Source organism: Ranitomeya variabilis, chromosome 4, assembly GCF_051348905.1.
Source record: "Ranitomeya variabilis isolate aRanVar5 chromosome 4, aRanVar5.hap1, whole genome shotgun sequence".
NCBI lineage: Eukaryota > Metazoa > Chordata > Amphibia > Anura > Dendrobatidae > Ranitomeya > Ranitomeya variabilis.
In genome coordinates, this window is record NC_135235.1 from 763,922,818 (window position 1) to 764,041,717 (window position 118,900).

The 118,900-nt window shown below is 46.3% G+C and overlaps 1 protein-coding gene and 1 long non-coding RNA gene across 2 annotated transcripts; both read left to right on the plus strand.

Annotated features, from left to right (window-relative positions):
• Nucleotides 1–14,753: 14,753 nt before the first annotated feature.
• On the plus strand, nt 14,754–70,137 carry LOC143767118 (uncharacterized). Its single transcript, XM_077255140.1, has 5 exons — nt 14,754–14,975; nt 15,059–15,182; nt 15,266–15,363; nt 15,562–15,652; nt 68,738–70,137. The coding sequence occupies exons 1-5, from the start codon at nt 14,754–14,756 to the stop codon at nt 69,925–69,927; spliced, it is 1,725 nt and encodes a 574-aa protein (XP_077111255.1). The 3' UTR covers nt 69,928–70,137.
• A 37,332-nt stretch (nt 70,138–107,469) lies between these two features.
• Nucleotides 107,470–109,989, plus strand: LOC143766905 (uncharacterized). Its single transcript, XR_013213659.1, has 4 exons — nt 107,470–107,579; nt 108,382–108,550; nt 108,743–109,009; nt 109,520–109,989. It is a non-coding gene; the product is annotated as an uncharacterized LOC143766905 (long non-coding RNA).
• The last annotated feature ends 8,911 nt before the right edge of the window (nt 109,990–118,900 follow it).

A 118,900-nucleotide genomic window follows, 5' to 3' on the forward strand; every position in this document is an offset into this window, starting at 1 on the left:
CCTCCAATTTTATGGGGTTTTCCTGTATACAGCGCTCTATTGCTGATGCTATGACCATGGCGGCATCCTTCCTGGGATATTGAAAAATACCGGCAGAGATTAATGGTATGGCCATTGTACGTTGAGGCATCGTACCGGGGGGAACAGAGGAGGCATACAGGATTGCGTTCTGGACAGCCTCAGTAAGCAACTGTTGGGACCTGGGAATGTTGGTAGGATTATACCGTGGTCCCACTGCATGTATTACATATTGACACGGCAGCTGTCCTGCTCTGGTTGCTGCAACCTGTCCTGTTTCTACCTGGCCATAAGTTTGTATATATGAATTAGATTCTTCCTGTATCATGGGTCCACCTTTCTGTGAAATCATTGCAGCCAGTCCTCCAGCATGTCGGAGCTGGTTATCTGCGGCATTTACTATGGCCCCAACATGTTGTTTTGTGGATCCCCTGACCCTATCCTAAAGAGCACATCATGACGGTGGGGTCCAAGAATAACATTAGAATACATTTCCTGGAAATCTTCTATCTCCTCTCTATATCCTGTCTCTGACCGAGTGGCTAAGGTAGGTGGGGGCGGATACTCATAACCACTAGCAATACTAGGCATAACAGGAGCTGGTGCTGGCGGTGGCCGATAAAAGGTGCCATCAGCGTTTAGCAAGGGAAAGGTGGGGGCTACAACCCCGGATCTCTTCTCTCCACAATTGTAACAGACCTCTCTACACTGAGAATTAGTAACTCCGCATACATCACAAATCCACCCGGCAGGATCATGGGGTAGGGGCGCACTAAGTTTTGGCAACCCAGTATATATTGGTGCTTTGGGATTGAGGGGCACTGAGCTTACAGTCGGGAGGAGAGGCTTGATTTCCTGGGGAGGGACCATATCATCTAACAGGGAGCCCCCCTGTTTCAGATTATTATTTTTAATTATTTGTCTTTCTAACACATTACCCTCAATCACTTTCTCAATTCCTTCTGGTAACACAAAACATCCAGTTTTTTGTCATAGTAATAGACAACTTTCCCTTTTTCAACGTAACAAAAACAGAATTCACTTCCTCTATTGATCCTCATCTTTTACCAATCTTTCAATCACACTGATAACCAAACAATCACTTACAAATTTCCTTCTAAAACTAGGCACTAGATTTCACTTTCAATTTACAATATTTCTTTGTACTTCAAAACAATATTGACGCTTTAAACAAAACACAGATCTACCAGCGCGTAGTACTACCAAGAAAATACAGTGAAACTCAAGAGCGCAGCCACGTGCGTGCCCCCTCCACACCAGAAACACAGCATAGATAAGAAAATCACAGCATTCCTCAGCGCAGAAGGGAGAAAGCAACAACGCAGCTGCTTGACCCCTCCCATCTAGTATCCTAGAGATAAACACAGAAACGGAGTACAGCAGTTCTCAGACTTAATTAATTTCTACAAAATCTTCATCACACAATTCACATGCCAGATTGAGAATATTTTCCCCGCATTCCTGACAGATTTCTTTCCCCGTCTTTGGGCTAACAATATCAAATTCATCACACAATTCAAAATCTTCTTCTTCCACGGAAACTGATTCTCCTTTAGAGCTAAATACCCTTACTTAGTCGTGCATAGTACTAGAGCGGCCGTATAGTCTATTCCACTAGGGTTTACCTGTCCCCCGCTGGGACAACCCAAAATCGCGATACTCAGCGAAAGGAGGAGGGCGTCTCAGACTAAACCCTACGGACACCTCTGGAAATACACCTATATATCTATATATTCCTGAGTTATGCATCCTAACCAATCTTCGATCACCTCACCGCTGTTGTGAGTTCTGTTTTTGGGCTCCCTCTGGTGGCTACAGATGGTACTGGGTGACTTGTGTTCTCTGAGGTCTCTGGTATCCACCTGTTCCATCAGGAAATGGGAGTTTCCTATTTAACCTGGCTTCCCTGTCATTTTCTCGCTGGCTATCAATGTAATCACTGTGTCTCTGTTACCTTTGCTACCTGCTCCTATAACCTTCAGGACAAGCTAAGTTTGGATTTTCCTGTTCCATGTTTTGCTTAATCATGTTTTTAGTCCAGCTTGCAGATATGTGAATCTTTGCTGCTGGTTGCTCTAGTGGGCTGAAATTACTCCTCATGTACCATGAGTTGGCACATGAGTTCAAGTAATTTCAAGATGGTTTTTTGAAGGGTTTTTCGCTGACTGCGCAGTTCTCCTTTTGTATCCTCTGCTATCTAGCTTTAGCGGGCCTCATTTTGCTGAATCTGTTTTCATAACTACGTATGTGCTTTCTTCTCATTTCACCGTCATTACATGTGGGGGGCTGCTATTTCTGTGGGGTATTTCTCTGGAGGCAAGATAGGTCTGTGTTTCTTCTGATAGGGGAAGCTAGACCTCCGGCTGGCGCGAGACGTCTAGAAATCATCGCTGGCACGTTCCCCGGCTGCTGCTAGTTGTGTGTTGAGGTTCAGGATCGCGGTCAGCTCAGGTTCCATCACCCTAGAGCTTGTCCTGTTTTTGCGCTTGTCCTTTTTGCTATTCCCTGCCATTGGGAACATGACAGTATAGCCGGCCTACAAGGTGTTAATTGTATTGGCTGAAGTAGGAGGAAAAGAAGTCTGAGGAACTTTTTTTTTTTTTTTTTCCTCTCACTCAGAGTTTGCTGCCTAGCCATAATTGCAGCCTGCTGCTTCTTACCTCCTCTTAATCCTTGAATGGCTCTGACCTCAGCTGTTTAACATGGACGTCCAGAGTTTGGCTTCCAGCCTGAATAATCTTGCTGCTAAGGTTCAAAATATACAAGATTTTGTTGTACATGCTCCTATGTCTGAACCTAGAATTCCTATCCCAGAGTTTTTTTCCGGAGATAGATCTAGTTTTTTGAATTTTAGAACAATTGCAACAACAACAATTGCAAGTTGTTTCTTTCTTTGAAATCTCGCTCCTCTGGAGACCCTGCTCAGCAGGTCAAGATTGTTATATCTTTCCTGCGGGGCGACACTCAGAATTGGGCATTTGCATTGGCACCAGGGGATCCTGCGTTGCTCAATGTGGATGCGTTTTTTCTGGCATTGGGTTTGCTCTATGAGGAACCTAACCTAGAGATTCAGGCTGAAAAAGCTTTATTAGCTCTCTCTCAGGGGCAAGATGAAGCAGAAATATATTGTCAAACATTTTGGAAATGGTCGGTGCTTACTCAGTGGAATGAGTGCGCCCTGGCTGCAAATTTCAGAGAGGGCCTTTCTGAGGCCATTAAAGATGTTATGGTGGGGTTCCCTGCGCCTACAGGTCTGAATGAGTCTATGACTATGGCTATTCAGATTGATCGGCGTTTACGGGAGCGCAAACCTGTGCACCAGTTGGCGGTGTCTTCTGAGCAGGCACCTGAGACTATGCAATGTGATAGAATTCAGTCCAGAAGTGAACAGCAAAACTATAGGCGGAAAAATGGGTTGTGTTTTTATTGTGGTGATTCAGCTCATGTTATATCAGCATGCTCTAAACGCACAAAAAAGGTTGATAAGTCTTTTGCCATTAGTACTTTACAGTCTAAGTTCATTCTGTCTGTGACTCTGATTTGTTCATTGTCATCCATTTCCGTCGATGCCTATGTAGATTCAGGCGCTGCCCTGAGTCTTATGGATTGGTCATTTGCCAAGCGCTGTGGGTTTAGTCTGGAGCCTCTGGAGGTCCCTATCCCGTTGAAGGGAATTGACTCTACACCATTGACTAGGAATAAGCCACAATACTGGACACAAGTGACTATGCGTATGCAGGGCCGGACTTAGCCCAAAAGGCGCCCTGTGCGAGACTGCAGGACGGCGCCCCCCCCACTCCAAACTTTGAAAGAAAACAATAACTCTTTAATATTCACAACAACACGTTTACTTAGAAAACTTGTGTTTCCCTGCAAAACACTTGAAGAAACACTAATATTGCAATAACGGGAATTATAAAGTGCTTTAAAGCGGACCAAAAGGAAAAAATGACGCTTGGTCCAAAGCCATATGGGCTGACAGCCAATCAGAGTGCAGAGCGGCGGCCTGCAAGGCCAAACACCGCCCTGCACTCTGATTGGCTGTCAGCCCAACGCTGACAGCCAATCGGAGTGCAGAGATGATGGCCAGCATGGAGAAGAGTTCCGGACGGGTGGCAGCAGGTCGGGTGCCGTGCGGACCAAGAGTCATTCTATGACTTTTGATCCACCTTAATACTAAATAAAATATCTTAAAATATCAAATATAAATAATATAATAAATATGCAACATACATGAGAAAAACTGTCATTAAATATGTGCACAATTTTCAACCTTCAAGACAAAAAAATAAAAATAAAGTGCACTATACTGTAATCCAGCAACAACAAGAACATAATAACGTGCTACATAAACTGATTTAAAAAGCAACTTTCCGTGCTTTTACTTTGGCAAACTCATCAATAGTTTCATTTAAGTCTAGAGATGCCAACACATCATTTTCAATTGACAAGACTGCAAGTGAGGATAACCTGCTCTCTGTCATAGTGGACCTTAAATATGTCTTAATGAGCTTAAGTTTTGAAAAACTGCGCTCTCCTGAGGCCACAGAAATCGGGATGGTGCACAGAATCTGAAGTGCAGTCCAGGTTTGTGGAAAGTGCTCTGTAAACTCATTTTTGGTGAGGAAACCAAGTATCTGCAGCGGAGTCTCAACATCATCAGGGAGCACATTCCGAATGTGCCAGAGTTCATCAGAAAGTTCAGCACCATTTATGTCAGACTTATTGCCATAAGTCAGAGACTTCTGCAGTTCTACACTATGTGCCAACAAGTCTTCCCGTGATTCATGGCTCTTTATATCGTACAAAAAGCCCCATTTTTTATTATGAATACTGAGTTGCTGGAAACGCTCCTCCATTGAATTTAAAGCAGTATCCACCAACACATTGAAGAACTCAACCTTAAATTTCTGCTTTGCATCCACAATTGGTTCATCCCGTCCTTCATAGCTAAAAGTGGGTTTTTTAATTCTAACACGTGAGGTACTCTTAAATATGGGGTCCACACCATTTTCCTCTGCTATATTCTTTGGTTTTGAAGGCTCTTTCCAAAGAGCATTCTCCCTGAATTGCTTAAGAAAATCATGGGTTTTTTCAATCATGTCTGCTGCTGTGATGAGGTTGGCGGTCTGGTTTTGCAAAGCTTTGCTCACAATATTGATTTGAAATAATATGTCATACCACACAATTAAGGACACCATGAATTTAAAATTAAGGATATGTTGGGACAACTCTAGAGCATCATGTTTTGTTTTTGGCTCTGTACTGCTGTCTTCAGAAAGGGCAAATAATGCCTCCTGTATACCTGCTAGATTTTGGATCAGTGGTTTGAGGCAGTTTATCCGGCATTCCCATCTTGTGGTACATAGAGGTTTTACAGTAAGACCTGATACATGGTCTGTCAAAACCTTCCATCTCTTGGCTGACCCAGCAAAAATAGTATATACACGCTGAATAATTCCAAACAGGGTTATAGAATCTATGTTAGATTCTGCTGCATCTCCAACCACTAAATTGAGGCTGTGGCATCCACATGGTACAAAAAACGCCCTTGGATTTTTTTTTAGTATGTTGGCTTGAACACCATTATTTTTGCCTGCCATATTGGCACCATTGTCATAGCCCTGGCCACGACAGTCATCAATATCTAGCTCTTTGCTAATTAGGAAATTAAGAATAATATCTGATAATCCTCTACCAGTTGTGTCTGTTACAGCAACATATCCAAGAAAATGTTCCCTGATCTGGCATAACCCAAGTTTAACATCAATAAAACGGATGGTAAAAGACATCTGCTCTTGATGGGCTAGATCAGTTGTACAATCAAGAATTAAGGAATAATACTTTGCCTTTTTGCATCTTTCAAGAATTTCACTAATAACCTTTTTGGCCATCAAATTAATTATTTCATTTTGAATAGTTTTACTACAGTAGTGGTCAGATGTCTCCTTTGACTTGACTCGTCGCAGATGTTCTGCCATTACAAAGTCATAATTTCCTAATAACTGTACTATAGCAAGAAAATTTCCATTATTTGCGGTGTATAGACGATCAGAAGATCCTCGAAATGCCAAGTTCCGTTCAGCCAACAACTGAGTAATACGCATGAGTCTTTCCAGTACGTTTCTCCAGTGCTGCTGCTCTTTCTGTATTCTGCTCTGTAACTGATGGTCAATTGTTTTTTTGTTTTTCATGCGAAGCTGAACTTCTATCCACTTTGTTTCTGCTGAGTAATGGTTAATGGAAGTTTCATGGGCCTTTAACATCTGACTCATATGGCTCCAATCCTGTGATCCATCCAATGCAAGTGCCGTACGGGATCTTCTATCAAACAGTTTGCAACAAAAGCAAAATACTTTGTTCAAACTTTTGGAGTACACCAACCACTTTCTTGCTCGTTTCACGCCATTGTCCAAAATTCTAGAGTAAAAGTCCTCTGAAAAATGTCGATTCCTCTCATCTCTCTTAAATTCTATATTTTTAAGTTGCACAGGGCCTGCTTCTACGATTAGATCAATTGATGAAGAATTTAATGTAGGCCAAAGTGCAGGATCTGAGTCAATGATTGCAGAAATTTCACTGCTTTCAGCCTCATCAATGCCCTCCACATGCTGGCATGTGTTATCCCCTTCTGATGTGAGGGCTGGTGTGGTAGACTGATCTTGTTCTACTGCAACCTCATAAACGTCTGCTATGGTAGACTCTTGGTCAACTTCGCTGATCCTAATTTTCAATGACGTTGATGGTTCCCCTGGCTCCAATGGGATTGTATCCATACCACTCCTTATTTCACATTCTTGCTGTGGAATATCTGATGTTGATTCCTCAGCAGTGCTCGGTACATTGGTGCCACCATGTTCAGAAGATTTTTCGAACAGTCTTTTTAAAGACCCTGCTTGCTTTTGATTTGCCTGTTCTGCTAAGGCCTTTCGCTTTCTGTTCTGTGCACCAGATGCTTTCTTAGGGCTCATCTTGCCTGACAAATGTTATTCTTCCCTGAAAAGGTTAGGTGTGGACCAAAAGTCTTATTAGTGCAGTCCACATGCTACTATAACCATCTATCTGCTCATTTAAACCTAAGGTGGCAGAGGTGAGCAGGTGATAAGTAACTAGAAACAAGTAAGCCACTGTACACTGCACAAAGTCTGGGAAGAGTGGGAGGGGGAGAAGGAGAAGGAGAAGGATGGATGAATACATTTAGCAGAGAGGAGCGGGAGGAAGTGAGAGTAGGGTGGCTCCTGAGCAATGCACCTAACCCCCAATTGCCCCCCCGGTTGCCATGGTTAGGTTAGGCACCATAGGGCTATTTTAGCCCCTTCTGCCCTGGACATAGTAGTATGTTACATGGTAGACCAATAGGACGCCTGAAAATCAGGCTAAACACCCTTTTGTGTTCCTAGAGCCATATGCAGTGGCGTACACACCATAGATGCGACGGATGCGGAAGCACCCAGGCCCGTGGCTTGGGGGGGCCCAGTGCCGTCCGCCCGCATCCATGGTGTGTCCTTTTTTTTTATTTTTGCCACAAGCACAGTGCCCAGCCACACAATGGGCCCCACAGCAAAAGGGTCACAGCAATGGTGCCCAGCCACAGTGTCCGGACCCAGTCACAGTGACCGTGCTTGTGGCTGGGCCCCATTGCTGTCGCTGGGCCCTTTTCTTGCGGCTGGTCCCCTTTTTTTGTGGCTGGGCCCCATTGCTGCTGTTGGGCCCCGTGCTTGCTGCTGGGCCCCATTGCTGTGGCTAGGCCCCACCACAAGCACAGTGCCCAGCCACAGCAACAGGGCCCAGCCACACAATGGGCCCCACAGCAAAAGGGTCACAGCAATGGTGCCCAGCCACAGTGTCCGGACCCAGTCACAGCGACCATGCTTGCGGATGGGCCCCTTGCTTGCGGCAACACATAATACGTTTCCAAAATAAAGCTGCACCCCAACCCCACCCCGCCCCCCCCACACACATAATACGTTTTTAAAATAAAGCTGCACCCCAACCCCCCGCCCCCCCACACATAATACGTTTGCAAAATAAAGCAGCACCCCAACCCCACCCCGCCCCCCCCCCCCACACACACACACTGCAAAAAATAAGGCTGCACCCCAACCCCCCCCCCACACACACACACCAAAAAATAAGGCTCCACCCCCCCACACACGCACACTGCAAAAAATAAAGCAAGCGGCACCCCAACCCCACCCCCCCACACACACACTGCAAAAAATAAAGCAAGCTGCACCCCAACCCCACCCCCCCCACACACTCTGCAGAAAAATAAAGCAAGCTGCACCCCAACCCCACCCCACCCTCCACACACACCAAAAAATAAGGCTGCACCCCAACCCCCCCCCCCCACACACACACACACGCACACTGCAAAAAAGCAAGCTGCACCCCAACCCCCCCCCCCCCCCCCGGGGCGACCGCCAGCATAGTGGAGGCCATGTGAGGTGGTTACTCACGCTTTGCTTGGCTGAGTTGGCTCCTCAGGTCCACCTCTGCTCTGCTCTTCAGTGCCGGGAAGAGAGCGGCGGGGCACGAGCGGGGACGTGTGGCGTAATGTCACACGCTGTGCAGCCGTTCTCTCCCGCCGGGGACAGCAGAAGGCGGAACTAAAGTTCCTCTGCGTGCTGTCCCTGCCCAGCGGGGAGAACGGCTTGCGCGTGTGACATTACGTCACACGCAGAGAGCCGAGCGACAGGGCGGGCGCCGGGCGGGCGGCACTGGGCAGGAGCAGGCGAGCAGCAGATACAGATAGCGCAAATGGCGTGGCGGGGGGCGCCACAAGAGGTGCGGGCGCCCTCAGGCCATTAAGCGTCTACATTGTGATGTAATGTGACATTAATCTGCTGAGCTCAAATGCGCCCCTTGTATGCTAACGAGCCTTGGCGCCCTGTGCCGGCCGCACAGGTCGCACAGGGCAAAGGCCGGCCCTGTGCGTATGACTCCTGTTCATCAGGAGGTGATTCGCTTCCTTGTACTGTATAACTTACATGATGTCCTAGTGCTTGGTCTGCCATGGTTACAAACTCATAACCCAGTCCTTGACTGGAAAACAATGTCTGTGTTAAGCTGGGGATGTCAGGGGGTTCATGATGACGCACCTCCGATTTCCATCGCTTCATCTACTCCCTCTGAGGTTCCTGTATTTTTGTCTGATTATCGGGATGTTTTTGAAGAGCCTAAGCTCAATTCGCTCCCTCCTCACAGGGATTGCGATTGTACTATAGATTTAATTCCTGGCAGTAAATTTCCTAAAGGTCGTTTGTTCAATCTGTCAGTGCCAGAGCATACTGCTATGCGTGATTATATTAAGGAGTCCTTGGAAAAGGGACATATCCGTCCATCTTCGTCCCCTTTAGGAGCAGGTTTTTTTTTCGTGGCCAAAAAAGATGGTTCCCTGAGGCCTTGTATAGACTATCATCTTTTGAATAAAATTACAGTCAAATATCAGTATCCTTTGCCATTGTTGACTGATTTATTTGCTCGCATTAAGGGGGCTAAATGGTTCACTAAGATAGATCTTCGGGGTGCGTATAATCTTGTGCGAATAAAGCAAGGGGATGAGTGGAAAACCGCATTTAATACGCCTGAGGGCCATTTTGAGTATTTGGTAATGCCTTTTGGACTTTATAATGCTCCTTCAGTCTTCCAGTCCTTTATGCACAATATTTTCCGTGAATATCTGGATAAATTTATGATTGTGTATTTGGATGATGTTTTGATTTTTTCTGATGACTGGGAGTCCCATGTTCAACAGGTCAGGAAGGTGTTTCAGGTCCTGCGGGCCAATTCTTTGTTTGTAAAGGGTTCAAAATGTCTCTTTGGAGTCCAGAGGATTAATTTTTTGGGGTACATTTTTTTCCCCTTCTACTATTGAGATAGATCCCGTCAAGGTTCAGGCTATTTGTGATTGGACGCAGCCTACGTCTCTTAAGAGTCTTCAGAAGTTCTTGGGATTTGCTAATTTCTACCGTCGGTTCATAACTAATTTTTCTAGTGTTGTTAAGCCTTTGACTGATTTGACTAAGAAGGGTGCTGATGTTGCTGAATGGTCTCCTGCGGCTGTGGAGGCCTTTCAGGAACTTAAGCGCCGGTTTTCTTCTGCTCCTGTGTTGCGCCAGCCAGATGTTTCGCTTCCTTTTCAGGTTGAGGTTGATGCTTCCGAGATTGGAGCGGGGGGCGGTTTTGTCACAGAGAAGCTCCGATGGCTCGGTGATGAAGCCATGTGCGTTCTTTTCTAGAAAATTTTCGCCCGCCGAGCGGAATTATGATGTTGGTAATCGGGAGCTTTTGGCCATGAAGTGGGCATTTGAGGAGTGGCGTCATTGGCTTGAGGGTGCTAGACATCGTGTGGTGGTCTTGACTGATCACAAAAATCTGATTTACCTTGAGTCTGCCAGGCGTCTGAATCCTAGACAGGCTCGTTGGTCGTTGTTTTTCTCCCGTTTCAATTTTGTGGTCTCGTACCTGCCAGGTTCAAAGAATGTGAAGGCGGATGCTCTTTCTAGGAGTTTTGTGCCTGACTCCCCTGGAGATTCTGAGCCCACTGGTATCCTTAGGGATGGGGTGATGTTGTCGGCTGTCTCCCCAGACTTGCGACGTGCTTTGCAGGAGTTTCAGGCAGATAGACCTGATCGTTGTCCGCCTGAAAGACTTTGTTCCGGATAATTGGACCAGTAGAGTCATCTCCGAGGTCCATTCTTCTGCGTTGGCAGGTCATCCTGGAATATTTGGTACTAGAGACTTGGTGGCCAGGTCTTTTTGGTGGCCTTCCTTGTCAAGGGATGTGCGTTCTTTTGTGCAGTCTTGTGATGTTTGTGCTCGGGCTAAGCCTTGCTGTTCTCGGGCCAGTGGATTGTTGTTATCTTTGCCTATCCCGAAGAGGCCTTGGACGCACATTTCCATGGACTTTATTTCAGATCTCCCTGTCTCTCAGAAAATGTCCGTCATCTGGGTTGTGTGTGACCGCTTTTCTAAAATGGTTCATCTGGTACCCTTGCCTAAGTTACCTTCCTCCTCTGAGTTGGTCCCTCTGTTTTTTCAGAACGTGGTTCGTTTGCATGGGATTCCGGAAAACATAGTTTCTGACAGGGGATCCCAGTTTGTGTCTAGATTTTGGCGGGCGTTCTGTGCTAGGATGGGCATTGATTTGTCTTTTTCGTCTGCATTCCATCCTCAGACGAATGGCCAGACGGAACGAACTAATTAGACCTTGGAAACTTATTTAAGGTGTTTTGTGTCTGCTGAACAAGACGACTGGGTTGCCTTTTTGCCGCTGGCCGAATTTGCCCTTAATAATCGGGCTAGTTCTGCTACCTTGGTTTCTCCTTTCTTTTGTAATTCGGGGTTTCATCCTCGTTTTTCCTCTGGTCAGGTGGAGCCTTCTGATTGTCCTGGAGTGGACATGGTGGTGGATAGGTTGCATCAGATTTGGAGTCATGTGGTGGACAATTTGAAGTTGTCCCAGGAGAAGGCTCAGCAGTTTGCTAATCGCCGTCGCCGTGTGGGTCCTCGACTTCGTGTTGGGGACTTGGTGTGGTTGTCTTCTCGTTTTGTTCCTATGAAGGTCTCCTCTCCTAAGTTTAAGCCTCGGTTCATCGGACCTTATAAGATCTTGGAGATTCTTAACCCTGTATCTTTTCGTTTGGATCTCCCAGCATCGTTTGCTATTCATAATGTGTTCCATCGGTCGTTATTGCGGAGGTATGAGGTACCTGTTGTTCCTTCGGCTGAGCCTCCTGCTCCGGTGCTGGTGGAGGGAGAATTGGAGTATGTTGTGGAGAAGATCTTGGATTCTCGTGTTTCCAGACGGAGACTCCAATATTTGGTTAAGTGGAAGGGTTATGGTCAGGAGGATAATTCTTGGGTGGTCGCCTCTGATGTTCATGCGACTGATTTGGTCCGCGCCTTTCATAGGGCTCACCCTGATCGCCCTGGTGGTTCTCGTGAGGGTTCGGTGACCCCTCCTCAAGGGGGGGGGTACTGTTGTGAATTCTGTTTTTGGGCTCCCTCTGGTGGCTACAGATGGTACTGGGTGACTTGTGTTCTCTGCGGTCTCTGGTATCCACCTGTTCCATCAGGAAATGGGAGTTTCCTATTTAACCTGGCTTCCCTGTCATTTTCTCGCCGGCTATCAATGTAATCAGTGTGTCTCTGTTACCTTTGCTACCTGCTCCTATAACCTTCAGGACAAGCTAAGTTTGGATTTTCCTGTTCCATGTTTTGCTTAATCATGTTTTTAGTCCAGCTTGCAGATCTGTGAATCTTTGCTGCTGGTTGCTCTAGTGGGCTGAAATTACTCCTCATGTACCATGAGTTGGCACATGAGTTTAAGTAATTTCAGGATGGTTTTTTGAAGGGTTTTTCGCTGACCGCGCAGTTCTCCTTTTGTATCCTCTACTATCTAGCTTTAGCGGGCCTCATTTTGCTGAATCTGTTTTCATAACTACGTATGTGCTTTCTTCTCATTTCACCGTCATTACATGTGGGGGGCTGCTATTTCTGTGGGGTATTTCTCTGGAGGCAAGATAGGTCTGTGCTTCTTCTGATAGGGGAAGCTAGACCTCCGGCTGGTGCGAGACGTCTAGAAATCATCGCAGGAACGTTCCCCGGCTGCTGCTAGTTGTGTGTTGAGGTTCAGGATCGCGGTCAGCTCAGGTTCCATCACCCTAGAGCTCGTTCTGTTTTTGCGCTTGTCCTTTTTGCTATTCCCTGCCATTGGGAACATGACACACCGCGCCTGATTCTAACAGTGATCAGGAATTCAGGATATTTTGACTGTAAAGAGAATTACATCACTGGTCAATCCGGGGTGTCCGTCCCTTATGAGGTACGGTTCGAGCACTGGGCTCCCAACGGAACTACACCTCTATATGATTCCACCCAAAAATCATCCCACCTTCGGGGACAAACCTCAGATCCTCTTTGCAGCAACAAACACAGGAAAACCACACCAAATGGTCAGTCTGGACAGTATAACTGCCAACTTACCGTGGTTGTTGTGGGGGATGATCAGTCCCAATTTTCCAGTGCCTGTGTCCGGTCCGAGGATCCTTTGTCTTGTTGTCCTCCGGCGTTCCTGCTTGTAGCCCCACGTTCTCGGGCGCCAACTGTTGAGGGAGGATCTAAATTGATCCTTCACGGTTAACTCAGTGATTTCCAAATTAATCTACAGGGCGTTGCCGGCAACTGAAAATGACCAGACGGAGACGTGTGTCTCTGTATGGGGGATCGAGCAGATCTCTGGCCCCCGTTTATTGTGTATGAGTTTTCATAGTCATAGAAACTATACTTCAACCAATCAGCATAAGAACACGCTCACAGTTCTTAACCTATAAGAATACAGAAAAAACTTAACCCATGAGGATACAGGAAAAATGGAAACTACAGATATGGTCATGTCTTTTTGACATAGTATATGTTTTTCTAACAGATGCCTCAGTCTTGTATAGTGATACACCCCCGAAACTATTATCTGGCTCGAGTCAGAAGACTCAAGGTCTTTATACCAATTATGAACTATAGCCTAGTTGCATACCAGGCTTGTGAACAACAAGATAAAATTACTTCATGGCAGCTGTAACCTTTTACCTAATTAAATAACAGAATTTATCTTTAAGCAACAAGAAAATGGAGTCGAAAAGCACAAAATGGAGAATCTAGCACAAAATGGAGAACCTTTCATAATTTGTTCCTTCACAGTGTGGGACGGGGGTTTTTACCCTGGGAGCTGTTGGTGGTTTTTCTCTTCCCGGAACGGGATGTACGGTGCCCGCGAGCTGGTGATGTACGGCTGAGGGTAATATGGTGGTCGATCTTCTTTTTGGGGTTTTGCCAGATCTTTTAGCTCCAAGAACCCTCCCCTCGAATTTATATATATATATATATATATATATATATATATATATATATATATATATATATATATATATATATATATATATACTGATTGTATTACTGTTTGTTATTTTTGTTAATAAAAGTTGGCCGCTGTGGCCAAAATATCCAAAAGAATATAAATGGTTGTGTTTTTATTTAAGGAATGGGTTGGGACAATAGATCAGGGTTTGGCGGTATTTAGGATTACACCCGAAGGAAAAACCGTACTCGGCATACGCGGTCAAGAGCTGTAGTAGAAGATGAAGATGTCGTCCTCATCATGAAGTAGTTATTTCTCATGTCGCGTGTAATGAATATCTCCTGCAGTATTGCTAATGCCGATTCCAGGGCCGGTAAATGAGACGAGAATTAGCGTTATGGAAGATGAGTCTATGAGAAACGTATTCAGCTGCCGACTCCGAGGGAGAAACTGCTTGTTGTCTGTGGCCTAAATATATAGGTTTTATTAGTAGATGTAAAGAAGGAAACTAAATACTGTAAAATAATAAATCTCCGCATATGTTTCCCTTATTATCTCCAGTAATTGTATTATTACACAGGATTCTTATGATGTTACATCGGCTCATCTTTTCATTCAGGTCTCTACAATATCGGATCCTCTCAGTGAAGATCTTCTATAGAAGAGAATTTTCCTGATTTACCCATCAAAGATGGATATGGACAGAGACAAGATGGCGGAGAGGATATTACACCTCACCCTAGAGATCCTCTTCCGGCTTACTGGAGAGGTGAGAGATTCTGATGATGTCACATTACATCATTCTTATCTATGGGAATAACAGATGGACAGAACTGGAGAGGTGAGGACTCTGGAAATGTCTGTAGTGAGATTTATTAATGTGTTTCTCCATTACCAGGATTACACAGTGGTGAAAAAGACCTCTAGTGATCGCTGTCAGGACCCTGTGTCTGAGGGATGGAGAACACCCCTGAGCCCAATCACGGGGCCTCCACCTCACCCCCTGATCCATGAGGACATCAATGACCAGAAGATCCTAGAACTCGCCTACAAGATGATTGAGCTGCTGACTGGAGAGGTGACACTGCTGGGAATGCTGGGACATTATACAGTAACACTATGAAGGGATCGGGGGGATGACGGTATCATTGTATGTGTCAGGTTCCTATAAGGTGTCAGGATGTCGCTGTCTATTTCTCCATGGAGGAGTGGGAGTATTTAGAAGGACACAGAGATCTGTACAAGATCGTCAAAATGGAGGTTCCCCAGCCCCTCACATCTCCAGGTAATAGACAGGACTAAATACACATGGCCTATAATTATCTGTATGTAAAGAATGAATTCAGTCCCTGTATGTGTTTCCTCCAGATCTATCCAGTAAGAGGACAACACCAGAGAGATGTCCACAACCTCTTCTACCACAACACTGCAAGCAAGAAGATCCTAATGCTCCTCAGGATTATCAGGTAGATGGAGAGAAGGTGTCAGGAGATCTCCACTATGATGTGTAGACGCCGGTGAAGGTCTTGTGCTCAGTCTTGTTTTATCCACCAGTATTATATGTTTTATACTTGTGTAATGAGAACGGCGGAGATGGCAGGATTAGAGCTGATCATAGATGTGACTTCTCCATCTGTCGGTAACTTTTACAATATTTGTTTCAGGATGAAGATCTGACCCATATTAATACTACAGAGAGATATGTGAGGGGGGATGAGCGGTGTAAAGAGGAGATTCCTACATATGACTACCCAGGTGAGTAGTGACCACTAAATGCAGAGAAGTCACAGATTCTTCTCATCACCGGCTGTGGCTGCTTTATCGGTGGTGTAGTCCGGCCGTATTACTATGATCACCATTTTGCCTCTAGACCACAACATTCTCCTTCTATACACTGATCTGAGAGACTTCCTGATCATCACTGCGCATGACAGGAAGCCTCTCAGGTCTGGAGACCCTGATGTCGTCATGACGACATCGGGTCCCCATGGCAGCGATCGGAACCAGCATCATGCCACGGGGTCTCCGATTCAAAGTCAGAGGGGCTGTCAGCTCATGTAGTGAGAGATCAGCGACCTGTCAGAAGCCAATACAGATGCATATGTAATCAGAGCACCACATACAACCCCGCCCCAGAGCACCACATAAAGCCCCGCCCACAGTCCCGCCCCAGAGCACGAGAATCTCATCAACTAAAAACTACAAATACAGATTAAACAACAACTATAAGATGGATTTCATCACCAGGTATCTGTGTAATCAGTATATAACGGCACCGACCTGACAGTGTCTGTAGTCACTGAGCACAATCCTGCTGACAGGTTCCCTTTAAGACATCTCCGCTCTGCACTATTATACACAGTTCTCTTTAACCGCTTAGTGACAGAGGCAATTTGGTACTTGATGACCAAGCCAATTTTTACAATTCTGACCACTGTCACTTTATGAGGTTATAACTCTGGAACGCTTTAACGGATCCCGCTGATTCTGAGAACGTTTTTTCATGACATATTGTACTTCATGTTAGTGGTAACATTTCTTCGATATTGCGATTATTTATGAAAAAAACGGAAATATGGCAAAAAATTTTTTACATTTTGCAATTTTCAAACTTTGAATTTTCTTTATCGCTTCATTGGTGGACACAGGACAACCATGGGTGTATGCTGCTGCTGCTAGGAGGCTGACACTATGCAAAAAAGGAAAAAGGCGTAGCTCCTCCCCGGCAGTATACACCCACCGACAGGCACCAAGTACCTCAGTTTGTGCTTAGTGTCTGTAGGAGGCGGACCTGGATCTTCAGATCCGCTGCTAATCTTGATTCCTTTACAGGTTTTGTTGTTTTTATTAACGTTTTGACTTTTCTTTTTCAGATACAGCATTCAGGGATTCGGGGTGCAATCTCCCACCCTGCCTCCCCAGGAGGGCGGCTGAGCGAGCAGTGTGGTGTCGTCCGCATTTCAGCTCTCAGGCCGCCGGCAGGACATTATCCCCTGTCACGCTCCCAGGTGCTCCAGGGTCTTTATGGTGGCGGTCCTTGCCAAACAGTCCCCCTCACCCCTCTCCTCGGAGAGGGCTGAGAGGAAGACGGTGGTCACCAGCGGTGACCCTCCCCCTTGTCTTTGGGGTCGAGGCCGTCTTCTGGACGAAGGATTCTGTTTCCAGCGACCCCTCTCTCATCGGGCCTCTGGTCGATCCTCTCTCCCTCTACCTGTGGAACTGGCCTGGTCCAGGCGCTTGAACGTCTTCCACAGCCTCCTTCAGCCACCAGCACTCCGACCGTCTTCCATGACGAGTCGGCCGCACCTGACCCTGAACCACAGGGAGACAAATCAGCCAGCCGCTCTAGAAAGAGGACTCTGTCTGGCTCTTCGTCTGGTTCTCCAGGTCCCTCCGCAGCGCTCAAGCTGCTCTCCTCCTCCCAATTCCCCTCTTTGGAGGAGGAAATTGGGTCTGTTGTGGATTCCCAGTCCGGTTCTGACTCCAATTCAGACCAGGCTTCTAGCATGCAGGCTGTCGTAGATATTCTTATTTCAGCTATATCGCTAACCCTCAAACTAAAACAAGACGAGGTTTCCCCCCAGGATTCCTCTGTCTCCCTTAAGCGGGTGAAGCGTCCCTCTCGCTCCTTTCCTACCCATGAGGAGTTTGAGTCTACCCTGTCTAAACACTGGGAACATCCTGAGAAACGTTTTTCGGGTAGAAAACATCTGGACATGCTCTTTCCCCTTTAGCGCTGATCTTCTCTCCAAGTGGGCTGAATCTCCCAAGGTCGATCCACCGATCTCCCGTCTTTCCTCCAAGACTGTTCTCTCCTTACCGGACGGCGTGTCGCTTAAGGACGCATCGGACAGACAAATTGAGGTGCTGGCCAAATCATCTTTTGAGGCAACTGGTGCTTCCCTCTGCCCCAGCTTTGCTTCCACATGGGTGGCTAAGGCCATATCTGCCTGGGCCAAGATTCTCCGCCGAGGCATTTTGGCTTTGGCCTCCCCTACCGAGCTGGCTGACCTCGCCGACCAGATTAACTACGCAGGGAAATACCTTCTCACTGCCTCCTTAGATGCAGCAGCCTGTTCAGCCAGGGCAAGCAGCAACATTGTCGCTATGCGCCGCATTCTTTTGCTCAAAGCATGGAATGCGGATGCTACTTCCAAAAAGTCTCTCACCAACTTAGCGTTTCAAGGTTCCAGGCTTTTTGGCGCTCGTCTGGATCAAATTATCTCAGACGCGACTGGGGGCAAGAGTACCTCTCTCCCCCAGTCCAAGCCAAAATGCTTCTTTAACCCAAAGGCTCCTCGAACATTTCGCCCCTTTCGTCCGTTTGCAGCCTCAGATTCCTCTTCGCAACAAGAGAGACCTGCTACCACTGGTGAACGTAGAAAACCCTCTTACAAGCCAGCTCCCATGTGGAGATCCAGGGCTCCACCTCCCAGGTCTTCCGGACCTCGTTCCAACAGATACCGTTCCAAGTGACGGGTCGCCCCCACCTGGGAGTCTTTCCAGGGTGGGAGGCAGGCTTTTTCTCTTCAAAGACACCTGGCTGTCAGTGATCAGCAACGCCTGGGTCAGAGAGATTATCACCTCCGGGTACAAGATGGAATTTTCTACCCTCCCGGAAAATCGCTTCTTTCTCTCTCGCCCCCCAAAGCATCCGTCCCATTTACCCGGCTTGCTGCAAGCCGTAACGTCTCTGGTCGCCGCCGGAGTCGAAATTCCCATTCCTTCCGAAGACCATTTTTGCGGGTTCTACTTGAACCTTTTTGTAGTCCCAAAGAAGGACGGGTCTCTTTGCCCTATCCTGGATTTGAAGCTTCTGAACCGCCACGTCCGACCTCGCCACTTCAGAATGGAATCCCTGCGGTCAGTGATCGCCGCCATGGAACCCGGGGAGTTCCTCTGCTCGGTCGACATCCAAGATGCGAACCTTCATGTCCCCATCTGCGTACGGCATCAGAGATCCCTTCGGTTTGCTGTCGGGGACAATCGCTACCAGTTCACGGCTCTCCCCTTCGGTTTAGCGTCTGCCCCCAGGGTCTTCACCAAAATCATGGTGGCGGTCATGGCCTTCCTTCGTTCCAGGGGGATCCTCGTTATCCCCTACCTGGACGATCTGTTGATCAAGGGGTCCTCTTGTCTAGACTGTGCCCACAGTCTCCAGGTCTCCCTGGACACCCTGACCCGTCTCGGCTGGATTATCAACCGGACCAAGTCCTCTCTGATTCCATTCCAACGACTGTCCTTCCTGGGCATGGTGTTCGACACGAACTTAGCTCGGGTCTTCCTCCCAGAGGACAAGTTCTCAGTACTCCTCAAGGCGGTCCGCCTTCTCAAACGCCCAGCCCCTCAGTCACTTCGTTTCTGCATGGGAGTCCTGGGAAAGATGGTGGCCTCCATGGAGGCTGTTCCTTTCGCCCAGTTCCACACCCACCCCCTCCACCTATTCCTCTTATCCACCTGGAACAGGTCCTTGGACTCGCTGGACCGTCCCGTCCACCTTCCTCTCCAGGTCCGTCAGTCCCTAACCTGGTGGACGCTGTCCTCCTCTCTCCTGAGAGGAAGATCATTTCTTCCCCTTCAGTGGCAGGTCATTACCACCGATGCCAGCCTTCTCGGGTGGGGAGCAGTCTTCCGACAACACACGGCTCAGGGCCGTTGGACCACCCAGGAAGCTCTCCTTCCCATCAACCTTCTGGAGATCAGGGCAATCTTCCTTGCGCTAATCCGCTGGCAGTCTCTTCTGTCGAATCTTCCCGTCCGCATCCAGTCGGACAACGCCACGGCCGTGGCGTACTTAAACCACCAGGGCAGGACTCACAGCGGCCAAGTAATGGCAGAAGTGGCAAAGATTCTTCGGTGGGCGGAACGCCACGTTCCGGCCATATCAGCCATTCATATCCCCGGGGTCGAAAACTGGGCAGCCGACTTTGTCAGTCGCCAGGGCCTAGCAGCGGGCGAGTGGTCTCTCCACCCCGCAGTCTTCAATCAAATTTACCTCCGCTGGGGTACTCCAGACGTCGATCTTATGGCGTCCCGGATGAACCACAAGGTCCCACAGTTTGTCGCCAGGTCTCGGGATCCTTTTGCCGTCGGCCATGACGCCCTGGTAATTCCATGGTCCCAGTTTCAGTTTCCCTACCTGTTCCCACCCCTTCCCTTGATTCCAAGGGTGGTAAAGAAGATCAAGTTGGAAGGGATTCCAGTCATACTGATAGCGCCGGGCTGGCCAAGGCGGCTGTGATACGCCGAGCTCGTAAACATTCTCGCGGACACTCCTTGGAGACTCCCAGATCGGCCAGATCTCCTCTCGCAGGGACCTCTCTACTACCAGAGTTCTCAGTCGCTGAGTTTAATGGCATGGCCGTTGTGGCCGCAGTCTTGAAAAACTCTGGTCTCTCTTCCCAGGTCATACAGACCGTGATCAGAGCCAGAAAACCGGCTTCTTCCCGTATCTACCATAGGTACTGGAAAGCGTTCTTTCGCTGGTGCGAAACCAATGAAGTTTTTCCAATGTCCTTTTCTCTTTCGGATCTTCTCGGTTTCCTCCAGTCTGGTCTCGATTCGGGCATATCCCTCAGCACACTCAAGGGACAAGTGGCCGCTCTGTCGATTCTCTTCCAGAGTGACCTTTCCTCCATTCACCAGGTTCGGACTTTTCTACAGGGAGTTGTGCATATCGCCCATCCTTTCCGTCCTCCCTTGGGACCTTAACCTGGTCCTTGGCGCTCTTCAGGCTGCTCCCTTTGAGCCTCTTCATGACGTGCCCTTTACCCTTCTCTCTTGGAAGGTCGCCTTCCTCATTGCCATTACATCCATCAGGAGGGTCTCCGAGTTGGCAGCCCTGTCATGTCGTTCACCTTTCCTTATTCTTCATCAGGATAAGGTCGTTCTTCGACCGGTTCCTGAATTCCTTCCCAAGGTGGTCTCGGCTTTCCACATCAACGAAGACATTGTCCTTCCATCATTTTGCCCTTCTCCAGCTCATCCTTTGGAGAAGTCTCTTCACAAGCTTGACGTGGTCAGGGCCATTCGGGTCTATCTTTCTAGAACCGCTCCCTTCCGTCAATCCGATTCTCTCCTTGTCGTTTCTGAAGGTCGTCGGAAGGGCTTTCAAGCGTCTAAATCCACCATTTCGCGCTGGATTCGCTCGGCAATTTCAGAATCGTACCGTGTTCATGAGGCACGTCCTCCTCCGGGAGTGCGAGCTCACTCCACCAGAGCTGTCGGAGCTTCTTGGGCTGTTCGCCACCAGGCCTCTGCCTTACAAGTTTGCAAGGCCGCAACCTGGTCATCTTTGCACACGTTTACGAGGTTCTATCGGGTTCATACCCAAGCCTCGTCTGATGCAGGTCTTGGTAGGAAGGTACTGCAGGCGGCGATCGCACACCGGCCGACCTGAGACCTTTTTTTTGTTTTCCTTTCTACCCACCCTTTTCCGGGACTGCTTTTGGACGTCCCATGGTTGTCCTGTGTCCCCCAATGAAGCGATAAAGAAAGAGGGATTTTTGGTACTTACCGTAAAATCTCTTTCTTGGAGCCTTCATTGGGGGACACAGCACCCTCCCTACTGGTTTGTTCTGGTACTGTTTGGGGCCTGGAGACCCTAGTTGAGCTGGTACTTTTACTGTTATGAGTTCTGTCGCTTCTCCTACTGCTTTTTGCACTAACTGAGGTGCTTGGTGCCTGTCAGTGGGTGTATACTGCCGGGGAGGAGCTACGCCTTTTTCCTTTTTTGCATAGTGTCAGCCTCCTAGCAGCAGCAGCATACACCCATGGTTGTCCTGTGTCCCCCAATGAAGGCTCCAAGAAAGAGATTTTACGGTAAGTACCAAAAATCCCTCTTTTATGCCCTTAAATCCGAGAGATATGTCACACAAAATAGTTAATAAGTAACATTTCCCACATGTCTACTTTACATCAGCACAACTTTGGAAACAACATTTTTTTTTCAGTTAGGAAGTTATAAGGGTTAAAAATTAACAAAATTTACAAAACCATTTTTTTTAGGGACCACATCACATTTAAAGTCACTTTGAGGAGTGTACATGACAGAAAATAACCAAGTGTGACACCATTCTAAAAACTGCTCCCCTCAAGGTGCTCAAAACCACATTCAAGAAGTTTATTAACCCTTTACGTGCTTCACAGGAACTGAAACAATTTTGACGGAAAAAATTAACATTTAACTTTTTTTTTTTTTTTTTATACAAACGTTTTACTTCAGAACCAATTTTTTTTATTTTCACAAGTGTAAAAAGAGAAAACGAACCACAAAATTTATTGTGCAATTTCTCCTGAATACGCCGATACCCCATATGTGGGGGTAAACCTCTGTTTGGGCGCACGGCAGAGCTTGGAAGAGAGAGAGCACCGTTTGACTTGACAATGCAGAATTGGCTGGAATTGAGATCGGACGCCATGTTTCGCGTTTCGAGAGCCCCTGATGTGCCTAAATAGTGGAAACTTCACATAAGTGACACCATTTTTGAATCTAGACCCCTTAAAGAACTTATCTAGATGTGTGGTGAGCACTTTGAACCTCCAGGTGCTTCACAGAAGTTTATAACGTAGAGCTGTGAAAATAAAAAAATCACACTTTTTCTACAAAAATGATATTTTCGCCCCAAATTTTTATTTTCACAAGTGTAACAGGAGAAATTAGACCACAAAAGTTGTTTTGCAATTTGTCCTGAGTACGTCGATACCCCATATGTGGGGGTAAACCACAGTTTGGGCGCACGGCAGAGCTTGGAAGAGAAGGAGTTCCGTTTGACTATTTCAATGCTGAGTTGGCTGGAATTGAGATCGGATGCCATGTCGCGTTTGGAGAGCCCCTGATGTGCCTAAACAGTGGAAATCCCCCACAAGTGACCTAATTTTGGAAACTAGACCCATTAAGGAACTTATCTAGGTGTTTGGTGAGCACTTTGAACCCCCAAGTGCTTCACAGAAATTTATAACGTAGAGCCGTGAAAATAAAAAATCCTTTTTCTTTCCTCAAAAATGATTTTTTAGTTCGCAATTTTTTAATTTCTCAAGGGTAACATGAGAAATTGGACCCCAAAATTTGTTGTCCAGTTTGTCCTGAGTACGCTGATACCCCATATGTGGGTTGGGCACACATCGGGGTTCGGAAGGGAAGTAGTGATGTTTTAAAATGCAGACTTTGATGGAATGGTCTGCAGGCGTCATGTTGCATTTGCAGAGCTCCTGATGTACCTAAACAGTAGACACCCCCCACAAGTGACCCCATTTTGGAAACTAGACCTCCCAAAGAGCTTATCTAGATGTGTGGTGAGCACTATGAACCCCAACTGCTTCACAGAAGTTTATAATGTAGAGCCATGAAAATAAAAAAATCATCTTTTTTCCACAAAAATGATGTTTTCACCCCCAAATTTTTACTTTCACAAGAGTAACAGGAGAAATTGGACCCCAAACTTTATTGTGCAATTTATACTGAGTACGCTGATACCCCATTTGTGGGGGGACCACTGTTTGGACGCATGGCAGAGCTCGGAAGGGAAGGAGCGCCGTTTTGGAATGCAGACTTTGATAGAATAGTCTGCGGGCGTTATGTTGCGTTTGCAAAGCCCCTGATGTACCTAAACAGTAGAAACCCCCCACTAGTGACCCCATTTTGGAAACTAGACCCCCCCAAGGAACTTATCTAGATGTGTGGTAAGAACTTTGAACCCCCAAGTGCTTCACGGAAGTTTATAATGCAGAGTCGTGAAAATAAAAAATATTTTTTTTCCACAAAGATGATTTTTTTTTTTAGCCCCCAATTTTTTATTTTCCCAAGGGTAATAGGAGAAATTGGACCCCAAAAGTTGTTGTACAATTTGTCCTGAGTACGCTGATAGCCCATATGTGGGGGGCACCACTGTTTGGGCACACATCGGGGTTCGCAAGGGAAGGAGCCCCGTTTGGAATGCAGACTTAGATTGATTGGCCTGCAGGCGTCATGTTGCATTTGCAGAGCCCCTGATGTACCTAACCAGTAGAAACCCCCCACAAGTGACCCCATATTGGAAACTAGACCCCCCAAGGAACTGATCTAGATGTGTTGTGAGAACTTTGAACCCCCAAGTGTTTCACTACAGTTTATAACGCAGAGCTGTGAAAATAAAAAATCATTTTTTTTCCACAAAAATGATTTTTTAGCCCCCAATTTTTTTTATTTTCGCAAGGGTAACAGGAGAAACTGGACCCCAAAAGTTGTTGTCCAACTAGTACTTAGTAAGCTGATGCTCCATATGTGGGGTAAACCACTGTTTGGGCGCACGGCAGAGCTCAGAAGGGAGGGAGCATAATTTGACTTTTTGAGCGCAAAATTGACTGTCTCGTTTGGAAACCCCCTGATGTACCTAAGCAGTTGAAACCCCCCAATTCTAACTCCAACCCTAACCCCAACACACCCCTAATCCCAACCCGATCCATAATCCTAACCATAACCCTAATCAAAACCCTAAACCCAACACAACCCTAATCCTAATCTCAACCCTAACCTCAAAACCTAACCCTAATCCCAAAACACCCCTAACCCTAATCCTATCCTTAACCCTAATCCCAAACGTAACCCTAATGCCAACCCTAATCCAAACCCTAATCCCAACTCTAACCCTAACTTTAGCCCTAACTTTAGCCCCAACCCTAACCCTAACTTTAGCCGCAACCCTAACCCTAGCTCTAACCCTAGCCCTAACCCTAATCCTAGCTCTAATTCTAACCATAATCCTAGCCCTAACCCTAACCCTAATTGGAAAATAGAAATACATACATTTTTTTTATTTTATTATTTTTTCCTAACTAAGGGGGTGATAAAGGGGGGGGGGGGGGGTTATTTACAATTTTTTTTATTTTGATCACTGTGATAGGATCTCACAGTGACCAAAATAAAACAAGAGGAAGAATCTTCCTCTGCTGGCCGGCAGATCACGGCGGGTGCACTGCTCATGCGCCCGCCATTTCCTTACCAGAGCAAGAAGCCGACAGCCAGGAGAGGAAGCAGGAGGACCTACGGACACAGGTAAGTATAACAGGGTCCCCGATCCCCCTATTGTGTGCGATCACATCAGAGGACAGAGAATGACAGATCGCTTTTTTTTTTTGTTTGTTTTTAAACGGTTAATTACCGGCGATCGCAAAACAGGGGTCAGTAAAAACCGACCCCGATCATGTTCTTTGGGGTCTCTGCTACCCCCGGCAGCGGAGACCCAAAAGATCTGCCAGGTCCCGGGCAGTGGGCGCACTGCGCATGCGCCCGCCATTTTTTTTCCCGGAACAAGATGGTGGCGCCCATCGGGAGCCAGGAGGAGCACTGGGGGGAGACAGGTGAGTATCGGAGGGCGATCGGGGACCCCATTTCTCTGTCCTTTGATATGCTTTCACATCGGAGGACAGAGAAATTAACCCCTTCCCGACCTTTGACGCCACGTAGGCGTCATGAAAGTCGGTGCCAATCCGACCCATGACGCCTATGTGGCGTCATGGAATGATCGCGTCCCTGCAGATCGGGTGAAAGGGTTAACTCCAATTTCACCCGATCTGCAGGGACAGGGGGAGTGGTGCTTCAGCCCAGGGGGGGTGGCTTCACCCCCTCGTGGCTACGATCGCTCTGATTGGCTGTTTCACTTCCAACAGCCAATCAGAGCGATTTGTAATATTTCACTATGAAAACTGGTGAAATATTACAATCCAGCCATGGCCGATGCTGCAATATCATTGGCCATGGCTGGAAAACCTAATCTGTCCCCCCCCCCCCACACCCACTGATCTCCTCCCCAGTTCTCCATTATGTGGTCCGCCCCCCTAAGTCGTTCTGTCCGCTCCCGCCCGTGCTCCGATCCCACCCCCGTGCTCCGATTCCCCCCCCCCGTGCTCCGATCACCCCCCTCATACTTACCGAGCCTCCGGGCATCCGTCCGTCTTCTCCATGGGCGCCGCCATCTTCCAAAATGGCGGGCGCATGCGCAGTGCGCCCGCCGAATCTACCGGCCGGCAGATTCGTTCCAGGTATATTTTGATCACTGCGATATAACTATCACAGTAATCAAAATAAAAAAAAATTGTAAATGACCCCACCCCCCCTTTATCACCCCCATAGGTAGGAACAATAATAAAAAAAAGAAAATATTTTTTTTCTTTTTCCACTAGGGTTAGAACTAGGGGTAGGCTTAGGGGTAGGGTTAGGGTTAGGGCATGTGCACACAGTGTGGATTTGGCTGCGGATCCGCAGCGGATTGGCCGCGGATCTGCAGCGGATTGGCCGCGGATCCGCAACAGATTGGCCGCTGCGAATTCGTATCAGTTTTCCATCAGGTTTACAGTACCATGTACACCTATGGAAAACCAAATCCGCTGTGCCCATGGTGCGGAAAATACCGTGCGGAAACGCTGCGTTGTATTTTCCGCAGCATGTCAATTTTGTGCGGATTCTGCAGCGTTTTACACCTGTTCCTCAATAGGAATCCGCAGGTGAAATCCGCTCAAAAAAACACTGGAAATCCGCAGGTAAAACGCAGTGCCTTTTACCTGCAGATTTTTCAAAAATGGTGCGGAAAAATCTCACACGAATCCGCAACGTGGGCACATAGCCTTAGGGTTAGGGTTGGAATTAGAGTTAGGGTTGGAATTAGGGCTAGGGTTGGAAATAGGGTTAAGATTAGGCTTGTGGTTAGGGTTACGGATAGGGTTAGGGGTGTGTTGGGGTTACAGTTGTGGTTAGGGTTAGGGTTGGGATTAGGGTTAGGGTTGGGATTAGGGTTAGGATTAGGGTTAGGGTTGGGATTAGGGTTACGGGTGTGTTGGGGTTAGGGTTGTGGTTAGGGGTGTGTTGGGGTTAGGGTTGTGATTAGGGTTATGGCTACAGTTGGGATTAGGGTTAGGGGTGTGTTGGGGTTAGTGCTGAAGTTAGAATTGAGGGGTTTCCACTGTTTAGGCACATCAGGGGTTTCCAAACGCAACATAGCGCCACCATTGATTCCAGCCAATCTTGCGTTCAAAAAGTCAAATGGTGCTCCCTCCGGAGGACTAAATACCCCTAAAGATGGAAATGGGAATGCTATCTTGCCTCAGAGCAGAAACCCCAAAGGATAGGCAGCCCCCCACAAATATTGACTGTGAATATAAGAGTAAAAGACACACAGGCAGAAGACAGGATTTAGCAAAAGAGGCACCTCTAGCTAGATAGAATAGGATAGGACAGAGTACTAAGCGGTCAGTATTAAAACCCTACAAAAATCCACAGCAGAGAATACAAACACCACATCTAACTAAAGACATGGGATGTACATCTGCATCTCCTGAGAATCCAACATGACTGAAAAATATCCTAACACAGTCTAAGCTGGACAAAAACACAATGAATAGAACTGAACTGTAAAGCACACAGCATGTGCGCAACAGAGACAAAAAATAGAACTTATCTTTAGCTGGATTGGCAGCAGAGCAGGAGGAACCAGACAGAGATGTAACACCTCCAAGTACAATGGACAACTGGCAGGGAATCATGGATCCTGCACACCTAAATACCTAACAAAGCTGCAATCAGCAGAAACACCTGCCCTGGCTTACAACCCAGAGACAACTGCACTACCATCAACCACCGGAGGGAGCCCAAGAGCAGAATTCACAACAGTGGACCATTCCCTATTATTACAGACCCTCTCATCCCTTGGCATCACAGACTTGGTCCTATCCTGGATCTGGACAAGACAGAATACATCATCTGTCCCCATCTCACGTGACCCCCCCAACGAACCTATCTATTACAGTAAACGGCTGCCCACTGTCACCAGTCCCACAAGCTCGCTGCCTCGGGGAAATACTTAACGCTGATCTCTCCTTCAAACCACATATCCAAGCCCTTTCCACTTCCTGCCGACTTCAACTCAAAAATATTTCACGAATCCGTTCATTCCTCAACCAAGAATCTGCAAAAACCCTAGTCCATGCCCTCATTATCGCTCGCCTTGACTACTGCAACCTCCTGCTCTGTGGCCTCCCCTTGAACACTCTCGCACCCCTCCAATCTATTCTAAACTCCGCTGCCCGACTAATCCACCTGTCCCCCCGCTATTCCCCAGCCTCTCCACTCTGTCAATCTTTGCACTGGCTCCCCATTACCCAGAGACTCCAGTACAAAACCCTAACCATGACGTACAAAGCCATCAACAACCTGTCTCCTCCATACATCTGTGACCTCGTCTCCCGGTACTTACCTACACGCAACCTCCAATCCTCACAAGATCTCCTTCTCTACTCCCCTCTTATCGCCTCTTCCCACAATTGTATACAAGATTTCTCTTGCGTATCACCCCTACTCTGGAACCCTCTACCACAACACATCAGACTCTCGCCTTCCATCGAAACCTTCAAAAAGAACCTGAAGACCCACTTCTTCCGACAAGCCTACAACCTACAGTAACCACCGATCGACCAAACCGCTGCATGACTAGCTCTATCCTCACCTACTGTATTCTCACCCATCCCTTGTAGATTGTGAGCCTTCGCGGGCAGGGTCCTCACTCCTCCTGTACCAGTTATGACTTGTATTGTTTAAGATTATTGTACTTGTTTTTATTATGTATACCCCTCCTCACATGTAAAGCGCCATGGAATAATAACAATAAATAATAATAATAACATAGACATACAGTACATTAAATATACATTATATACTCGCCATTACTTGTCATTTTGATCCCCGAAGCCAGTGTCATCTGTAAAAAATATGAAAAAAACAAACAACCAATATACTCCCTGTCTGCAGAAATCCACGAGTGTCCCACGACGATCTCCCGTGGAGAACGGCAGCAACAGGTGTTGCAACTGCTCTCCAGCGGACCCAGATACACAGTGACGGGAGGAAGGTATTCCTCCGCCGCTGTAAAAAAAAAAAGTCCCTAGTCTCACTTTATGCCATTGCTGTATGAGAAATTTTCCCAGGCAGCAATTGCTATAAAGTGAGACTTTGAACTCAGGTAACCTCAGTGATGCACTGCAGGAGCCATTGTCTCCTGTCAGTGTGTCACTGAGGGTCCTATAGAGCAGTGACATCACCCGATGTCACTGTTCTATAGGGGAGATCGTCGTGGGACACTCGTTATTAATTGGACTACGGCGGACAGGTAGTATGCGGTTTATTATTTTACTTTTTTTTGCAGGCGCTGAAGTATGGTGAAATGAAGAATATTAAAATACTTTTTTCTAATGTGTGCGTGTTTTATTAACCCTTTCTTACTATTGGATTAATAACGGATAGGCGTCTTATTGATGCCTCTCCGTTATTAACCCGGCTTAATGTCACCTTACAATAGCAAGGTGACATTAACCCCTTATTACCCCATATCCCACCGCTACACGGGAGTGGGAAGAGAGGGGCTAAGTGCCGGAATTGGCGCATCTTACAGATGCGCCATTTCCGGGGCGGCTGCGGACTGGTATTTGTAGCCAGGGGGGGGGGCAATATCCATGGCCCCTCTCTAGGCTATGAATATCAGCCCGCAGCTGTCTGCATAGCCTTTCTGGCTATAAAATATAGGGGGACCTCACGTCATTTTTTTGGGGGTCCCCCTATTTTAATAGCTAGTAAAGGCTACGCAGACAGCTGTGGGCTGATATTCATCGCAGGCTACAAATATTGGCTACCGGCCATCGGCTTTTCCCCTCTGGCGCAGAAAATTGCGCGGGAGCCCACAACGTTTTTTTCCGTTTTTTTTTTTTTTTTTAATTCAATGCTCATAAAGGCCTCTTTCACACTTGCGTCGGTACAGGTCCGTCGCTATGCGTCGGGCCGACGTACCGACGCACGTTGTGAAATTTGTGCCCGACGTGGGCAGCGGATGCAGTTTTTCAACGCATCCGCTGCCCATTCTGAAGTGCGGGAAGGAGGGGGGGGGGAGTTTCTGCTGCGCATGCACTGTAGAAAATGGTGGACGCGACGGACAAAAAAAGTTCACTTGAAGGTTTTTTCGTGCCAACGGTTTGCCAAAACATGACATTTAGTTTTTGGTGCAGGGTTTGATGCTGGTTTTTGGTGCATTTTTTATGCGGTTTTAGATGCGGTTTTTGATGCTGTTTTTGATGCAGTTTTCGTTCCGTTTTTTTGACCGAGTTTGATGCATTTTTTGGAAATAAACAGAAAATGTTCATGATTTGAATGGAAACATACATGAAAAAATGGATTCGGAGGCCAGATTCATCATTTCACATCTGTTTCATCCATTTTTTGCTGGATCCGTCGCTGTGCGTTTTTTCGCCGGACAGAAAAACCGTTCCTCTGTATGTGTTTTCCGTCCGGCGGAAACAGCTTTTTTGACGGATCCTGCAAAAAAACGATGAAACGTGTGGCCATCAGGCGCAATCCGGCGCTAATACAACTCTATGATAAAAAACCGGATCTGGCAGAAAAAAACAGATGTAATGTGCTCTCAGGATGCGGTTTTTTTCCCATAGACTTTTTTAGTATTAGCGATGGATCGCGACGGATGGCCACACGTCGCATCCGTCGTGCAATGGATCCGTCGTGTTTTGGCGGACCGTCGTTCAAGTGAACGTTTTTTTGTCCATCGCGTCCGCCATTTTCTACCGCGCATGCGCGTCCGAAACTCCGCCCCCTCCTCCCCCTTCTTCAGAATGGGCAACGGATGCGTTGAAAAACTGCATCCACTGCTCATGTCGTGCACAAATGTCACAACGTGTGTGACACGAAAATAGGGGGACCCCCTAAAAAATGACGTGGGGTCCCCTTATATTTTATAGCCATAAAGGCTACACAGACAGCTGCGGGCTGATATTCATAGCCTCGAGAGAGGCCATGGATATTGCCCCCCCTTCGGCTACAAATACCAGTCCACAGAGGCCACGGAAATGGCGCATCTGTAAGATGCACCAATTCTGGCACTTAGTCTCTCTCTTCCCCCTCCCGTGTAGCGTGGGATATGGGGTAATAAGGGGTTAATGTCACCTTGCTATTGTAAGGTGACAATAAGCCAGGTTAATAACAGAGAGGCGTCAATAAGACGCCTATCCGTTATTAATCCAATAGTAAGAAAGGGTTAATAAAACACACAAACATTAGAAAAAAGTATTTTAATATTCTTCATTTCACCATACTTACCATACTTCAGCGCCTGCAAAAAACGTAAAATAATAAACCGCATACTACCTTTCCACCATAGTCCAATTAATAACGAGTGTCCCACGACGATCTCCCCTATAGAACAGTGACATCGGGTGATGTCACTGCTCTATAGGACCCTCAGTGACACACTGACAGGAGACAATGGCTCCTGCAGTCTATCACTGAGGTTACCTGAGTTCAAAGTCTCACTTTATGGCAATTGCTGCCTGGGAAAATTTCTCATACAGCAATGGCATAAAGTGGGACTTTTTTTTTTTACAGCGGCAGAGAAATACAGTGGCGGAAGGATACCTTCCTCCCGTCATTGTGTTCCTGAGGTCCCCGGAGAGCGGTTGCAACAACTGTTGCTGCTATTCTCCACGGGAGATCGTCGTGGGACACTCGTGGATTTCTGCGGACAGGGAGTATATTGGTTGTTTGTTTTTTTCATATTTTTTACAGATGACACTGACTTCGGGGAACAAAGTGACAAGAAATGGTGAGTATGTATTCTATGTTTAATGTACTGTATGTCTATATGTATGTCATGTATGTAATGTATGAATGTACTGTATGCAGCATGTATGTTTGTATCTACGCAGTATGTATGTACACTCACTGGCCACTTTATTAGGTACACCTGTCCAACTTCTTGTTAACACTTAATTTCTAATCAGCCAATCACATGGCGGCAACTCAGTGCATTTAGGCATGTAGACATGGTCAAGACAATCTCCTGCAGTTCAAACCGAGCATCAGTATGGGGAAGAAAGGTGATTTGAGTGCCTTTGAACGTGGCATGGTTGTTGGTGCCAGAAGGGCTGGTCTGAGTATTTCAGAAACTGCTGATCTACTGGGATTTTCACGCACAACCATCTCTAGGGTTTACAGAGAATGGTCCGAAAAAGAAAAAAAATCCAGTGAGCGGCAGTTCTGTGGGCGGAAATGCCTTGTTGATGCCAGAGGTCAGAGGAGAATGGGCAGACTGGTTGGAGCTGATAGAAAGGCAACAGTGACTCAAATCGCCACCCGTTACAACCAAGGTAGGCCTAAGAGCATCTCTGAACGCACAGTGCGTCGAACTTTGAGGCAGATGGGCTACAGCAGCAGAAGACCACACCGGGTACCACTCCTTTCAGCTAAGAACAGGAAACTGAGGCTACAATTTGCACAAGCTCATCGAAATTGGACAGTAGAAGATTGGAAAAACGTTGCTTGGTCTGATGAGTCTCGATTTCTGCTGCTACATTCGGATGGTAGGGTCAGAATTTGGCGTAAACAACATGAAAGCATGGATCCATCCTGCCTTGTATGGAGCATCTTTGGGATGTCCAACCCTTTACTAGCATGGTGTACCTAATAAAGTGGCCGGTGAGTGTATGTAGTATGTATGTATGTAGCATGTATGCATTATGAATGTATGTAGTATGTATGTATGTAGCACGTACACTCACTGGCCACTTTATTAGGTACACCATGCTAGTAACGGGTTGGACCCCCTTTTGCCTTCAGAACTGCCTCAATTCTTCGTGGCATAGATTCAACAAGGTGCTGGAAGCATTCCTCAGAGATTTTGGTCCATATTGACATGATGGCATCACACAGTTGCCGCAGATTTGTCGGCTGCACATCACCACCACCAGCCTGAACCGTTGATACAAGGCAGGATGGATCCATGCTTTCATGTTGTTTACGCCAAATTCTGACCCTACCATCCGAATGTCGCAGCAGAAGTCGAGACTCATCAGACCAAGCAACGTTTTTCCAATCTTCTACTGTCCAATTTCGATGAGCTTGTGCAAATTGTAGCCTCAATTTCCTGTTCTTAGCTGAAAGGAGTGGTACCCGGTGTGGTCTAAAGCTGTTGTAGCCCATCTGCCTCAAAGTTCGACGCACTGTGCGTTCAGAGATGCTCTTAGGCCTACCTTGGTTGTAACGGGTGGCGATTTGAGTCACTGTTGCCTTTCTATCAGCTCGAACCAGTCTGCCCATTCTCCTCTGACCTCTGGCATCAACAAGGCATTTCTGCCCACAGAACTGCCGCTCACTGGATTTTTTTTCTTTTTCGGACCATTCTCTGTAAACCCTAGAGATGGTTGTGCGTGAAAATCCCAGTAGATCAGCAGTTTCTGAAATACTCAGACCAGCCCTTCTGGCACCAACAACCATGCCACGTTCAAAGGCACTCAAATCACCTTTCTTCCCCATACTGATGCTCGGTTTGAACTGCAGGAGATTGTCTTGACCATGTCTACATGCCTAAATGCACTGAGTTGCCGCCATGTGATTGGCTGATTAGAAATTGTGTTAACAAGAAGTTGGACAGGTGTACCTAATAAACTGGCCAGTGAGTGTATATAGCATGTATGTGTGTAGTATGTAAGTATGTATGCTGTATGTATGTAGCATGTATGTATGTAGCATGTATGTATGTAGCATGTTTGTATGTATGTATGGAGTATTTATTTTTTTTTTTCATTCAACACTTTAGCCGGATGATGGGACTACTACTGTCCCATCATTGGCTAATGTGTCAATCACTGTCAGTGTAGCAGGCATCGTCCGATGGGACTTGTAGTCCCATCGGACGATGCCCGCACTGAGACACCCTGCATGCCGCAGAGACACCCTGCATGCCGCACAGACACCCCGCATGCCGCAGACACTCCACACGCCGCAGACACCCCACACAGAGATCCCACACGCTGCACAGAGACCCCGCACGCCGCAGAGACACCCCGCACGCCGCACAGAGACGCCGCAGACACCCCGCACGCCGCACAGAGACACGCCGCAGAGACCCTGCACAGAGACACGCCGCATAGAGCCCGGGCAGCCCCGGCACGCCGCATACAGCCCCGGAAGGCACTTACAGATCCCTGGCAGGCCCGCACAGACCCCGCCTGCAGACACAGACACTCAGTGTCCGCCCATGCACCGCCCACACTCTTCCCCCCTCCAGTACAGCATATAGAAGGACAGAAAGGGCTTATTTACGTTCCGATATTTGTGTCCCATTGACTTGCATTGGTATCAGTATCGGCGATATCCGATATTTTTTGGATATCGGCTTATCCAATCCGATACCGATACTTTTGAATATCGGAAGGTATTGCTCAACACTAGTGATAGGTTGAAGAGATGGGTTAGGGTTGGGATGAAGACTGTGGCGAGGTATGGGATGGGGTCAAGTGCACAGGTGGTGAGATGCGATCTTGAGAGTAGAGTATAGAGTCGATCTTCTGTAATGGTGGAGAAGTTGGTTTTGGAGGTGGAGGGCTGGGAAGTCAGGAGGAAGGGCTCTGGGGCTTGTTGACCAAAACTGTCTCTGATGCTATCAATCTTCTGCTAGAAAAATGAGGCAAAGTCTTCAGCTGAGATAAGTGGGGAGGGAGGAGGTGCTGGGGGATGGAGGAGAGAATTGAAGGTGTTGAATAACTGTTTAGGGTTGTGAGACAGGGAGGATATGAGAGATGAGAAGTAGGTTTGTTTAGCTGTGGCGAGTGTGGTCTTGAAAGTAGTGAGGGACTCTTTGAATGCGATGAAGTGTTCGTTGGAGTGGGATCTTTTCCATCTCCGCTCAGCAGCCCTGGAAGCTCGCCTCAGTTCTTTGGTCATGCTGGTGTGCCAGGGCTGTCTGTGGATTTTGTGAGCTTTGGTATGTGTAAGTGGGGCAGCAGATTCCAAAGCTATAGCTATTGTGGTGTTATATAGAGCGGCAGCGTCATCCGCATTGTGTAGGGAACTTATGTCTGTGAGAGGGAGGAGGGATTCAGAGAATGAGTGTAGGTCACGGTGTTTAAGATTTCTGCGAGGGTGTGAAAGTTTGTGGGGTGGGGATTGTAGACATGGAGTGGAGAGGGAAGAGAATGTGAGAAGGTTGTGGTCAGAAAGAGGAAGAGGTGAGTTAGAGAGGTTAGATAGGGAGTAGAGGCGGGGGAAGATGAGGTCCAGTGTGTGGCCATCTTTGTGGGTGGCTGCAGAAGACTATTGAGTGAGGCCGAAGGAGGAAGTGAGAGATAGAAGTTTAGTGGCAGCTGAGAGGGAAGTGTCAATGGGGATGTTGAAGTCGCCCATGATGATAGTGGGGATGTCCGTGGAAAGGAAATGAAGTAGCCAGGTGATTAAGTGATCAAAGGTGGTGGTTGGCCTTAGGGGTGGTAAATGACAGCCAGTTGGAGGGGGAGTAGATGCGCACAGAGTGCACCTCAAAGGAAGGGAGGGTAACAGAGGGTGGCAGTGGAATTGGGGTGAAGGAGCAGTTATCTGACAGGAGAAAACCAACTCCTCGCTTATGTTTGCTGCTGGGTCGGGGTGTGTGAGAAAGGTGGAAGCCACCATATGAAAGTGCAGCAGGGGAGGCTGTGTCAGAAGGGGTGAGCCAGGTTTCGGTGATGGCGAGGAAAGAAAGTTTGGTAGCAACAAAAGATCATGGATGTAGGAAAGCTTGTTGCAGACAGCAAGCGTTCCACAGAGCTCCTGTTAGTGGGACTGGGGAAGCAGGGGCTGTGTGAATGCGTATTAGGTTAGAGAGGTTACGGAAATTTGTGATAGAGCGTGGATAGGGGGTAGAAATGACTGTGGGGATGTGGTGAGGAGGGCCAGGATTTGGTGAGATATCACCAGCAGTGAGAAGGAGCAGAGAAAGTGTTAGCAGGTGGGAGCAGGAAAGGGCATGAGGTGGCTGTCTGTGTTTGGAGACAGAGGATTGTATGTTGAGGAATAGTTCTGAGGAGGAGGTGAGATGGATGGGGGAGGATTGAGGAAGAGATGAACAGTTCCTTACTTGGTGTAGGGATTAGGGGAGTTAGCAGAAAGTGAAGGATTATAGGGGTGAGAGTGAAAACAAACAGTGACTGGGCAGTTATCTTTAGTTCCCTTCTGGTTCAATTCTGGTTTTAATTCTACTGTAATCTTCACACTTCTAGGACACACTTATAGGAATCACACTGCAGATTAAAGTCTTTGCAGACTTGAGCTATGCAATATATCTGCCACAAAGTGCATTCAGGTGTGAAGCAGAGAGGAGTGTTCTCTGTTCATCTTGGTCAGAGAATTAAGAGTGGACCAGATGCATATAATCAAGCCAAAGTAAACAAGGTCATAAATAGCACGGGTGGAGGGGGGGTTGGGTGAAGCTGGGGTTGGTTGAGAGACATACCAAGTGGAAGATAGGAGTAGAGGCAAGTCTGTGTGGAAAGATGGATGACACTACATGCACTTCATAGACACAGAGCAGGAGAGCTGGGTGGATCAACATACCATGTGAATGCTACGTGCAGGGGCGAGTCTGTGTGCAAAGCTGGGTGATGTAGTATGCACTTCATAGACAGACGGAGCAGGAGAGCTGGGTGGATCAACATACCTGTTGGAAGAATATGCATGCTTGTTATCTATGTATAGATCTATCTATCCATCTCATTCCTTCTATCATTTATCTATATTTATGTCTATTATCTAATAAAATAGATCAACTGACCGAACAATATATATATATATATATATATATATATATATATATATATATATATATATATATATATATATATATATATAGTTTGTAGCCAAAAAAAGTCAAATACAAAATAGATCAATGGCCACACTAATCTGTGCTAAAAATAAGGAAATGTGAAATATGTGAAATAGCATACTGGCTTATGAACTTAATGAAAAAACACATGAGATTTTTAGCACAAGGTTTGCAAACGTTGTGAGCCCATTCACCAAAACGTCAAGGTAATCTCAGATCGAATGGGTAACTACACTGACTGTCTGGTGTGAACACTTACTTGTGGTATCTGAGCTGAATGCCTAATGTGAACACTTACTTATGGCTAATGACAGGATAAAGCCATATAGGAGGCTGAGAACCAACTGTGTTGAGATGTAATTAAAACATGGAGAAGGGCGGGACGTTCAAGTCAGAAAATAGTATATAGTAAAATAGATCAACTGACCGAACAATATATATATATATATATATATATATATATATAAATAGTTTGTAGCCAAAAAAAGTCAAATACAAAATAGATCAATGGCCACACTAATCTGTGCTAAAAATAAGGAAATGTGAAATAGCATACTGGCTTATGAACTTAAGTTCATAAGCCAGTATGCTATTTCACATATTTCACATTTCCTTATTTTTAGCACAGATTAGTGTGGCCATTGATCTATTTTGTATTTGACTTTTTTTGGCTACAAACTATTCATATATATATATATATATATTGTTCGGTCAGTTGATCTATTTTACTATATACTATTTTCTGACTTGAACGTCCCGCCCTTCTCCATGTTTTAATTACATCTCAACACAGTTGGTTCTGAGCCTCCTATATAAATAGGCTTTATCCTGTCATTAGCCATAGGTAAGTGTTCACATTAGGCATTCAGCTCAGATACCACAAGTAAGTGTTCACACCAGACAGTCAGTGTAGTTACCCATTCGATCTGAGATTACCTTGACGTTTTGGTGAATGGGCTCACAACGTTTGCAAACCTTGTGCTAAAAATCTCATGTGTTTTTTCATTAAGTTCATAAGCCAGTATGCTATTTCACATATTTCACATTTCCTTATTTTTAGCACAGATTAGTGTGGCCATTGATCTATTTTGTATGTCTATTATCTATCATCTATCTATCTACCTATCTGTGTGTATAATGGAGTGTGGGTTGGACAAATGTAAAAGAGGAGGTTGGACAAGAAATGACATAACAAATCTTTTTTTGTTGTTCAATAATACATCTTTATTTAGCGTTCAAAAACGAATTAAAAACGCATCAAAAACGCACCTGCATTTTCTGCGAAGAGATGCAGATTCAGTGAAGAAAAATCTGCAGGCAAATCTGCAACGTGTGCACATACCCTAACGGTAACCCTAGTTTAGTTTAACAGTAACCCCAAGGCCTCTTTCACATTTCCATCGGAATGTGAACGTTGCTATGCGTCGTTCTGTGCAAAAAACGCATCCTGCAAAGTTGCTCGCAGGATGCGTTTTTGCACACAGACTTGTATTACTGACGCACCGCAACCTATGGACACACGTTCCATATGTCGTGCACTGGATGCGTCGGTATATGGCGGACCGTCGTTGCAAAAAAAGTTCAAGGGAACGTTTTTTCGCACGTCGGGTCCTGCATTTCCGACCGCGCATGTGCGGCCGGAACTCCGCCCCCTCCTCCCCGGGACTTTACAGTGGGCAGCGGACGCGTTGAAACACTGTGTCCGCTGCCCACGTTGTGGCGAATTTGCACGTCGTCGGTACGTCGGGCCGACGCTTAGCGACGGCCCTGTACCGACGGAAGTGTGAAAGAGGCCTAACTTTAGCCCCAATACTAACCCTAACTATAGCACTAACCCTAACCTGCCTTATCTGTTTTTTTTACTTTTTAACAAGATCGCTGACTGGCACAGCTGTTGCCAGCAGCACTTGTAACACTATTTCTCCTCTAATCTCTCACTGACATCTGAGGAGAAACAGCGTTTTTATGAGGCAGATCGCCCAGGAAAGTTCATTGCTACAATACACTTTCATAGTGGTTTGTCTCATTGGCTGGTGTGATGCTGATGTCATCAGGACCTGAACCAATCGGGTCTCAATAAGGTCGGGGGTCAAAGTAAGGGTTGTGCGCCAGAATCCCATCGTTATAGCTAGCGCCGATGTTTATCGTTGGCGGTCACGAAGCAGTTAAGTTAAGGGTACCATCATTTCTGTCCAGGCCTATTTCATGAGGTTTTTTTTTAAAAAAAATTCTGTGGAAGCATGGTTAACCCCTTCCCGACCTTTGACGCCACGTAGGCATCATGAAAGTCAGTGCCAATCCGACCTGTGACGCCTATGTGGCGTCATGGAAAGATCGCGTCCCTGCAGATCGGGTGAAAGGGTTAACTCCAATTTCACCCGATCTGCAGGGACAGGGGGAGTGGTACTTTAGCCCGGGGGGGGTGGCTTCACCCCCCGTTGCTACGATCGCTCTGATTGGCAGTTTCACTTTCAACAGCCAATCAGAGCGATTTGTAATATTTCACCTAAAAAACTGGTGAAATATTACAATCCAGCCATGGCCGATGCTGCAATATCATCGGCCATGGCTGGAAACACTGATGTACTCCCCCACCGCCACCGATCTCCTCCCCGGTCCTCCGTCCGGTGCTCCGCTCCCCTCCATCATCCTGTCTGCTGCCCCGTCCTCCTTCCCGCTCCCCCGTGCTCCGAAGCCACCCTCCGATCCACCCCCCATACTCAGATCCCCCTCTCCTCATACTTACCGGGCCTCCCGGTGTCCATCCATCTTCTCCATGGGCACCGCCATCTTCCAAAATGGCGGGCGCAAGCGCAGTGCGCCCGCTGAATCTGCCGGCCGGCAGATTCGTTCCAGGTATATTTTGATCACTTAATATAACCTATCACGGTGATCAAAATAAAAAAAAATAGTAAATGACCCCCCCTTTATCACCCCATAGATAGGGACAATAATAAAAAAAAGAAAATATTTTTTTTTCTTTTTCCACTAGGGTTAGAACTAGGGGTAGGGTTAAGGTTAGGGTTAGGGCATGTGCACACGGTGCGGATTTGGCCACGGATCCACAGTGGATTGGCCGCGGATCCGCAGCGGATTGGCCGCTGCGAATTCGTAGCAGTTTTCCATCAGGTTTACAGTACCATCTAAACCTATGGAAAACCGAATCCGCTGTGCCCATGGTGCAGAAAATACCGTGCGGAAATGCTGCGTTGTATTTTCCGCAGCATGTCAATTTTGTGCGGATTCCGCAGTGTTTTACATCTGTTCCTCAATAGGAATCCGCAGGTGAAATCCGCACAAAAAAACACTGGAAATCCGCTGTAAATCCGCAGGTAAAACGCAGTGCCTTTTACCTGCGGATTTTTCAAAAATCGTGCGGAAAAATCTCACACGAATCCACACGTGGGCACAGCCTTAGGGTTAGGGTTGGAATTAGGGCTAGGGTTGGAAATAGGGTTAAGACTAGGTTTGTGGTTAGGGTTACGGATAGGGTTAGGTTGGGGTTACAGTTGTGGTTAGGGTTACTGGTGTGTTGGGGTTAGGGTTGTGGTTATGGGTGTGTTGGGGTTAGGGTTGTGATTAGGGTTATGGCTACTGTTGTGAATTCCGTTTTTGTTGTGAATTCCGTTCTCGGGCTCCCTCCTGTGGTCGTGAATGGTACTTTGGTGAGTTCTGTCCTTGGACACCCTCTGGTGGCTTTGAGTGCAACTGCTGATCTTTGAGGTTGGCTTTTTCAGCTGCCCTCATTTATTGTTTCTGCTGGCTTCCCTATTTAACTCTGCTCTGGTCGTTAGTTCATGCCAGCTGTCAATGTCTCAGTACTGGTTCAGATCTCTCTTGGATTTCTCTGATGACCTGTCTACTCCAGCAGAAGCTAAGTCCCTGCTAGTTCATTTGTTGTCCATTTGTTTTGAGTATATTTCTCAGTACATGCTATGTTTCTAGTCCAGCTTGCTAATATGATATTTCCTTGCTAGCTGGAAGCTCTGGGGTGCAGAGTGGCACCTCCACACCGTGAGTCGGTGTGGAGGTCTTTTTGCACACTCTGCGTGGTTTTTTGTAGTTTTTTATACTGACCGCACAGTTCCCTTTCCTATCTTCTGTCTATCTAGAGAAGATTCGGCCTCCTTTGCTAAAATCTGTTTTCATTCCTGTGTTTGTCACTTCCATCTTAACTCACAGTCAATATTTGTGGGGGCTATCTTTACTTTGGGGAATTTCTCTGAGGCAAGGTAGGCTCCTATTTCTATCTTTAGGGGTAGTTAGCTCTTAGGCTGTGTAGAGGCGTCTAGGGAGAGTTAGGAACGCTCCACGGCTATTTCTAGTGTGTGTGATAGGATTAGGGATTGCGGTCAGTAGAGTTACCACCTCCTCAGAGCTTTTCTCAGGTTTTGATTTTAACCATCAGGTCATTCCGGGTGCTCCTAACCACCAGGTCCATAACAGTACAGCTGGCCAACAAAGTGTTAATGCATCTCGAAAGAGGGATAAGAGAAGTTCTGAGTCAATTTTTTTTTCTTTGCAGCTTGTTTTGTCTTTCTTTTCCCCTTAACCTCTGGGTGGTTCAGTACTCAGGTGTAGATATGGATATTCAAGGTTTGTCCTCTTGTGTGAATCAACTCACTGCAAGGGTACAAAGTATTCAAGATTATGTCGTTCAGAATCCGATGTTAGAGCCTAGAATTCCGATCCCTAATTTGTTTTCTGGGAATAGATCTAAATTTTTGAATTTCAAAAATAATTGCAGACTGTTTTTTGCTCTGAAACCCCGCTCCTCTTGTGACCCCATTCAGCAAGTAAAGATTATTATTTCTTTGTTGCGTGGCGACCCGCAAGACTGGGCATTCTCCCTTGAGCCAGGAAATCCTGCATTGCTTAATGTAGATGCATTTTTTCAAGCGCTCGGATTGCTTTATGACGAACCAAATTCAGTGGATCAGGCAGAAAAGACCTTGCTGGCTCTATGTCAGGGTCAGGATGAAGCAGAAGTATATTGCCAGAAGTTTAGAAAGTGGTCTGTGCTTACACAATGGAATGAGTATGCCCTGGCAGCAATTTTCAGAAAGGGTCTTTCTGAAGCCCTTAAAGATGTTATGGTGGGGTTCCCCACGCCTGCTGGTCTGAATGAATCAATGTCTTTGGCCATTCAGATTGATCGGCGTTTGCGAGAGCGCAAAGTTGTGCACCATTTGGCAGTGTCCTCTGAGCGGAGGCCTGAGCCTATGCAATGTGATAGGGCTTTGACCAGAGCTGAACAGCAAGAACACAGACGTCTGAATGGGCTGTGTTTTTACTGTGGTGACTCCACTCATGCTATTTCTGATTGTCCTAAGCGCACTAAGAGGTTCGCTAGGTCTGTCACCATTAGTACTGTACAGCCTAAATTTCTCTTGTCTATTTCTCTGATTTGCTCATTGTCGTCCTATTCTGTTATGGCATTTGTGGATTCGGGCGCTGCCCTGAACTTGATGGACTTGGAGTTTGCCAGGCGCTGTGGTTTTTCCTTGGAGCCTTTGCAGAGTCCTATTCCCTTAAGGGGGATTGATGCTACATCATTGGCCAAGAATAAAACTCAGTACTGGACTCAGCTGACCATGTACATGGCTCCCGCACATCAGGAAAATATTCGCTTTTTGGTGTTGCATAATTTGCATGATGTTGTCGTGTTGGGTTTTCCATGGTTACAGGTTCATAATCCAGTACTGGATTGGAAATCAATGTCTGTGTCTAGTTGGGGTTGTCAAGGGATACATAGTGATGTTCCTTCGATGTCAATCTCTTCTTCCACTCCTTCTGAAGTCCCTGAGTTTTTGTCGGATTACCAGGATGTATTTGATGAGCCCAAGTCCAGTGCCCTACCTCCTCATAGGGACTGTGATTGCGCTATTAATTTGATTCCTGGTAGTAAGTTCCCTAAGGGCCGACTTTTCAATTTGTCTGTGCCAGAACATGCCGCTATGCGGAGTTATGTAAAGGAGTCCTTGGAGAAGGGGCATATTCGCCCGTCTTCGTCGCCGTTGGGAGCAGGGTTCTTTTTTGTGGCCAAGAAGGATGGCTCTCTGAGACCCTGTATAGATTACCGCCTTCTCAATAAGATCACGGTCAAATTTCAGTACCCTTTGCCTCTGCTGTCGGATTTGTTTGCTCGGATTAAGGGTGCTAGTTGGTTTACCAAGATTGACCTTCGAGGGGCGTATAACTTTGTGCGTATTAAACAGGGCGATGAATGGAAAACAGCATTTAATATGCCCGAGGGCCATTTTGAGTACCTGGTGATGCCATTCGGGCTTTCTAATGCTCCATCTGTGTTTCAGTCCTTTATGCACGACATCTTCCGGTAGTATCTGGATAAATTCATGATTGTATATTTGGATGATATTTTGGTCTTTTCGGATGACTGGGAGTCTCATGTAAAGCAGGTCAGGATGGTATTCCAGGTCCTTCGTGCTAATGCGTTGTTTGTGAAGGGGTCTAAATGTCTCTTTGGATTTCAGAAGGTTTCCTTTTTGGGCTTCATTTTTTCCCCTTCTACTATCGAGATGGACCCTGTTAAAGTTCAGGCTATATATGATTGGACTCAACCTACATCTGTGAAGAGTCTTCAGAAGTTTCTGGGCTTTGCTAATTTTTACCGTCGCTTCATCGCTAATTTTTCCAGTGTGGTTAAGCCTTTGACTGATTTGACGAAGAAAGGCGCTGATGTGGTGAATTGGTCCCCTGCGGCCATTGAGGCTTTTCAGGAGCTTAAACGTCGTTTTACTTCGGCCCCTGTGTTGCGTCAGCCAGATGTTTCGCTCCCTTTTCAGGTCGAGGTTGATGCTTCTGAGATTGGGGCAGGGGCTGTTTTGTCTCAGAGAAGTTCTGATGGCTCATTGATGAAACCATGTGCCTTCTTTTCTAGAAAGTTTTCGCCTGCTGAGCGTAATTATGATGTCGGCAATCGGGAGTTGTTGGCTATGAAGTGGGCATTCGAGGAGTGGCGACATTGGCTGAAGGGAGCCAAACATCGCGTGGTGGTCTTGACTGATCACAAGAATCTGACTTACCTCGAGTCTGCCAAGCGGTTGAATCCTAGACAGGCTCGATGGTCGCTGTTTTTCTCCCGTTTCGATTTTGTGGTCTCGTACCTTCCGGGGTCTAAGAATGTGAAGGCTGATGCTCTTTCTAGGAGTTTTTGCCTGATTCTCCAGGAGTCCTTGAGCCGACTGGTATTCTCAAGGAGGGGGTGATTCTGTCTGCCATCTCCCCTGATTTGCGGCGGGTGCTGCAGGAGTTTCAGGCTGATAGACCTGACCGCTGTCCAGTGGAGAAACTGTTTGTCCCTGATAGATGGACTAGTAAAGTTATTTCTGAGGTTCATTGTTCAGTATTGGCTGGTCATCCTGGGATTTTTGGTACCAGAGATTTGGTTGCTAGGTCCTTTTGGTGGCCTTCCTTGTCACGGGATGTGCGTGCTTTTGTGCAGTCCTGTGGGACTTGTGCTCGGGCCAAGCCTTGCTGTTCTCGTGCCAGTGGGTTGCTTTTGCCTTTGCCTGTCCCGAAGAGGCCCTGGACGCATTTTTCCATGGATTTTATTCCTGATCTCCCTGTCTCTCAGAGGATGTCTGTCATCTGGGTGGTTTGTGATCGGTTTTCTAAGATGGTCCATTTGGTGCCCTTGCCTAAATTGCCCTCCTCCTCTGATTTGGTTCCATTATTTTTTCAGCATGTGGTTCGTTTGCATGGCATTCCGGAGAACATTGTGTCTGACAGAGGTTCCCAGTTTGTTTCTAGGTTTTGGCGGTCCTTTTGTGCTAAGATGGGCATTGATTTGTCTTTTTCTTCAGCGTTCCATCCTCAGACAAATGGCCAGACCGAACGAACCAATCAGACTTTGGAAACCTATCTGAGATGCTTTGTTTCTGCTGATCAGGATGATTGGGTGACCTTCTTGCCATTGGCCGAGTTCGCCCTTAATAATCGGGCTAGTTCGGCTACTTTGGTTTTGCCTTTTTTTTGTAATTCTGGTTTTCATCCTCGTTTTTCTTCAGGGCAGGTTGAGCCTTCTGACTGTCTGGTATGGATTCTGTGGTGGACAGGTTGCAGCAAATTTGGACTCATGTGGTGGACAATTTAACGTTGTCTCAGGAGAAGGCACAACGTTTTGCTAACCGCCGTCGCTGTGTTGGTCCCCGACTTCGTGTTGGGGATTTGGTCTGGTTATATTCTCGTCATGTTCCTATGAAGGTTTCTTCCCCTAAGTTCAAGCCTCTTTTATTGGTCCTTATAAGATTTCTGAAATTATCAATCCTGTGTCGTTTCGTTTGGCCCTTCCAGCTTCTTTTGCCATCCATAATGTGTTCCATAGGTCTTTGTTGCGGAGATATGTGACACCTATGGTTCCTTCCGTTGATCCTCCTGCTCCAGTGTTGGTTGAGGGGGAGTTGGAGTATGTGGTGGAGAAGATTTTGGATTCTCGTGTCTCGAGACGGAAGCTTCAGTACCTGGTTAAATGGAAGGGTTATGGTCAGGAGGATAATTCCTGGGTTGTTGCCACCGATGTCCATGCTGCCGATTTGGTTCGTGCCTTTCATTTGGCTCGTCCTGATCGGCCTGGGGGCTCTGGTGAGGGTTCGGTGACCCCTCCTCAAGGGGGGGTACTGTTGTGAATTCCGTTTTTGTTGTGAATTCTTTTCTCGGGCTCCCTCCTGTGGTCGTGGATGGTGAGTTCTGTCCTTGGACACCCTCTGGTGGCTTTGAGTGGAACTGCTGATCTTTGAGGTTGGCTTTCTCAGCTGCCCTCATTTATTGTTTCTGCTTGCTTCCCTATTTACCTCTGCTCTGGTCGTTAGTTCATGCCAGCTGTCAATGTCTCAGTACTGGTTCAGATCTCTCTTGGATTTCTCTGATGACCTGTCTACTCCAGCAGAAGCTAAGTCCCTGCTAGTTCATTTGTTGTCCATTTGTTTTGAGTATATTTCTCAGTACATGCTATGTTTCTAGTCCAGCTTGCTAATATGATATTTCCTTGCTAGCTGGAAGCTCTGGGGTGCAGAGTGGCACCTCCACACCGTGAGTCTGTGTGGAGGTCTTTTTGCACACTCTGCGTGGTTTTTTGTAGTTTTTTATACTGACCGCATAGTTCCCTTTCCTGTCATGTTCCCAATGGCAGGGAATAAACAAAATGTCACGGGCAAAAACAGGACGAGCTCTAGGGTGATGGAACCTGAGCTGACCGCGACCCTGAACCTCAACACACAACTAGCAGTAGCCGGGGAACGTTCCTGGGGGGGCTCTATGTTGTGAATTTGGGCTCCCCCGGTGGTTACTGGTGGTACTGGTGACTTGTATGTTTTGCTTTCCCAGTTCACCTGTTTTCATCAGGATATGGGAGTATCCTATTTAACTTTGCTTCTCAGTCATTCTAGTGCCGGCCATCAATGTAACCAGAGTCTTTCTGTTGCATGTACCTGCTCCAAGTCTGCTGATCACCTAAGTTGGACTGTTCAGTCCTATCTCTATTTTTGTATGTTTTGTCCAGCTCGCAGTTATGTGAGTCTCTGCAGCTGGAAGCTCTTGTGGACTGAAATTACCACTCCTGTGTCATGAGTTGGCACATGCGACGTGCTTTGCAGGAGTTTCAGGCGGATAGGCCTGATCGTTGTCCGCCTGGTAGACTGTTTTTTCCGAATGATTGGACCAGTAGAGTCATCTCGGAGGTTCATTCTTCTGCGTTGGCAGGTCATCCTGGAATTTTTGGTACCAGAGATTTGGTGGCTAGGTCCTTCTGGTGGCCTTCCCTGTCTCGGGACGTGCGTACTTTTGTACAGTCTTGTGATGTTTGTGCCCGGGCCAAGCCTTGTTGTTCTCGGTCTAGTGGATTATTGTTGTCCTTGCCTATCCCGAAGAGGCCTTGGACGCACATCTCTATGGACTTTATTTCTGATCTTCCTGTTTCTCAGAAAATGTCTGTTATCTGGGTGGTGTGTGACCGTTTTTCTAAGATGGTTCATTTGGTACCCTTGCCCAAATTGCCTTCCTCATCTGAGTTGGTGCCCCTGTTTTTTCAGAATGTGGTTCGGTTGCATGGTATTCCTGAGAACATAGTTTCTGACAGGGGATCCCAGTTTGTGTCTAGATTTTGGCGGGCGTTCTGTGCCAGGATGGGCATTGATTTGTCTTTTTCGTCTGCATTCCATCCTCAGACGAATGGCCAGACGGAGCGAACTAATCAAACCTTGGAGACTTATTTGAGGTGTTTTGTGTCTGCTGATCAGGATGACTGGGTCGCCTTTTTGCCGTTGGCAGAATTTGCCCTTAATAATCGGGCCAGTTCTGCCACTTTGGTTTCCCCTTTCTTTTGTAATTCGGGGTTTCACCCTCGTTTTTCATCTGGTCAGGTGGAATCTTCGGATTGTCCTGGAGTGGACACGGTGGTGGATAGGTTACATCGGATTTGGGGTCAGGTGGTGGACAATTTAAAGTTGTCCCAGGAGAAGACTCAACATTTTGCCAATCGCCATCGTCGTGTTGGTCCTCGTCTTCGTGTTGGGGACTTGGTGTGGTTGTCTTCCCGTTTTGTCCCTATGAAGGCCTCTTCTCCTAAGTTTAAGCCTCGGTTCATCGGTCCTTATAAGATTTTGGAGATTCTTAACCCTGTGTCCTTTCGTTTGGACCTCCCAGCATCTTTTGCTATCCATAATGTCTTCCATCGGTCGTTATTGCGGAGGTATGAGGTACCGGTTGTGCCTTCTGTTGAGCCTCCTGCTCCTGTGCTGGTTGAGGGTGAATTGGAGTACGTTGTGGAGAAGATCTTGGACTCCCGTATTTCCAGACGGAAACTTCAATATCTGGTTAAGTGGAAGGGCTACGGTCAGGAAGATCATTCTTGGGTGACTGCTTCTGATGTTCATGCCTCTGATTTGGTCCGTGCCTTTCATAGGTCTCACCCAGATCGCCCTGGTGGTTCTTGTGAGGGTTCGGTGCCCCCTCCTTAAGGGGGGGGTACTGTTGTGAATTTGGGCTCCCCCGGTGGTTACTGGTGGTACTGGTGACTTGTATGTTTTGCTTTCCCAGTTCACCTGTTTCCATCAGGATATGGGAGTATCCTATTTAACTTTGCTTCTCAGTCATTCTAGTGCCGGCCATCAATGTAACCAGAGTCTTTCTGTTGCATGTACCTGCTCCAAGTCTGCTGATCACCTAAGTTGGACTGTTCAGTCCTATCTCTATTTTTGTATGTTTTGTCCAGCTCGCAGTTATGTGAGTCTCTGCAGCTGGAAGCTCTTGTGGACTGAAATTACCACTCCTGTGTCATGAGTTGGCACATGAGTTTAAAGTAATTTCAGGATGGTATTTTATAGGGTTTTGTAGCTGACCGTGAAGTTCCCTTTGGTATCTTTCTGCTATCTAGTTAAGTGGGCCTCGCTTTGCTAAATCTGCTTTCATACTACGTGTGTCTTTTCCTCTGAACTCACCGTCATTATATGTGGGGGGCTACTATCTGCTTTCGGGGTATTTTCTCTGGAGGCAAGCCAGGCCTGTGTTTCTTCTACCAGGGGTAGTTAGATCTCCGGCTGGCGCGAGACGTCTAGAGAAAACCGCAGGTACGTTCCCCGGCTACTTCTAGTTGTGTGAATAGGTTTAGCATCGCGGTCAGCTCTAGATTCCATCAAACGAGAGCTTGTCCGTTTTTTCCCTTTGCTCCTGATGTTCCCCTGCCATTGGGAACCCTAACAGTATGGCCGGCCAATGTGTTAAATCTATGGGCTGAAGTAGGAGAGAAAAAGAACTGTGTGGAACTTTTTTTTATTTTTTTTATTTTTTTTACTCTGAAGTTTCACTCCAGCTATAATTGCAGTTGCTGCCTCTCCCTCCTCTTAACCTCTGAATGGCTTAGATCTCACTTGTTTAAATATGGATCCCCAGAGTTTGGCTGCAAATTTGAATAATCTTGCTACTAAGGTTCAGAATATACAAGATTTTGTTATACATGCTCCTATGTCTGAACCTAAAATTCCTATACCAGAGTTTTTTTCTGGAGAACGATCTCGTTTTCTGAATTTCAAATACAATTGCAAATTGTTTCTTTCGCTGAGATCTCACTCCGCAGGAGATCCTGCACAGCAGGTTAAAATTGTTATTTCTTTATTGCGGGGTGACCCGCAAAATTGGGCATTTTCATTGGCGCCAGGGGATCCTGCGTTGCTCAATGTGGATGCGTTTTTTCTGGCTTTGGGGTTGCTTTATGAGGAACCTAATTTAGAGATTCAGTCTGAAAAAGCCTTAATAGCCCTCTCTCAAGGGCAAGATGAGGCTGAAATATACTGCCAAAAATTTCGAAAATGGTCTGTGCTTACTCAGTGGAATGAGTGCGCCCTGGCGGCGAATTTCAGAGAGGGTCTCTCTGATGCCGTTAAAGATGTTATGGTGGGATTCCCTGCGCCTACAGGTCTGAATGAGTCCATGACAATGGCTATTCAGATTGATCGGCGTTTGCGGGAGCGCAAACCTGTGCACCATTTGGCGATGTCTTCTGAGAAGGCACCAGAGAGTATGCAATGTGATAGATTTCTGTCCAGAAGCGAACGACAGAATTATAGGGGTAAAAATGGGTTGTGCTTCTATTGTGGGGATTCAGCTCATGTTATATCAGCATGCTCTAAACGCACAAAGAAGGTTGACAAGTCCTTTGCGATCGGCACTTTACAGTCTAAGTTTATTTTGTCTGTGACTTTGATTTGTTCGTTATCAGCTATTACTGTGGATGCTTATGTGGATTCTGGCGCCGCTCTGAGTCTTATGGATTGGTCCTTTGCCAGGCGCTGTGGGTTTGGTCTAGAGCCTCTGGAAGTCCCTATACCTTTAAAGGGTATTGACTCTACTCCATTGGCTAGTAATAAACCACAATACTGGACACAAGTGACTATGCGTATGACTCCAGACCATCAGGAGGTGATTCGCTTCCTTGTGTTGTATAATCTGCATGATGTATTGGTGCTTGGATTGCCATGGTTGCAAACTCATAACCCAGTCCTTGACTGGAAAACAATGTCTGTACTAAGCTGGGGATGTCAGGGGGCTCATGGGAACGCACCTTTGGTTTCCATTGCCTCATCTGTTCCCTCTGAGGTCCCGGCCTTTTTGTCTGATTATCGTGATGTTTTTGAGGAGTCTAAACTTAATTCGCTCCCTCCTCACAGAGATTGCGATTGTGCCATAGATTTGATTCCTGGCAGTAAATTTACTAAAGGTCGTTTGTTCAATCTGTCTGTACCTGAACATGCTGCTATGCGAGAGTATATTAAGGAGTCCTTGGAAAAGGGACATATTCGTCCTTCTTCATCTCCTTTAGGAGCAGGGTTTTTTTTCGTGGCCAAGAAAGATGGTTCCCTGAGGCCTTGCATTGATTATCGACTTTTGAATAAGATTACAGTCAAATATCAGTATCCTTTGCCATTACTGACTGATTTAATTGCTCGCATTAAGGGAGCTAAGTGGTTCTCCAAGATTGATCTTCGTGGTGCGTATAATCTGGTGCGAATTAAGCAGGGGGATGAGTGGAAAACCGCATGTAATACGCCCGAGGGCCATTTTGAGTATTTGGTAATGCCTTTCGGTCTTTCGAATGCCCCTTCAGTCTTTCAGTCCTTTATGCACAATATTTTCCGTGAATATCTGGATAAATTTATGATTGTGTATTTGGATGATATTTTGATTTTTTCTGATGACTGGGAGTCTCATGTTCAACAGGTCAGGAATGTTTTTCACGTTTTGCGGGCCAATTCTTTGTTTGTAAAGGGTTCAAAGTGTATTTTTGGGGTTCAGAAGATTTCTTTTTTGGGGTATATTTTTTCCCCTTCTTCTATTGAGATGGATCCTGTTAAAGTTCGGGCTATTTGTGACTGGACGCAACCGACTTCTCTTAAGAGCCTTCAGAAGTTCTTGGGCTTTGCTAATTTTTATCGTCGATTCATAACTGTTTTTTCTAGCGTTGTCAAGCCTTTGACTGATTTGACTAAAATGGGTGCTGATGTTGCCGATTGGTCCCCTGCTGCTGTGGAGGCCTTTCGGGAGCTTAAGCGCCGCTTTTCTTCTGCCCCTGTGTTGCGCCAGCCTGATGTTTCACTTCCTTTTCAGGTGGAGGTTGATGCTTCCGAGATCGGAGCAGGGGCGGTTTTGTCGCAGAAAAGTTCAGATTGCTCAGAGATGAGACCTTGTGCTTTCTTTTCTCGAAAATTTTCGCCCGCCGAGCGAAACTATGATGTTGGTAATCGGGAGTTTTTGGCTATGAAGTGGACATTTGAGGAGTGGCGTCATTGGCTTGAGGGTGCCAGACATCAGGTGGTGGTTTTGACTGATCACAAGAATTTGATTTATCTTGAGTCTGCCAGGCGTCTGAATCCTAGACAGGCGCGCTGGTCGTTGTTTTTCTCCCGGTTTAATTTTGTGGTCTCATACCTACCAGGTTCTAAAAATGTGAAGGCAGATGCCCTTTCTAGGAGTTTTGAACCTGACTCCCCTGGTGATTCTGAGCCTACGGGTATCCTTAGGGATGGGGTGATATTGTCTGCTGTCTCCCCAGACCTGCGACGTGCTTTGCAGGAGTTTCAGGCGGATAGGCCTGATCGTTGTCCGCCTGGTAGACTGTTTTTTCCGAATGATTGGACCAGTAGAGTCATCTCGGAGGTTCATTCTTCTGCGTTGGCAGGTCATCCTGGAATTTTTGGTACCAGAGATTTGGTGGCTAGGTCCTTCTGGTGGCCTTCCCTGTCTCGGGACGTGCGTACTTTTGTACAGTCTTGTGATGTTTGTGCCCGGGCCAAGCCTTGTTGTTCTCGGTCTAGTGGATTATTGTTGTCCTTGCCTATCCCGAAGAGGCCTTGGACGCACATCTCTATGGACTTTATTTCTGATCTTCCTGTTTCTCAGAAAATGTCTGTTATCTGGGTGGTGTGTGACCGTTTTTCTAAGATGGTTCATTTGGTACCCTTGCCCAAATTGCCTTCCTCATCTGAGTTGGTGCCCCTGTTTTTTCAGAATGTGGTTCGGTTGCATGGTATTCCTGAGAACATAGTTTCTGACAGGGGATCCCAGTTTGTGTCTAGATTTTGGCGGGCGTTCTGTGCCAGGATGGGCATTGATTTGTCTTTTTCGTCTGCATTCCATCCTCAGACGAATGGCCAGACGGAGCGAACTAATCAAACCTTGGAGACTTATTTAAGGTGTTTTGTGTCTGCTGATCAGGATGACTGGGTCGCCTTTTTGCCGTTGGCAGAATTTGCCCTTAATAATCGGGCCAGTTCTGCCACTTTGGTTTCCCCTTTCTTTTGTAATTCGGGGTTTCACCCTCGTTTTTCATCTGGTCAGGTGGAATCTTCGGATTGTCCTGGAGTGGACACGGTGGTGGATAGGTTACATCGGATTTGGGGTCAGGTGGTGGACAATTTAAAGTTGTCCCAGGAGAAGACTCAACATTTTGCCAATCGCCATCGTCGTGTTGGTCCTCGTCTTCGTGTTGGGGACTTGGTGTGGTTGTCTTCCCGTTTTGTCCCTATGAAGGCCTCTTCTCCTAAGTTTAAGCCTCGGTTCATCGGTCCTTATAAGATTTTGGAGATTCTTAACCCTGTGTCCTTTCGTTTGGACCTCCCAGCATCTTTTGCTATCCATAATGTCTTCCATCGGTCGTTATTGCGGAGGTATGAGGTACCGGTTGTGCCTTCTGTTGAGCCTCCTGCTCCTGTGCTGGTTGAGGGTGAATTGGAGTACGTTGTGGAGAAGATCTTGGACTCCCGTATTTCCAGACGGAAACTTCAATATCTGGTTAAGTGGAAGGGCTACGGTCAGGAAGATCATTCTTGGGTGACTGCTTCTGATGTTCATGCCTCTGATTTGGTCCGTGCCTTTCATAGGTCTCACCCAGATCGCCCTGGTGGTTCTTGTGAGGGTTCGGTGCCCCCTCCTTAAGGGGGGGGTACTGTTGTGAATTTGGGCTCCCCCGGTGGTTACTGGTGGTACTGGTGACTTGTATGTTTTGCTTTCCCAGTTCACCTGTTTCCATCAGGATATGGGAGTATCCTATTTAACTTTGCTTCTCAGTCATTCTAGTGCCGGCCATCAATGTAACCAGAGTCTTTCTGTTGCATGTACCTGCTCCAAGTCTGCTGATCACCTAAGTTGGACTGTTCAGTCCTATCTCTATTTTTGTATGTTTTGTCCAGCTCGCAGTTATGTGAGTCTCTGCAGCTGGAAGCTCTTGTGGACTGAAATTACCACTCCTGTGTCATGAGTTGGCACATGAGTTTAAAGTAATTTCAGGATGGTATTTTATAGGGTTTTGTAGCTGACCGTGAAGTTCCCTTTGGTATCTTTCTGCTATCTAGTTAAGTGGGCCTCGCTTTGCTAAATCTGCTTTCATACTACGTGTGTCTTTTCCTCTGAACTCACCGTCATTATATGTGGGGGGCTACTATCTGCTTTCGGGGTATTTTCTCTGGAGGCAAGCCAGACCTGTGTTTCTTCTACCAGGGGTAGTTAGAACTCCGGCTGGCGCGAGACGTCTAGAGAAAACCGCAGGTACGTTCCCCGGCTACTTCTAGTTGTGTGAATAGGTTTAGCATCGCGGTCAGCTCTAGATTCCATCACCCGAGAGCTTGTCCGTTTTTTCCCTTTGCTCCTGATGTTCCCCTGCCATTGGGAACCCTAACCGCTCTAGACGTCTCGCGCCAGCCGGAGATCTAGCTTCCCCTATCAGAGAATTCACAGACCTCTCTTGCCTCCAGAGGAAATTCCCCACAGAATAGCAGCCCCCCACATGTAATGACGGTGAAATAAGAGGAAGGCACAAACGTAGTTATGAAAATAGATCTCAGCAAAGTGAGGCCCGCTAAAACTAGATAGCAGAGGATACAAAAGGTGACTGCGCGGTCAGCTTAAAACCCTTCAAAATACCATCCTGAAATTCCTTGAATTCATGTGCCAACTCATGACACTTGAGTGGTAATTTCAGCCCACTAGAGCAACCAGCAGCAGAGATTTACATATCTGCAAGCTGGACTAAAAAACATGAATAAGCAAACATGAAACAGGGAAATCAGACTTAGCTTATCCTGTAGGCTTAGGAGCAGGTAGCAAAGGTAACAGAGACACACTGATACATTGATAGCCGGCGAGGAAAAGCCAGGTTAAATAGGAACTCCCATTTCCTGATGAAAACAGGTGGACCAGAGACCGCAGAGAACACAAGTCACCCAGTACCATCTGCAGCCACCAGAGGGAGCCCAAAAACAGAATTCACAACAGTACCCCCTCCTTGAGGAGGGGTCACCGAACCCTCACGAGAACCACCAGGGCGATCAGGATGAGTCCTATGGAAGGCACGGACCAAATCAGTGGCATGAACATCAGAGGCGACCACCCAAGAATCCTCCTGACCATAACCCTTCCATTTAACCAAATATTGGAGTTTCCGTCTGGAAACACGAGAATCCAAGATCTTCTCCACAACATACTCCAATTCACCCTCCACCAGCACCGGAGCAGGAGGCTCCACCGAAGGAACAACCGGCACCTCATACCTCCGCAATAACGACCGATGGAAGACGTTATGGATAGCAAATGATGCTGGGAGGTCCAAACGAAAAGATACAGGGTTAAGAATCTCCAAGATCTTATAAGGACCGATAAACCGAGGCTTAAACTTAGGAGAGGAGACCTTCATAGGAACAAAACGAGAAGACAACCATACCAAGTCCCCAACACAAAGTCGAGGACCCGCACGACGACGGCGATTAGCAAACTGCTGAGTCTTCTCCTGGGACAACTTCAAATTGTCCACCACATGACTCCAAATCTGGTGCAGCCTATCCACCACCGTGTCCACTCCAGGGCAATCAGAAGTCTCAACCTGACCAGAGGAAAAACGAGGATGAAACCCCGAATTACAAAAGAAAGGAGAAACCAAGGTAGCAGAGCTAGCCCGATTATTGAGGGCAAATTCAGCCAGGGGCAAAAAGGCAACCCAGTCATCTTGATCAGCAGACACAAAACACCTTAAATAAGTTTCCAAGGTCTGATTAGTTCGTTCCGTCAGGCCATTCGTCTGAGGATGGAATGCAGACGAAAAAGACAAATCAATGCCCATCCTAGCACAGAACGCCCGCCAAAATCTAGACACAAACTGGGATCCCCTGTCAGAAACGATGTTTTCCAGAATCCCATGCAAACGAACCACGTTCTGAAAAAACAGAGGGACCAACTCAGAGGAGGAAGGCAACTTAGGCAAGGGTACCAGATGAACCATTTTAGAAAAACGGTCACACACAACCCAGATGATGGACATTTTCTGAGAGACAGGGAGATCAGAAATAAAGTCCATGGAAATGTGCGTCCAAGGCCTCTTCGGGATAGGCAAAGGTAACAACAGTCCACTGGCCCGAGAACAGCAAGGCTTAGCCCGAGCACAAACCTCACAAGACTGCACAAAAGAACGCACATCCCTTGACAAAGAAGGCCACCAAAAGGACCTGGCCACCAAGTCTCTAGTACCAAATATTCCAGGGTGACCCGCCAACGCAGAAGAATGGACCTCAGAGATGACTCTGCTGGTCCAATTATCCAGAACAAACAGTCTTTCAGGCGGACAACGATCAGGTCTATCCGCCTGGAACTCCTGCAGAGCACGACGCAAATCTGGAGAGACAGCAGATAATATCACCCCATCCCTAAGGATACCAGTGGGCTCAGAATCTCCAGGGGAGTCAGGCGCAAAACTCCTGGAAAGAGCATCCGCCTTTACATTCTTTGAACCTGGCAGGTATGAGACCACAAAATTGAAACGGGAGAAAAACAATGCCCAGCGAGCCTGTCTAGGATTCAGACGCCTGACAGACTCAAGGTAAATCAGATTCTTGTGATCAGTCAAGACCACCACATGATGTTTAGCACCCTCCAGCCAATGATGCCACTCTTCAGATGCCCACCTCATGGCCAAAAGCTCCCGATTACCAACATCATAATTCCGCTCGGCGGGCGAGAATTTTCTAGAAAAGTACGCACATGGCCTCATCACCGAGCCATCGGAACTTCTCTGCGACAAAACCGCCCCCGCACCAATCTCGGAAGCATCAACCTCAACCTGAAAAGGAAGTGAAACATCTGGCTGGCGCAACACAGGAGCAGAAGAAAACCGGCGCTTAAGTTCCCGAAAGGCCTCCACAGCCGCAGGAGACCAATCAGCAACATCAGCACCCTTCTTAGTCAAATCAGTCAAAGGTTTAACCACACTAGAAAAATTAGTTATGAAGCGACGGTAGAAATTAGCAAAGCCCAAGAATTTCTGAAGACTCTTAAGAGATGTAGGTTGCGTCCAGTCACAAATAGCCTGAACCTTGACAGGATCCATCTCAATAGTAGAAGGGGAAAAGATGTACCCCAAAAAAGAAATCTTCTGGACCCCAAAAAGACATTTTGAGCCCTTTACAAACAAAGAATTGGCCCGCAAAATCTGAAATACCTTCCTGACCTGTTGGACATGGGACTCCCAGTCATCAGAAAAAACCAAAACATCATCCAAATACACAATCATAAATTTATCCAGATATTCACGGAAAATATTGTGCATAAAGGACTGGAAGACTGAAGGAGCATTAGAAAGTCCAAAAGGCATTACCAAATACTCAAAATGGCCCTCAGGCGTATTAAATGCGGTTTTCCACTCATCCCCTTGCTTTATTCGTACAAGATTATACGCACCCCGAAGATCTATTTTAGTAAACCATTTAGCCCCCTTAATGCGAGCAAACAAATCAGTCAACAGAGGCAAAGGGTACTGGTATTTGACTGTAATTTTATTCAAAAGACGATAATCTATACAAGGCCTCAGGGAACCATCTTTTTTGGCCACGAAAAAAAACCCTGCTCCTAAAGGGGATGAAGATGGACGGATATGTCCCTTTTCCAAGGACTCCTTAATATAATCCCGCATAGCAGTATGCTCTGGCACTGACAAATTAAACAAACGACCTTTAGGAAATTTACTGCCAGGAATTAAATCTATAGCGCAATCGCAATCCCTGTGAGGTGGAAGCGAATTGAGCTTGGGCTCCTCAAAAACATCTCGATAGTCAGACAAAAACGCAGGGACCTCAGAGGGAGTGGACGAAGCGATGGAAATCGGAGGTGCATCATCATGAACCCCCTGACATCCCCAGCTTAACACAGACATTGTTTTCCAGTCAAGGACTGGATTATAAGCTTGTAACTATGGCAGACGAAGCACTAGAACATCATGGAGATTATACAGTACAAGGAAGCGAATCACCTCCTGATGAACGGGAGTCATATGCATAGTCACTTGTGTCCAATACTGTGGTTTATTCCTAGCCAATGGCGTAGAGTCAATTCCCTTCAAGGGGATAGGGACCTCCAGAGGCTCCAGACAAAAACCACAACGCTTGGCAAATGACCAGTCCATAAGACTCAGAGAAGCGCCAGAATCAACATAGGCATCTACGGAAATGGATGACAATGAACAAATCAGAGTCACAGACAGAATGAACTTAGACTGTAAAGTGCTAGTGGCAAAAGACTTATCAACCTTTTTTGTGCGTTTAGAGCATGCTGATATAACATGAGCTGAATCACCACAATAAAAGCACAACCCATTTTTCCGTCTATAGTCTTGCCGTTCGCTTCTGGACAGAATTCTATTACATTGCATAGTCTCAGGTGCCAGTTCAGTAGACACTCCCAACTGGTGCACAGGTTTGCGTTCCCGTAAACGCCGATCAATCTGAATAGCCATTGTCATAGACTCATTCAGACCTGTAGGCGCAGGAAACCCCACCATAACATCCTTTACTGCCTCAGAAAGGCCTTCTCTGAAATTGGCAGCCAGGGCGCACTCATTCCACTGAGTAAGTACTGACCATTTCCGAAATTTCTGACAATATATTTCTGCTTCATCTTGCCCCTGAGAGAGAGCTAATAAAGCCTTTTCAGCCTGAATCTCCAAGTTAGGTTTCTCATAGAGCAAACCTAATGCCAGAAAAAACGCATCCACACTGAGCAACGCAGGATCCCCTGGTGCCAGTGCAAATGCCCAATTCTGAGGGTCGCCCCGCAGGAAAGATATAACAATCTTAACCTGCTGAGCAGGATCTCCAGAGGATCGAGATTTCAGAGAAAGAAACAATTTGCAATTGTTCCTGAAATTCAGGAAACTAGATCTATCTCCAGAAAAAAACTCTGGGATAGGAATTCTAGGTTCAGACATAGGAGCATGTACCACAAAATCTTGTATATTTTGCACCTTAGCAGCAAGATTATTCAGGCTGGAAGTAAAACTCTGGACGTCCATGATTAAACAGCTGAGATCAGAGCCATTCAAGGAAAAAGAGGAGGTAAGAAGCAGCAGACTGCAATTATGGCTATGCAGCAACCTCAGAGTGAGGAAAAAAAAAAAAAAAGGTTCCTCAGACTTCTTTTACCTCCTACTTCAGCCAATGCAATTAACACTTTGTTGGCTGGCTATACTGTCATGTTCCCAATGGCAGGGAATAAACAAAATGTCACGGGCAAAAACAGGACGAGCTCTAGGGTGATGGAACCTGAGCTGACCGCGATCCTGAACCTCAACACACAACTAGCAGTAGCCGGGGAACGTTCCTGGGGGGGCTCTAGACGTCTCGCGCCAGCCGGAGATCTAGCTTCCCCTATCAGAGAATTCACAGACCTCTCTTGCCTCCAGAGGAAATTCACCACAGAATAGCAGCCCCCCACATGTAATGACGGTGAAATAAGAGGAAGGCACAAACGTAGTTATGAAAATAGATCTCAGCAAAGTGAGGCCCGCTAAAACTAGATAGCAGAGGATACAAAAGGTGACTGCGCGGTCAGCTTAAAACCCTTCAAAATACCATCCTGAAATTCCTTGAACTCATGTGCTAACTCATGACACATGAGTGGTAATTTCAGCCCACTAGAGCAACCAGCAGCAGAGGATTACATATCTGCAAGCTGGACTAAAAAACATGAATAAGCAAACATGAAACAGGGAAATCAGACTTAGCTTATCCTGTAGGCTTAGGAGCAGGTAGCAAAGGTAACAGAGACACACTGATACATTGATAGCCGGCGAGGAACTGACTGAAAAGCCAGGTTAAATAGGAACTCCCATTTCCTGATGAAAACAGGTGGACCAGAGACCGCAGAGAACACAAGTCACCCAGTACCATCTGCAGCCACCAGAGGGAGCCCAAAAACAGAATTCACAACACTTTCCTATCTTCTGTCTATCTAGAGAAGATTCGGCCTCCTTTGCTAAAATCTGTTTTCATTCCTGTGTTTGTCACTTCCATCTTAACTCACAGTCAATATTTGTGGGGGCTATCTTTACTTTGGGGAATTTCTCTGAGGCAAGGTAGGCTCCTATTTCTATCTTTAGGGGTAGTTATCTCTTAGGCTGTGTAGAGGCATCTAGGGAGAGTTAGGAACGCTTCACGGCTATTTCTAGTGTGTGTGATAGGATTAGGGATTGCGGTCAGTAGAGTTACCACCTCCTCAGAGCTTGTCTCAGGTTTTGGTTTTAATCATCAGGTCATTCCGGGTGCTCCTAACCACCAGGTCCATAACAGGCTACAGTTGGGATTAGGGTTAGGGGTGTGTTGGGATTAGTGTTGAAGTTAGAATTGAGGGGTTTCCACTGTTTAGGCACATCAGGGGTCTCCAAACGCAACATGGCGCCACCATTGATTCCAGCCAATCATGCGTTCAAAAAGTCAAATGGTGCTCCCTCCCTTCCGAGCCCCGACGTGCGCCCAAACAGTGGTTTATCCCCACATATGGGGTATCAGCGTACTCACAACAAACTGGGCATCAAATTTTGGGGTCTAATTTCTCCTGTTTCCCTTGTGAAAATAAAAAATTGCTTGCTAAAACATCTTTTTTGAGGAAAGAAAAATAATTTTTTATTTTCACAGCTCTGCGTTGTAAACTTCTGTGAAGCACTTGGGGGTTGAACGTGCTCACCACACATCTAGATAAGTTCCTTGGAGGGTCTAGTTTCCAAAATGGGGTCACTTGTGGGGGGTTTCTACTGTTTAGGCACATCAGGGGCTCTGCAAATGCAACGTGATGCCCGCAGACCATTCCATCATCAAAGTCTGCATTTCAAAACGTCACTACTTCCCTTCCGAGCCCTGACGTGCGCCCAAACAGTGGTTTACCCCCACATATGGGTAATCAGTGTACTCAGGACAAACTGGACAACAACATTTGGGGTCCCATTCCTCCTGTTACTCTTGTGAAAATAAAAAATTGCAGGCTAAAATATAATTTTTGAGGAAAGAAAAATGATTTATTTTCTGCGTTATAAACTTCTATGAAGCACTTGGGGGTTTAAAGCGGTCACAGCACATCTAGATTAGTTCCATGGGAGGTCTAGTTTCCAAAATGGGGTCACATGTGGGGGAGCTCCAATGTTTAGGCACACAAGGGCTCTCCAAATGAGACATGGTGTCCGCTGTTGTGAATTCTGCTTTTGGGTTCCCTCCGGTGGTGGTAGGTGGTAATGCAGTTGTCCCTGGGTTTCAGTCCTGGTCAGGTGTGTCTGCTGATTGCAGTACTGACTGGGGTATTTAGGTGTGCAGGATTCATTAGTCCTTGCCAGTTGCCAATTGTTGTTGGGAGGTGTTGGACCTCTGCCTGGCTCCTCCTGCCTTTCTGCCAAATCAGCAAAGATAAGTGTCTGGTTTTGTTTCTGTGGCACACATGCTGTGTGCTTCATAATTCAGTGCTATTCTTTTGTGTTTTCTTTTCCAGCTTAGATTGTGTCAGTATTTTCTCAGTCTTGTTGGATTCTCTGGGGGTGCAGATATTCATTCCACGTCTTTAGTTAGATTGTGGAATTTTTTGTATTATCTGCTGTGGATATTTTTGGAAGGGTTTTAATACTGACCGCCTAGTATTCTGTCCTATCCTTTTCTATTAGCTAGAGTGGCCTCTTTTGCTAAATCTTGTTTTCTGCCTGCGTGTGTCTTTTCTTCTCCTACTCACAGTCAATATTCGTGGGGGGCTGCCTATCCTTTGGGGTTCAGCTCTGAGGCAAGGTAGTATTCCTATTTCTATCTATAGGGGTATTTAGTCCTCCAGCTGTGTCGAGGTGTCTAGGGTTTGTTAGGCACACCCCACGGCTACTTCTAGTTGCGGTGTTAGTTCAGGATTTGCGGTCAGTACAGTTTCCACCTACTCCAGAGAAAGTTTCATGCGGCTCCAAGGTCACCGGATCATAACAATACAACTGGCCACTAATGAGTTAAATGCATCTAAGAAGAAGGGAAGAAAGGTGTTGAGCCATTTTTTTCTGCAGTCTGCTTTGTCTTTTCTTCCCTCTTTATCTATGGGTGGCTGAGGAGTCTTGTGCTAGCATGGATGTTCAGGAATTAGCTTCTCGTGTAGACCAGCTTGCTGCTAGGGTACAGGGTATTTCTGATTTATATTGTTCAGACTCCTGTTTTAGAGCTGAAGATTCCTACTCCTGATTTGTTTTTTGGTGACAGGTCCAAATTTTTGAGTTTTAAAAACAATTGTAAACTGTTTTTTGCTCTGAGACCTCGATCCTCCGGTGATTCCATTCAGCAGGTTAAAATTGTCATCTCCCTGCTGTGTGGCGATCCACAGGATTGGGCATTGTCCCTGGAATCTGGGAATCCTGCTTTGCTTAATGTATACTCCTTTTTTCAGGCTTTAGGATTATTATATGATGAACCGAATTCTGTGGATCAAGCGGAGAAGACCTTGTTGGCCCTGTCTCAGGGTCAAGAGGCGGCAGAATTGTATTGTCAGAAATTTAGAAAATGGTCTGTGTTGACTAAATGGAATGATGATGCTTTGGCGGCAATTTTCAGAAAGGGTCTTTCTGAATCCGTTAAAGATGTTATGGTGGGGTTTCCCACGCCTTCCGGTTTGAGTGATTCTATGTCTCTGGCCATTCAGATTGATCGGCGCTTGCGGGAGCGTAGAACTGTGCGCGCTGTGGCGTTGTCCTCAGAGCAAATTCCTGAGCCAATGCAGTGTGATAGGATTTTGTCTAGAACGGAACGACAAGGATTCAGACGTCAGAATAGGTTGTGTTATTATTGTGGCGACGCTTCTCATGTCATTTCAGTCTGCCCTAAGCGGACAAAGAGGATCGCTAGTTCATTTACCATCAGTACTGTACAACCTAAATTTCTGTTATCTGTGTCCTTGATCTGCTCATTGTCATCATTTTCTGTCATGGCGTTTGTGGATTCAGGCGCCGCCTTGAACTTAATGGATTTTGAGTTTGCCAGGCGTTGTGGTTTTCCCTTGTAGCCTTTGCAGAACCCTATTCCTTTAAGGGGGATTGATGCTACACCTGTGGCTAAAAATAAGCCTCAGTTCTGGACACAGGTGACCATGCAGATGGCGCCAGCCCATCAGGAAGATTGTCGATTTCTGGTGTTGCATAATTTGCATGATGCGATCGTGCTGGGTTTTCCGTGGTTGCAGGTACATAATCCTGTGTTGGATTGGAAGTCTATGTCTGTGACTAGTTGGGGTTGTCAGGGGGTTCATAATGATGTTTTTTTGATGTCAATCTCCTCTTCTTCCTCTTCTGAAATTCCAGAGTTTTTGTCTGATTTTCAGGATGTATTCGATGAGCCCAAGTCCAGTTCCCTTCCACCGCACAGGGACTGTGATTGTGCGATTGACTTGATTCCAAGCAGTAAGTTTCCTAAGGGTCGACTTTTCAATCTGTCTGTGCCTGAACATACCGCCATGCAGAGTTATGTTAAGGAGTCTTTGGAGAAAGGGCATATTCGGCCATCTTCTTCACCATTGGGGGCGGGATTTTTTTTTTGTTGCTAAGAAGGATGGCTCCTTGAGACCTTGTATTGATTATCGCCTCTTGAATAAGATCACGGTCAAGTTTTAATACCCTTTACCTTTGCTTTCTGATTTGTTTGCTAGGATTAAGGGGGCTAGTTGGTTTACGAAGATTGACCTTCAGGGGGCATATAATCTTGTTCGTGTTAAGCAGGGTGATGAATGGAAAACTGCATTTAATACGCCCGAAGGCCATTGTGAATATCTTGTGATGCCATTCGGGCTCACTAATGCTCCATCTGTTTTTCAATCCTTCATGCATGATATCTTCCGGACTTATATTGATAAATTCTTGATTGTATATTTGGACGATATATTGATTTTTTCCGATGATTGGGAGTCTCATGTGGAACAGGTCAGGATGGTGTTTCAGATCCTTCGTGACAATGCTTTGTTTGTGAAGGGGTCTAAGTGCCTCTTTGGGGTGCAGAAGGTTTCTTTTTTGGGCTTCGTTTTTTCTCCCTCATCTATGGAGATGGATCCGGTTAAGGTTCAGGCCATTTATGATTGGATTCAACCCACATCCGTGAAGAGCCTTCAGAAATTTTTGGGTTTTGCAAATTTTTATCGCCGTTTCATTGCTAATTTCTCCAGCGTGGTTAAACCCTTGACCGATTTGACGAAGAAAGGCGCTGATGTGGCGAATTGGCCCTCTGCGGCTGTTTCTGCCTTTCAGGAGCTTAAACGCCGATTTACTTCTGCTCCGGTGTTGCGCCAACCGGATGTTTCCCTTCCATTTCAGGTTGAGATTGACGCTTCTGAGATTGGGGCAGGGGCCGTTTTATCTCAGATGGATTCTGTTGGTTCCTTGATGAAACCGTGTGCCTTCTTCTCCCGCAAATTTTCGCCTGCTGAACGCAATTATGATGTCGGCAATCGGGAGTTGTTGGCTATGAAATGGGCGTTTGAGGAGTGGCGACATTGGCTTGAGGGAGCTAAGCATCGTATTGTGGTCCTGACCGATCATAAGAATTTGATTTACCTCGTGTCTGTGTCTGTTTTTTTCCCGTTTTGATTTCGTGGTTTCATATCTTCCGGGTTCTAAGAATAGGGCTGATGCCCTTTCTATGAGTTTTTTGCCTGATTCTCCTGAGGTCCTTGAACCGGTCAGCATTCTGAAAGAAGGGGTGGTCCTTTCTGCCATTTCCCCTGATTTACGGCGGGTTCTTCAGGAATTTTAGGCTGACAGACCTGACCGCTGTCCTGTGGGGAAATTGTTTGTTCCTGACAGATGGACTAGTAGAGTGATTTCTGAGGTTCAGTGTTCTGTGTTGGCTGGTCATCCTGGTATTTTTGGTACCAGAGATTTGGTTGGTAGGTCCTTTTGGTGGCCTTCTTTGTCACATGATGTGCGTTCTTTTGTGCAGTCCTGTGGGTCTTGTGCGCGGGCCAAGCCTTGTTGTTCCCGTGCTACTGGGTTACTTTTGCCATTGTCGGTCCCTGAGAGGCCCTGGACGCATATTTCTATGGATTTTATTTCTGATCTTCCGGTTTCCCAGAGGATGTCGGTTATCTGGGTTGTTTGTGACCGGTTTTCTAAGATGGTTCATTTAGTGCCTTTGCCTAAATTGCCTTCCTCTTCAGATTTGGTTCCTTTGTTTTTTCAGCATGTAGTTCGTTTGCATGGTATTTCGGAGAATATTGTGTCCGACAGAGGTTCCCAGTTTGTTTCTAGGTTTTGGTGGGCCTTTTGTGCTAGGCTGGGCATTGATTTGTCTTTTTCTTCTGCATTTCATCCTCAGACAAATGGCCAGACCGAGCGAACTAATCCGAGTTTGGAGACTTATTTGAGATGCTTTGTGTCTGCTGATCAGGATGATTGGGTGGCCTTTTTGCCATTGGCCGAGTTTGCCCTTAATAATCGGGCTAGTTCGGCTACTTTGGTTTCTCCTTTCTTTTGTAATTTTGGTTTTCATCCTCGTTTTTCTTCTGGGCAGGTTGAGCCTTCTGACTGTCCTGGTGTGGATTCTGTGGTTGACAGGTTGCAGCAGATTTGGGCTCATGTGGTGGACAATTTGGTGTTGTCTCAGGAGGAGGCTCAACGTTTTGCTAACCGTCGTCGGTGTGTTGGTTCCCGGCTTCGGGTTGGGGATCTGGTTTGGTTGTCTTCCCGTCATGTTCCTATGAAGGTTTCTTCCCCTAAGTTTAAGCCTCGGTTTATTGGTCCTTATAGGATTTCTGGGATTATTAATCCGGTCTCTTTTCGATTGGCGCTTCCGGCCTCTTTTGCTATCCATAATGTCTTCCATAGATCGATCTTGTGGAAATATGTGGTGCCCGTTGTTCCCTCTGTTGATCCTCCGGCCTTTGTGTTGGTTGATGGGGAGTTGGAGTATGTGGTTGAGAAGATTTTGGAGTTTTTCGAGGCGGAGGCTTCAGTACCTTGTTAAATGGAAGGGTTATGGCCAGGAGGATAATTCTTGGGTTTTTGCTTCTGATGTCCATGCTGCTGATTTGGTCCGTGCCTTTCATCTGGCTCGTCCTGATCAGCCTGGGGGCGCTGGTAAGGGTTCGGTGACCCCTCCTCAAGGGGGGGTACTGTTGTTAATTATGCTTTTGGGTTCCCTCCGGTGGCGTTAGGTGGTAATGCAGTTGTCCTTGGGTTTCAGTCCTGGTCAGGTGTGTCTGCTGATTGCAGTTCTGACTGGGGTATTTAGGTGTGCAGGATTCATTAGTCCTTGCCAGTTGCCAATTGTTGTTGGGAGGTGTTGGACCTCTGCCTGGCTCCTCCTGCCTTTCTGCCAAATCAGCAAAGATAAGTGTCTGGTTTTGTTTCTGTGGCACACATGCTGTGTGCTTCATAATTCAGTGCTATTCTTTTGTGTTTTCTTTTCCAGCTTAGATTGTGTCAGTATTTTCTCAGTCTTGTTGGATTCTCTGGGGGTGCATATATTCATTCCACATCTTTAGTTAGATTGTGGAATTTTTTGTATTATCTGCTGTGGATATTTTTGGAAGGGGTTTAATACTGACCACCTAGTATTCTGTCCTATCCTTTTCTATTAGCTAGAGTGGCCTCTTTTGCTAAATCTTGTTTTCTACCTGCGTGTGTCTTTTCTTCTCCTACTCACAGTCAATATTCGTGGGGGGCTGCCTATCCTTTGGGGTTCTGCTCTGAGGCAAGGTAGTATTCCTATTTCTATCTATAGGGGTATTTAGTCCTCCGGCTGTGTCGAGGTGTCTAGGGTTTGTTAGGCACACCTCACGGCTACTTCTAGTTGCGGTGTTAGTTCAGGATTTGCGGTCAGTACAGTTTCCACCTACTCCAGAGAAAGTTTCATGCGGCTCCAAGGTCACCGGATCATAACAGTCCGCTAACGATTGGAGCTAATTTTTCATTCAAAAAGTCAAATGGCACTCCTTCCCTTCCGAGCCCTGCCGCGTGCCCAAACAGTGGTTTACCCCCACATGTGAGGTATCAGTGTACTCAGGAGATATTGCCTAATAAATTTTAGGATCCATTTTATCCTGTTGCCCATGTGGAAATGAACAAATTGAGGCTAAATGAAAATTTTTTGTGAAAAAAAAAAAAGTACTTTTTCATTTTTTCGGATCAATTTGTGAAGGACCTAGGGGTTCAAAGTGTTCACTATGCATCTAGATAAGTTCCTTGGGGGGGTCTAGTTTTGAAAATAGGGACACGTGGGGGAGCTCCAATGTTTAGGCACACAGGGGCTCTCCAAACGTGACATGGTGTCCGCTAACTATTGGAGCTAATTTTTCATTCAAAAGTCAAATGGTGCTCCTTCCCTTCCAAGTCTTGCCGTGTGCACAAACAGTGCACATATGAGGTATCGCTGTACTCAGGAGAAACTGTCCAACACATTTTAGGATCCATTTTATCCTGTTGCCCATGTGAAAATGAAAAAATTGAGGCTAAAATAAATTTTTTGTGGAAAAAAAAAAGTACTTTTTCATTTTTACGGATCAATTTGTGAAGCACCTGGGGGTTCAAAGTGCTCACTATGCATCTAGATAAGCTCCTTAGGGGGTCTAGTTTCCAAAATGGGGTCACTTGTGGGGAAGCTCCAATGTTTAGGCACACAGGGGCTCTCCAAACGCGACATGGTGTCCGCCAAAGATTGGAGCCAATTTTTCGGTGAAAAAGTTAAATGGCGCTCCTTCCCTTCAGAGTCCTGTCGTTCGCCCAGACAGTGGTTCCCCCCCACATATGAGGTATCGGGGTACTCAGGACAAATTGTACAATAACGTTTGGTGTCCAGTTTCTCTTTTTACCCTTGGAAAAATAAAAAAATTGTTGCTAAAACATAATTTTTGTGACTAAAAAGTTAAATGTCATTTTTCCCTTCCATGTTGCTTTCTGCTGCTGTGAAGTACCTGAAGGGTTAATAAACTTCTTGAATGTGGTTTTGAGCAACTTGAGGGGTGCAGTTTTTAGAATGGTGTCACTTTTGGGTATTTTCAGCCATACAGACCCCTCAAACTGACTTCAAATGTGAGGTGGTCCTTAAAAAAAATGGTTTTGTAAATTTTGTTGTAAAAATGAGAAATCGCTGGTCAAATTTTAACCCTTATAACTTACTAGCAAAAAAAAATTTTGATTCCAAAATTGTGCTGATGTAAAGTAGACATGTGGGAAATGTTATTTATTAACTATTTTGTGTCACATAACTCTCTGGTTTAACAGAATAAAAATTCAAAATTTGAAAATTGCAAAATTTTCAAAATTTTAGCCAAATTTCCATTTTTTTCACAAATAAACGCAAAAATTATCGACCTAAATTTACCACTAACATGAAGCCCAATGTCACGAAAAGCAATCTCAGAACCGCTAGGATCCGTTGAAGCGTTCCTGAGTTATTACCTCATAATGGGACACTGGTCAGAATTGCAAAAAACGGCCAGGTCATTAAGGTCAACATAGGTTGGGTCATGAAGGGGTTAAAAAGCAATGTCTGACTTTCATTTGTTCATTCTCGTAGATTTTTGATTTGTTATTATTTTTGTCAGATTCAAGTTATTTCTGTGACCATTGTGGGTTTTTCTGTCATTAAACCAGGGATACCAACAATTTTGACCACGTGTGTAGGAGGAATTAATATTTTGACTCCACAGCCACTTTCTGGAAAATCAGCACGCAGTGGATGTTGGAGAGAGAAAATTACAATTTGCCATTTTATTACCCAGCACATAGTGCCCAGATTGTGCTCCAGGAGACACACACTGCAAATTAAGTGGATTCACCTCACTATATAATATTACTAAATACAGAGATCCTAAATGTTGTTTGAGCACACTGCAAGACTCAGAAGTGAGAGCGGATTTTGCTGGATTGGTTTATAGTAACTCTGTTACTTTTCAACAGCCTTTGAGCCACTAGTAGTGTGGGAACCTCTGTTTCTACATTGACAGATGTTGGACCTGAGTGGGGACTTGGCTTTTTGTGAGATGAGAATTGGTATTATTTTCGCCTACATAACATTGATTGGTTTCTTTTTATTCGATAGTTGGGAGGCAGAATGAACAAACAGTTGAACACCACGCACTACTGGCTCATCCAACAAGGTGGACTGTCATTGTCTTGATGAATAATTAAAGGGAACCTGTCACCCCCAAAATGGAGAGTGAGCTAAGCCCACTGTCATCAGGAGCTTATCTACATCATTCTGTAATGCTGTAGATAAGCCCCCGATGTTACCTGAAAGATAATAAAAAGAGGTTAGATTATACTCGCCCAGTGGCAGTCCCGCTGCGGTAGGCTTCACTGGTCCGGTCCGGCGCCTCCTATCTTCATTCCATGACGTCCTCTTCTGGTCTTCACACCGCGGCTCTGGCGCAGGCATACTTTCTCTGCCCTGTTAAGGGCAGAGCAAAGTACTGCAGTGTGCAGGCGCCGGGAAAGGTCAGAGAGGCCCAGCGCCTGCGCACTGCAGTACTTTGCTCTGCCCTAAACAGGGCAGACAAAGTACGCCTGCGCTGGAGCCACGCCGTGAAAACCAGAAGAGGATGTCATGGAATGAAGATAGGAGGCGCCGGACCGGACCAGCGACGCCCTTCGGACCGGACCGCAGCGGGACCGCCCCTGGGTGAGTATAATCTAACCTCTTTTTATCATATTTCAGGTAACATCGGGTGCTTATCTACAGCATTACAGAATGCTGTAGATAAGCCCCTGATGACTGGGCTTGGCTCACCTTCCATTTTGGGGGTGACCGGTTCCCTTTAAAGTTTTTTACATAGCTTGCCATTTTTATGGACAGTTTAAGTAGAAATGTTCAAAAATATAAAACTCAAGGATATTTTATTTAAAAAAAAATGTTTTTTGTCTTGGCAGATGACGGTACCGGGAGATCAGAGGGACAGCTGACCTCTTCAATGTTTAAATCTGATAACCTTGAGATCCTACAAGATACAACTAAAGTGATTTCTGTTACTCCAGATATATCATCATCCATTCACAGCAAAGATCTGTCATCCGATCCTATGAAACAGGTCCCATCTTCTGATTCATTACTGACTACTAAGGAAAATCAAAGTCACAAAGGAGGCAGTAAAAAACAAACTGCTCCTAAAGCAAGGAAGTCATTTTCATGTTCAGAATGTGGGAAATGTTTTAACAAGAAATCAGAGTTGGTTAAACACTGTAGAATTCACACAGGGGAGAAGCCTTTTTCTTGTTCAGAATGTGGGAAATGTTTTAACCAGAAAGGGAACCTTGTTACACACCAAATAACCCACACAGGGGAGAAGCCTTTTTCCTGTTCAGAATGTGGGAAATGTTTTAGCCATAGAGGGCATCTTGTTAGTCACCAGAGAACTCATACAGGGGAGAAGCCTTTTTCCTGTTCAGAATGTGGGAAATGTTTTAACCATGACGGGCATCGTGTTAGTCACCGGAGAACTCATACAGGGGAGAAGCCTTTTTCCTGTTCAGAATGTGGGAAATGTTTTAGCCAGAAATCAGATTTGGTTAATCACCATAGAATTCACACAGGGGAGATGCCTTTTTCCTGTTCAGAATGTGGGAAATGTTTTAAATGGAAACAGCTTCTTGTTAGTCACCATAGAACTCACATAGAGGAGAAGCCTTTTTCCTGTTCAGAATGTGGGAAATGTTTTAACAGTAAAGGGAATCTTGTTAGTCACCAGAGAACTCACACAAGGGAGAAGCCTTTTTCCTGTTCAGAATGTGGGAAATGTTTTAAATGGAAACAGCTTCTTGTTAGTCACCATAGAACTCACACAGAGGAGAAGCCTTTTTCCTGTTCAGAATGTGGGAAATGTTTTAACCGTAAAGGGAATCTTGTTAGTCACCGGAGAACTCATACAGGGGAGAAGCCTTTTTCCTGTTCAGAATGTGGGAAATGTTTTAGCCAGAAATCAGATTTGGTTAATCACCATAGAATTCACACAGGGGAGATGCCTTTTTCCTGTTCAGAATGTGGGAAATGTTTTAAATGGAAACAGCTTCTTGTTAGACATCAGAGCAGTCACACAGAGGAGAACTCTTTTTCGTTTTCTTAATGTGGGAAATATTTTACTTGGAAATCAACTGTTGATAAACATCAGAGACGTCACATAGGGGAGAAGCCTTTTTTATGTTCATAATGTTGGAATAGTTTTAACCAAAACTTAATCTTCTTAAAGGGGTTGTCTCTTGTCATTCCTCATTTTTGCTGACAAAAGGATAAAATTAAACTTTATTAATTCTAAATGTAAAACTATACCCATAATTCACCCCCTGAAGGTTAATCAGTAGGTGACTAATAGAAAAACCATGTACCCCACAGTTCAGTTTATAGGGTGAGGTGACGTATATACACTCACTCTCCAAGCCTCTCATTTCTACGGGTTTCATCGTCCTCACCAAAGGCAACTCATCTGGAGACAATTTAATATTGACCTATATTGAAGCGAAACTAGACAAAAAAAAAACAAAATCAGGTATCATGTTATCGGAAACAGTCAGAAAACCAGCCACATATTGGCAGACCCTAGACATCAAACTATATACTTCGTAAGTTTATAAGCCACTCCAGTGTCAGGAATAGACAGTATGTGACAATACAGTATAATTCTTGTGTTTTTTCTCCTATAGGGACTGCCCTAGTTTGGTAATGTAACAGCTGTTAATTAGTAGTGCAGACAAATTGTCCTAGACTAAACTCCGTTTTCAGACGGCCCAATATGTACCACTCGGGGAAAACTTACCTGCTCCAAAGATCAATAGCAGCTTCTAACTAATGGCCATGCTGCGGTCTGTCAAGGAATACAATATCGTTATAAAGACTAGGGATGTGTGCAATCATATTGTCTGGAAGATCTGTGCCATTATTTAGTATGAATATGAAGATTATCTCTGAAAGTTCAGTGTTCCCTGAGCAGTATATACTGTATTGTCACATACTATCTATTCCTGACACTGGAGTGGTGTATAAACTTACAAAGTATATAGTGTGAGGTCTGGGATCTGCCAATATGTGGCTGGTTTTCTGACTGTTTCCGATAACATGATACATGATTTTAGTTTTTTTTTTGTCTAGTCTCGCTTGAATATAGGTCAATATTAAATAGTCTCCTGATGAGTCGCCTTTGGTGAGGACGATGAAACCCGTAGACATGAGAGGCTTGGAGAGTGAGTGTGTATACCTCACCTCACCCTATATACTGAACTGTGGGGTACATGTTTTTTCTATTAGTCACCTACTGACTAACCTTCAGGGGGTGAATTATGGGTATTTGTACATTTGGAATTAATAAAGTTTAGTTTTATCCTTTTGTCAGTGAATCTTCTAATCAAGGGATAATTTTATCTTAGAATTTTTTTTCTTAGTGAACTCATTCCTCATGTTTGGCCTCATTAAAATAAAACCACTCATACTCTGCTGGCGGCCAGCTCCACTTCAGCGGTGTCGAGACTCACTGTCCCGGGGCTTATGTGGGGTGGTTACATCACACGAGCCCTGCACCCGATCAGCGGCAGCTTCACTGTTCCTTCCTTCAGACATATTGAACATGAACAGGAAGCCAGGGCTGCAGCTGCTCTCTGACTGCCTCATGATGCTTGATTTGTCCGAAGGTGGGGACAGTGACGTCAGCGCTGATTGGGCACAGGGATCACATGACGTAAAAACCTCAAAAGAGCCCCAAGAACACAAGCGCCAACACCAGTGAAATGGCGCCACCATGGGAGGTTTGTATGAGGATTTTTATTTTATCAGGCCAAACATGAGGAATGAGAAGGGCTTGTCCAACTAGTCGTCAACCTTTATAAACAGCAAAAATCCCACACAGGGAAAATCCATTATTATACCTAGAGGGTGAGAAATGAATTACAGGAAATCGTCTTTTCCTCAGACTGGGAGAAACTATATACAGTCATATGAAAAAGTTTGGGCACCCCTATTAATCTTAAGCTTAATGTTTTATAAAAATAGTTTTTTTTTGCAACAGCTATTTCAGTTTCATATATCTAATAACTGTTGGACACAGTAATGTTTCTGCCTTGAAATGAGGTTTATTGTACTAACAGAAAATGTGCAATCTGCATTCAAACAAAATTTGACAGGTGCATAAGTATGGGCACCCTTATCATTTTCTTGTTTTAAATACTCCTACCTACTTTTTACTGACTTACTAAAGCACTTTTTTTGGTGTTGTAACTAGGGTTGAGCGACTTTTCCTTTTTTGAGATCGAGTCGGGTTTCATGAAACCCGACTTTCTCAAAAGTCGAGTCGAGTGAAATCGACCGATCTTCTTGAAAAGTCGGGGTCGGGGATCGGCCGAAACACGAAACCCAATGCAAGTTAATGGAAAATCTATATATTTTTATATTTACTTCAGCGCGATATATGTCAAAAGCCGGTAATTCAATTGCCGGCTTTTCATTTCTCCTGCCTAAACCCGACATGATATGAGACATGGTTTACATACAGTAAACCATCTCATATCCCCCTTTTTTTTGCATATTTTACACTACTAATGTTAGTAGTGTGTATGTGCAAACTTTCGGCGCTGTTGCTATTAATTTTAAGGGTTAAATCGCGGAAAAAATTGGCGTGGGCTCCCGCGCAATTTTCTTCGCCAGAGTGGTAAAGCCAGTGACTGAGGGCAGATATTAATAGCCTAGAAAGGGTCCACGGTTATTGGCCCCCCTGGCTACAAACATCTGCCCTCAGCCACCCCAGAAAAGGCACATCTGGAAGATGCGCCTATTCTGGCACTTGGCCACTCTCTTCCCACTCCCGTGTAGCGGTGGGATATGGGGTAATGAATGGTTAATGTCACCTTGCTATTGTAAGGTGACATTAAGCCAGATTAATAATGGAGAGGCGTCAATTATGTCACCTATCCATTATTAATCCAATAGTACTAAATGGTTAATAAAACACACACATTATTAAAAAGTATTTTAATGAAATAAACACAACGGTTGTTTTAATATTTTATTGCTCTCTCAATCCACCTGAAGACCCTCGCTCTGTAAAATAATAAACCAACAATATACATCATCGGGCAATTCTGTACGCGGCAATACCAATTATGTATATGTTTGATTTTTTTTAAATTGTTTTATTTTGAATGGGGGTGATGTGAACTTTTACATATTTTTTTATTTTTTTTTATATTTTTTAAAACTTTTTTTTTCACTTTTGGCATTGTGAAGACATACAGCATTGTATCTTAATTAACCAGACAACTATTTTTAGCAAGCGGAGAATAATAGAATGTTATCTGTATGTTGGCTTTCAAATCTAAGTGTTTATTTCTGGTTGGTCAAGAAAACAGACTTTTGTTTGTGCAGGCCTGTAATATTGACTTTTGTGGCTTATCCTTGCTCACTAGTGATGTTTGCTGTTATGCTAATTATGCATTGTATTATGGATCCAGTTTGTTGACTTCTAAAGCAGAGAGGATAAAACTATGCAAATAGTTTAAATAATCAAGTAATGCTACTTGATCTCATCTTCATTCTTACCTTTTATGTAAATAATGAATGAGGGACACTTGTTAAGTCTAAAAATAAGTTACATGCCTCTGTATAAAGAGACGGAGAGAGAAACAGCCAGAAAGATTCTGCCAAGACATCCATACATCTCAAAAGGACCAGAGACAGGACAGCAGCCATTTTACACCATGGCTCCACTACGAGGGACACGGATCTAGCATTCTATAGGGAACAACCTAGGGGTTTTCAGCCTCGGTTGGAAGAATACAGATCTGCTCCATTAACCATCGCTGAACCATGAATACGTTTGGAGAAGCCAGGTTGTGATCCTCAGATCAACTGGCCTTGTATGGACTCAATAGACTGTCATCTTCCTACACTCGTTAGCTTCTCTCTGTGCGCGTGCCACTGGTAGAGTAACCGACCCTGGAAGATGAAGCCAGTTTGTGACCTGGCCTTGTATGGACTGAATGGATTGTCATCTTCCTATGCTAGCCGTTGCCTCCTCTCTGTGTCTGTGCCACAGGTGGGTTAGCGACCGTGGAAGATCTGAAGTCACGGCTACTATTATCCCGGAAGAGCGAGACTCTGTAATGTGCCCCATCTTGGGTACTGTGCTGGGACTGTTCTGTGTGTTACCTGCCTGTTTTGTGGTACAATAAAGCTTTGCCACACTGCTTTACCCTCATCCTGTGTTGTCTGAGTAGCGTTTTGCCCATGTTAAAAGGAGAGCTGGAGTTCGGCGGACGATCCCTTGTCCATGTTGTTTCGGCTAGCAGTCAGTGCTCCTAGCAATCTGGCAGTGACCACCATAGAGGTCTGCTGGAGATATAGTTAAGACAAGAAAATATAATTTGTATAAACCATGTGTAGCTATATAAATTCAGGCAAATGTTATAGCTCCATCTAATGGCTATGTGCAAAAGTGCCATCATAGAGTAGAATGTATCCTAAGAGAGCGTCACTATCAAGGTTGAAATGAGATTAAGTGCACCGTATAAGATAAATACATACAGGGGTGAGCCTAGCCTCTGCTGCCTGAGATGAACTGCGCCCCCCGTAGTAAAATCAGTACTAATAAATCTGGCTTACTATTCACTAGCCTATCCTGACGCACATGTAAAATACATACACTGTTACATAGGAATATATTGTGAACATCGATCTTTACACTTGTAGAAAATAAAGGATGTTTATTACGAGCCCTCTTGGTAACTACTCCTGGCTTTTCCATCATAATATATATCTATAGCTCAGAAATCTGTATAAAGATCGTTTACCATCAGAATGATTAATACCAGCTCCTCCATCCTTTCCCATCCTGTCCAGGGGGAGGCTGGCCTGGGCCCGTTATTGTCCATGGCTGGAATTACAGCCTATCGGCAACTTACCGCTGCTGAATCTCTATCAGATGATTTCTAACTTGTACTAGAAAACTGACATCATGTCCGTTACATCTACATCACTGCGCAAATTACTAAGTGAGCCCTATCCAGCAGGTAGAGACTCGTCACAGCGCAGCTTTCATCTTACTACATACAGGGGGTCCGTTACAACTTTTATCGATAGGATCAGTGTAAAACTATAAGAAAAAATGAAAGTACTCAGTACAAGGCACACAACATATCTACATACACAGCATTATGTATGGTACAAGACATTCACAGTGTAAGTGCACAACATGGCAGTAGTATAAACATCTGTAATATCAAAAGGTTACTTTGGTATAAAACATATATAGATCAGAGTAGCTATATAATATAACATGGTGAGCGCTAACAAGGGGAAAACAATAACTCACCGACTGTGCTATGTGGAGGTAACAACCAGATGGGCTGAAAATCAGGGAGACATAATCACATAGCTCCCAACTGTCCCTCATTGTGCGGGACTGTCCCGGTTTTGAGCCTTTGCCCCGCTGTCCAGCACGGGACGCTCTGTTCCCGCAGACAGACAGCAGGACCGACACGCCCCCTTGTGTTAAGCCATGCCCCGGGCCCTTACCCTTCCTTATGGCTGCCTGCTTTCTGTGCACAGGACCCGTGATGAGGTCACAGGAAGGGAGGAGTCAGGGGTCACATGATCGGGACCTCCGTGGATTGCAGGACTCGACTGCCTGTGCTGGTTGCCAACTTGCCACATGGTGCTGCAGCCGCAGGATAAGGTAAGTAATTCCTTCTGTGGCGTCAGGGGGTGTACAGTGTGGATGTAGCAGAGCCGTGTGTGAACGAGGTGTATGGAGCGGAGCCGTGTGTGTGCGAGGTGTACGGAGCGGAGCTGTGTGTGTGCGAGGTGTATGGAGCGGAGCCGAGTGTGTACGAGGAGTATGGAGCGGAGCCGTGTGTGTGCGAGGTGTATGGAGCGGAGCCATGTGTGTATGAGGTGTATGGAGTGGAGCCGTGTGTGTATGAGGTGTATAGGGCGGAGCTAAATGTGTACGAGGTGTACGGAGCAGAGCCGTGGGTGTATGGAGAGGAGCCGTGTGTGCAAAGGGTACGGAGCACAGCCGCATGTGTAGGAGTAGCTATGTGTGGCCATTATATGGTACAAAGTATCATGTGCGGTCAATATACAGTATGGAGCATCATGTGCGGTCATTATACAGTATGGAGCATCATGTGCGGCCAATATACAGTATGGAGCATCATGTGCGTTCATTATACAGTATGGAGCATCATGTGCGGTCATTATACAGTATGGAGCATTATGTGCGGTCATTATACAGTATGGAGCGTCATGTGCGGTCATTATACAGTATGGAGCATCATGTGCGGTCATTATACAGTATGGAGCATCATGTGCGGTCATTATACAGTATGGAGCATCATGTGCCGTCATACAGTATGGAGCATCATGTGCGGTCATTATACAGTATGGAGCATCATGTGCGGCCAATATACAGTATGGAGCATCATGTGCGGTCATTATACAGTATGGAGCATCATGTGCCGTCATACAGTATGGAGCATCATGTGCGGTCATTATACAGTATGGAGCATCATGTGCGGTCATTATACAGTATGGAGCATCTTATGCGGTAATTATACAGTATTGAGCATCATGTGGGGTCATTATACAGTATGGAGCATCATGTGCGGCCATTATACAGTATGGAGCATCATGTGCGACCATTATACAGTATGGAGCATCATGTGCGGTCATTATACAGTATGGAGCATCATGTGGGGTTATTATACAGTATGGAGCATCATGTGCGGTCATTATACAGTATGGAGCATCATGTGCGGCCATTATACAGTATGGAGCATCATGTGCGGCCATTATACAGTATGGAGCATCATGTGCGGTCATTATACAGTATGGAGCATCATGTGCGGTCATTATACAGTATGGAGCATCATGTGCGGTCATTATACAGTATGGAGCATCATGTGCGGCCATTATACAGTATGGAGCATCATGTGCGGCCATTATACAGTATGGAGCATCATGTGCGGTCATTATACAGTATGGAGCATCATGTGCGGTCATTATACAGTATGGAGCATCATGTGCGGCCATTATACAGAATGGAGCATCATGTGCGGCCATTATACAGTATGGAGCATCATTTGGGGTCATTATACAGTATGGAGCACTGTGTGGCCATATTTTTTTGTTTATAATTATTGTATATGAAACAGTGTGATCAGCAGTGCTAAATGGGTGTGGTTGGGACGTGGATATGGGTGTGACTAGTTATAAATGGGTGTGGTCAGAGGCGTAGCCTAAAATTTGCCACGTTGCACTCCGCAAACTTTGTCCCTCTTTCCCATCTTCAAAAGTTGGGAGGTATGTAATCAGCATGTCAGCATCCATGAGGCCAAAATGGCTGCTGGAGAAGAAGGGGGCAAGACTAATGCAGGCTGATGGGAAACTACGGAGGCCTTGATGAGCCTTAAAGATTGAATTGCACAGTAAGCAATGAAACAGAAAGTAAACTACAAGGAGAACACTTCTGTAATACAAAGCATTGTAAACTGATTATATGCATTTGTATAAAGGCTTGACACTCCCCGTCTGGTGTCCAGTGGAAACAGTTTTTCGTTTTGCTTGGGGATCTTGATCTCCACCTTCCAGACCTGCCCATCTTGACTTGGGAAGAGTTTGGTTACCAATCCTAGAGGCCACTTGATCCTTTTAGACTGAGTGTTTCCAGGTTCCATATTGGGCTTACTAGCTTGCCATGTGTCTTTTGTCTGTAACATAGAAACTGCACTCATCAAAGTGACCAATGACCTTCTGACAGCAAAATCTAACGGTGACCACTCTCTGCTCATTCTTCTCGACATCTCTGCAGCTTTCGACACTGTTGACCACCCTCTCCTACTCTCTAGGCTCCAGTCACTGGGCATTAAGGACACTGCTCTCTCCTGGTTCTCCTCCTATCTTTCTGACCGCTCTTTCAGTGTTCTGTTCGCTGGCTCCACTTCATCCCCTCTTCCTCTCACTGTCGGGGTACCTCAAGGCTCAGTCCTTGGCCCCCTTTTCTTCTCCCTCTACACTGCCCCAATGGGACAGACCATCAGCAGATTTGGCTTTCAGTACCATCTTTACGTTGATGACACACAACTATCCAACCTCTGGCCAAATTTATGGAATCACCGACCTTGGAGGATGTTCCTCAGAATTGAGTGATTCCATAATTTTCCGCCTATGCTTGGTTAAAAAAAGTAACTATTACTGACTACCTCATTTTTTTGTTCTTGATTTCTTTTAGTGTTTCTTAAAGCCAGAAATTTGCCGTTTGAAATTACTTTAGTTTTGTGCCATGTCTGTGATCTGCTTTTTTTCTACAAAATTAAACAGCTGAATGAACATCCTCCAAGGCCGGTGATTCCATAATTTTTGCCAGGGGTTGTACATGTCATCCCTGACCTTACCTCCGCTGTACTACAGAATGCCAGTGACTGACTGTCTGCAGTCTCCAACATCATGTCCGCTCTCTATCTGAAACTCAACTTCTCCAAAACCGAACTTCTTCTGATCCCGCCATCTACTAACCTCTCTAAATCTGACATTTCCCTCTTTGTGGGTGGCACCATAATAATACCCTGGCATCAGGCGCGCAGTCTGGGTGTTATGTTTGACTCCGATCTCTCCTTCACCTCCCACATACAATCTCTGCCCGCTCGTGGTGCTTACACCTAAAGAACATATCTAGAATCCGCCCTTTTCTCACCATGGAGACAACTAAAACCCTCACTGTCGCCCTGATCCACTCCCGCCTGGACTACTGCAATGCTCTATTAATTGGCCTCCCCCTCACTCGACTTTCCCCTCTCCAGTCCATCCTTAATGCAGTAGCCAGGGTCGTCCATCTGGCTAATCGTTACTCGGACGCGTCCGCTCTTCGCCAGTCGTTACACTGGCTGCCCACTTATTACAGGATATAATTCAAAGTACTTGTTCTCACCCACAAACCTCTCCACAGTGCACTATGTCCCGGAACACAGAGAAATACTTCCAGGACATAGTGCGCCGGCGCATGCGCACTAATGCTTTTCGGCTTTGCCCGCATATGGGCAAAGCATACTGCGCGTGCGCAATGTAAGATTGCCTTGCGCAGGCGTGTTCTACTGAGGACAGAGCATGTACTTCAATCAAATATTGCGGCCAGCATGCAGCCAGCGGGTAAGGAAAGGGTGAATCACACACCCGAAAACCCCGCCCATATGACTGCAAACCTGTCCCGCCAAATTCAGGTGACAGATTCCCTTTAATTATTAGACTTCTGTTATGCTGTAATGTCTATTGTATGTACAAGTCCCCTCTATAATGTAAAGTGCTGCGGAATATGTCAGCGCTATATAAATAAAGATTATTATTATTAATTGTAAGAATCTAGGGCAATAAATATGAGCCTCTGTGTTAATATTAATGAGGTTTTCTGGTATTTTTAAAAATTTAGGGAACATAAAGTGTTACAGAAATAGTGTTTAATTTTTTGTGTTTGATTGACAGCTGACATCTTGCTGCACTTTTTTTGCAGTGTTTTCATTTTTCAGTGACCTCTTACAGAGTAATTTCATACAAAACCGACTTATTGCACAAAAGGCCATTATGTGGCTCATTGTCCCTTTCTCTCCTAGGGTTACATCATTCTGGCTCCCTACAGACTGCACACGTTTTATGGAATAATCCTCTAAGTAAAGCTTAAAGAGTAACTAAACTATTTGTTATGGAATTCGCCTCCAGACGTGCTACTTTAGAAGAGATCGGTACACTATACTCCAATAGTTTCTATATGAGAATTTCCTTGTCTGAGTACAAGAGTAGAGAGCAGGCATGGAAAGCAATGTATACTGATTGGTTACAGTGTACCGATCTAGCCGAGCAGCATTTAAAAGGTGCTTCTAAAGGAGCACGAACTGTGCGTTGACACTGCTCTGCAGCATAGTGTATAAATGGGGAATTGTGGGCAGCATGAATCAGAGCCTGGCTGCACAATGGAGCGTTTCAAAGAGAAGAAGCTTTACCAATCTGTCCGGGAAACCTCGTGTGTATATGGGGGAGGCCTGTCAATCACCGCTGGACTGGTTTGGTCTCCGGCTATGATCCCCGGCAGGATCTCTCAAGTATCTTTTCTGTGAAATAATGGCGTATTTCAGAGCAATCTATTCCTGACTCTGATTCATGTTGCACACAATTTGCTCAGCATGAATCAGATGACAGGTTCCCTGTAAGGCAAACGTCGTAAAATAAGGCGACATGCACATTTGTGTTCTGACATTCTGGTTATCTATTACCTTTTCTGGACCAGATAAAAGAAATTAATGTCCAAAATGGATTTGTGGCCTAAGTAATGCATGCGTGAAAGTGGCCTTAGGGAAGGGGAGTGACCAAACTCTCTCTCCTCTGAAGCCGCTCACCACACTGTAGTAGTGTAACCAGTGGCATCAGTGGACAGGATGGAAACCATGCCCGGCCACTGTGTGCGGGTACAGCTGGCAGCAGGTACACATGCCAGTCACATTCAGACAGTGCTCGCTCTGGGAAGCGTGCTGATCAGTCAGAAGCATGGAAGTCGCCTAATATGCAAAAGAGGTGGCCTTACAGCCCAGAGAATTCTTGGCTACACCAGGGGTACACTGCAGCCCCATCATATGCACACATGCCAGTCACATTCAGACAGTGCTCACTCTGGGAAGCGTGCTGATCAGTCAGAAGCATGGAAGTCACCTAATATGCCAAAGAGGTGGCCTTACAGCCCAGAGAATTCTTGGCTACACCAGGGGTACACTGCAGCCCCATCATATGCACACATGCCAGTCGCATTCAGACAGTGCTCGCTCTGGGAAGCATGCTGATCAGTCAGAAGCATGGAAGTCGCCTAATATGCCAAAGAGGTGGCCTTACAGCCCAGAGAATTCTTGGCTACACCAGGGGTACACTGCAGACCCATCATATGCACACATGCCAGTCGCATTCAGACAGTGCTTGGTCTGGGAAGCGTGCTGATTAGTCAGAAGCATGGAAGTCGCCTAATATGCCAAAGAGGTGGCCTTACAACCCAAATAATTCTTGGCTACACCACGGGTACACTGCAGCCCAATCATATGTACATAAAGTTATTCCTTCAGGTACTCTACTAGTAGCAGGCACAGTGCTATTATGGGTTTTATAGCTACTAAGTCCCCTAAAACACTGTATAGCCCATTTATAATGTATTTTGGGGTGACAAACTCCTTTGTAATGTTTGCTACGTCAAGGGGACCTGTAATTGGTTTGAACACTCATTTTGTGCTGACAGACTTGCTTTAAAGTGACACTCCTCTTTCTCCACAGTACATGTAACTACACAATTCTAATGCATAGTCATTATACCTAATGGCCTCTACTCTCCTGCTGCTCTATCCATGTCTGACATCAGTACCCTATTGTCTTCATGCCCCCAAATAGCTGTTCCCCATGAATTGGGTCCCCCAATCCCTTTTATCGGGATCACTGTGGTAAATTGGTACCATGGCTTCCCTGCCATGCCATCTGTGTGAGACGCACCAGTGCCGATAAACATGTTGGTTTCTCCATCCTAGGGCAGAGAATGGCAGGAGGGCGAGGTTCAGACTTTGCACAGTTTCCCCCCCATGAATCTGCAGTGGCCAATGTGGACACGAAGAAAATGATGTACCAATAGTAAATAAGTAAAGATCAGCAGCAGAGCGGAGGGCTTTCGGTACAGTGACAATATATTAGAAATGTATCATTACAGTTAACATGGGGGGAGTGTAGGTCGCTTTAGAGGAGTTGTTTGCTGACATTTTTAGGCATGGATGACTAGAAGAGCACATTGGATTCTTCTTGGTTAGCATCTTCCTTTAGTCACCGGGCTGTGGCAGCCAATCACAGGCTTCAGTTGACCTGTTAATATCTGGATGACACGAATATCACTTCTGAAGCTGGCGCAGACCTCCAGAGCAGCCTGCAAACTATCCACTGGGTGACCGAAGGTGAGTTTATTTGTTTAATATTTTGTTTTTCCTGTTGGTTATTTTGAAAACATCCATGCTTATGTAAATGTTCTCAGCACTGGACAACCATGTGGTCCAATGGGCATTTTCAGGCTGCGGTCACATATGGGTCAAGGCTTTTGAACATGAATCTGGGCAGAGTGAATCGAAGTTATTGCAGCAGGTCATACTTCATCCTCAGCCTGGGGAAATCTCAGCACAGGAAAGTTTCCCATATTTATTGTGAAGATAACGCACAAGTTGTAACAACCTGTAAAAATACTACAGGCTTAGTAATCGCACGATGAACTAATAACTGCTGATAAAGTTGCCCGTATGGAACGATGCCACCTGCAGAAATTAAACACGGAGGGCACCGGCTTTTTTACTCCTCCTTCCTTTTCCAGATTACTGGCAGTGGTGGTATTATTCTTTTGGATCTATGTACCTTATTTCTTTCCTCTGCTTGGTTATAAATGTCTATCAGTTCAGTGACTGTTTCAAGTTAAGGGAGCAGGGAAGTCTGCCTATATTAACGAGTGGTCTCTAGACTTAATCAGCTTCCTATCTGGTTAGCTTTTCCTACATCCAGTATATGTTTGATTTTTGTTGTTGTGTCAGTCACTTTAATAGTCTTATTAAATGTGATGTTTTCGGCTCCCATTTTTTGCTATTTTCTATTATCCACCATCAAACCAACAACCTTTTCACACTGCTCTGGCTTCAATACTGCTGTCCTGCTGCGGTCCCCTAGTAATTGGGACAGGAAGGTCGAGCCAGCAAATGTGGGTGTTTGTTGTGGCCCACTTTCAGCTTGTATACGGCCTCGACCTCTGCGTGCACCATCACCATCACGTCCACTTCCCCATCCCTTGCAACACGCCTTGCTCATTTTAAATGGACTACAATATTTTCCACGTTCACTACAGTCATGGCCAAAAGTTTTGAGAATGACACCAAAATTATATTTTCCCATGATCTGCTGCCCTCTGGTTTTTATTAGTGTTTGTCTGATGTTTATATCACATACAGAAATATAATTGCAATCATATTATGAGGACCAGTAGGTTATATTGACAGTTAGAATGAGTTAATGCAGCAAGTCAATATTTGCAGTGTTGACCCTTCTTCTTCAAGACCTCTGCAATTCTCCCTGGCATGCTCTCAATCAACTTCTGGACCAAATCCTGACTGATAGCAGTCCATTCTTGCATAATCAATGCTTGCATTTTGCCAGAATTTGTTGGTTTTTGTCTACCCGTCTCTTGATGATTGACCACAAGTTCTCAATGGGATTAAGATCTGGGGAGTTTCCAGGCCATGGACCCAAAATCTCTATGTTTTGTTCCATGAGCCATTTAGTTATCACCTTTGCTTTATGGCAAGGTGCTCCATCATGCTGGAAAAGGCATTGTTGGGTGCCAAACTGCTCTTGGATGGTTGGGAGAAGTTGCTCTTGGAGGACATTCTAGTACCATTCTTTATTCATGGCTGTGTTTTTAGGCAAGACTGTGAGTGAGCCGATTCCCTTGGCTGAGAAGCAAACCCACATATGAATGGTTTCAGGATGCTTTACAGTTGGCATGAGACAAGACTGGTGGTAGCGCTCACCTCTTCTTCTCCGAATAAGCTGTTTTCCAGATGTCCCAAACAATCGAAAAGGGAATTCATAAGAGAAAATGACTTTGCCCCAGTCCTCAGCAGTCCACTCCCTGTACCTTTTGCAGAATATCAGTCGGTCCCTGATGTTTTTTCTGGAGAGAAGTGGCTTCTTTGCTGCCCTCCTTGAAACCAGGCCTTGCTCAAAGAGTCTCCGCCTCACAGTGCGTGCAGAAGCACTCACACCAGCCTGCTGCCATTCCTGAGCAAGCTCGGCACTGCTGGTAGTCCGATCCCGCAGCTGAAACAGTTTTAAGATACGGTCCTGGCGCTTGCTGGTCTTTCTTGGGCGCCCTGGAGCCTTTTTGACAACAATGGAAGCTCTCTCCTTGAAGTTCTTGATGATGCGATAGATTGTTGACTGAGGTGCAATCTTTGTAGCTGCGATACTCTTCCCTGTTAGGCCATTTTTGTGCAGTGCAATGATGGCTGCACGTGTTTCTTTAGAGATAACCATGGTTAACTGAAGAGAAACAATGATACCAAGCACCAGCCTCCTTTTAAAGTGTCCAGTGATGTCATTCTTACTTAATCATGACTGATTGATCGCCAGCCCTGTCCTCATCAACACCCACACCTGAGTTAATGGATCAATCACTAAAACGATGTTAGCTGCTCCTTTTAAGGCAGGACTGCAATGATGTTGAAATGTGTTTTGGGGGTTAAAGATCATTTTCTGGGCAAATATTGACTTTGCAAGTACAGTAATTGCTGTTAAGCTGATCACTCTGACATTCAGGAGTATATACAAATTGCCATTAGAAAAAAATGAAGCAGTAGACTTTGGAAAAATTAATATTTGTCTCATTCTCAAAATTTTTGTCCATGACTGTACAAATGGCTGAAGTTGGAGGGAAATTATATATGATCCATGAGCGGGAAAACCACAGTTTACAATATCTGCGCTGTAGGTAACAATTTTTTTTTAGCAGACTGGTGTCAATAACTAGGGTAACACACAGCAAAAACAGTTCAATGGAGGCCTCAAATGCCACAATTTGTAGCCCACAGATAGATGAGGCGTGTCACGGAGATACCACACTGTAAAATATGTGGCCTGTATTTTATTTTTCGGCCAGGAAAATTGTGTCACCAAGTAGGCAATGGCACAAAAATAAAAATTCTATGGAGCCCTGAAATGGCACAATTTTAAGCGCAATGATATGTGATCCGTGTGGTGTACAAAACTCAGTTTACAATATCTGCCCTGTTGCTAAATATTTTTTGGGCAGCAAAATGGTGTCAAGAAATTGGATAAGACACTGCAAAAAAAATGTTACAGTACCACAAAAAATGGCAGAATTTTCTGTGCCCTCAGATGTGATCACTGGGACGGGCAAACCCGTGTAAAATAGCTGGATTTTACACTGAACTATGGAAAGGATCTGGCTGTAGTCTGCAGTGTCAACAAGTAAATGGGGAAAAAAAGGGGCTCTGGAATAAAATAATCAGGACTAAGATGCAAAAAAAATATTCCTGGCCACTGATACCTGGGGCTATGTATATATGTGACAGGCAGCAGCAGACAGTAATGGAATGGACCCTCTTTATGTATGCAGTGATATCTATATACCCACACACAGTGCCTGCAGGCCTTGCACTGATATGTATTGTTATGGAAATATTAGGGTTGGATAAATATATCCCTGTGTGTGCTGTGGCCGCTCCCAATTAGACTGAGTATTTTGAGCGCTCATCAAGAATGGACTGTACACAACTGTGACAGAACAACATTCCATCAATACTGAATCTTTATTGTACATACATAGTTTTATATTTTCACATAGAAAGGAGTGGTTAGGGGTTGTCAGGGGTGGTTAGTTAATTATCATATTGTCTAGCTCCTCTGTCATTGGTTATCTAAACATATATGGAATATTGTGACTAATGCTCATATGACTGCAGATTAAGGAAATAAAATGTACCTCTGTATGTAGGACAAAGATGAGACATTTGATCAGCAGTCACCAAACATCTGACACTCTTCTGCTTTCTTGGGATGGAAAACCCCATATGATCTGTCTGGGTTATATCAGGCTTATATCAGTTCAGTTCGTGTCAGCCATTTTAAACCATTGATTATAATGTATATATTAGTTGTGAGCATATAAGTATATATTTGATTATAGAGGAGTATACATGCAAGTGAGATCTACATGATATATATATTTCTATCACAAGTCCCCCTTAGATATCACTTGCCCTAATCCTAGCCTCCTGTCCCAAAGCGCTGCAACTCTTTTGTGCTGTCGGCGAACTGACACAAGCCTAATGCCCGTGCCCCACTCCGGACAGACTTTTCGCAAATGGGCGGTCAGGAGATCTGTCCCTAACGGGGGTTCATTGCAATCAGTCTCTTAGTCAATAGCATGTGTAGTGAGCGATGTGTAGTCTTTATCAGGTAGGTCATCTTTTCGGTCAGGCTGCAACATCATTCTGGCTTGGGTGTCATCTTCTGGTAGGGGAGCTTTCTTGCAATGCGATGAGTGGATCCAAGCGAGTCTTCCCTCCAGTTTCACAGAGTTTGGTGTCATCAGCAGCACTTGAACAGGATCATCAAATCTGGGATCGAGTGGTGTTCTCCTTACAAGCTTTTTCACCAACACCCAGTCTCCTGGCTTCTAGGAGTGCATACCGGACACTGTATCTGGATCTGGCAATGAAGAAAAAAACTCGAGAATGGATGTTAGCAAGTTTCTTGGTGATTTCAATTACATAAGCAGACAAAGTATCATATTACATAGTCAGCTGCTGAGGGAAAAGATACCCCTAACCTGGGACTAGACACAAACAAAATTTCATATGGTAACAGCTTTTCTGGGCCTCTGGGAGTGTGCCGAACACTGAGTAGTGTGATTGGGAGTGTGTAGGCCTAAGTCTGACCATACTGCTGACTAGATCTCTCGTGTGAGGTTTGCTGTGAATGCGGGTCCCTGGTCAATCTCTATCACTTCTGGGACCCCATAGCTGCATATCTCGTCTCTGAGAGTAGCTTCTTTGCAGTAGTCTTTGCTGACTGATTCCTCACTGGGAAAGCTTCTGGCTGTCATCCTGAGAACATGTCCACGACCACAAGGGCATATTCAAATCCTCCACTCGGCGGAATTTGGATGTGGTCTATCTGGATCCTCTGGAAGGGGGTACAGTGGTCTGGCAAGACAATGTGTGGGAACTTTCTTCATTCTTCCAGGGTTGCATTTGCCACAGGTCAGACAGCTGTTTATGAACTTGGCTGTTAGGGTGGAGATTTCTGGAGCGAACCAGTAAGCACCAATCGGATCATTCATCTGTGTCTTCTTTAATCTGTGTGTGGGCCCATGTGCCAACTGGACCACCATAGGGTACATGCTTCGGGGTAAACAGGGTTTGTAGTCCATTGAGTATACCCTTCCTTCTTCATGTGTTGCTCACTTCTGCATCCAGCATTCCTTCTTGTCCTTTGGGGCTTGCTCTTGCAGCTTTTTTGAGCAGATCCCAGGATGTCATCTTGTCAGGTTTCCTGTCTTCAGCCATCCTGTAGTAGCCGTCCGGCTCTACGACCTCTTCCACTTGTCCATATTGTCTTCCCTTGACTGTCTCTTTGGCTGCCATATCCGCCATGTTGTTGCCTCGTGCCCCTACTGTGTTCAGTTTTCCATGCGCTTTGACTTTTAGCATTGTCACCACTTTTGGAAGTTGAAGTGTGTTCAGCAGGTCCTTAATGGCTCCATTGATGCTTCACGGTTGTTCCGCTGGCTGTTATGAAGTCCCTTGCAGCCCAGATGGGTCCGAAGTCGTGTGCTATGCCATGCAAGTACCTTGAATCGGTATACATTTTCTCAGTCTTGTCTTCTGCCATCTGGTAGGCCTTCATCAGCGCTATCAGTTCTGCTTCCTGGGCTGACAGACTGGGCGGCAGACTTCTGGACCACAGGATCTCTTGATTACTGGTCACTGCACATCCCGTGTGGAATCTTCCTTCATCATCTGCAAATCTGGAGCCATCCACAGAGAGGGTCAACTCTGGGTTGGTCAGTGGCTCTTCTGCCACCTTGGGTAGTCCTGCTGTTTCCTGTTGCATGATGCTGAAGCAATCATGGTCATCCGTCTGGAGCAAATTCAGATCCCATGCAGACTTTTTATCTGAGGGTCCATATCTGTATCCCCCCTTGGGAGTGGGAGTAGAGTGGACGGCTTGAGGACTGTGCATCTGGAGATGGTGACATTGTTGGGCAGGAGTAGAGAGCACTGGAGGCGAAGAATGCTGGCGGTGGAGAGATGTTTTGGCTGGGTTTGGTTGAGGATTGCTGAGATGTCATGCAGAGCCAGGATTTCCCATGGTTTTTCCACTGATGTCAGTAGTCCTGTCCAGGAGGGCGTGTGCTGCAACTGCTGCTCTCATGCGGGAGGAAGAGGCTTCCCTTGCAACTGGATCCAGGCAAGCTGAAAAGTAGTCCGAAAGTCTCTGCTTTCCCCCCTGAAGCTGTGTCAGGACTCCAGTAGCAAGGCCTTCTCTTCTCATCAAGTAGAGACGGAATGGCTTCTTGTAGTCAGATAGGCCTAGTGCTGGCGCTGAGACTACAGAACCTTTTAACTTCTTGAACGAACTGAAGGCCACATCTGTCTGGAGGAACGGGGTCACGCTGACGTATTCACACAGAGGCTGCATTAGGACGTAAGCATCAGGGATCCAGGCTCTGCAATACGAAACTAGACCAAGGAAGGCCTGTAGCACCTTTGGAGTTCTCGGAGGGACCATCTTCTCCACTGTGGTCTTCCGGTCATCTGTCAGGTGTTTCGCATGGTGAGCAATACAGTGTCTCTGGAACGTAACTTGCTTCAGACACCACTGGACTTTGTTCTTTGAGATCCTGCAGTGCTGCTCCGCCAGGTAGAGTAGGAGATACAAGGAATGGGCTTTACACGTGTCAAAGTCAATTGCACAAAGGAGTAGATTGTCCATGTATTGTAGCAGGGTCACTTCTGCATGTTCTGCGACCCAGTTGGTGAGGACTGTGGACATTGCTTTGGTGAACCGTGAAGGGCTGTTCTGGGCCCACTGTGGCATCACTGTCCATGTGTGTTGTCCCCCCTGGTGCATTAAGGCAAACAGGAACTGGTCTTCTGGATGAGCTGGAACACTGGAGAAAACGTTAGCCAGGTTGTTCACTGTGAACACTTTTGCTGTGGCAGGCACATTTGAGAGCGGATTCGGTATAATTGCAGTTTCAAACACCGTGGCGTCATTCACAGCTCTCAGGTTATATACCATTCTGAACTTGGCTGGCTCTCCTTTTACAGTCTTTTTCTTGACGGGGAAAAGCGGGGTATTGCAAGGCGATGTGCGAGGAACAATGATTCCTATTTCCAGGTAGACTTTCAGTTGGTCAGAGGCAGCTTTACTCTAGGCCTGGCCTGGGCCTTACGAGGGTACGGGGTACATGGCTTGAGTGACACCCGTACTGGGGCAACTTGAGGTTTTCTCATGTGCTGGGGTCCCTTAGACCATAGACTTTCTGGTACTACGTCCAGTACCTCCTTGAGTAGGCCTCATTGGTTGCTTAATGTTCTTGTAGGGCCGCCAGCATGACTCTTCTTGGGTCAGGGATGAAGAAAGTGTCACTGTCCCATCTTCGTGGAACACTGTGGTTGCCTTCAGCTTCTGCAGTAGGTTCGCTCCCAGCAGGTTGAGTGGCAGGTCCTTTACACCACAAACTGGGACAGGATAGAGTGTCCTGGCTGAGTGCACACGCTCAGTGGCTTTGTAAGCTGAGAATGTCTGACTTGACCATCAATGCCCATGCGAGACACAGAGGATTCTGATAGGCAGGTGGGATCAGCGAGTTCCACCGGTGTCATCACACTTCTGGCTGCACCACTTTGGATCTGACAACGCCATCCATTTTAAGGGTAATTTGAGGTACTGGTCTTGCAGATGAAGTTTTACATGTCAGGAGCGTAGTGTCTTGCGGACCTGGCTTGCTAGCCTCTGTCCTATGGACGGGGTACTTCACTGCTTTCTGCACTTCCTCCTTGACCTGTTTCTCTGGACCAACTCTTGAGTTGCATGGGTCCAGTCTCGTCGGGGGCGTGGGTGCTTTGCACTGGTTCTGGTAATGGCCAAACTTGCCACAGATGTAACACTTGACACTTTTTTCTGTCTTTGTAGGGTGGTTGCGCTTTCAGGTCAGTGGTCATCATGAGAGGGGCTGTCTTCTGCACCCCTGGTTGGGACTCCATCCCTTTGGCTACTGTGGACAACGGCATGATGGGTACTGTAGCGGCAGCGGGGTCCGGCCTGCTGATTGAAGCTGCGGTGGTAAGACGGGGCCTGCAGGTGCATTCGTGGCGAGGCCCGGGGGGTGCCATGAGACCGGCGGCTGCATCCAACCCAAGGTCTTGGGGCATTACAGGGGCGGCGGCTGCATCTGCCATCACTTCTTCCCCCTGCTCCAACATAGCTTCTCCCCTTTGCTAACCTTATTGAGGTCGGTGTCTCCTCTCTGGAGTCTGCAGCTGTTCTTCTGGTGTGTTGGTCGGCACTTTGCAGCGTCTTCACCTCTGGCTCCCCTTCTGGTGTTCTCAGCAGCACGGCACCCTTTTCCTTCTTTGTGCTCTTTTGTGGTGCTATAATGGCGGCAGTTTTGGCAACAATTAGCAATAAACAGTCTCCTAGGCGCACATAAAACATTTTTTCTGGGTCAGTCCACTGCTATTGACCTGTTCCTAGGCCTAGCCACTATCAGTGGTTTCCTGATTGGCTGTCTCAGTCCATGCCCAAAGGCCTGTGCCAACATTTGCCTGTGTATCTGGTCATGAATGGTGAAGCCCAAGTCTTGGAATACTTGCATTACTCTGCAATGAAACTTCTTTACAGACTCTGTCTTATCTTGGCTCATGTCATGGCTTGTCCTGCCAATCTGCCTTTGGCCCACTCTCTGAGCTGTTCAATTAGCTGTGTCCCTGACTCCCAAGCGTGTACGTCTGATTCTGCTGGAAGTTTGAATTGTTCCTTCATGATTGGCCAGAGTGCATCACCTGCTTCTATTTTCATTCATGGACCAGAGATCATTCCAGGTGGCTGCATATGTTTGCTGCTTCTGCTACATTCTTCGGTAAAATGGCATGGGATGCATCCCTGGGTCTGGACTATTGTCACCTGACTTGAAGTGCAGTGCACATAGTGTAATGGTGGTGCCTCTATCTGCCCCTGCATTCTTGGTGCCTGTGGGTTTCTTTTCTAGTACTAGACAGCATGTATGATGTTCCCTCTTCATCTTCATCAGAGGAATAGTTGTGATAGCTTGTACTGGGGTCGTACACTGACTGATTTTGGACTTAGAAGTTGCTTTTTTATGTGAGGATGTCTCCCCCCTTGCTGAAGCTATGATGGATTAGGATTATAGTTTCATGTTGGTGTGAATGTAGGCAGCTCTGACCGGTGCTGAAGCTGTACATTATCAATACATGGTGATATCAAAGTTCATGTAAAACCTTAAGGGTTACAATATTGTTGACTGTGAAATGAGGTAACGGAGGATCTGTCAGTGAGCTCGTTCTGATATCATGCCTCCCCCCTCTGCACCCAGGGATGAGCTGTCTGCTACCTGATGTGTCTGGGGCTGCCCACTGTGGGGGGGGGCTTTCACCTTCTTTCCCAAATATTACAACTGGCAATGGCTGGACCGTGCCAGGGACATAAAGGGAAACCTTGTGCTGTAAGCACCATATTGTTTGAATTGGGCGTTGGCCCAGCCGGCAACAAGGAGGAAAAAAGAGGAAGAAGAAGAGGGAGGGGTTAAGGAGTGAGACAAAGGAATAGAGAAAGATAGAAAGGTGTGGTAAAGAGAAACAGGGAGAATCAGGGTGTGCAGAAGGAGGTGGAGAGAGGAGGAGGGATGGGTGTGGAGAAGGAAAAGAAGGAGGAGATAGGTGTGGTGGGGGAGTGGAGAAAGAGGAGAGAGAGAGAGTGAGGAGAAGAGGGAGGAGGAGAGATGAGTGGAGAAGGGTGTGGATAAGGAGGAGTGGAGAAGGAGAGAGAGAGGGTGAGGAGAAGATGGAGGGTGTGAAGGAGAGAGAGAGAGAGAAAGAAGAGAAATATGTGGAGGAAGAGGAGAGGAAAAGAGAGCGAGAGAGAAGAATGCAGAGAGAAAAGACTGACAACAGAATGAGAACAATAGAGTGGAGCAATGATGCCTTCTCCCTGTAGGGAGAGACGGGGTGCACCACATACTGTGCAAAAATAACTACCTATACCATGGATTCTGCTAAAAGCAGACTACGCAGATTCTCCTGTCTTATACCCACAAAAATCACTTCCTGGTTTGCTCACATAACTTTCTGTACCACCTAAACGATGTAAGCTCTGCTGCTACTTCATACCATGTATTAGTATTCAGCAATCTAACATCAGCTAACTTCCTTTATTTTCCCTTCTACGTCATGCCATTCTGCAGCTTGAAGTCTGCCATTCTAATGAATTTCACGTACTTTATACCTTCCAAAATCTTCACATACTTAACACCTTCGTGTCCTGCCACTATCTAGGGGCTCTTTTCTCATCAGGAAGTAAAAAGACTTTCCTGTTGCTCGGCCACTTTATTCCCCATGGCAAAAGCAAAAATGAAAATGAAAAACACACAAAAATGAAAAAAAAAAAAAAAGAAAACAGTACTAAAAAAAACTGCTAAAAATGAGTATATAAAACTCCAAGAAAAACCCAAAACGATAAGAAAAACCGTCAAAAACTTAGTTCACAACCAAAAACTCAAAATTTTGATACAAAAGGAAAAAAAAACTTTTTCCCCAAAAAAAGTAAAAAAGGTAAAAAGACTGAAGATTGAGGAAAACTTAATTAAAAAACTTTAAAATGCCGCAAAAAGAAAGACCCTTTAAGAGAGTAAAAAAAAATTAGAAATTAAAAATGAAAACGGCTTTCCTCCTCTCTCTTTTTTTTTTTTTTTTTTTTTAGAATCTCTGCGCTCAAATGCAGTCAGAGACACACTTCCTCTTTTTTTTTTTTTTTCCGTATGCTATTGCAATAATATCGAATGTCACTAAAATCACGTTTCTGAAAACACTTATGTCACATCAAAAATGATAGATACAATTTAAATTTCACTTCTTCACAAAAAAACTACACATAGCCAGCATTGCAGCTGAAAACAGTCGGAAAAAAACAGATGTGACAGTTTGATTTACAATGCATATCTCCGCTTCAGCTGAAAAAGAGGAAGCTTAACTATTTCTGCTTCTTAAAGCGGCAATAGTACATGACACAGACAGGAACAGATAGACAATCCGAGAGATGCCCTTTTAAATTCTGTGACACATGCAGGTTGCGCTGGGAACAGACTACTGCCAATCGCACTGGACGCACCTGCGCCCGGGCCGCCTGAGTGCCTGAGAAGTACAACAAGCGGGAAATCTACCACCCCGGTCCGGACGTCCTGACTGGATCGCCGGCACTACGGGAATCTGCAGTAGCCCTCTTAAGTTATCACTACCCGTGCCTGGAACCTGGAGCCACCTGCTCCGGAACTCTACGTGTTCCTCCTATGCACGGGAATCCTGCAATAACTTATCGAGCGATTTGGCCTCCTGCCATCTGTTTTCCAGCAACCACAAACAAAAGTCACTTTTTCCTTCTTCTCTCGGATTTTACACAAACAACAGAACACATACACGGCTCACAGCAGACACCTCCCAGGGCTAGGATTCGGCATCGGACTTTTTACACTACCTGGGAATTGATGACCACATCTGACCGGCAAGAGGTATAGACAAGGACTGGGCACAGGGGACTTTCAGGTAAGATGATAACATTTTCTTACCTTACTTATGGAGCTGCGCAGTCTCCTGCCCCTGTGCCAAAGCCACGGCTACAACTTCCATATCTCCGGTCAGAAGGATCCCGTGCGTTTCATCCGCCCCACGTTGGGCGCCATTAATGTTATGAAAATATTAGGGTTGGATAAATATATCCCTGTGTGTGCTGTGGCCGCTCCCAATTAGACTGAGTATTTTGAGCGCTCATCAAGAATGGACTGTACACAACTGTGACAGAACAACATTCCATCAATACTGAAACTTTATTGTACATACATAGTTTTATATTTTCACATAGAAAGGAGTGGTTAGGGGCCGTCAGGGGTGGTTAGTTAATTATCATATTGTCTAGCTCCTCTGTCATTGGTTATCTAAACATATATGGAATATTGTGACTAATGCTCATATGACTGCAGATTAAGGAACTAAAATGTACCTCTGTATGTAGGACAAAGATGAGACATTTGATCAGCAGTCACCAAACATCTGACACTCTTCTACTTTCTTGGGATGGAAAACCCCATATGATCTGTCTGGGTTATATCAGGCTTATATCAGTTCAGTTCGTGTCAGCCATTTTAAACCATTGATTATAATGTATATATTAGTTGTGAGCATATAAGCATATATTTGATTATAGAGGAGTATACATGCAAGTGAGATCTACATGATATATATATTTCTATCACAGTATAGAGCCACATACACTCCCCTGCCTACCTAGCACTGCAATCTATATACTCTGTAATTAGTCCTTAGAAGGACTGTTGGTTTAGCTGGATTTGTGGACTCTATGATGGTAGACCCTCACTAACTGAAAACCCCCCACATCTGACCCTATCTCGGCAGAAGCTCTCCCTACACTGTCTGAATCCAGAGCTGAATGTGACGAGCAGGGCAGTGCCAGGTCTCTTATAGACCTGATGATGCTGTGCGGCCAGCCAATCACTGTAATGCCACAACCAACATGGCTACGGCATTACAGTGCATGGCAGACAATCTCTGCATGTTTATTGGCTCTCTAAAGAGCACCAAATATGCAGGGCAGGGACCCGAACTCTCACCGAGCAAACCCGGAAATGCTCGGTGCTCGCCGAGTACAGCGATGCTGGGCCAGTAACGACCATTACCGAGTATGCTCGCTCATCACTAGTGTTGAGCGATACCTTCCGATATCGGAAAGTATCGGTATCGGAAAGTATCGGCCGATACCGTCAAAGTATCGGATCTAATCCGATACCGATACCCGATACCAATGCAAGTCAATGGGACGAAAATATCGGAATTAAAATAAACCCTTTCTTTCCTTGTAGGTTCATTCTACATGAAGGAAAACAACTAAGAATAATGTAGGATGTATTGGGGGAGTTGGCGGAGACATTAAAGGCACAGAGGTTTAGCCCAATCAAATAGAATAGCCGGAATTTAAATTTTTTTTATGACTTTCGGCGTTAGAAAGATTTTGACTATGTTAATTTTTTTTTTATTTTGTCAGCTATTGATGTTTCACTACTTCCACTCCCTTCACCTTCTTTTTTACTTCTCCCACACTTTCTTCTTCTTTATTATCCTCATCATCAGCTTCTTTGACATCAACTTCTTCACCTTATTCATCTTCTTCTTCATCTTCTACCTATTATTTTTTTTGTTACATTGTTCATATTCTTTTTATTTAACTATTATCTTCTTCATATTCAACTTCTTCATCATATTCTTATTTGTGACAGGCATTCCCGTAGTTGTTATCTATAAAAGTTTGAAGATTACGCCTTCTGTTCTGCCTGTCACAAAAGAGTTACATTTGTCCGCGTTCAGTTTGGCCTGCAGCATCAGGCTTTATCCAGGGGCACCACGAGGAGGAACGGACTCACCCCCATACACTGCTTAGTCTTCTTCTGCTTATAATTTAGATAATATCTTTTGCTCTGATATTTAGTGTTATGCTTAATGTTCTTCTGCTCTTTGTTCTGCAGCCTCTTGTTCTTCTGCTTCTTGGTCTTCCAGGTCGTCGTCGTCTCCAGGGTCGTCGTCTCCGGGGTCGTCGTCATCGGGGTGGTCTTCAGGGTCATCGTCTCCAGGGTCGTCGTCATCTCAGTGGTTGTCGTCTCTGGTGTCGTCGTCATCTTAGGGGTGGTCTTCCGGGTCATCGTCTTTAGTCTCTTGAACTTGGAAATGTAGCAGAAGGTACAAGAAGGCTGAGAAAATGCAGAGAAACAGCTGATGGAACTGGAACTCGGATGGCTACCCGAAGGTCCAAGAGCCAATGGAACTACCGAGGACCAGCTGACGTTACTGGAACCCGGTTACTAAGCAGGAGGTACCCGTGCCTGAAAGCACTACCAAGGACCACCTGACGTTGGTGGAACTCGGATACCCAGAGGGAGGCACCTAAGCCAAAGGCTCTGCCCGGAACCAGCTGATGGTACTGGAACCAGGATGGGGAGCAGAAAGTACAAGAGCAAAAGACACTGCCGAGAACCAGCTGACGGTACTGGAACCCGGATGGGTAGCCGAAGGTCCAAGAGCCAATGGAACTACCGAGGACCAGCTGACGTTACTGGAACCCGGTTACTAAGCAGGAGGTACCCGTGCCTGAAAGCACTACCAAGGACCACCTGACATTGGTGGAACTCGGATACCCAGAGGGAGACACCTAAGCCAAAGGCTCTGCCCGGAACCAGCTGATGGTACTGGAACCCGGATGGGTAGCCGAAGGTCCAAGAGCCAATGGAACTACCGAGGACCAGCTGACGTTACTGGAACCCGGTTACTAAGCAGGAGGTACCCGTGCCTGAAAGCACTACCAAGGACCACCTGATGTTGGTGGAACTCGGATACCCAGAAGGAGGCACCTAAGCCAAAGGCTCTGCCCGGAACTAGCTGACGGTGCTGGAACCAGGATGGGGACCTATTTAAGCTTGTATTCCTAGAGCCCCAACTAGCAGTGTTGGAGCAAAGGGTCAGCAGGGGGAGCAGAGTGTAGGCCGAAGCCTGCACTGGCGGCAGCTTTGGGTCTGTTGTGTCTGCGTGGCTGTTGCAGGACACGTTGCCGGCTACACAGCATGGGAACAGCTGGCGGTGCTGAACCTCACTGACACATTGGCGAGGTGTTTGGCTCTGTGCAGCCAGCACTTCCGGGCACCAAATGGCGTTGTTGGCGCCCGGGCTCTGCAGGTGGAGCAGAGTGTAGGCCGAAGCCTAATTGAACCGATTTTAAAGGTAACCTTTAACCCCCCCTCAGGGGTTACAAACTACAAGAGCCACACCTTATGCAGCAGTAGTGCTGCACAAGTCAAAGGTTGCTCTTTTAATTTTGCTCCTTGCACACGCAGAAATAAACACGTATAACATTTAGGCCCTTAAACAGTCAAACTGTTTTGGAGGCGCGAGTTCCCTTCGTAATGAGACGCAGCACAGCTGGCAAAAATGCCACCTTGGTGCTTGGCGCGGCCTCCTGAGCATCATTATTTGCGGCACAGGAGTCTGTGCTGTCGTGTTATCCCTTGGCCTTGCGCTGTTAGCGCTGCCCGTCCTCTGACATCATTTCATGTCGGCCGGTGCGGTTCGCGATGCCCATGAATCCCAGCCCCGCAGTGTCTTTACATTGTGAAAACACTTCGGGGCTGGGATTCATGGCCTTGCGCTGTACATATGTTCGCCTCTCACACTCGGGTCCTTACACCTGCCTCAGACTGAGCGGCGTCAGCTGATCCCTTATCGCATGCCACGGCCCTGAAGCCGCACGGTCTGAAGAAGGCGGAAGGAGATGAGGGACAGGCGAACATATGCACTGCTCATACCCATCAATCACACCCTCGCAGTCAAAATATATAAGACACTGAGGGGCGTTGTGTCGGGCAGGGCGGCAGCAGAGGCGCAGGCAGCCAAACAATGATGCCAGAAGACGGGCAGCGCTACCAAGGGGGTTGCAGCGTGTCATTACAAAGGAAAGTCACATCTCAGGGACGGTTTAATGGTCTCAGAGGACACATTTTAGACGTGTTGTTGAGTTCCACATGTGCAAGGAGAATAAGTTTATGAGCCAACTTGCACACATGCAGCATTACTGCTGTACAAGGTGGCTGTGAACATACAAACGCCTGGGGGAGGGGGGACAGGTTCCCTTCAATTTCAGTTCTTGTGTCTGCGTGGCTGTTGCAGGACACGATGCCGGCTACACAGCAGGGGAACAGCTGGCGGTGCTGAACCCCACTGACACATTGGCTGGTGTTTTTCTCTGTGCAGCTAGCACATCTGGGTGCCAACTGGCGGTGTTAGAGCCCAGGGTCAGCAGGAGGAGCAGAGGGAGCAGAGTGTAGGCCGAAGCCTGCACTGGCGGCAGCTTTAGGTCTGTTGTGTCTGCGTGGCTGTTGCAGGACACGTTGCCGGCTACACAGCAGGGGAACAGCTGACGTGCTGATGTACTGAACCCCAATAACAGAGGAGGGACTGGTGAGACTATGCGGACAGCACTTCTGGACAGCAACTAGCGGTGTTGGAGCCCAAGGACAGCAGGAGGAGGAGGTGGAGGAGATAGGAGGGATTGCCACACACACAGCTGGGGAACAGCTGATGTTACTGAACCCCAATAACAGGAGAGGGACTGGTGAGACTGTGCGGACAGCACTTCTGGACAGCAACTAGCGGTGTTGGAGCCCAGGGACAGCAGGAGGTGGAGGAGATAGGAGGGATTACCACACACACAGCTGGGGAACAGCTGACATTACTGAACCCCAATAACAGAGGAGCGACTGGTGGGACTGTGCGGACAGCACTTCTGGACAGCAACTAGCGGTGTTGGAGCCCAGGGACAGCAGGAGGAGGAGGTGGAGGAGATAGGAGGGATTGCCACACACACAGCTGGGGAACAGCTGACGCTACTGAACCCCAATAACAGAGGAGCGACTGGTGGGACTGTGCGGACAGCACTTCTGGACAGCAACTAGCGGTGTTGGAGCCCAGGGACAGCAGGAGGAGGAGGTGGAGGAGATAGGAGGGATTGCCACACACACAGCTGGGGAACAGCTGACGTTACTGAACCCCAATAACAGAGGAGGGACTGGTGAGACTGTGCGGACAGCACTTCTGGACATCAACTAGCGGTGTTGGAGCCCAGGGACAGCAGGAGGAGGAGGTGGAGGAGATAGGAGGGATTGCCACACACACAGCTGGGGAACAGCTGACGCTACTGAACCCCAATAACAGAGGAGCGACTGGTGGGACTGTGCGGACAGCACTTCTGGACAGCAACTAGCGGTGTTGGAGCCCAGGGACAGGAGGAGGAGGTGGAGGAGATAGGAGGGATTGCCACATACACAGCTGGGGAACAGCTGACGTTACTGAACCCCAATAACAGAGGAGGGACTGGTGAGACTGCGGACAGCACTTCTGGACATCAACTAGCGGTGTTGGAGCCCAGGGACAGCAGGAGGAGGAGGTGGAGGAGATAGGAGGGATTGCCACACACACAGCTGGGGAACAGCTGACATTACTGAACCCCAATAACAGAGGAGGGACTGGTGAGACTGTGCGGACAGCACTTCTGGACAGCAACTAGTGGTGTTGGAGCCCAGTGACAGCAGGAGGAGGAGGTGGAGGAGATAGGAGGGATTGCCACACACACAGCTGGGGAACAGCTGACGTTACTGAACCCCAATAACAGAGGAGCGACTGGTGGGACTGTGCGGACAGCACTTCTGGACAACAACTAGCGGTGTTGGAGCCCAGGGACAGCAGGAGGAGGAGGTGGAGGAGATAGGAGGGATTGCCACACACACAGCTGGGGAACAGCTGACGTTACTGAACCCCAATAACAGAGGAGCGACTGGTGGGACTGTGCGGACAGCACTTCTGGACAGCAACTAGCGGTGTTGGAGCCCAGGGACAGCAGGAGGAGGAGGTGGAGGAGATAGGAGGAATTGCCACACACACAGCTGGGGAACAGCTGACGTTACTGAACCCCAATAACAGAGGAGGGACTGGTGAGACTGTGCGGACAGCACTTCTGGACATCAACTAGCGGTGTTGGAGCCCAGGGACAGCAGGAGGAGGAGGTGGAGGAGATAGGAGGGATTGCCACACACACAGCTGGGGAACAGCTGACGCTACTGAACCCCAATAACAGAGGAGCGACTGGTGGGACTGTGCGGACAGCACTTCTGGACAGCAACTAGCGGTGTTGGAGCCCAGGGACAGCAGGAGGAGGAGGTGGAGGAGATAGGAGGGATTGCCACATACACAGCTGGGGAACAGCTGACGTTACTGAACCCCAATAACAGAGGAGGGACTGGTGAGACTGCGGACAGCACTTCTGGACATCAACTAGCGGTGTTGGAGCCCAGGGACAGCAGGAGGAGGAGGTGGAGGAGATAGGAGGGATTGCCACACACACAGCTGGGGAACAGCTGACATTACTGAACCCCAATAACAGAGGAGGGACTGGTGAGACTGTGCGGACAGCACTTCTGGACAGCAACTAGTGGTGTTGGAGCCCAGTGACAGCAGGAGGAGGAGGTGGAGGAGATAGGAGGGATTGCCACACACACAGCTGGGGAACAGCTGACGTTACTGAACCCCAATAACAGAGGAGCGACTGGTGGGACTGTGCGGACAGCACTTCTGGACAACAACTAGCGGTGTTGGAGCCCAGGGACAGCAGGAGGAGGAGGTGGAGGAGATAGGAGGGATTGCCACACACACAGCTGGGGAACAGCTGACGTTACTGAACCCCAATAACAGAGGAGCGACTGGTGGGACTGTGCGGACAGCACTTCTGGACAGCAACTAGCGGTGTTGGAGCCCAGGGACAGCAGGAGGAGCAGAGGAACACAGTGTAGGCCGAAGCCTGATTGGAGAAAGTCGAAAGGGAACCTTTAACCCCCCCAAGGCGTTTGTAGCTGAAACAGCCAGCTTGTGCAGCACAAAGGATGCAAAAGGAAAAGGTGGCTCTTTTCATTATGCTCCTTGCAAACACAGAACTAAACACTTAAAAAATGTGTCCCCTGATACCGTGAGACCGTCCCGGAGGTGGGACTTTCCTTCGTAATGTGACGCAGCACAGCCGTCATTCCTACCCCCTTGGCGCCGTTTGTCGGCTCCTCAGCGTTGTTTGATTCCGTCCCGGAGCCTGCGCTGTTATGTTATCCCTTGGCCAGGCACACTTAGCGCTGCCCATCTTCTGACATCATTTGGTGTCAGTCTGGCTGCGCCTGTGCGGACGCGCTGGCCGAGAGCCCACCTCGCAGTGTCATCTAATGTAATCCCACTGCGGGCCTGGGATCCGTGGCCATGCGCAGTGCATATCCTCTCCTCTCACTCCCCTCCCTACGGCTTCTTCAGACTGTGCGGCATCACGGCCGTGGCATGCTATTAGGGATCAGCTGACGGCGCAGTCTGAAGAAGGCGTAGGGAGATGAGAGAGAGGCGGAGGTTCAGATATGCACTGCGCATGTCCATGGATCTCAGGCCCCCAGTGGGATTAAATCAGAAGACACTGCGAGGCGGGATCTCGGTCAGCTCGGCCGCACAGGCACAGTCAGCCTGACACCAAATGGCATCAGAAGAGGGGCAGCGCTAAGTGTGCCTGGCCAAGGGATAACATAACAGCGCAGGCTCCGGGACAGAATCAAACAACGCTGAGGAGCCGACGCATGGCGCCAAGGGGGTAGGAATGACGGCTGTGTTGCGTCACGTTACGAAGGAAAGTCCCACCTCCGGGACGGTTTTACGGTATCAGTGGACACATTTTATAAGTGTTAAGTTCTGCGTGTGCAAGGAGCTAAACAAAAATAGCTACCTTTTCCTTGTGCAGCATTACTGCTGCACAAGGTGGCTCTTTCAGTAACAAACGCCTTGGGGGGGGGGGGGACAGGTTCCCTTAAATTTAAGTTGTTGTGTCAGCGTGGCGGTCGCAGGACACATTGCCGGCTACACAGCTGGGGATCAGCTGACGTTACTGAAACCCAATAACACTGGGTCGTATGTTTTGACTGTGCAGACGGCACTTCTGAGCCTCAACTGGCGGTGTTGGAGCCCAGGAATTAAAGTTCAGGTGGTAGAAAGATGAACACAACAGGAGACCTGGATACTGTAGACAGTCACCTAATTATTTAATCAGGAAGAGGAGTGGCAAATTCCTGCGAGATCCAGGCCTTGTTCATTTTCAGGAAAGTAAGCCGGTCAACGTTATCGGAGAATAGTCGCATGCGACGGTCAGTTAGTACACCACCTGCAGCACTAAAGACGCGTTCCAATAATACACTAGCCGCAGGGCAAGCCAGCACCTCCAATGCATACTGGCTTAGCTCTGGCCATGTATCCAGCTTTGAGACCCAAAACTTGAAAGGGGAAGAGCCGTCTGGGAGTACAGCAAGAGGGCAAGACATGTAGTCTGTCACCATCTGACGGAACCGTTGCCTCCTGCTGACTGGAGCCGTCTGTGATGGTGTAGACTTTTGTGGCGGGCACACAAAACTGTGCCACAGTTGGGCCATACTGGTCTTGCCTTGGGCAGAGGCACTGCTTCTGCTCCCCCTTTGTGCAGAGCCTCCTCCACTGCCTGGACGCACTGGGCTGCTTTGTAATGCACTAGCAGCACTTCTCTCAGTTGGACTGGAGAAGATGATGGAATTCACCAGTGTGTCTTGGTACTCCCGCATTTTTCACTCCCGGTTCAACGGTGTGATGAGGCTTTCTATGTTGTCCCGGTAGCAAGGATCGAGGAGGGTGAACACCCAATAATCAGACATGTTGAGAATGTGGGCGATGCTGCGGTCGTTTCTCAGGCACTGCAGCATGTAATCCACCATGTGCTGCAGACTGCCAACTGGCCAAGAAACGCTGTCCCCTGCTGGAGGCGTGATCTCTGCCCGCTCGTCATCACCCCACCCTCGCTGTACACACTGGCTACTGGACAATTGTGTAACTCTCTCCTCTGGACGGATGTCTTCCTCCTCCATTGACTCCTCCTCATCCTCCTCACAAAGTGTCCCCTGCCTACGCGTTTGTGAGGAACCACGTGGCGCTGACTGTCCAGAAGATGATGGAAATGGTGAATCCTCATCCTCCACCTCTTCCACAACATCATCCCTTAGCGCTTGCAGTGATTTTTCAAGCAGGCAGATAAGGGGGACAGTCATGCTGACTAGTGCATCATCTGCACTCGCCATCTGCGTGGAATAATTGAAGGGACGCAAAACCTGGCAGACGTCCTTCATAGTGGCCCACTCTGTGGTTGTGAAGTCTGAACGGCGCGGAGTGCGACTTCTTTGCGCCTGATGCAGCTGGTACTCCATTATAGCTTGCTGCTGCTCACACAACCGCTCCAACATATGTAACGTGGAATTCCACCTGGTAGGTAGGTCACATATGATGCGATGTTCCGGCAGGCGGTGTCGGCGCTGCAGAGCCGCAATGCGTGATTTTGCCATGCTGGAACACCGCAAGTGAGCACACTCTAGGCGGACCTTGTGCAGCAGTGCATCAAGATCCGGATAGTCCCTCAAAAAACTCTGCACAACCAAATTGAGCACATGTGCCAGACATGGGATGTGAGTGAGGTTGCCGAGGCCCAGAGCTGCCACCAGATTTCGGCCATTATCACACACTACCATGCCTGGCTGGAGATTCGCTGGCACAAACCACACATCGCTCTCCTGCTTGATGGCATTCCAGAGCTCCTGCGCTGTGTGGCTTCGATTCCCCAAAGAAATTAATTTCAAGACGGCCTGTTGACGTTTGGCCACGGCTGTGCTCATGTCGGTCGTAACAGGTAAACGTTCATCACGGGTCCATGTGGAGGTGGACTGTGACGGCTCCTGCAGCGATGATTCTGAGGACCTGGTGTAAGAGGAGGAGTCAATGCGTACAGAATGGATTCCTGCAATCCTTGGAGTGGGCAGGACACGTCCTGCGCCACTCGCACGATCTGTACCCGGCTCAACAACATTAACCCAATGGGCAGTGAGGGAAAGGTATCGCCCCTGTCCATGTTGACTGGTCCACGCATCGGTGGTGAGGTGGACCTTGCTACTGACGGCGTTCAGTAGCGCGTGTTTTATGTGTCCCTCCACATGCTTGTGCAGGGCAGGGACAGCTTGCCTGCTGAAGTAAAAGCGGCTGGGCACATTGTACTGTGAGACTGCCAATTACATCAAGTCACGGAAGCTGTCAGTCTCCACCAGCCTGAATGACAGCATTTCCAGTGGCAGAAGTTTGGCAATGCCTGCAGTCAGAGCCTGTGCTCGTGGGTGGTTTGACGAGAAAGGCCGCCTTTTCTCCCATGCCTGTACTACCGATGGCTGTAGACTGGGCTGGGAGTGTGTGGATGACTGGGAACGTGGTGCTGCGGGTGGAATTACAGTGAGTCTCTGGACAACAGGGCCAGAGGTTCTTCCACGGCAAGGTGGTAGCTGCCGCTGTTGGTTGGCCTAGCTCTTCAGTGTGTTTTTCTAACTCCGCCGCGTGCCTGGTGCGCACATGTTTCCACATGTTGGAGGTATTGAGGTTGCTGACATTTCGACCTCTTTTGACTTTGTGATGACACACCTTGCATTTGACATAGCAAATGTCATCTGTAACTGTGTCAAAAAAGGACCAGGCACTGCAAGTCTTGGGAGCGCCCTTTTTAGCTTTTGGAAGACATGCTCCGAACGGGATGCCAAAGCGAAGGCTGCAGGATCCGCAGTCTTCCCCCTCCCTCTGCCTCTTTGGCCCGTTCGGGGAATCTCTTCCTCAGAGCTGCTCCCACCACCTTCCTGTCCCTCACGCCAAGATGGGTCAAGGACCTCATCATCTATACTACCCTCTGCCACCAACTGCTCCTCCTGGGTAGTCTCAGCAGCAGAGCACGCACCAGAAAGTGGCACCTGAGTGTCATCAGCGGATGCGGCCTGCGATGTGGTGACCGGAGGCACTGGCCCACCCGCCTCTTCAGAGGAAGAGAGAAAAAGCGGTTGGGCATCACTGCACCCTGCCTCTTCTTCCATTTCTCCAATGCTGCTTGGCTGGCTCCCTGTTTCCAAGCCAAGAGATTCAGAGAACAGAAGTAGAGACGGCTCCTGTCCTGGGCTCTCTGTCTGCCTGGGCAATTTGGCAGGTGGTGAAGAGGCAGATGGCTGCTCTCCATTGCTCTGTGTCTGAGAGGATGTGGCACTAATTGAAGTCGATGCGTTAGCTGCCATCCATCCGACAACGGCTTCAATTTGTTCTTCACGCAGCAGCGGTGTACGGTGCTCTGCGACAAAGCTGCGCATGAAGGACTGTTCCCTGCTGAAACTGGGTGCTGAGGAGTCACCGGTGCCCGCAGAAGGCACAGAATCCCCACGTCCTCTCCCTGCTCCGCGCCCACACCCACATGCCTTACTCCCTGCCTTCTTCATCTTGGTTGACTGATAAAGATAAGCAGAAAAGTACTAACGGCTTTGTGTGCTTATTCCTGAACAGCTCCTAACAGGTATAAGAAACACTAATTTTCTAAAGTGTGGACTAGACTTTAATATGAGCTAATGTGGCCTACACAAATGTAAAGTGGTGTGATTGGTGAACTTTATTATTTATTTATTTTTTGGGGGCTGAACTGACAACAGAGAGAGCTGCAGTCACACGAAGACCGTGCAGACAGCCGTAAATGGCGCTGCAAGGCCCAAAAACCCTCCTCTACGTTATCCTATGTAGTGTTTTTCCACAAGTTAGCTGGATACGGGTGGAAAGACACTAATAGGAATTTTTTGAAAAAATGTGCAGCAGCCTGCACTACTTAAAACAAAAGGAAAATTGATTTTACGGTATGACGCAGTGAAGAACCCTGAGCTGGATACAACCAGGCTATGGCTGCTCACAGACTACAGGGCGAGCTGCAGTCACACGGAGACCGTGCAGACAGCCGTAAACGGTGCTGCAAGGCCCAAAAACCCTCCTCTACGTTATCCTATGTGTTATGATCCTAGTGGTAGAGGATCTCTGGCAAGTCTGCAAACACATAGGAACTGCTCCAGGGAGGTGGAAACTGGGCTGACCGCATACCTGATCCTAACACACAACTAGAAGTAGCCGGTGAACGTGCCTACGTTGATTCTAGACGTCTCGAGCCAGCCGGAGAACTGACTACCCCTAGAGGGAAAATTAGACCTCACTTGCCTCCAGAGAAATTAATCCCAAAGATATAGAAAAGTCCCCAACAAATAATAACGGTGAGGCAAGAGGAAAACACAAACGTAGAGATGAACTAGATTCAGCAAAGTGAGGCCCACTAATCTAGATAGGCAGAAAATAGAAAGTGAACTATACGGTCAGCAGAAAACCCTGCAAAAACATCCACGCTGAATATTCAAGAACCCCCACACCGACTGACGATGTGAGGGGAGAATATCAGCACCCTAGAGCTTCCAGCGAGCTAGAAAATCACATATTTAGCAGGCTGGACAAAAACACTGAAAATGCAAATGATCCAAAAGTATTCAAACAAGACTTAGCTTTTCTTGCATGAGTCAGATGGCAAGGAATCAGGAGGAGACCAAATAGAACTGAATACATCGATTCCAGGCAAGAGACTGAGTCCAAAGGAGGACTAAATAGGGAACACCCACAGCATAATGAAACAGCTGAAGCCCAGGCCAGCAGAAAGACATGACTCCTACAATACCATTAGTGACCACCAGAGGGAGCCCAGAAACACAGTTCACAACACCTATGTAGTGTTTTTCCACAAGTTAGCTGGATATGGGTGGAAAGACACTAATAGGAATTTTTTGAAAAAATGTGCAGCAGCCTGCACTACTTAAAACAAAAGGAAAATTGATTTTACGGTATGACGCAGTGAAGAACCCTGAGCTGGATACAACCAGGCTATGGCTGCTCACAGACTACAGGGCGAGCTGCAGTCACACGGAGACCGTGCAGACAGCCGTAAACGGCGCTGCAAGGCCCAAAAACCCTCCTCTACGTTATCCTATGTAGTGTTTTTCCACAAGTTAGCTGGATATGGGTGGAAAGTCACTAATAGGAATTATTAGAAAAAATGAGCAGCAGCCTACACTACTTGAAAAAAAAAAAAATAGAACAGTATGAGGCAATGAACCACCCTCCCTAAACTGAATACAACCAGCTACGGCCTATGGCTGCACACAGACTAGAGAGTGGGCTGCACTCACACACACACACACACACACAGACCTTGCAGATCGCTGTGAAAACAGCGCTGCAAGGCAAAAGCAAGGTGATTAGTAGGTGAACACAGCGGTTGCTAAATTAGCCTTGGAAAAGAACAATGAAGCAAATCGCTATCTCTAAACTGGCCCTCAGTCAGCAAACAGCGTCCTGTCACTAACTGAATTCACAGCAGAGTGAGCGCAAAATGGCGCCAGCAACTTTTAAACTGCAGCATGACATAATTTCAGCAGCCAATCACAGCCTTGCCAGTAGTTTCATGCCCTCCATGCTGAACAGGATGTGCCCACACTTGGAATCATTCTCATTGGCTGAATTCGTGCAAATTCGTGCAGTTTGAATCCTGGGAACTTCCGATTCCGGTATCCGATACGCGGCAAGTATCGGATTTCGGTATCGGAATTCCGATACCGCTAAGTATCGGCCGATACCTGATACTTGCGGTATTGGAATGCTCAACACTAGTGATCAGCCGACACTCTTTGTATTGCATTATTTGCCTCATCAACACCTCCCTCATTTTCCCTTACTCCCATTCACTACACATTCTATCAGCTTCCACCATAGTAGCTGACCCCGATACATGCTCACTAGATTTATGTCTCCTGTTACCAGAACAGCCGCGATCAGGAACCAACACGCGCTCTTCGAATAGACAGCCGTCACATACAAGATTCAGTCACATTCTTGTGTTGTCAGCACTTCCATTTCTCACTATGTAACACCCCAGGCTGACATTCATTCTTATTACTTATTAACCATTGGGTTACGGATTTGTCTTCTGCTTCAATGGATTCTTTTCCAATAATCCTATTTTTACAGAACCAAACGCCGTTAGCCATTTCTACTTGCTCTCCTCCAGCGGAAACATCTGCACAGGTACAGTCTGTAGCTTTACAGGTAATAAATTTATCGGATTACGAATTGTCTCCAATTGAACTTTCTGTATTGCAAAGAGGTCTTTCTTTTTCCCCTACTCGAACTACGGATAAATTTGGCCTTATTAAGGATTTATATTTATTCTGTAGAAAATTGATTTTTCAGGTTATCCATAAACAACCGGAAGCCCTTGAAACTACCTCCATTGATGAGCAACAAGTCCTGCAGGATCTTTTGGACCTTCTGGAAGAAAACAATACACCATCAGGTAGGAGAAGATTTCCATATAAAACTAAGTCCTCCCTAGCTCCATCCTTTTCTCTGGTACCAGCGGTTAAATTCTTCTTTGAGTCCGCTAAAAGGGATATTTTGCGACTTCCACCTGGTATTGGTAATACCAATAACCTTTCATGGCAAGAAAGAAAAGCGATTACCTCCTTGAAAAATAATGATGCAATCATTATAAGGGAAGCCAACAAGGGGGGAAATGTAGTTTTATGGCCTTCCCATATGTATCTGGAAGAGGCTAATAGACAACTAAATGACCAAAGATTCTACATGAGACTATCGTCGGATCCAACGAGGGTTTTTCTAGGCAAATTACATAAAATGATTAATCAAGCAGCCTCAATGGGGATTATATCTCCAAATGAAAAGAAGTACATGTGGGTGGATAACCCGGTCACTCCTACTTTCTACCTTCTGCCCAAGGTATACAAGAATATTCATAAGCCACCGGGCAGACCTATTGTGTCTAGTATAGGTAGCATGAGTGAACGGGTTTGTACCTATATTGACTTTTTTATACAGCCCATTGCCTCAGCTTTACCATCCTTCATCAAGGACACTTCAGAGTTTATTCATGTCTGCCGTAATATAAAATTAACAGGCCAAGAAATTTTAGTGACCTGTGATGTCGAATCGCTTTATTCAAATATTAGTCATGCTCACGGCATCCAGGCACTTTCTCACTTTCTTGATCGTCTTAGTGGTACCAACCGTCTCCATGACTCTTTTATTTTGGATCTCCTCAGTTTTGTCCTGCATTACAACTATTTTCTTTTTGACAGGACTTACTACAAGCAGGTTTCAGGCGTGGCAATGGGTGCGCGGTGCGCACCGGCTTACGCAAACATCTTCCTTGGATGGTGGGAGGAGACGATTGTCTTTTATTCTCGTGGCTATTTGGATTGCATTAAGCATTGGCATCGCTATTTGGACGATATCTTTTTCATTTGGGTAGGTACTGAGGAATCCTGTACTCAGTTCTTAAGGGAACTCAATGACAATTCTCTGAACATCTTTCTTACTTCGTCTTGTTCTCGGGATTCAGCAACTTTCTTAGATCTTAGAGTTGCTGTGGATGGAGATAGCCTGGTTACAGACTTGTACCGTAAACCAACAGCTACTAATAATCTTTTACAATTCCAGAGTTTCCATCCCCTGCATACCCGGACTGGGATCCCTGTGGGGCAATTTCTTCGAACACGACGCAACTGCACAACCGATATCTGCTTTAGGGAACAAGCTAAGGACCTTACCCAGAGATTGTATCAGAGGGGATACCCGAAGAAGACAGTATCTACAGCCTATCAACGTGCTAGAACTCTCAATCAGGAGGCCCTTTTGATATCGCATCCTCGTCCACAGGATTCCACAGTGAGATTTATTACGGAACACAGTACTAACTGGAATCAGGTGAGGAGTATCCTAATTAAAAATTGGGACATCCTGACCTCAGATGCCCAAACATCTACTTATGTGGGTTCTAGACCCCTCATGACTGCAAAAAGGGCTCCTAATTTGCGGGATATCATTACTAGGAGCCATTTCACTCGTCCAGTCATTAAACTTAATCGTGGTATTCACCTCAGGGGCTCCTTCCCCTGCGGTGAGTGCACGGTTTGCCCTTTCATGCCCCCTACAAGAGACCGTTTCCTTAACCCCCTTGACAATAGGGAATATCCTTTACATCAATACATTAATTGCAAGACGAGTTTCGTAATTTATGCCATTGTCTGCCCTTGTAAAAAAGCATATATAGGCCAGACATCACAAGAGCTGAGAAGACGGGCACAAAAACATTTGTCAACCATTAATCTTGCCCTCTCAGACTCCAAGAAGGGTAAGGTTTTAACACCAATAGCGGCACACTACTTGAGGGTGCATGGGGGCAAACCTACTAACACCTGCTTTTTTGGCCTACAGAAAATTCGGGGCAATGAAAGGGGTGGCAGCCGTGTGAGACTACTACTGCAGCATGAAGCTCGCTGGATTTTTCGTCTAAAAACCATTTCACCATTTGGTTTAAATGAGGAGCTGCTCTATACTGGATTCTTGGGACAGGACTAAGACTGATTTATTGGAACGAAAAGGAGGAATGGTTTCATCTTGGATCTTGGTTACCGGACTAGAATTTTTCAGACTTATATTCAGACCTCGTCTGTCCATTTTTGTGGTCACCACATTGTCCATATTATTACCGTTTGGAATATTTTGGATCCATGATTATCGATGATGACACTATGTCTTACATTGGACATGATGGGAACCCCTGGATGCTCAGGGACTCTTTATTATTATTTTTCATCTTTTCTTGAGTGACTGAGTATATTTATGTTCATGTTTTGGTCATGTGTATTATGGTATTCATACCGTTAATATGGTATTATGGGATCAATTTTATTTTCTTCCTTTTTTTTTTTTCTTTTTTTTTTTGGTATTCTTTTATTTTTTTATTTATTTAATATTTAATAATTATTTTATATTTATTTATTTTCACTTTATTTCTCTTTTTCTTCTTTTCTATTTATCTTAAAAAAAAATTCTACTTATCTTTTTCTATATTTATTCTCAATTTCACTTATTTTCCTTTTGGCTGGGGTAATTATATTATTGTATTATTATTATTATATTTCTTTAGGTTCTCTTGATCTCCATTGTGCCATCCTCCTTGATGGATCATATACGATTTCAGAATCTCCAAGTACTTTCCTTGTCCCTCTCTTGATACTTACGGCATCTTTATTCATTTGTACTTCCTCTCCCCTCTTTGCTGTGCGGCCGCACACCGCGCTCGCCCTGATTTATTCATTCTTGCTGTACCTCATAGCCGACTTTGCCACCGGCGCATGCGCCAATCGCGGGCTTCATCTGTTGTTTATACATCTTCTCCCGCATCATGGCGCTTGCGCATTGGCCCCCCCTTCCATTTCCGGTTCCCCGGCGGGAGATCCCGACAATGGTAAACCAGCGTTTTCAATTATCTTTCTTGTATATATAGCCGATGTTCACCGCTGACTTTCACTCCCTGACGAAGCTGCACAGCGGCAGTGATACGCGTGGGACCTTTCCCACCCCCTTCCCCTGACTCCACGGCCTCCTGACACTTTGGTGGCCTTTGGCACTTTAAACTCTATTGGCACAGTGTCAGAGGCTTTTTCCTGCTGCAGGTATCTCAGCAGTTACCAGATCATTGTTTTAGGCTGCGTTAGGATCTCTGGGGGTCTCTTTATTTGTGTTTGGTCACACATTAGACTCCCCTGCTCCGGAGTTCATGAGGTCCTGTGTTACTTCTACTTTTGTGTTCATCTTCATCGTGCAGCCTTATACTGCTTGCTAACAGCATATCCTTCATTTAATGCAAGTATATCTGATTGGTTTTTTTTTTTTTTTCTTTTGGGGACACCCAACTCTTGCCTCTGCTAATATTATATGTCTGTTGACTGCTAACTAATAATGTAATATTGAACCTTATTTGGGTCATATGCCTCTCCATGGGGAAGGGTGTGTTTTGTATGTTTTTTTAAATGATTTTAAACTGGTTGGTGTATTTTGGCTGTAATAAAGTTTGTATATTTTTTTCATGTAAAAGGTGTGCACATATTTATGCATAGGCTCTTTCAGGTTCTTTTCAGAGGTATATACTTCTATGCATTTTGTAGCACCCTTTTCAGTGTTTATTCATTTATTTCGAAATTTGTTTAGTGTGATAATGGTGCACCTGACATTTTACAACTTATCAATGAGTCCAAAGGAGGACTAAATAGGGAACACCCACAGCATAATGAAACAGCTGAAGTCCAGGCCAGCAGAAAGACATGACTCATACAATACCATTAGTGACCACCAGAGGGAGCCCAGAAACACAGTTCACAACAGTACCCCCCCCTTGAGGAGGGGTCACCGAACCCTCACCAAGACCCCCAGGGCGATCAGGATGAGCAGCGTGAAATGCATGAACCAAATCAGCCGCATGAACATCAGAGGCAACAACCCAGGAATTATCCTCCTGACCATAGCCCTTCCACTTAACCAAATACTGTTGTCTACGTCTAGAGATACGAGAATCCAAGATCGTCTCTACTACGTACTCCAACTTGCCCTCAACCAAAACCGGGGCAGGAGGCTCAACAGCAGGAACCACAGGCACCACGTACCGCCGCAACAAGGACCTATGGAACACATTATGAATAGCAAATGACGCTGGAAGGTCCAAACGAAAAGACACCGGGTTAAGGATTTCCAAAATCTTGTAAGGACCGATAAAGCGAGGCTTGAACTTAGGAGAGGAGACCTTCAAAGGAACATGCCGAGAAGACAACCAAACCAAATCCCCGATACGAAGTCGGGGACCCACACCGCGGCGGCGGCTGGCAAAACGCTGAGCCTTCTCCTGTGACAATTTCAAATTGTCCACCACATGGTTCCAAATCCGCTGCAACCTATCCACCACAGAATCAACCCCAGGACAGTCAGAAGGTTCAACCTGGCCCGAGGAAAAACGAGGATGAAAACCAGAATTGCAGAAAAAGGGCGAAACCAAAGTGGCAGAACTAGCCCTATTATTAAGGGCAAACTCGGCTAGTGGCAAAAAGGTCACCCAATCATCCTGATCCGCAGAAACAAAACATCTTAAATAAGTTTCCAACGTTTGATTAGTTCGCTCAGTTTGGCCATTAGTCTGAGGATGAAAAGCCGATGAGAATGACAAGTCAATACCCATCTTAGCACAAAAGGATCGCCAGAATCTGGACACAAACTGGGATCCTCTGTCAGACACAATATTCTCAGGGATGCCGTGCAAACGAACCACATTCTGAAAGAACAAAGGAACCAAATCGGAGGAGGAAGGCAACTTAGGCAAGGGCACCAAATGGACCATTTTAGAAAAACGATCACACACCACCCAGATGATCGACATCTTCTGAGACACTGGAAGATCCGAAATGAAATCCATGGAAATGTGCGTCCAAGGCCTCTTCGGGATAGGCAAGGGCAAAAGCAACCCGCTGGCACGAGAACAGCAAGGCTTAGCCCGAGCACAAATCCCACAGGACTGCACAAAGGAACGCACATCCTGTGACAAGGAAGGCCACCAAAAGGACCTAGCCACCAAATCTCTGGTACCAAAAATCCCAGGATGCCCCGCCAACACCGAAGAATGAACCTCGGAAATAACTCTGCTGGTCCATCTATCAGGGACAAACAGTCTCTCTGATGGGCAACAATCAGGTCTATCAGCCTGAAATTTCTGCAGCACTCGTCGCAAATCTGGGGAAATGGCAGACAAAATCACTCCCTCTCTGAGAATACCAGCCGGTTCTGAGACTCCCGGAGACTCAGGCACAAAACTCCTAGAAAGCACATCAGCCTTCACGTTCTTCGAACCAGGCAGGTATGAGACCACAAAGTCAAAACGGGAGAAAAACAACGACCAACGAGCCTGCCTAGGATTCAGACGCTTGGCAGACTCGAGATAAATCAGATTTTTATGATCAGTCAAGACCACCACACGATGCTTAGCTCCCTCGAGCCAATGTCGCCACTCATCAAATGCCCACTTCATAGTCAACAACTCCCGATTACCAACATCATAGTTCCGCTCAGCAGGCGAAAATTTTCTGGAAAAGAAAGCACATGGCTTCATCTCAGAGCCATCAGAGCTTCTCTGCGACAAAACGGCCCCCGCACCAATCTCAGAAGCATCAACTTCAACCTGGAAGGGAAGAGAGACATCAGGCTGGCGCAAGACTGGCGCTGAAGTAAACCGGTGCTTCAGCTCCCGAAAAGCCTCCACGGCGGCAGGAGACCAATTAGCAACATCGGAACCTTTCTTGGTCATATCCGTCAAAGGTTTAACTACGCTAGAAAAATTAGCAATAAAACGACGGTAAAAATTAGCAAAGCCCAAGAACTTCTGAAGGCTCTTAACAGATGTGGGCTGAGTCCAGTCATGAATGGCACGGACCTTGACTGGGTTCATCTCCACAGTAGAAGGGGAAAAGATGAAACCCAAAAAAGAAACCTTCTGTACTCCAAAGAGACATTTTGAGCCCTTCACAAACAAAGCATTATCACGCAGAACCTGAAACACCATCCTGACCTGGTTCACATGGGACTCCCAATCATCAGAAAAAAACAAAATATCATCCAGATAAACAATCATAAATTTATCCAGATATTTTCGGAAGATATCATGCATGAAGGACTGAAACACAGAAGGAGCATTAGAGAGTCCAAAAGGCATCACCAAGTACTCAAAATGACCCTCGGGCGTATTAAATGCTGTTTTCCATTCATCTCCCTGCTTAATGCGCACAAGGTTATACGCACCACGAAGATCTATCTTGGTGAACCAACTGGCACCCTTAATCCGAGCAAACAAATCAGACAACAAAGGCAAAGGATACTGAAATTTGACCGTGATCTTATTCAGAAGACGATAATCTATACAAGGTCTCAAAGACCCGTCCTTCTTGGCCACAAAAAAGAATCCTGCACCAAGAGGAGAAGAGGATGGGCGAATATGTCCCTTCTCCAAAGACTCCTTTATATAACTCCGCATTGCGGCATGCTCTGGTACAGATAAATTAAAGAGTCGCCCCTTAGGAAATTTACTACCAGGAATCAAATTTATAGCACAATCACAGTCACTATGAGGAGGAAGGGCACTGGACCTGGGCTCACTAAATACATCCTGGTAATCTGACAAAAACTCAGGGGTCTCAGAAGGAGTGGAAGAAGCAATAGACACCAACGGAGTATCGCCATGAATCCCCCGACAACCCCAACTTGACACAGTCATAGCATTCCAATCCAAAACTGGATTATGGGACTGTAGCCATGGCAGACCCAAAACGACAACATCATGCACATTATGCAGAACAAGGAAGCGAATCACCTCCTGATGTACAGGAGTCATGCACATGGTCACCTGCGTCCAATACTGAGGTTTATTCTCCGCCAAGGGCGTAGCATCAATTCCTCTAAGAGGAATAGGAATTTCCAAAGGCTCCAGGACAAAACCACAGCGCCTGGCAAACGACAAATCCATCAGACTCAAAGCAGCACCAGAATCCACAAAGGCCATGACTGAGTAAGAAGATAATGAACAAATTAAGGTCACAGACAAAATAAATTTAGGCTGTAAAGTACTAATGGCGACAGGATTAACGACTTTTTTAAAACGTTTAGAGCATGCTGAGATAACATGCGTCGAATCACCACAGTAAAAACACAACCCATTTTGACGTCTATGATTTTGCCGTTCGGCTCTGGTCAGAATTCTGTCACATTGCATAGAGTCAGGTGTCCGTTCAGACAGCACCGCCAAAGGATTAGCAGATTTGCGCTCCCGCAAACGCCGATCAATTTGAATGGCTAGAGCCATTGAATCATTCAGACTTGTAGGGGTAGGAAACCCCACCATCACATTCTTAATGGCTTCAGAAAGACCATTTCTGAAATTTGCGGCCAGGGCACACTCATTCCATTGAGTAAGCACAGACCATTTCCGAAATTTTTGACAATACACCTCAGCATCGTCCTGACCTTGAGAGATAGCTAGCAACGCCTTTTCAGTCTGATTTTCAAGATTAGGCTCCTCGTAAAGCAAACCAAGCGCCAGAAAAAACGCATCGACATTCACCAATGCAGGATCTCCTGGCGCCAGAGAGAAAGCCCAATCTTGAGGGTCGCCACGCAAGAAGGAGATAACAATTTTAACTTGCTGAGTGGAATCACCAGAAGAACGAGGTCTCAGAGACAGAAACAATTTACAATTATTCCTAAAATTCAGGAACTTAAATCTATCTCCAAAAAACAGCTCAGGAATAGGTATTTTTGGTTCAGACATAGGGCTATGGATCAACAAAATCCTGAATGCTTTGCACCCTAGCAGCCAGCTGATCCACACTAGAAGTCAGAGTCTGAACATTCATGTCTGCAGCAGAGCTCCAAGCCACTCAGAGTATAAGGGGATGGAAGAAGCTAGACAAACTGAAGCAAAAAAAACAAACAAAAAAACTCAGACTTCTTTTAAATCCCGCTTCTGCGATGCCTTTTTGGCCTGGAATACTGTTATGATCCTAGTGGTAGAGGATCTCTGGCAAGTCTGCAAACACATAGGAACTGCTCCAGGGAGGTGGAAACTGGTCTAACCGCATACCTGATCCTAACACACAACTAGAAGTAGCCGGTGAACGTGCCTACGTTGATTCTAGACGTCTCGAGCCAGCCGGAGAACTGACTACCCCTAGAGGGAAAATTAGACCTCACTTGCCTCCAGAGAAATTAACCCCAAAGATATAGAAAAGCCCCCAACAAATAATAACGGTGAGGCAAGAGGAAAACACAAACGTAGAGATGAACTAGATTCAGCAAAGTGAGGCCCACTAATCTAGGCAGAAAATAAAAAGTGAACTATGCGGTCAGCAGAAAACCCTGCAAAAACATCCACGCTGAATATTCAAGAACCCCCACACCGACTGACGATGTGAGGGGAGAATATCAGCACCCTAGAGCTTCCAGCGAGCTAGAAAATCACATATTTAGCAGGCTGGACAAAAACACTGAAAATGCAAATGATCCAAAAGTATTCAAACAAGACTTAGCTTTTCTTGCATGAGTCAGATGGCAAGGAATCAGGAGGAGACCAAATAGAACTGAATACATCGATTCCAGGCAAGAGACTGAGTCCAAAGGAGGACTAAATAGGAACACCCACAGCATAATGAAACAGCTGAAGCCCAGGCCAGCAGAAAGACATGACTCATACAATACCATTAGTGACCACCAGAGGGAGCCCAGAAACACAGTTCACAAGTAGTGTTTTTCCACAAGTTAGCTGGATACGGGTGGAAAGACACTAATAGGAATTTTTTGAAAAAATGTGCAGCAGCCTGCACTACTTAAAACAAAAGGAAAATTGATTTTACGGTATGACGCAGTGAAGAACCCTGAGCTGGATACAACCAGGCTATGGCTGCTCACAGACTACAGGGCGAGCTGCAGTCACACGGAGACCGTGCAGACAGCCGTAAACGGCGCTGCAAGGCCCAAAAACCCTCCTCTACGTTATCCTATGTAGTGTTTTTCCACAAGTTAGCTGGATAGGGGTGGAAAGTCACTAATAGGAATTATTAGAAAAAATGAGCAGCAGCCTACACTACTTGAAAAAAAAAATAAATAGAACAGTATGAGGCAATGAACCACCCTCCCTAAACTGAATACAACCAGCTACGGCCTATGGCTGCACACAGACTAGAGAGTGGGCTGCACTCACACTCACACACACACACACACACACACACACACACACACAGACCTTGCAGATCGCTGTGAAAACAGCGCTGCAAGGCAAAAGCAAGGTGATTAGTAGGTGAACACAGCGGTTGCTAAATTAGCCTTGGAAAAGAACAATGAAGCAAATCGCTATCTCTAAACTGGCCCTCAGTCAGCAAACAGCGTCCTGTCACTAACTGAATTCACAGCAGAGTGAGCGCAAAATGGCGCCAGCAACTTTTAAACTGCAGCTTGACATCATTTCAGCAGCCAATCACAGCCTTGCCAGTAGTTTCATGTCCTCCATGCTGAACAGGATGTGCCCACACTTGGAATCATTCTCATTGGCTGAATTCGTGCAAATTCGTGCAGTTTGAATCCTGGGAACTTCCGATTCCGGTATCCGATACGCGGCAAGTATCGGATTTCGGTATCGGAATTCCGATACCGCTAAGTATCGGCCGATACCTGATACTTGCGGTATTGGAATGCTCAACACTACTCATCACTAGTGTAGTTCGTTCCCCCAGTTTTTTGTTGTCTCTGGCATCCAGACTGCTCCTCCAATGGATCCTCCATTCTGTAGCCTGAGTGATCAGCCGACGCTCTTTGTATTGCATTATTCGCCTCATCAACACCTCCCTCATTTTCCCTTACTCCCATTCACTACACATTCTATCAGCTTCCGCCATAGTAGCTGACCCCGATACATGCTCACTAGGTTTATGTCTCCTGTTACCAGACCAGCCGCGATCAGGAACCAACACGCGCTCTTCGAATAGACAGCCATCACATACAAGATCCAATCACATTCTTGTGTTGTCAGCACTTCCATTTCTCACTATGTAACACCCCAGGCTGACATTCATTCTTATTACTTATTAACCATTGGGTTACGGATTTGTCTTCTGGGTCAATGGATTCTTTTCCAATAATCCTATTTTTTCAGTCCAATGCTGGTCCATCCAGTTCACTAGTGGTGCACAGCTTTACACCACTATACCTGTGACTTCAGAACCTTCCAGAACACCAGGTCACATCTCATATAGGAAACTACTGACACAACTCAATAACACCATTTATAAATGATTTATTTACTGGCCAGAACTTTCTCATTCACATCACATACATGTTTATTCCTTCTTTTAGGTGACCTCACTTCATTCATAAGTACTTTTTAATATAATTAATATATGTAAATGTTTTGGGTTTTTTTCATGCACCATAATTTATCTTTGTTTGACGGACTTTCTCATGAACTTTGACATATCGTGGTTTGTTTGGCTTTTTTTTTTTCATAAAGACTGCAAATAGAACGTTCCAAGCTTGACATGTTCATCCGCTATCAGGTTTTGTCCTGAGGAAGAGGTCCTGCGTGATTGTGAAACGCGTTGACTTTGAAAACCTATTTGAATAAACGTTTTTAAGGAAATCTCCATATCTGATGGTCTTCATCAGCAGTGCAGGTACAGACACATTATACCCGGATCAGCTCTTCTGCTCGGTCTTTGGCCCCGTGTCCTGCAGCAGCTGATTTATGCATTGAACATGTTGCTGAGGTGCCGCTCTATCAGGTGAGTGTAATACTCCTCTATTCTCATTATTACATCTTGTTATCAGATAAGATCCTATTTTTCGCTTGTTTGTTCCTCAGTATCTCGACTACAAGAAATCTCTGTAAGGCTGAGTGTACATGTTCCGGATTATTTGCGGATTTTTCGCTCGTGTTTTCACCATCAAAATGCTTCAAAAACGCTTAAAATTCGCATACATATGCATCCCATCATTTATAATGCTTTCCGCAATTTTTGTGCACATGTTGCCTTTTTTTGCGCGATAAAAACGTATGCGGAAAAATACGCAGGATGTTCATTAATTTTGCAGATTTTAAATGGATTTCCCACTGTATTATTGCATTGGGAACCTCCGGAAAAAAAACGCAAAAAATCCACAAAAAAACCACGCAAAATACGCGATAAAAACACATGCAGAATTCCTGCGGAAAACCTCAGGATTATCTCAGGA

Coding starts and splice junctions, on each gene's coding strand:
- LOC143767118 (XM_077255140.1), top strand. CDS start 14,754: ATGTCTGTAGTGAGATTTATTAATGTGTTTCTCCATTACCAGGATTAC. Junction 14,976..15,058: donor TTGAGCTGCTGACTGGAGAG/GTGACACTGCTG, acceptor TGTATGTGTCAG/GTTCCTATAAGGTGTCAGGA. Junction 15,653..68,737: donor TCCTACATATGACTACCCAG/GTGAGTAGTGAC, acceptor TTGTCTTGGCAG/ATGACGGTACCGGGAGATCA.